The 127129-nt window shown below is 39.1% G+C and overlaps 2 protein-coding genes across 8 annotated transcripts; one reads left to right on the top strand and one right to left on the bottom strand.

Moving 5' to 3' along the window:
- The first annotated feature begins 27680 nt into the window (after positions 1–27680).
- STX18 (syntaxin 18) lies at positions 27681–86648 on the top strand. Of its 5 annotated transcripts, none has more exons than XM_030948208.1 (12): positions 27982–28051; positions 61465–61532; positions 67319–67461; positions 70971–71086; positions 72243–72320; positions 72424–72490; positions 75840–75955; positions 80351–80439; positions 83564–83622; positions 84373–84442; positions 85023–85103; positions 86336–86648. In XM_030948208.1, exons 3-12 carry the CDS (start codon positions 67424–67426, stop codon positions 86429–86431), a joined length of 810 nt encoding a protein of 269 aa, XP_030804068.1. In that variant the 5' UTR covers positions 27982–28051; positions 61465–61532; positions 67319–67423; the 3' UTR covers positions 86432–86648. The 5 variants fall into 5 exon arrangements, with proteins under 5 accessions (XP_030804067.1, XP_030804068.1, XP_030804070.1 ...); XM_030948210.1 differs by lacking the exon at positions 27982–28051 and adding an exon at positions 35816–36063; XM_030948209.1 differs by lacking the exon at positions 27982–28051 and adding an exon at positions 59320–59417.
- Positions 86649–87265: 617 nt separating this feature from the next.
- Positions 87266–109843, bottom strand: NSG1 (neuronal vesicle trafficking associated 1). 3 transcript variants are annotated; one of them, XM_030948213.1, is made up of 5 exons: positions 109631–109841; positions 109112–109266; positions 105332–105448; positions 94686–94796; positions 87266–89424 (listed from the first exon to the last, which is right to left on the bottom strand). In XM_030948213.1, the coding sequence occupies exons 2-5, from the start codon at positions 109238–109240 to the stop codon at positions 89224–89226; spliced, it is 558 nt and encodes a 185-aa protein (XP_030804073.1). In that variant the 5' UTR covers positions 109241–109266; positions 109631–109841; the 3' UTR covers positions 87266–89223. The 3 variants fall into 3 exon arrangements, with proteins under 3 accessions (XP_030804073.1, XP_030804074.1, XP_030804072.1); XM_030948212.1 differs by having other exon boundaries at positions 87270–89424; positions 109112–109263; XM_030948214.1 differs by lacking the exon at positions 94686–94796 and having other exon boundaries at positions 109112–109263; positions 109631–109843.
- Positions 109844–127129: the final 17286 nt, after the last annotated feature.

A 127129-nucleotide genomic window follows, 5' to 3' on the forward strand; every position in this document is an offset into this window, starting at 1 on the left:
TTTGAGGCAGGACTGTGGGGTTTATCCAAACTTCACAGAACTCTTCCCACAGTGGAGTCTCACTCCATGACTAAGGCACCACTTGATTTTGTTAGTAGCAGCCATACTTTAAAGGCTTAACTGAATTTCAGCTGTACCTAAAAGCACATAATTGTCAATAAACCAGCTCTTATTTTTATTGGAATTGTTTAAATTTAGGGCCTTTTTCAGTAATTTAGTCTTCTTTGTAATTAGCAATAGTGAGAAACATATGGTTACTCTTTTTGATCTGAGCAACTAACCATATTTTGAGATCTCATAGGTTAGTCCCAGGGGATTGAGAAATTGATGGGGTAAATATTCTTTGATGTTTATTTTTCTTTATTTCTGAAAAGGTTTATTTCTCATAAATAAATTACATTTTTTCTTGAAAATATCAGGATTTAAGCTGCTAGAAATAATGCATCTCCAAGTCAGTACGCAAGCAATAATACACTCTGTAGACTTTTCGTAAGGCATACATGAGCATTAATTCTTTTTATGTCTTCAGTTACTACTGAGCTTTGCTTCACTTCTTAATTTGAAGTCTCTTCTACATGCACATATTTCTATGCATGTTCCAAGCTAAGCAAAACTGCTTCACTATTTTTATTTGGATTTCTGTTTTGAATCTGGAAATTCCTGCTGGCCTACATGGAGGGCTTGAATAACCTCTTACAAATATTATAAATATTTGTTTGCAAGTTCATCTCTAGGAAAATAATGCATCAATTACACTGAGGTTTCTTTCAATAATTACATGCAGATGCTTTTATGATGGATTTTGCTTCATGGTCTGTAAAATCCCAACATATAATAAAACTCAGTTTGTATTTTGGCTTTGTAAATATCTGGAAAAACTGTTTCACTCAAAAACATAAAGGATTTTTCACAGATGACTGGAAATGCAACATTTACGTTAAGACATTGAGCTATCTTCATTTTAAAGCTGAAAGAGAAATATTTTTTATGTAGTAAGAGAAGCAAAAGTAGTAGAATTCTTTTGCTAGCACTCACTGAGCTCCATTTCAGAACCTGTCAGAAACTCAGCCAGAACTTTTGTATGTAGCTTTAGGCTTTGCTATTTGTGTGCATTTGGAAGACTCACTTGGCTACATGGTTATGTCATGTGATTTTGTGGTGTTGTGAATAAAAGGCACATCACAGAATTTATTATAAACTGTAAATAATTAGTACAGCCCTTGCCAAATCATGTGTAAGAGCTCTGTTAGTTTCACTCACACATCCCATAATAGTATTTTGCTGTCACTTTTTATAAGCACATTTTAACTAAAAGCTATCTTGTAAAGTCTAATATATTGTGATATGTTAAAGAATGCATAATGTATTTCTGTCAGGGAGAATCCTTTTCAATTGCCTTAGTTATCTCCTTTGTACTTTCAATTCTAAATTTATTTGTATAATCTTCTGTACATACCCTGTATGCAATTACTGTCTTCCAGTAGCTGTGGGGTAAAAAAGCTAATTTGGGATTTGTATCAATACTTTGTGTAATTTCCTTGGATCTTAGTTCATGTTGAGACACCCTTTGCTCCATTAGTAATCCTACTGTAGCATTGTAATTTTGGCTTTTTTATTCATCTATAGGTTTTACACCTCTGCTAGCTCTGACAAATAAGGGTCAGTTCTACCAATGCTGAGCTCCACTGGGTACAGAAACACACCAGTGTGTGTTAGGAACATATGAATTTGCCTTCACAGACCCAACAGACAGGAGTGTGGCCTGCCCTGCTTCAGGGATGGGCTCCTCCAAGCCTGCTCTAGTCAGAGATGGTTTGTGTCCGTGCTATGTGGTGTCTCAGCAGTCACAAGAGAGTTTTGGGAGCAGGGCTCCCTAATGCAGTGGCATGGCTGCCACTGGATTGTGCCCACCAAGCTCATGGCAGCTTATCTAGGGAGAATGACAGTTAACATTTTGTGGTTTATATTCTGTGTTCTTCACCTGGCAGTGTTCAGATCGCTGGGGCATTGTCTTCATTCAGCCTTACACAGGGGCAAATACTGAAAGTTGAGTGACACCTGCTACAACTCTATATATGCATCCTCAAATGATATGTGCAAACTTCTGCAGGCCCATGAAAAAAGTTCTTTTTCAGCCCTATTTATAGTATAACAAAGTAGTTGTTATAAACTGTAACCTTTCAACACTGATCTTGATGAGTATGCAACAAAAAGATAAGGGTTTTGAGAAAAGCAATTGCAATGGTCTAACTATAATAATACCTAGTACTGTCCTTTTCATCAACTGATCTCAGAGCACTTTAGAAAGGAGATCAGTGTCATTATCCCCATTTTACTCACTGGCTTCATTTTCTTACAGTGCATTGTCCTGATTTGCAAAATGTATACAAAACTCTTTATATCCATCTTTCAGATCCATGTGAAGTGGGAGTTATACTCACTCTGGCATGAGAGGGTGCTTTTTGCCTTTCACATCCTCCAACCCCTACGCACACAGACCCTTCTATTTTTTCCTGACTGAGTGGTTTTGCAGAGCAGAGATCAAAAGGAAATTTATCAGTATCTGTCTCCCTTCAGACCATTGAAGCCAGACTTCTGACAACGATGTAGCAGCCTTAAAGCTGAAAGAAGCATCAAGAACAGGGAAAGAAAAGAAAGAAAAAGTCCCATGGCTACACTGTCATTGTCAGATTATGGAGGAGGAAATTGCAGTGTGAGAGCACCACAGATGCTTTGAACGTAGGGAGGCAGGGGATGGGGGACTGGCCTCCCATCATTGTTGGTTTGTCCAACCCAAAAAACTCCAGACCCCCCAGTCCCCAAAGACTCCTGAGCTCTGAAGTTGAAACAGCATCCTTGTGCATTATACAGTTGTGGTTAAAGGTGATCTAAACTGCTTCAAACACATAAAATTCATTAGAAAGTACCCAGTGTGATATTTAAACATCGTCCTTCCTTCATCTAGCTCCTAAAACTGGGGCAATAGGATTCAGAATTTCCTTTGCTAGAAAAACTCTTGTGTATAAATGCTGAAGCCTGGAAGAAAAACTTACTAGCCTGAACTTCTCAAGACTCCAAGGGGTTCAGGGTTGGGATTGTCTGAAGCTCCTTGCCTAAACACTTGGCCAAGACTGCTGATGTGATATTAGACAGCATAGACTGTTCAGCTAAACAAGAGGAAAAGGCAGTGGCTCCTTTTATGTCAGATGTGCTCAGAACCTCTTTAACAGTATCCTCTATCCACTGTATTCCAAGTGACTTCACTGAAGCACTGGGGAGTGTTCTGCTTCTGCATAGCTTGAAATAATCATGTTAGTTATGTGATTCACTGATGAAAGAGGAGCAGATAAATCCCTGAGCTCTGAACTTGGATAGCAGAAAGAAATGATGGATGAACCTTCTGCATTGGCAATTCAATTGGGTTCAGATAATGAATCAAATGTTTAGCTGCTTACCCAGACCGTATCCCCCCAAAACTCTCCAAACAGTTCTCTCTGACACTGGGATTTCATCCAGCTCCCTTTGAAATCAATTAGCAGACTCTCATGACTTCAGCTGGGAGGCCATCAGGCCCTGGGGCTCAAACAGGTTTGCTCTCGCGTGACTTACAGATTGTTTGGCATTGTGGCTGAGATGGGGACAAGGTTGACAGAACACTAGTCAAAAGACAAATCTCCAGTCAGGGAGAAATGGGACAAGTGAAAATTCAAAGGACTTTAAAAATCCTCTAAGAAAACCTCTGGTGGCAAACCATTATCATGTATTTACTTTCTTTAGAAAATAGTTGATTCAGTTTGGCTTTGTGGAAAAAGAAAACCAAAACCAACACCAGACATTCTTATTTGGACTATTCTGGTTCACTCACATCAGTAAAATGCATTACATTTTATTGTCAATAGATAATTATTTGGAACCTGATGACTGAGAGATGCATTTTAGTAATGAGTAGGACCTGAAAGAACCTTTTCAAAAATATTCAGAATTACATTTGAATTAAATAACAGGAGCATATCTAGCAAATTCTCCACTCATGGTCAGGCAAGAGTTTAGATGTTCCATATGGCAACTTGCACCAAACAAAGGGAACTTGGCCAAAGAGGTAAATTAATTGGGACACATTGTCTCAAAGTTTTGCACAGTGTCATTACTACCCAGAGACGCTCAACAGGATGTGGTTGCATTTCATCTTCTTGGCATTTCAAAAATGTGTCTGAGCCTGCATTGTTGAACCCTTTTCAAATTTAAGAGCTGTCAGTCCCAATACTTCTGTGTGACAGTGTAAATAAGAGAAGGATAAATGTTTATAAGGAGGTTGTCAACACAGTATTCATGTATTTACAGGGGAAAAAATCTATACATTACTAGGCACTAGCAACAGAATTGTTTTTTCAGGAAATAACACTGGGGTTTAATTTTTTTTTCTAAAGAAGATGTAAAACCTTTCTAATTGAAATATAAAAAACCTTAAATCAACCATTTTCTCATTAAAAAATACCAGACTGATCAAAAAAAGTCACTTTCTGATAAGAAGAAACTTTGTGGTAAGAAAATGAGCCAGTTCTATTAATAAATCCTTGTATCCTCATAACTATTTGACACATATTTCTAGACTCCATGGTTTTCCTTCCAAATTAACCTTCTTAATTTGGAGGGGAGAACACAGATGTGTTTTGTCTCTGTGCAGCAGTTTTGTCACAGTTGCAGATCCTTTTTATCAATCTCTTTGTCTGTATACACCCAAAAAAGGAGTCTGAAAGGCCTCAAAGAATTAAAGTTCCAGGTGTCAGTGTGCTGGTACCATTTTAGGCCCCCTCTGTGAGAGCACTGAGCCCACAGGAGCAGCTGTAGGGACAACCTTCTACCCAGCGTGGCCATGCACACCAACATGGAAAGACTCTAGTGTAAAAGATTCTAATATAAAAAGGCTACATAGAGCTGAGACAAAACAGACCATACACACCCTAAAGTGCAGATTTGTGACCCTAGTCTGCTGCCTGAGAATTGTTTCATGAGCTTCTGTAGGGTGACTGTGGTCTGTGAAGATTTTGAGGAAGCTACAATTTAGTGTATGCCTGTACAAGGAGCCCAAATGCCAGAACTGAGACCAAAATGTTTTTTAATCCAATTTTCTTCTTATTATCTTCCACTTGAGTTAAAGGAAAATGGAAAACAGAGACATCCATGTTACTTTTTTTAATAGCTGTTTTCTGGCTGGTTCATGGTCTGGTTCTCAGGAACTCACAGAGGGTTAGCTGGGCTCACAGCGCTCAAAGAGAATGTTCAAATGCAAAACATTTCCCTTCATAATGAGCAGAGGTCATGGCAATATTTCCATTCCTACTGTCTTTCAAAAATCAACTTCATGAAATGTAATTTGAGGCCTCAAAATGCTTGATATAGTCCTGAGAGTGGTAAAAAATAATCTGAAAAAAATCCTGTTTTGCCTACTAGCTACTATTTCTGAAAGTTATCCAATATTTTTAATTTCCATTCAGTTGTGGATAATGTGAAAGCTCTCTTCTTGAGGAAAAAGGCAGACCTTATACTGGTTCTGATAAGCTGGCTTCACTGCAAGTGATGTAGGAAAAAAAATAAATCAGGACTTGAAGTATATTTCTGTCTTCTCTGAAAGTAATTTAATACTGGTCTTATCAGTAGCAGGTTACCTCTCATGTCTGGATCTGTTACTTGTGGTACAATGTACACAGTGCTGTAGAAGACAAAGCATGCCTGATGTGTACCATCAAAACCACAGGAATGTCATAAGACTTCTTCTCTAGTCTACCTCTGTCTGAAGGAATTGGCCATGAATCCCAGTGCCCTGAGTCTGCTCATCCAAACATGGGCACTGCGAGGTGCAGGCCGGCAGATTCTGCATCACACTGGGGTCCAAAGGCTGTTCCAGAAACATCTCCCAAAGGTGGGCACAAAGATTAAATGGTTTCTTCAGGGATCTAAACAGTGGGAACCTGAGGAAAAGGAATTCTAATTCACAGGAAAGACTAAGAGAGTTGTTTGCACTGTCAGTAACATAACAACACAAGGCAAAGATGATAGTCTGTTTAGAACAGTTTATTATGAATGTCCAGATTCTACAAAAATCACTAAAAAATTCTTCATTCTCTTGTGGTGTTTGTCACAACATAATGAAAGTCTCTCTAAAACTGTTTTGGGCAACAGGTGCTTGTAGAAAACCCTCTTGTGTTGTGGGTAAACTCACAACAGAATGTGTTCTTCCACTGAAAGTATTGGAAAAAGTAACTTCAGATATACATCATCCTAGAGGATATCAGGTTATCTGGGAAGACTGTGTTGACATTGTAGTTTCAAACCTGATGTCACCAATTCTCAGAAACATGTCCTGTTTTTTGTCTAATATTTGTATATGAACAAATGACAGTGCAATTTTGCTGATGGAGGATAACTTCTGAACTTCTCACACGTGTATTTCAGAAGAAATTCAATGTAGCATAGAAACTCTGTTCTTTAGAGCAATTAATTAATTTTTTATAGAAAATGTTGTTTTACAAGACAGTGACTGCAACCACTGGGACATTTCTTTGTCCTGAATGTCTCAAGTGATATAATTCCTAATAGTCAGGTCAAATCACACATTTGTAAGTTTAACTGCTCCCTGAAAATGCATCCATGACTGAACAGCAAGTAAATTGAAAACTGGAAAAGCAAAACTGGATAGAAGAATGGTAAAATTATGTATAAGACCCTTTTATGTACTGTCTTTAGCAGGCCACATGCTGAAGTCCTGACTCAATCCTTACTATCCTAGCTAAGCAAAAATGTCATTCAAGTCAAAAAGTTATAATTAAATTATTAACTGACAAAGGAGGTAGATTTGGGGATGGAGGGAATAAATAGTAAGATTGATATTTTCACTATTGCATGTATTAGAACTGCCACATTTTTAAGGACATGACAAAGCAGACCAAATTTTTGAAAACTGGAATCCACACAGGAAATCGTCTTTTCTCAGTTGGAAAAATTCCTTTTTTTTTCTTATTGTCTCCAGAACTCTCTTCTCCTTTCTTCTTTGGCATTCTTTGCTTAATACTATATTCATCATGATTGTGGTGCATTTGAAGAAAGAGTATGTGTTGATAAACCTCCTCATTCATTACAGACCCAAAATACAATTACAGCAATTACATATAATAGTGGCAATATATTTTTTAAAAGCCTTGCTGAGACAGCTTTGAGACAATAATGAACACCCATTATTTAAACCACTTGTGTCTGAGATTAGCTCTTTTGCCTTACTTATTTCCTAGAAACGTTATGGAAAGTATTTAAAACAGAATAGCACAGAGTTGTCATTAAAGTTTTGTGGTAAAACATGCAAAAAGAATACCTAAAAACAGAGATGACAGTCACTGACTGCGTTGCTCTAATTTCTTAACAACTTATTCTCATATGCAGAATTGAGGCTCTTAGGAAGTGTTTTAGGAAGACATGAATTCTTACTGTGCCAAAATAAGTGCCTGATCTTCAAGAATTCAGCACCACTTAACAGAAAATCCCTCCCCATAAGCTCTGCTCTGGGATCTTCTGTGTGCCAAGAACATTTGAAATGTAAGTGACATTCCTTCTAGGTGGGTGCTGAGTTGATCTGAAATGCCAGTTCGCTGATATTCCAGTGATGAGCTCTAGGAAAATGAAAAAGTTACAAACGTCTGTTTCCTGTGGTTTAGACTACAGCATACTTTCAGGAAAAAATCCTGGTGTTTATCTCCTAAAAACACATTTAACTCTTACTTGAGTTAAAGAACTGTCTGCTGACTCCTTACTAATGTCCATCAATCAAATATGTTTTCATCTTCCTTTATGTCAATTGATGGACATTTTATCAGATTTTTCTGCAGAGAGGGAGCACACAATCAGCATAGAGCCCCAGTCACTGCATTTCTGTGGTTCCATATTACCTGACTCACTATATTTTTAGTGATCATCACCTCATACTTTTAGAAATTTTATAATTAGCACTTTGCAATCCCTGGAGAAGTCTGGAAAACTTGGATGATACCAAGCTATCACAATCTGACAAAGTTTGCATATCCTTTACCCTGCCCAACCCAGTGTCATGGCAGAAGGCATGTGGTCTAGGTATGTATTGATTAGTGTATTGATTAGTGTATTGATTTGTGTATTGATTTATGTACAGTTATAATGACTGCAGCATATGCTGATGGGGAGGTTTTTTTCCATAAATAGGGAATTTTACTCCATAAGTGGCACTCAGGTAGAATTAGCAACTTTCTGTCTCACCCATTCTTTACCTGTAATCAGCAGATAATAAACTGCATCTTTCTTCCCCTTTCATTACATTTTTTCTTTTAAACCCCATTCTAAGTTATTTAACTTTTGCATTGCGCTGGAAGCTTTGCAGTATTAAGTTTTCCAGGTCATTTCAGAAGACAGATAACAAAATGTTAGCACTACTTACCGTTATAACTACACCCCTTATGAGACACAGCTCCTAAAGTATGGTAGGGGAAGCTTTCAGAGGAAGAGCAGGTAAAGCAAGATAAAAGAACACAGTTGACCAGTAATGTTTAAATCACAAAATTTTATTCATGAAAAATACATTAACAAGTAACAGGTGATTTATATTCCCATGTAATTCAAATGCATTTGCACATGATGAGGAGGGCATTGGAGATCAGGTGGGGATCAGTAAGTGTCTTGCAAGATTAGACTCATGTGATGTTTTCCTTAGAATTACTTTTTTACTCACCACTAATCACAGCTACTGCCTTTTCTTTCCTAGTCACTTTATTTGTTTCAAGGGGACTGATAAGGCCCTTAAGGCAGTCCCATAATGATACTAATTAATTAATAATTGGTAGCAATTTGGGTGTGTTGAAGAGCTGACCTCAGATAATTCATGCATTGTGACATGATGTACTTGACAGTGCCAGCAGCAGAAACAGCAGGAGTGCCATCCTCCAGCTGCCAGAACTAATTATAAGCAGTTTGTCTTTTCCCTTAATGGCAGATTCTGTTTGTTTCACAACAGCCAATTTAAAAGTCACTTTTAATATCATCATCAACTAAAGAATACCTGGAAAAAATGTGTTGACTTTTGACCGAGAAATTGCAGAATAGGCTGGATTTCCATGGTCACTTTTGCTAATTCAAACACTGAACAGAAGCTAAAAAGCAGATGGAAAGTTTCTCACAGGAAAACATAAAAACTGCTCTTGCTTTTGCATAGTTGATGTGGTGCTGATGAGTTAATACAGCAACTTAAACATGAAGTCCCCTCCTGAAGCTCTTATATTATGTGATCCAGCTTATGACAAAGAACCATAGGCTACATTTTCCATGAAAACTAATTCTGTGTAAGTCTCAGCAGGGATAAGGTGCTGAGAAAGTCATGTAGTCTTATAGATCTATCCCAGTGTCAGTTGAAGGTAATTCACTGTTATGAATTCTCATCCTTCCTATTACTTTGTAGGCTCACACCATTAAAATCCTGTCTTAAAATTTCATCCTTCTTCTATAGTAAGGTGAAAAGGTTAATTCCCAAGGGACTAATCCTGTGAGGTGCTGGGATCCATCAGCTCCCACTGACTTCAAAGCTAAATATTTGCTTCACATGAAAGCCTCTTTAATTCCCCATTACTGTAAGGTATACTTGTATACAACAGTGGGAGCAGCTGTCATTATAAATCAGACAGTTTATCAGGGGAGCTATTCTCCAGGGCAGAGCAGATTCTAACACACCACGACATACTTTATTTGTTAGCCTTAGTTCCACAGGAATTTTATTCAGGCAGACACCTCAAGGCATGAATCTTTTCAAAGTGTTTAGGCAGGAAGCGAGATTCAAATTAGATACACTTACGATGCAAATGCATTATTATTTAGCTCAAAACGACTGAGGCTGGGGGTTGTAAATCCTGCCATAAAGAGATCTTTCAATTACCTTCTGTTCAGTGAATCAGAGAAGAGGAACCCTTTCCCTGGCTTTTTCATGCAGAACAAATTTGACTCCCAAACAAATATCAATCACCATAATACTCTATATTTTAGCCTCTATAGAGACCTAACTCCTAGCCGGTTTATATGGGGTTTTCTTTTAAGATGGTATCAAACCAAAACCTTGTATCTTTAATGTGACTGAATCTGAATCCAGTCTTTAATGTCTCCTCCCTTTGTAAGCTCAGCAAAATTCCAGAGGATGTCTGAAACCTGGAGCCAGATCTAGATCTGATTTAGGAATTTTTTCTTTCCTTTGGAGTTTCATTTCTTCCTCAGCTCATCCCTGTTCTTTGTTCCAAAATTCCAAACTATAGATAAGATGTATTACTGCTTGCCCTGTAATATTTCCACAGCATGACTTTTTCTGATGGCTCAGATTTCCCTTTACCTCCTCCTTGATGTTCAACTTTTCTAAGGTTCAGCTGATTCTCCTTCTCTTTCTTTCCTGTCCCCATCTTTTAAACCTGCCTGTTTAAAACATGGCTGATGTAGTCTTTACCTTACATGGAATCCATTTGTTAGATTCTCTCATTCCACTGCACCACATTCACACTTATTCCCCTCAGAACGCCTTAAACTTTTCCTTTTCTTGCCTCTCTGTTTTTGTGTTATATTGATCAATCACACCCTTCTGTTCCCCAGCAGCCAAATTTCACCTTTCCAGCCTTGAGTTTTGTGGCACAAAACATTGGGAAAGTTTTACTTTTGCTTCTGCTTTGATCTTCTGAGGAGGCAAAAGAGCAGACAAGCACAACAGCACTTTTCATAGATCTTTAAATACCGTGTGAACACCTGTGTCCACAGACAGTGCCTTGGCTGGAGCTGTTTGTCTGCAGACAGCATAAGGCTTCAATCAGTATAGTTCTAGGCATGTGTATCCTCTCTTCAGATTGTAGGTAAATTTAGCTTTCTCATTGCACAGTGATAATTGCAGAAGTGGTGGTTTAAAGCTTCTGTATGACACAAACTAAAGGAAAGAAACAATTCCTCAGACACAAAAAGCTGTCCCAATAAAACTTTACAAAAAGCCTATTTCTCTGCAGGCTCAAGTTTGAAGTTGCTCGTATTTTTTAAAAAAATCCTTAGATCCATATTTAAATAACATTTGAGGACATATTTATAACAAAACATATATTCTAGCAACATTTTTTTGCAAATATATATTGTATATGTATTGTATATATACACTGTATTGTATTGCAAGAACAACATTCAAATTGATCTTCTTAGCAAAACCTGCTAGTGCAGCTCATATTCATCAAACGAAAAATTTGTTTCTTTCATCAAGTTAAATGTTTGGTTGTATTCTAACTGTATATATGTATTGTCTCCCAGAATTAATGAATAATTATAGATTTCAATGTATTTTAAATGAGACCATGCTTTCCCAAAGAGAGACTGTATGACTGCCGTGCTTGTGAAAAGTGCCAAACAAATATCTGCAGAGCCTGCAGTTTCCTGTGGGTTTCATCTAGAGACTATTACTTGACATGACAATTGCAGAAGGTGCAGGTCCTGTGCTTAGGGCACAGAGGCTGTGTCAGGAGGTCAGGGCTCCATTCCCCACCCTGCAGGACCTGCTGCTTCACCTCAGGCCACTCACCTGAGCTCTTTGGAACTCACTTTGCCCATCGTGAGGGGAGCTTAATCTTTCCTGCCTATTCCACAGGGCAGTTGTGAAGCTTATTTTGCTAATGTTCATGAAGTGCTTTGAAATATTTGACTCAAAAGCAAAGCTTTTTTCCTATGGTGTTGTTTTTTTCCACACAATTGCTACTACATTTATAGTCATGGTACCAGCTCTCCAACACCACTAATAAAACTGAGTCCCAATGAGAGGAGTGGTTTCTATACTGTAACAGTTTGGGGTTTTTTTTCTTTCTGTTTCCTCCTGTCCTGTCAGTTTAGGTGATCATTTAGGGGGGCAGGTGTTGTTCCTTTCCCTTTTCTTTTTCCAGACTAAGGCCACAAAGACTCAAAAGCAAAAAATAAACCTTTCTCTAAACCAAAAGAGAAAAAAAACTTTGGACTGTGTACATTTCCAATTATTTTTAAATTAGCCTTCATGAGCACATATAGCAAGTAAGTGCAAGCACAGTGCCACAGCTTCAAAGATAATATCACTGCTTCTTGAGTTTATGCAGGCCTGCTTAGGTCTTTATCTGTGATCCCACTATCTAAACAAAAGCTTAACTTTCTTTTTCTGTCCTTATCTTGTTCGTCAGCTGATTGTTTGCTAAGTATCTCAGTGAACAAGACCCAAATGAAAATGACTGTTGGTGTATAATTTGTTTGGATCAGATTAAATTGGAAAGAAGGTAAAAGTGAGAGAGAAAGTAGAACGCACTTACAAATCAGTAGTGAAGGTCAAAATAAATTGCCAAACATCGTGCTTGCAGCTTTTTCTTCCTCTTGTCGGACTTTTTTGTGCACTTTGTGGAAAACGGTAGCTATAACGGCATGTCCAAAGGAAATCCTTAGATTATGTGAATTTGAAATGTCTCGGTATTGTAATAAGAAAATATCTTGTGAAGAATAAAATAATCTAACACAATTAAAGCTAACATAGTCGGTTCCTTTGTCACACTGTTGCCTGCTGACAATTCTTCTGCCTCCTATTACTTTCTGTTATACTCTGCATTTCTCAGATTATTAATTTTAATTGCTGTGTCAGTGCAAGTCTTTCAAATTGATCCTAAATTTCTTGCAATAAGACTCAGAAACTTGACTGGGATGTGATTTGGAAGTAAGACACTAACCACGTTAAAGTTCTCTGGATTTGTTCTATTTTTGTATTGCAATAAAAACTATTTGTGAGAGTTCAACTGTTTTTTCAGAAGGAGCACTCTTACGACTTCATTTCAAGTAGATAAGATAATCACAGGATGCCTGGGGAATTAAAATCCTTGCAAGACATCATGACTTGCCAAAGGCACAGCAGGCCAACAACATCAGGGCCAGGATTCCAGAGATCTGTCTGTGCTTCAGCAGAATCTGCAAGCTGCTATAAATGCATCTTTCCACTTCTCACTCCCTCCTCAGCTCCTCTTTACTTCACTCTCTCATAAAAAAAAATGCTGTGGGGAAAACGCAGTTATCTAGTTATTGCCCCTTCATCATCCTGCAAGCTAGATAATTTTGTAGTGGCACCCTTCTTCCATTCCCTGTGGCCTATTTCTTAATTATTACAGACTTGCTGATTTAAAACCAAAATCCAAGCCACACCACCCCTATGTAACCTTGCACTCTTGTGTAACATCTTTCAATGGTACATTTTTTAAAATGTATGATTTTTTTTCCTGGATTTGGACACTTTCAGTTTCCAGATGTTGATTCTTGTTAAGTATTTGTCTTAGAGATTAAAATATCTCAACTAAATTGACGACTTTGAATGGTATTAAGCTTCTTTCAGATAAATTAAATAATTAGGATTTTTTGTCATTCACACATCTTTATAGCTGTTTTGTATAGCTGGCTACCTTGCCAGTATTCTCCTTTGGCAAAACGAGCATCCAAACTTAGTACAATATTCTCTTTCTGCAGTAGTTTCAGAAAGACCATGTACAGTTGCAATATTTTGCTCGTGTTTGCCTAGTCCTCTGCTGACATATCTAGAGATTTTCCAGCCATACCATATTCAGCTCATTATTTACCATGATGACAATAAGTAGATAACCTGTACATGCCTCTGTCCGCACAGATTTCCTTGTCTCCCACTGCCACAAGTTACAGACACTGCTTGAAGATTTGACCACCCCACTTAGCTGAATCCTCCACCAAGTTACCTTCCCTCCCATGCCTAACCTCCCAGCTCCCTATGTCCTAATCCTTTCCTTGCCTGGCCCTTCCCTGAACCCCACAAACTCCACAGATCATTTTTCTTCCCTGTTGTGAGCATGTCCAACAAGATGTGATCGGTGCTATCTGTTGGGAAATCATTTACACCAGAGACAGCCCAAATGAGAAACCCTGGCTATCATTGCTGTGTGTCCCCAAAGCCTTACTCTGTAGAAAAGAAAGGTCAATAGGAAGTTAACAGAAGAGAAGAGGAAAGAAAAACATGTAGCAGTGATCTTTCAACAAACTACTTCATCTTCATTTATATGCTTTATATGCATATACCTTTTAAAATATGCAGGAATGTCATGTTTCCTTTTTTTGCTCATCTCATGGAGACATTCTCAGGTTTATTTAGTCTGACATATACTTTGTGGTTCTCAGTTGACAAAAAACCATAAAGCATTACTTATGCATTGACAATTTATACAATATTAAAACAGAAGTCCCCATACTTGCAGGGTGATGAAATCACAAGTAATATTAAACAGCCTTCAGTCCAAAAATTGCCACCCTAAAGACTGAAAGGATCTACTATGACATTTCCAACACCCTGATTGTCTCTTTAGGACTTCAATACCTACCACAGAGCTGTTTCAGTAATTGAGCTCCCTCTTTGAGAACTTCAAGAGTCAGTGGCTCTGTCCTTAACACCTCCAGGAGGAAAATGACAGAGTATATCCTTTTCCAAAACAATATGGGTCAAACTCGAACATAAATTGGACATTTTCTTCCTTGTTTACTGTAATCCTCATGTAGAAGATTTCAAAATGATGCCAGAACACTGCATGGTGGGAGAGTGAATTCATGGAGAATAGTTTATTGTATTGCAGCAGAGGACCAGTGAGTGAGACCCTAGATTGCCTTGGTGGTAATCGACAGAAGGCTTGTTCTGACAGGTTTGTGCCTCTGTGTAAACAGGAATGTTTGTAACTGTGCTGGAAAAGTGAAGAGTTTGTTAGTGGGACAATATTACACATGAATGCCAGCCAGGGTGAATCAAGTTGTGCCAATGCAATTCTTCATGCAGCCCAGGCTCTGGTCCTTTTGTGCCAATCTGACTTTCCCAGCAGTGGTTTGTTAATCTGATTTATGTCCACAGCCCTGGCAGCACTGAGCCCAGCCCCAGCCCCAGCTCCAGCCCCAGCCTCAACTCAGCCCTAGCCCCAGCTCCAGCCCCAGCCCCAGCCCCAGCTCCATCCCCAGCTCCAGCCCCAGCTCCATCCCCAGCTCCATCCCCAGCTCCATCACCAGCCCAGCCCCATCCCCAGCCCCATCCCCAGCTCCAGCCCCAGCTCCAGCCCCAGCTCCATCCCCAGCTCCAGCCCCATCCCCAGCCCCATCCCCAGCTCCCCAGCCCCCACAGCCCCCCTCCCCAGCCACCCCCCACCCCATCCCCAGCTCCTCCCCAGCTCCAGCCCCATCCCCCAGCCCCCCACCATCCCCACTCCACCCCAGCCACCCCCCCCACCCCACCCCACTCCGCCCCAGCCCCCCAGCCCCCAGCTCCAGCCACCCCCCAATCCACCCCAGCTCCCCCAGCAGCCCCAGCCCCCCCAGCTCCACCCCAGCTCCGCCCCAGCCCGCAGCCCCAGCTCAGGCCCAGCTCCGCCCCAGCTCGCCCCTCCCCAGCTCAGCTCCCCCCACTCCAGCCCCAGCTCCATCCCCAGCTCCATCCCCAGCTCCTCCCCAGCTCCAGCCCCACCCCACCCCCCCCAGCCCAGCCCCAGCTCCAGCCCCCCCAGCCCCATCCCCAGCCAGCCCCAGCTCAGCCCCAGCTCCAACCCCAGCTCCAGCCCCACCCCAGCTCAGCTCCACCCCAGCTCAGCCCCAGCTCAGCCCCAGCTCCATCCCCAGCTCCATCCCCAGCTCCATCCCCAGCTCTAGCCCCAGCTCCATCCCCAGCTCCAGCCCCATCCCCAGCCCCATCCCCAGCTCCAGCCCCAGCTCCATCCCCAGCTCCAGCTCCATCCCCAGCCCCATCCCCAGCTCCATCCCCAGCTCCATCCCCAGCTCCAGCCCCATCCCCAGCTCCAGCCCCAGCTCCTTCCCCAGCTCAGCTCCATCCCCAGCTCCAGCCCCATCCCCAGCTCCAGCCCCAGCTCCTTCCCCAGCTCAGCTCCATCCCCAGCTTCAGCTCCAGCTCCATCCCCAGCCCCATCCCCAGCTCCAGCCACATCCCCAGCTCCAGCTCCACCTCCAGCCCCAGCCCCGAGCACTGGCCCCGGGAATCTGGAATCCAAAATGGCAAAGCTTCCTCTGACCCCTAAACCGATCATTATTCACTTGAAAGGCAGGCTTGCACAAACAAATATTTTGTGTAGCTGTTATGATTATTGTCAGTATCTGTCCCCATTGTTCGGGCGCAGGAATTCCTTTGGTCTCATAAATACTGAGCCCGGCCCTCCCCTCCCCCCTTTAACTGTCAGATAATTACACAGTTGGCTTTAGAGTTTAACTTGTCAAAGGAGTTTCATTACTTTGTTCCTTTTGGGCAGCTTCCACTATTGTGCTTTCTGAACACTAAACAGAACCTATATTAACTGTCAGTTAATTACACACCGTTTTTCTTCAGTATTTACCAGTCAAAGGGGCAGGTAGGCTGCAATCCTATCATCTCAATCACTGTCTCTGCTCACAAAAGAATCAATAAAGATGAGTCACTTAGTGTCACCCAGTGTCTGATACTCAAAGCCACCCATTCCTAATTGCCTTTAGAGATGGATGATAATACAAACTTTGAAGTGATAATCAGCCTAATGAGTGGCCTTGCTGAGAGGGTAGATCATGTGTCAGAACAGTTTGCAGATGCTTACAGGCAAACAAAGCCAGCTTTCCTTTTAGACCTGAGAGGACCATGGCGAGTCTGGTACCCAGAGCCCCGCACAATGGCAGAGACTGGAGCACAGCAGGACGCTGCAGCCTGCTGATCACAACTGACTCCATCCATCTTGCTCTTTGCCTTTAATCAGCGCAGTCAGAACAAGTCCGCCAGATCTCTGCGTGTTTATGCTGGATGTTTAGGCAATAACTGTGTAAAAGATAAATTCTCTGATTCTGAGTCATTGGATTTAAATAATAGCGATTGGACTTGATAGGTAATGGCCGGGGATCCCGGCTAAAACTACTGAGTAAATGTAATTAAATACAATCGAGTGCAGTCAGCCAGGCAGAGCCAGAGACCATAAAAGGCTCATTCAGACAGCAATGAAAACAAACAACGTCAGCAACAAAAACAAAACCAGTGTTTGGTTTGCTAATAAGAGCATGATCTGAGGCCTGATCTACAGCATTTTTTGCACCCAACAATTTGACCAAATCAATAATTTGTAAAAAGCCAGCAACAAACAAATAAACAAACAAAAAGACAAATTAAATTGCTATAATCCCTTAATCTGGACGCAGTTATGTTATCATAAAGACATTTTCTTTTAAAAATAGTTAAGCTGTCATAAATTCAGCCGAGTGTGAACAAATAGTCTATGACCATGTTTGTGCTAATATGACTGTCTCAATGTAAAAGGTTTGCGTTGATTTGACAAACCTTTAGGAATTTAGCTAAATTTTGACAAGACCTGACCAATGACATTGCTTCAAAATCAACTCACAAAGACTGGGAATCTGCAGGATTACACCAGTTTGGCTTCTAAGTATAAAGGAAATATATGTGAAAGCACATGTATGAATGGGTTAGCATGCTTAAGAATTTGGATGTAAAAATCTAAAATTCTTTTGTGGGCAAATCTGTACCTTTTGGGGAAAGGTGGTGAAAAAGCTGAACAAGTGGGTTCAGGATTTACACTGTTTTAATCAGAAGCTGTCAAGTTTTAATATTTTGTAGTCGACCATTTCACTTGTAAAACCTGTCATGCAAATAAGGAAGTAATGCAATAAAGCAAATGAGAAACATAAATTTTCATAAAAGTAAACCTACCCTTTGAAACTAGGAGCAAGATTATAGCTGCCATTTCAAGAACTATAGAATGAGGCATCTTTCAGATAAAACCAATCATATTTTCATTTTTTTTCTAGGTTTGTATCTGCCTGGCATCCTTTCTTCAAGTCAGTGAGAAAAGTACAATCTTTTGGATCTGAAAGAACAGAAAAAACAGTCTTTTTATTTTGTGTAATTTGTGCATGAATATAACACATGTGCCTGTGGAAAGGCTTTAGATTTTTCTGATCTGAAGTTTTGTTTTGAGACAGCATTCTCCAGTAAGCGATGGCTGGTGATACTTGTTGCACGCTGACATGAAAACCTATGTCTTCAAGCTCTCTGCTATGACTAATATCAGCAATTAGCCCAACCTAACACTATTTGAAACTGAATGCACCTGAAGAATTTAATTTCTTTTGCTAGAGAGTATGAGAAAGAAAACACTTCACGGAATTAGTAAGTGGGCTTTGAGGCATGTGTCCCTCAGCACTCACAAGTTGCCCGTGATCACACGGGTTATCCAAGGTTCCTGAATTCACAAAGCTGGAAACACACATGAGTGTCTGCCAGCGCCCTGCTCTCACTCCTGGGGCAGTCAGACAAACTCAGCTCTGCTCAGCTCCCTCAGTGGCAGCTGTGAATAACACAAGAGTTTTCCACGCATTGAAGCTGCGGGCTCGTTCCCCACAGCCCCTTCATCTCTGCTCACAAAGCACCCCAGAGAACCAGACTTCTCTAACTATGCTACATCAGAACTTTTGGGAAGCGGTTTTGAGCTGTGGAGGAACCTCATGTTCCTCCTTACCTGGTGAATCAGCTGGGAAAGACCACCCTGCCCACCCTTAAGTAATATCCTTCTCCAAGGAAAATTCTAATCCACAGTTATATTTCTCCTACAGGAAAGATTCCTTTTAAATTCTCTTAACTTACATATTTATAGTTCAATTCAAGTTAATTGTTAGATAATAAAGTTGCTAAACATGTTTTATAAAATCACTGTATAATTCCATAGGCACACCATATATGTAGGCATATATGTATATATAGGTACACCATATATGGTTTCATAGTAATTTAGTTCTACACAAATGCATTCACAAGCATGGAAGTCTAAAAATACCCTTTCCAGCGCAAAATATTGCCATCATTACATATCTTATCACTTGTAATCACATTCAAAATCTCCATTTGAGCTCTAAAGTGTGTTGGACTAAGGGAAAACTTACCTGTAGTCAGACCTACAGAACTGAAGCTGATAATTTGTGATTAGTTAATGGAAATGTGTTGACAAATAAATTACAGTTGCAAGTTTAAGCATGTATGTTGGAAGCAATTATGAATTGGAAAGCAAAGGAGACAATGAATTGAATAAATGGGTTTGGTGATGCATGATGGCTGATACCCACTCAATCTCGATTCAAAGTTTGGATTATAGGCAGAGATGTTGAAATTCACATGACATGATACACTGCAAGGTATATCTTTCTAAATATTCTTTTCTAACTTTTCTTAAAACTTTTCTAACTTTTAGAAGAGTTTCTAATTTTTTTAAACAAAACAAATGGGACTTTTAATGTATCTTTGAAATCCACTCATTTGATACTAACCTTAGAATATGAATTTAGTGTTCTTTTGTTATCTCATATTTGTATTATAGCACCACATAGTCATAAAGAAGAGGGTTTTGATGCTCAGCTCCATGCAGGTAACAACCAAATAATCCATGTCTGAAAGATTTCCCTAGAGATAAAGCCCTAAGAAAAATAATTGTAGTCAAGATTTTGAGAAATTTTGTGTGTGTGTGAGCTAATTTTGAGAACCATAAAGGTATCTGATTATCAGAGTATTTTTAACTTCACATGTTCTAAATGTGTTTTAAATAGAAACAAGGGCAGCCATGATCAGCAGTCATTGCACAGTATGGTTTCTCTCTCAGTTCCCATCACCCTTGCAAGGGGTCACTGCTGGAAAAGGGAATCCTAACCTCCCGGTCGCCTCTGCTTATGCGCCCTCGCTGCATTCAATATGCTGGCACCCGTGAGCAAGCCAATCCGATGGAAACATAAGCCTACAGGAGATGCAAGGCGATCCCCCTGGGTCTGGGCAGCCACACAAGCGGCAGCGAGAGAGCGCAGGGCACGGGCGGCCGGGGCCGGCTCTGTCAGCGCCCGCTCCACCCGGAGCCGGTGGAACCGCGTCCCGCGCCCCTGCTCCTCCCGCCCTGTCACCAAGCTGCTGGGGCTCTGCCAACGAGCAGCCAAAGAAATAGAAACAGCGCGATAAATAGTAATTTAATGAAATAGAGTGAGGGGAAATGTGAAAAAAAGAAAACACGTTCTTGCTTTAATCTTTTGATTTACATATTGGGATTTCCAGTGATTATGAATTTCAACTAGCATCTCCAAGGTCTTTTTCAAACAAGTAGCTCTAAGTGTTTCACAGATACTTACAAAATTCTATAAATCTTTCCATGAGGCAGCAAAACATACCAGGAGCCAGTCACCTGTTAGTGGAAGGCAAGTACATTTTGAGGAAAATGCAGCAAGGGTAGTAAAATCTAGCACCACTATAAATAATGGAAACCACAGGATGAAATGAAGGTAGTTAAACAGCTACTGGAGATGAAATTTAGCCAAGACCTGATGGTCTACAATCCTTTTCCCAGTCTCAATCCTGTTAAAAACAGCCATGAAACTGGTAATGACAAAAAGGAATGGCACACTTCCTTTGTCTCATCTGAGGTGTATCTCTGGAGTAAGAAGCTTGCTCTTAAAATGGTTTGCTTTGTATTTATTCCCTCTGAGCTAGTGTAAACTTTACCCATTATTTTAATTGGACCAGATTCTTAGTGTGTTACCGAATAAATTACCAAACCCACTTCCTACTTTTCTTGGAAATGTCTCCATACCCCATATTCATTCAGTTCAGCTCTTCCCTGAGCTGCAACTCTGTCCAAAGTTACAAACTAGTAGGGCAGGAAAGAACTGTAACTCTGGAACTCTGCAACACATTTTGAACATTTTTATTGAACTCATGCTGTATGGCAGTAGGATTTTGAGCAGATAAACTCTATAGCAAAAGTCACGCACAGAAAACCAAATGCGGCTTTTGCAAAGTATTTTCCTATTTTTTAAAAACCCCACTATATGATTGCTGTTATGCTAAAATGCAGCCTGATTCAGCACTGGGCTGTATTGCCTTCCCTCCCATTGACTTCAAAATGAATAAGCTCAGCCTGGGTATTTGAGAATTCATTGCTGTGAAGACATATTCTGGCAGGTCAACACAAGCATTATTCATAGGCCTCAATTCAGTCTGTCATCTGAAATGAAAGAGAGCCTTTCTTTAAAAAGCTAAAATCCATCTTTAATTTGTTATCCTAGTAACTGTATCAAAAACCGTTATAAAACAAATATTAAAAATGAGAACAAGCTGATGAGCAATTGAAACACAGGAAAATAGATCTGGAAGTGCTACAGAGCCACCAAAGCCTTGCTCCAGATATTTTAGACAACTAGTTTATATAACTTTTTTCATTAATATATCAAGATCTCTCTTAAAAACAGCTAGTTTTATTTCTTAATTTACTGCTATGGTAGAGTTATTTGTAGTTCTTACAGTTTGAGTTACAGATTCGTAGATTATATGCCAGAGTGGACCACTGTGATCATCAAATTTGACCTCCATAATTTGCAAGATTGCCCTGAATTCATTTAGGAAGCTAGTGATTTTGTAACCAGGAGTCTATTAGGGAAAGGGCATAAGAGCCATGGTATCAGTGTTGACTGATGGGATTAATCAGCTCATGTTAACACACTGATTATCATATAGTAAAGGGAAATGTTTCAAAAGAATACTCCAGTCTGAAACATAAAGCAAAATCATTTGGACTTCCAGAGAGGTCATGGTTGAAATATCACAAAACTCTCTTTACTCAAAGCAGATGTTTATTAAGATTAATTTAGTGTGAAAAATGAACCAGAATGCATATAAAAGACAATGCCTCCTCAATTATGTAATAGGACACCTCCTCATTATATTGTGTTCACTGAAGATGATGGTATTTTCCTAGGGGATGTATAACTACAATCTGCCAAAGTCCCCCTCCCTCATTTTAGATTAAATATCAGACTGCAAAGCATGAAGCCAAGTGAACAGAAACAAGAGAACTCAAATAAACATAATTTAAGTGAAAAAGAAAAGGCCTCCTAAGCATGTTTTCTGAGTAAATGTGTTCAAAATAGAAAGTTACAATGATGCCAGGATACAAATAAAGAGAAAAATCACCAGAATTTAATATAAGCAAAAATGCCTCTTTCCTACATTTGTACATGTATTGAAATGAAATGCAATCTGTAAGTGTAAATATTGACTGAACTTTTCACAGAACTGAAACAACTTCTCTTTCTTGCCACCTTTTCTCTTTTTCTTTCCTGTCTCTTTCTGTGAGCTCCCTCCAGTGTTCTCAAGGAAGTATTGAATCATTTCATTTTGGTATATTACATTTTTATCACAGGAATCATCATGATAAGAAAGATTATATTACTTTAATCTCCGAGAATGCCCAGTCTGGGCTAAAGTTCTGATCTAAGCCTGGTTGTGAAAACAAGCACTGGAAGAATAAGATGCCTCGCACCCACCACAGATATCCCTTAGAATGAATGGCACATGTACCAAAAGGGCTGCTGGCTGTAGAAGTGACTAGAGAATGAGCTGAGACTGTGTACCAACTCTGAGATTGTTTAGAGTTAAGGAATATAAATTATTTCCTTATTTTCCTCTAGGGACTAACAAAAAAGATTTCTCCTCTAAACAGCAGGTTCATCAGCTGGAAAAGACAAAACGACCAGGAAAACCAGGTCACTGACTCAGTCATCAACATGAAAAGACCTTGTCAGGTAAGGTACATTCCATATTGCAATAATAATGCCTTTGTATAAATCTAAGCTGAAAAGGGATATGATTACACTTTGGCAGAAGCCGGCCAGGGCACTGAATCCAGTATGCTGTGGACATGCCAGTCTGCTTGGAGCCAGCTCAGGATCTCTATACAGAGCTGTTATGCAGGCTACAAACCTGCCAAAAGTGCTCTAACACCTATTTACATCTAGCTCAACTCCTGCTTCTACCAAGATAAACAGAGTCAAACACTTATTTTCTATGCCTCTTCCAGTGGCTTTGTGGAGTTACTAAACAAATGAGAATAAAATTACTCTGTAAGGCTACTCTGCCTGGTTTATTTCTGCTGGTTTGTGTTTTAGTGTTTGTTCACGGACAGAATAAACCAGTCTGAGCTGGGGCTCTTGCAGAGCCTTCCTGCACTTTCTCCCACAAGATATTTGTTCCCATCCCTTCCCTTGTACTCACAGCAGTGCTTTGGGCAACTGAGCCATGAAAAGGGTCAGGGAGCTTAGTTGTAACAAAACCAGGGAAATATCTGGAGAACACACAGAAGCTTGAAGTTATAAGTAACAGAACTAAAGATAACTTAATTTTGAGTACTGCAATGTCAATTAATTTGGTGCCTTTACTGGTGTAAAGTGGTGCTGCCTTTAGCTACTGTAAAGGAGACAGTGACAAGCCACTCTCCTGCTAATCTACATGATATCCAGCAGATAGTGAGCCATTGCCTAACCTCAGAAATGTCCAAATGGAGCTATGGAATTACTCCAGCCCTTTGTGGGTTTGGCAAAGACCTTGTAGGATTTCTAGTGACATATGCTGGGCCTGACACAAATCCCAGCAATGGAAATTTCTTTGATTTGGCTTATTGTTATTTCTGACCCTGTAAATGTGGGAAGCACTCAGGCATTAAGACATTGTTTCCCTGACATATCTTTTGGTCATTGCTGTTTACATCAATTGAAACAGAATTAAAATTCCAATTTGATTTTTCCTCTTTCAAAGCACATAAAAAAACATCAATTCAATGCCCATCCAACCATCATGTTGGATGGTTTGTTATATACACAGCAGGATTTGAATTTCTTATGAGAAAATTGAAAAAAAAAAGGTCCAGATCTCAAAACATCCTTTCCCCTTTCATTGTCTGTAAATAACTTCAGAGAAGCTCTTTCCATTTTCTCCCCTCTTCGCCTTTACAATAATTCTTTAAATAGGTTCTTTCTACATTTTAATTTTTTTTGCATTTTTGTTTTACCCATCCTTTTGTACAGGCCACCCTATCATCACTTTTGCATGTTGTTAACAGGGAATCAATGGAAGATCACTCTCCTGCCAGTTGAACTGGTTTCTAGCATTCAATATTTGTGGCCACAGACAACACAAGTTGCAGTTAATATCCATTCTTTCCACAAAACTTTGTTTCAATTAAGTGACCATATTTTCCTTGTACAGGTTGTAGTGTCTTCCAGCCCCACTTTTAAACACTGAAGAAGATTTCTCTGCACATCCACAAAGTTGCATTTACTTTGAGCATAAGCCAGTAAGTATGCACACTACTGGCTTAAAAGTTCAAACTGTCATCAAATGGAGTTTCTCCCTTTCTGATTTGTCTTGGTTACAAATGTGCACTGTGAGCAAATTGCCTTCCTCTTGATATTCTCTTCAGTTTGCAACACTGCCATCACATAAAGAAAGTTACTGGGTTTATGCCAAAAAAAAAATGGACCACAGGTAGTTTACTATTGCCTGTGCCAAATTAGGACCTTTGTAACATTGGGAGGAAGTTCAAGAGCTTTTTCCCTTTTGTTTGTCTTTTACACCAAAGGAAATTACAATTTGAGAAGTTACCTGTCTCTGAGACAACCCCATCAGCCCCGCTTTAATGGGCACGTTGATAATCACAGGGAAACATGAACTCTTTTTCACTGGCAGATTTTCCTAGGACTGCCTATTAAGCAGGCAGGTACACCAAGACCTGATGATCAGTTTGCTGTCCTCACACTGAATACAAAACTGTTGCAGTTTGCAATGTCCTAATTTCTTTTCTTCCAGACATGCTCCTGCTGGGGCACAACAGAGTGCACAGTGCATGTGGTCGCACCAACTTACTTGCATTGCTCCAGGTGGGACTGTAGTGCTTTGTGAGTGTTTCTGGGATTTTACTCCAACCTTAAAATCTTAAATTTCAAGGTGAGTGTTTTTAGCAATTACAGGAAGCTCCAGCATGTATTATTGAAACATATCTGCTCCAAAGTAAGCTCTAAGCTTTTAAAAGAAGGTGGCTGTGGAAGTGCAAATGGCTAGTGAGGAGATGCAGTTACTGTATACAGGAAGCTCAGATCAAGTTCAAATGAAAGCTCTGGGCACCAGTTCTTAGCAACTGATTTTAAAGCAGTTGTAATCTCCAAAGCTATCTATCTCTACAGCAAAGGCCCTGGGTATTATATACCTAATGAGTTAGACCATTTGAGCAACCTTCTTTCACATTAAAAAGGCACTTTAAGTTTTTCTTTTGCCAGATTAACTGTTCAGTCTATTTCTGGCAGATGAGATCAGCTATATGGAATTTTAATACTCTGTTTCTTCTAAAATGTGTCTGTGTTTATTTCCTTGAGCTGGAATGGAAGTTTTAAGACTGTTGAGGTTCAAAATTGGTTGTGTAATATTACTATTACTGTTTTGGGGTGTTTTTCAGTAACTACTGGTCACATGCATAAAGCACAAATAAATAAGTAAAATAGAAATGAAGACATGATCTTGTTCCCAAAGAATTTCCAGCTAAGGTCCTGATCTAGTAAAAGAGTTATGTGTGTGCCTTGTGAGGTTCCACTGACCTCAGTGGGAGTATTCAAAGTAGTTTAATATGTGTATAAACCTTTGCAAAATTAGGAGGTAAAATATAGTATGTCTGTTAAAATTTACTCTGCTTTAATGAACTGTAGATTCCTTTTTTTTTTTTTGGTCAAAATATCTATAAAGGATTCCAGCTATTTTAAAGAATCTAAATCTCATTAGAAAATAATTAAACTATTACTTGACACAGACACCAACGCATTGTTTTTTTCTAAAAGCAGGAAGGGAAGGTGAAGTTCAAAATTTCAAAATAGCTTTCATATTTCTACAGTTTAAATGTAATAAAAACAGCACTCTAATAGAAAAACTCTGCAGATTCTTATCCAATGGCCACTTCAGTGAGAATACCTTAAGGGAGTGCAAATCTTTGCTTCATTAAATATTGGAACAAACCATACAGTTGAATATACAGGTTAATGCTACCACCTACACTTTCAGCAGCATACTACCATGGGCCAAGATGTGTCCTTCTTGTTTCTACTGACAAAAACTGACCTGTGCAAGTGCCTGATAAAGAATGTGTACGTGGAATGAGTTGTTAATTATTATAAGGATGGCAGAACTACACACATGAAAATTACCTTAACAGGTAGCATTCATGAACATGTCAGAAGTGTCTTCAAGAAGTTTAGGACTGAGGATGTCAGCATGATCAAGTCATTCCTGAAAGTTTATTAAATGTGACTGCTCAGGTTTTGCTAATGCAAGATTGGGAACATACCTGAAAGGATCTCATTTACTATGTATGTGTTTCACATAGCTTTATTAAACATGTCCTTTGCTGAAGTATCATTATACTGAATTTCTTAATCTTGAAAGAGAAAGCATTTGGCTCAGGGTTCAATCAAGTACTGCTGGCATTCCTGGAATGACAACTTTAATCTCCTTCATTGTCCACTTATTTAATGCCTTAAATATATTCTCGTTGTAAATCCAGCACCGAGGACAGAGACTTAAACCAGTCTTTAATTAGAAATATGTATCCATACCACAATAAAAACACAATTTAAAATAGAACAATAATAACGAAGTACGAATGAATGCTAATTACAATATGACTGTGAGGGAACCACTAATATGCAGCTAAGGCTGAATTGATGGGAACTAAACTGAAAGCAGAGTAGTAATCAACATGAGAAGAAAGCCTGATACCCCAGAGTAGATGGGAAAAATAGTTCTGGTTGATTAAGTTTCAGTCTGCTGGGGTGAGGTAGGATTTTGAAATTGTGTTCTTTGGAGACTGTGTCAGGGAATAAATGTGCTTCTGGTCAGTGAAAGGACAGTTAAAAGCTACATGGTGTCTGCTGGATCCCGGAGCATTGGGTGGCACATATGTATGCATAAGCACATTTATATAAACACCACCACTACTTATTTGGTCAAAACCTTTCCCCATGGTACCACGTAATCTCACATAGCTAGGCCACTGTACAGAACACTGTGTTGTAACAAAGTTATAGCATCCATAACAAAGGTTATTTCACAAAGTTTATTCTGAAATCGGGTTACAAACATTGTGATACACCTTGCAGGTACTGATGTGACACTGTCCCAGTGCACGATGGCAGCAGACTGGGGGATCTGGGAAGTCAGCTTTCTCTTCTGCAGAGGAAACCATCGCTGCACCCTCCAGGTGTAACAAGGCTGCTCTGCCTGCACAGGGATATGTGGTCATGGGGCATACATGGAATCACAGAAACACAGAATATTCTGTGTTGGAAGGGACCGAGAAGGATCATCGGGTCCAACTCCCGGTCCCACACGGGGCACCCCAAGAGTCACACCGTGTGCCCAGACTCTTCCTGATCTCTGTCAGGCTGTGGCTGTTTCCCTGGGGAGCCTGTGCCGGCATCCATCTCTGGGAGAAGAACATTTTGTAACACCTCACCTAAACCTCCCCGACACAACCTCAGGCCATTGCCTCGGGTCCTGTCCCTGTCACCACTGAGATCAGTGTCTGATCACACCGATGGCATTGCCTAGGGGAGCCTCACAGCAGCGCCTACCCCAGATCGCAGTGCAGATCTCGTTAATATGCATTAATCAGCTCTAATTAACCTGCCTTGCACCAGCACTGCTTGGCTAAACTTGGCAGGGCGCCCTAGAGGGGGGTCGTTACACCGTACACGTTCTCTTTTCCGTACAGCGCTGGTTACACGTGCAGGCTGTGCTGGGACACGGCTCCGTTCCCTCCCGTCCCGCACAGGGCATTCTTATCCCGGGCGGCCCCGGGATATCTCCGGGCGCTGCCGGAGCCGCTCCCGCGCCGCCGCGGCCTCCCCGCCCCTCAGCCGGAACGCGCCGCGCGGGGCCGCGTTGCGCGGGGAAGGGCGCGCGGCGGCACCGGCGGCCGCCATGGCGGTGGACATCACCCTGCTCTTCAAGGCCAGCGTGAAGACCGTGAAGACCCGCAACAAGGCGCTGGGGGTGGCGGCGGCGGGGGACAGCGCCAGGGACGAGCTGCTCAAGCGGGGCACCGCCCGCTCCAAAAGCGACTTCACCGGCAGGGCGCGGGAGGTGGTGAGTGCGGCCCCGGGGGGAGGGCGAGGGGCGGCAGCGGCTCCTCCCGGGCGGGCAGCACGGCCCTCACCGCCGCCTCAGAGCGTCCAGCGCTCTCCGGGGAGAGCGAGCGGGCCCCGGAGTCGCCCGCAAAGAGCCGCGGGGCGGCACTTTCCCACACGGGTGTGGGCTGGGAGCGCGGCGTGAGAGCCGGGGCCCGGCGCGGCCGGGGCCGGCTCCGAGCCCGCCTGTCGCCCGCGTTCCCCGCGGCGCGGCCCTTCCCGGGGGCTCCTGCCGGGGCTGCGGCTGTGTCCATGCGGATCCGCCGCCCCTCCGGCCCGTGCCTGCGGGCTGAGCACGGCCGATTCCTCCTGCCGGCTGCCACGTAACAGAGCTGCCATAGTACGTACACGCGTTCGTCCGCGTCTGCAGCGCTGCTCCCTTTACTGCCTTTGGCGTGCTGGCTTCCGCTGTCAGTGTGGCAGCCCTAGGGAGATTACATGTACAAAGGTCATCGGAAAATTTTAAGACTTGCAAAGACAAACACTGAAAAGTTCAGGAGTAAAAGAAGTGAAAGATGATCGGCATTAACAGCAGTTCTCAGTCCATAGTCGTTCTGTAAAAACAATTTTGTTGCATATTGTTTTCCTCCATTCTGAGTCAAAGGCAGGGTTTGAATAACATGTCTTTGATAAAGCACTGGACTGCATGTTGAAAAACTAAGGAACTCTGAGGAGACAGACTTACAGAACGGATTTGCAAGTTTGGGACTAAATGAGAAATGCACAAGTGGTTTATGGTAGCAGAGGAAGCACAAGGAAATATGAGGTTTTTAGGTTCCATTCTAGACACTCTTATAGCCACAGATTTGTTTGTTCCCTCTGAACAAGTCTTTTGCCCCATTGCCACTAGTATTATCTCTGTCTGCATTTTGGTTCCTCCTGCTCCGTTTCTGTGTTTGTATTTCAGAGTATTTACAGTCTCAGACTAGGTTCATGCCAACCTCTTCCTCCCCCCCCTCGTCTTTGCTCCCCCTTACCTTCCTGCTACCAGGGCTTCTTTGCCTATTCCCAGGTTTGGTTTTGTTTTCTAAAGTTCTGTACATCCTCAAGCCTACCCTCACCTCCATCTTCTTGCCCTGCTGTGGTCCTGTGCAGTGATAGCATGCATGCTATAGCTGTGGCCTTTTTTTTCTGCCCTGGTTCTTTGGCCTACCCCTGTTCACAACTGCTGTTTCCTGATGATCCCAGTTTTTTTCTCTGAACTCCTCACCCTTTCTGAGTTTCCTCAGTGCACTGTCCGGACAACAGAAAAAAGGACAAGGGCATGGAGAAGAATGTCTTGTTTAATTTGTGAGAGCATCAGGTGAAGTAAACAGCTAGTGCCAAGGGGGATGAGCTGAACTGTCTGAGGGGGACAATGGTTTTAATTAATAGTACTTATATAAAGTATGACTTTGGAGAAGAAGCAAAAGCTGCAGTGTGAACACGTGGTGCCTGTTGACAGCTGGTCAGTGAGAAGGAGCAAGGTGGGCTGGCCTTGCTCTCTAACCCAGTTCCTTTGTGACAGTGAGCCAACAGCTCACCAGACCACAGAACATCATTTCAATGTGTGAATAAAACAATGAAACTGCAGCTAGAAGAATAAGATTTATAGTAAAATTAATTATTATTTTAGCTGTTTGTTTCAGCCAAATACAGTTCAGTTTGATCATGTATGTGCCAAACTCTCTAATAGTAAAGACCCTGAATAAGCTACACTTAGTCACCACTATCTTTATGCCTTACTTGGTTGCAGAATAGAATATTTCAGTTAGAAAGGACCTACAGCCAGCATCTACTCCAACTGCCTGACCCCTTCAGGGTTGAGCAAAAATTAAACAAGTTATTAAGGGAATTGGCCAAATGCCCCTTGAACACTGACAGGCTTGGGGCACCAACCACCTCCTTGGGAAGCCTCTTCTGATGTTTAACCACCTGCTCATTATAAAATGCTTCCTGATATCCAGTCTAAACCCCTCCTGGCACAGCTTTGAACCATTCCCAGTCATCCTGACTCTGGATACCAGTGGGAAAAGATTGGCACTTCCTTCTTCATGTCCTCTCCTCAGGAAAATGTAGAGCAATGAGGTTGCCCCTCAGCCTCCTTTTCTCCAAACTAGAGAAGCCCGAAGTCCTTAGTGCAAGTTCTCCATCTGACATGCAAATGTGAAAGTAGTGAAATAGTAGAGTCTACAGAGAGAACTACTCCTGTCAACATTCTATTCTGTGTGGGTTTGCATAGCATTTGCAGGTAGAGCTGTGCTGATGCTGCTTGTGCTCCAAGCTCCAGGAGGAGCAGCCGGTTGCTCACAGCTGCAGCACAGCTGGAGTGTGGCACTGGGCAGGCATTCAGTTGTAGGATCAGAGATCTCTCTAGCCCAATGCGCAGAGGTTTTGTATCACATAATTAAGGTGTTTGAGCACTTTGCTAAACTTTATTGAGTGATATAAATATCATACACTGAATGTTCTCTTTCTCCTTTCTGCCCCTGAAGGACTGTGACTTTTGCTGTAGGATCCAAGGGCTGTGGAAACTTCTTTGGGTTTTGACTTCGTTGTATACAGTCTCTAAGTGATATTTAAGAGGGAAGATTGAAGGTGCTTAGTGTTTGGAGGAAAAGCTGTAACAAATTGTAAGCAGTAATCCTGCAATATTGTAACCAGTAATCCTACACAGGTTCTGTATGTATGGTAAAGGTTCATTACACCTGGGAGATAAAGTTATAAATTCTTATTTTACATTCTCAAACTTGACATGATTTTTTTAGGTGGATTGAAGGAGACACAGAGAATGTAGAATATAAGAGTTTTGACTTGAATCAATATTGTGTAGGGAAGCTGGTTTAGAGATGTGTGCTCTTGGAGTTTTGTGTTACTCACAAGAAAGTATTTCAGCATTCTGTATTAATTTGTATTTTTTTGAAGCTGGCTATTTTATGCTGAGGTATACTGTGTTGCTGCAGTCTCTGGAGAGCTGATGAAGGTTTTTGTATTTGAGACTAAGTTCTTAACACAAGGATGTTACAAGCTCGTCTATAACCATGGTAAAGTTAGTTGCAGGGACTGATGTTGTTGGTGATGTTATTTAACTCTGATCAAATTGTTCCATTCATATAAATCAAAGATGAATGTTATGGCTCTGAGCTGTTGAAAGGATTTTCTTTGCCCTGGCATTGACCCATCACTGTTTATTTGGTTTGGGTTTTTTCTGGTCTGTCAGCTGCCATTGTACAACCAATGGGCTGTCTGATATGTAATGTGACTTATGATTTTTTATGGTGAAAATTTTTGACACCTCTCAATCTCTTCACCATCTGCCTAATGTCTAGGACCGAGTAAGAAATTATTGTTAAGGGTCAACAGGATCCTGTAGCTACAGGAAAGCTACAGCTCCAGTGACAGACTTTCCATTACTTGCAATTTATAGAAGACTTAGAATTCATTATATGTATGTTAGTGCTTTTTAGTGAATGGAAACAAAACATTTTCTTTCTCTTAGACTTTATGGTGACATAGCTGTTTAAAATGCAGTATCCAGGGTTACTAAAGTTTGCATTTCTTCATACTTTTATATAGGCTTATGTAGTTGTAGCAGTTTGATCCTGACCAGTTGCCAGGTACCCCCCAAAGCTGCTCTATCACTGCCCTCCTCATCTGGGCAGGAGAGAGGAAATGGAATGAAAGGCTCATGGGTTGAGGTAAGGACAGGGAGTGATCTCTGAGCAATTGGGTCATGGGCAAGACCAACTTGAGTTGGGGAAAATGAGTTTAATTTATTACTAGTCAAATCAGAGGAGGATAATAAGAAATAAACCAAAATCTTAATAACATTTTTCCCCCACTCCTCCCAACTTCCCAGGCTGAGCTTCACTTCCAGTTCTCTACTTCCTTCCCACCAGTGGCACAGGGGGACAGGGAGTGGAGGCTGAGGTCAGTTCCTCACACATTGTCTCTGCTGCTCCTTCCTGTGCAAAGGAGGACTGCTCATGCTGTTCCCCTGACCCAGAGGAAGGTCTCTTCCACAGGAGACAGTCCTTTTTGAACTGCTCCAGTATGGATCCCCCCTGGGGTCCTGCCAGCAAAACTGCTCCAGTGTGGACTCCTCTCTCCACAGGTCCTGCCAGGAGGCTGTGCAAGCTTCCCATGGGGTCACAGCTGCCTGTGGGCATCCACCTGCTCCACCATGGAGTCTCCATGGGCTGCAGGGACACAGCTGCCTTTGCCATGGTTTGCACCAGGGGCTGCAGGGGAACCTCTGCTCTGTCACCTGAAGCACCTCTTGCTCCTCCTTGTGCACTGGCCTTGGTCTCTGCAGGGCTGTTCCTCTCACATGTTCTCGTTCCTCTCTCCTGCTGCGGTTGCTGCTGTGCAGTAGCACTTTTTCACCCCTTTCTTAACTCTCTTCTCCCAGAGGCACAGCCACTGTTGCTGCTGGGCTCATCCTTGCCCAGTGGCATGTCTGTCCTGGAGCCAGCTGGCATTGCCTTTACTGGACGTGGGGGAAGATTCTGGCAGCTTGTCACAGAAAGCACCCCTGTAGCCCTCCACTACCAAAACCTTGCCACACAAATCCAATACATTTGTTCCTTGATGTGGTGTCAGGTTTGGGATTAAACTAAATGATTGAAGAATTTTAAAGATTCAAGCAGAAACATTTTAGTAAAAAAAAATGGGCTTGCAGTCAGTGTTCAGTGATGAACATAAGCAGTTCAAAGCCCTAGTTTATGTGACACTGGTTCACAGCTTTACAATGCCTTCAGTCTGTTGTTTTGGATGTTTTAAAAGATTGTCAGTTTTGCAAAGTATTTCTCATTTGAGCTGCTGTTTTAGAACAGTATTAGGAAATGTGACTCCTAAAGGCCTTCCCTTTTACTTTTTTATGGCGCATGAAAGCAACTGGGAATACCATCTGTCAAATATACTTCTTAGATATTTGAAAATAGAGAAGGAACAAGAACTTTTTATGATTGCTGACTGTTCAATTTGTGTTGGAGAAATGGAATCAAGGTTGATACAGCCGATAAACAGAAATAAATATAAATGAAAGATCAAGCAGCATTTCATGGTGGATTTAATTGCAGTCTTGAATAAAATCTGTTTTGCCTTGGGAAATCATCTTATTTAAGGTTTTGTGAAAAGCTAAAAACCGAAGAGTTGGAACACGAATTATTCACAAACAATATCAGGCATAGCTGAATAAATATCCTTGAGAATGGAAAATTTGAAAGGTTAAATGCTTCTAAATCTATAAGTGCAAAATTTCAGAATGGTCAAATATCCATGTTTGAAGCTGTTGAACACATAAGGATGCCAGATTCATGAGGCTTCAACATCTGTTATTCATATAAGTTTGGTGTATGGATTCTGTAGGATGATTAACTGATTCTTCAAAAAAAGAATGGTACAATAGGCCAATACTCACAGAAAAATTATGTTCAGCTGCTCTGTACAAATGTGTAATGAGGAGGAAAAATCCTCACATAAAACTTGTCTCCAAAACTAGTTCTTGTGAAAGCCAGAACAAATGACATTGAATATAAATTTTAAGCAAACCTTTTAATTACAAGACCCTGACTTCTGTAGTACATTGCTTTGGCTACACATAGGGCAGTGGTGACTTTATAATTTTATTTTATTTTTTAATTTTATATGTAAAGCAGCTATTCATGTGTACCTGTGAAAGTCCAACTTATTTCATGGTTTGGAGTGCAACCTATGGGATAATTTAAAATAGCAGTGCTATTAGAAGAGATGGAGAGCTGGTTTTTTGTCCTTGCTGCCAGATTTGAGATATTCCTGCTCATCTTTGTACAGACTGGTATTTAAAGCATTCCCCTAGGACAGAAAAAGGTAGGAGTGTTTGTATATGAAGTTACAGTTTATTCATTGCCACTGTCACTGCATTAAATAAAGCCTAAAAAAGGCAAGGGGAATGGCCAAACCAGGAGCTGGTCCCCCAAACTGACTATAGAGGACCACCTTGAATAGCATGATGTCATTGCTGACATAGGACTACTAAAAGGGAGTGTTTTTAAACATATATACTTTCTGATCCCTTTCAGAGTGTTCAGGATTGTTTGAAGAAGTACCAAGAATAAAATTGAGCCACTGAAATGGTGTAATGTACACAATGCTAGTAGGGAAAGACAAAACACTCACTGGAAAATTTCTAGGTGTTTACAAATAGAAAATTTGAAAAATATTAGTAGATCAAGTCTAGAGATCTAGATTTCAGAGGATTCCTTGTGCTTAATGCAATTCTAATATGATAAGGAAAAAGTTGATTTTCAGACTGGGAGGTCCACAGGCTTTTCCACTGCCTACTGGTTTCAGATAGATCATAACTTCAGTGAGTGGCAGGTACCAATGTACTGATGCTGGGAGTAACACCATCCCTGTTCTAAAAGTGAAAGATATAGAAAAATAAACATGCCAAATATTAAATGTTTTATTGGCATATACTGTAATTATTATGATGCTAGTTCTGAGTCAAGTTCAGGTTGGTGACTCCAGAACGAGTCAGGTTATGTATGAGCTTTTCAAAAGACTGGGAAATATCCAAAATAATGAAATAGTCACTTTGCTGTATTAACTTTTATGAGATGGGACATGTATTCTCCAGGCCTAAAACAGAACTGAAAGGGACTTAATCCTTAAAACTTCCATATCCAAGAGTGAATTTAACATTGTGGGCTAACACAGGCAGAGCACCAAAGACTGCATGGTCATGTAGTGATCTGCTTCTGTTGTAATTGGATAGCTGATACGTACCAGTGCTATGAGGGAAATGGCCAAAAATGGCTAAAGTTGTGTGCTTTAATGGTTTTGGTTTTATACTCCAACTAAAAAATTATAACCTGATTTAATAAGGCTGTTTAATAAGATTTTTTTAACTCTGCTGATTGCATAAGAATAACTCCTATGAGAGAATATTTGAATGCAGGGGAAATATATACTGTTTGTGGTGTAGCCAAATTAGAGTCTTTATTAGAAATGAATGACTGTGCCAGATTTTGGACAGTGAGTGATTTCAGTTCACTTGACTTTTAATGAGAGATAAGTTCTATTAAATTGGGCCCATTGCTGAGGTCATTAGGATTAATTCCTTCTTCTCTCATGAACAGCTAATGAACAGTTGCTCTTTCCCCCAAAGTTCAACGATGATGTTGCATTTGTACTTATTTACATGCACATGGGTTTCCCTCCCCCATGTTGTAGGCAGAAAGTATAATTTGAAATTGTACTTTTTCAAATAGGGAGTTACAGCATACTGCTGCCTAATATCTCAGATTTATCTCTTCCCCTGTGCAAATTACAGTTAATGTTAGTTTTTTATTATGAGCATTTATTGGTTTTACTTCTCATTTCCTTCATCCTTGTTAGAAAAGTTTAGTCTGAGAGATGGAAGGGAAAGAAGGTAATTTTAATTAGTAGATGAGAAACATATAAAAAGCTGGTTAAGGAAATAGCAAAATAAAGATTGGGAAAAAAAAAAACAAACTGGGAGAAGAATGAAATGCTGACCTTGTTCAGTACATTAGGACTAAATGCCAAATCACTAATGGTCCCCATGTGATGCTTCTGGTTTTAGCAAAAGTCGCTTCAAAAACAGTGAGGAGGGTATTGGCTGGCCTTGGGGAAAAGTTATGAACTCCTGCATTTTGGGAAATGTCTGTGCAAATGTCTGTCATTGTTTCCTCCTGCTTTGTTTGTTTGTTTTAAAGTACATTCTCAACTCCATGGGAATTATTTTTTGAATTTAACAGAACAGCAGGATTGAAAGTTGGCTCAGGAAACAACTTTCCTTAGTTGCCTGTCAATTTTGTTTTGACTAGCTGGACCTCATGTGGTGCTGAGGAGTCCAAAAGTATCTAACACTGCAGTTCCCATTTTGAGGATGTTGTCTTCGTCCTCACCTCACCTCCTTCCAGGCTGGTTGTGGGAGGTTCTTTCCTGGCTTCGAGTTGGAGGGGTTGTTGTATCCTGCAGTTGGTAACTATGAACTCTTTCCTGATTGTGGTGTTCTGTTAAGCTGACACCTTTTGCAAGTTCTTGCTTTTTCATCCTCCCACAAATAAGGATAACATTTGTGGAAGTGCAAGAAAGCTGAGGTTTATCATGGGTAGCCTCCTTCTTTTCTTAAACATAATTTACATTAGCATAACCTCTGCAGGAGAAAGGTGGGCTAGGGGCAAGGTGTTGGGCCTTGAGGTGTTGAAAAGCTGGAGAGATACAGTGGAAAAGAGAGACAACAGAAAGTGTGCAGGCATAGCTGGAAGAAAATGCAATGATTGAGGTTGTAGAAGATACAGTCTAATACTAGAGGTGGAAATATGAGGAAAAAAAAGAATGAATATCAGGAAATTCTATGGGGTTGTGATATAGTTTATCTAAATAGGGAAGAGAGGAAGGGAAGAAGGGAGAAAAAAGCTGGAACTTAATATTTTCAGGTTACTGAATTTAACTGATGCATTTATACTTTTTGCTGTTTCGCTGAGTTCTTTATCAAAGATTTTGGAGCAAGAACAGCTTATTATTTTGAGTACTTTGATGCACTGCCATTGCTACAAGCCTTGGGCTCTGTATTTATGTATGTTGAAATATAATCTCTTGTTTGGGACAGAAATGAACATAAAAATAAGCAAATACAAAAGACTATCGGTGTGATGTGTTAAGTGATGCCACTGTGGGATTTATTTTTCCAGCTATTAATACTGAGGCCAAAATAAAGCTAATTTCCCTGAAAGTTGGTAACTTTAAGGTGTCTGATTATTCTCCTCCTCTTCTTTTTTGAAAGTAGTTTGGTGGATAGCAGCCTAGAGGAGGTCTTAGCTGTGACACTTCCAGCACCCTGCAGTTCTTCCTGTGCATGCTGCATCCTGCTTCTTCACTTAGGTAGAGATGATGTTCTTGGACACAGAAAAGTAACTATCTTCTGCTAAATCGAGTCTGGGCTAAGGAGTTTTCTCCTCTGTAACAATTATCAAACAGAATTTCTGAGTCGTCACATATGTTAATTGGTTTAAACTCTGAAGTGTATTGAAATATTAATAAAATGGGGAGATATTTTTATTTAGGATGCAAATTATGCTTCACAAAAAAAGTTTAATTTCAGCGAACAGCTATTTCAAAACATAAGGGTATTTGAACTTCTCACAAAAATTGGTTACACATCATTGCTTTCAGTGAGTAGTACTCACACTTGTGTTTTTGCTAATTGAGACTCATTTTGGTCATCAAGTTTAGTTATTGCTGTAATGCTGAGCTGATAGCTTGTGATTTTTTGGTAATGAGTCTATTAAGTTTTTGTGTGTTTCACCGTAGATAAAAGGATACAATTTTTCAGTGAAAGGTTATGTAATTATATGCCCTGTCTTTGAAACTTCAGTCCATTGTACTTGAAAATATTTTTCAGACTGGCAAATATTAAAACCTGGCATGATAGCTTCAGCAGTGAGAGCAATTAAGGGGTGAAAATTGGAGGTATGAATAATTTCCAGTAATTCGAGGAAAATGATCTTTAGTGTTAGAAATATTACACTGTGGTATAATTACACAGAATGTTAAATGATGGATACTTTTTTGAAAATGCAAGTTTCCCGGCTTCAGGGTGGTTTGTCAAAACTTTCTGTCTGGCAAAAAATTACATTTTATAGTGATCAGGTGTTTGTTGTCCCTTTTTACCCTCTCATTCTGACTCTGCCTTCTCTTTTGATGGAGGTTGGTGAGACCTCTAGAAAAGTGCACGTGCTGCATCGACTCAAATTTGCATCTATTCCATTTCTGCAGGTATTGTCCAGCATTTGAAAAACAAACAAAACAAAAACCAGATACAATTAAATGTAATCCAACTTTCTTTCACTCTTTGATTTTCCACTATTAATGGATTGCTTGTCATTTCACACTGGATTTTTTTTGGTGGACTTTTAAGCAGTTTTGAATATGGAGGCAATCTCACCAGTTCTAAATTGAATATTTCATTTCTGTATAGAAATTTCTGTAGATGCAACTGCCTGGTGTTTTCTACCTCTCCAATTTTTCAGCTGTGTAGGAAGACTGAAGTGGGTTTCAACTGAATGTTGGTAGAGGTTCTGTGGGGATATCCATAAGCTCTCAAATGTTTTGTTGGTTAATGGTGGAAAATAAGAGAAGGGGTCTTGGTTTTACTCCTAAATTTATTCGACCTTCAATATGAAGTATTATTCTAAAATTCTAACTAGAATAACTATAATTTTAATAAGGTCATTCCATAAATTTTTTTTATTTTTCTTATGGTAAAAAAAGACTAGCGCCTCCAGTGTTTAATCAAGGTGAAAGTAAAATATCACTATATTTAGAAGACCAGAAATAATCTTGCTGCACAACTTGTGGGGATTCCTGGAATAAAATACACACCTGAGGCATGTCAGGTAGAAGAGGAGGTGTGAAGGGAGCCTCAGGTTGTATGGGAGCCCCCCATGAGTGCCCTTGGGGCTCCTCCCTGGCTCCGTGGCAGCAGAATGCCTGTGAGTGCCAGAGTCACCAGCCTCCAGAAAAGGAGAGAGTTAATTAAAAGGGTAGGAAAGCAGGAGTTTGTCAGCTATGGGTTGAAACCAAGGTGTTTGGTGTTTTGGTGAGGAAAACAGACTCCTGAGTTCTGAGTTACAAAAGTCTTGTGTCATCTGCTGGTTTTCAGACTGATGCGTAAAATCTGGATGTAATTGCATGATGGAATTTTTTTCTTGACTATTTTCAGATGATTTGGATGTTTTAAAAAACAAATTTGAATTCCCAGGATTTCTGAGATTTCTCTCTCTTAAAAATTTCTAGCCTTCCTTTGAGAGTTTTTGGGTGAGCTAGTGGTCTCACTTTTCCCCCAGCTCCAATTTAACAAGTTTTGTTTCCTGCTTTTACTCTAGTTCTTTCCTGGAAAAGAAGGAAAACATTGTCTGAGCTATAGAAGAACATTCTGCCCTTAGGACACTGTGTGTGTAACATACAGCATGTTATACATGGTATCTGCCTTTTTTATGACTTGTTCTCTTATATTAAAATAAACACTGATAGCAAGCAGGCGTGAAAGGCAAACATGTAGTGGTGATGAAAACCATTTAATGATTAGTAGAGAAACATATTTATTGGAAATAAAAACCATGTCTAATGGTGACTTCTTGAAACACTACCATGTTGTGGTATTTGCAGTGCTGTATGTCCTGTACAGTAGATATTGTTTAAAATTGCTTGGGAACTGGAGCTTGCAATAGTGAGCTTGGAATGTCCTGCAGATAATTAAGTTGTGGTCAGGCCTTACAAAAATAAAAAGTTCTCGAACTATGATTTTATAAACATGTTACAATAACATTTCTTTATATTTAACAGTTTCTTATAGAAAGCTGATACTCTCACAAGGCATTGACTAAAGGTAAAACATCAAGAAAGAAAAAATATTAAATTAAAACTTCGCTTAAGATGTTGACAGTTGGCTTGTAATATTAAACAGATGTGTGTGTTCTTGGGATACTCTTCTTTCAGAACCTTGTTGCATACTAGTTTTCAAGCGACAGCTACAAATTTTTGATTAATTCAAAATTCTTCTTTCTTCAGTTGTCTTTGTTATATGTTATTTTCTTTGGGTGTATTCAGCTGGACAGTGTGATGCCAGCTGCAGTTTCTGCTGTGATATTTAAGGGAAAGTGTTCCTTCGTGTAGGCTTAAATTGAGGCATTCCTCATTCAACTATATAGAAAAATTATTACATATATGCAAATGTACATGTATGAAATACATCTGTGTATTTCTTGGGCATGATATTACCTTTGCAAGTGTAAGGGTGGCGTTTATTGGTTCTGGTTGTGGCTGTGGTAGGGCATAATTTGGCGGTTTTGGCTCTAGTAAATATTGCACATAGAAGCTAATACCAAAATAATGGAACTTTTCATAAGATGTAAGTTTAATGAAATATAGAGGGAATGGTCACTTAAAGGGAAAGTGTATAGCGCTATTAAAATGGCAAAATGTTGTGTCCGGTTCTGATGTCAACCTTTTTCAGAAGTGTGGTAGTGCTGGGATGTTGCTTTGTTGGGTTTTGACGTTTTCTTTTAACAGAAAGAGACACAAGAATGATTTAAAGTCTGAAAAATCTACATTGTTGTGAGAAATCCTTTAACCTTATTTTGTTACGACGCGTGATCACGAGTAAAAAAAACGGATTTCTTCATGGATCCTCTGAGCAGCAAAATAAGATAACAGTGCTGTAAATAGGATGCATTATTTGAGATATGATTCAGCTGATCCTTGATTTGGTAAATTCTGCATCACTTGAAATCTCTTAAGTGCATGTATTTCAAAATACAGATGGTAGTCAACAATGCAGCAGTTAATGCACAGAGATGGCTCTGGAATTCCTTGTGGGACACTGCTTCATACCAAAGCAAGGAATTGGATACTGGTTTTCCAGATCCCAGACTACTACTCCTGTGATTCTGATCCATCTGACTTTGGACTGTGCAAATGTATGAATGTTCTCTCTTCATTTTTAATAATAAATGAACTTATGGGAAACAAATCATGCTGGAGTATTTCTGAAGTAAAATAGCTATATTTGACTTCACAGGATGCTTAATCTACCACACAAGTTTGTTGCTTACTGTGAAGTAAGCAACCACTTTTTAATGTGGTGTTTTTTGGTTTTTTTTTTAATTGTCAGGTTTCTTTTCCACAGATTTCAGGGGATGAGTGATGTACAAAGATGGTTACTTTATTAATTAATTAATTAATTAATGTATTTATTTATATATCTATAGGACTGAAGGAATCAGTGTGAGGTGATTGTTGATTAGATAGTGCCACATCGCAGTAGTTTGCATATTGACTCCATTTAGTATATCTGAATAGGATATCTTTTTTTTTTTTTAAAGACTGTGTAAAGACACAGTGATACGACATATTATGTGAATGAGATTGGCTTGTAAGAGTACACTTTATTTTTCTTGATGATGTTGCTTTCAGTTCCCAGAATTTTTTAGCTCATTCTGGAATCTGTTTTAAGTATAGATGGGAAATACTTATGAGAGCTCAGATACAGTTTCTTATGGGTTTTAATATGATGTAAAGGACTGTACAGCAAATACTACAGATAGTGAAAATGTGAAGGAAAAGAAAAAGGAAAAAATATCAAAGAGCTAATTAGTTGGTCTAAAATGTGACCTGGTGTAACTTCTTATATTCTCTTTATGTTCTGACATGTTGCAGCATACAGAATGTGTGGTGCTGTGGCATGGCCTTTTCGCTTACTTGACCATTTCTTCATGATTTATTGTCTAAAAAATTACAGTAGTTTCAGGAATTGTATGTGGATTCCCACAATACATTTGAAATACTTACAGTTTTATTTTTTAGGGAAATGAGGCATGTGTATTTTTTGAAGGAAACTTTTTGCTGCTTACAAGGAAGGAGAAGAAGCCTTTGCTATATAGCTCTTGAGACTTACCTGGATTATGCACCTCATGCAAATTCTGTATATGAGTATTATTTCAGTTTTAAAGAAATACATTCAAAACATCCATTAGAGATGTAAGGGGAAGAAGATAATACAAATATTAATGGATTTTACCTTTTGAGTAAAATTGCATGCTCATTTCAAAGACCACTTTTATTTGCTTAAAACATGGTTGCTACTGATGCTCTTACATTTAAAAAAGCTACCACTGCAGAAACCCACAGTCTGTTTGCAGGCATTTTATGGATTGAAGTGTTTTGAACAAACTGATTTGTATCAATCAGTTCTTAAAATGCAGCAGAACAAGTTTCTTTTTTCGGTGAGACTTGTAAGTTGTGGTGGGAATTCTGTGCAGCCTGATGATGATGGACAGGATCTTCTGTCTGAGCAGGCATACAAATAATTCAGTTATTAGAATGTGCCTTTCTGCTGGGGCTTTGTGGTGGTTGGGTCTGCCTTCAGGTTTTGTCCCTCTTGTGGATGACTTTGAAATAATAGCAATAAAATATTAGTCATGGAAATTACATGAGATAACATGTTTTTTCATTAGCCCACTCAGAGACAAAGGATATTATATTAACATAGCTCCAATTATCCTTATTGCTGGTGCTTGAATACCAAGGCTCTGCAGAAGAGCTCTATAGATGTATGCCTAGATATAGATCCTACAAAGATAACTTGTTTGACTGAGGCTGTTGTCAGTGAGATATTGTTGTTTTAAACACAGATATATATTTTAATGAAAAAATATTTTCTTATTGGAATTTTATAAGGAAGAGGATTGTTGTAATACAAAGAAACTGAAACTCTTGAATAGTAAGTTGTTTGGAATTAAGTTTCCTACCTCTTTTAAGACTGTGAACTGATTATGTTGCCTTCTGATTGCATGGTGTGTTTTCTGCTTTAAATTGCTATTACAGTAGCTTTGAGAGTCCCTAACTGAGAGCAGAGCTAGATTCCCTTTGCAGAGCGTTTGAACTGCTAACTGAGCAAGACATTGAATGATGCAAGATGGAATCCTGGTTGTACTGAAACAGACTGCAGAGTTATGGTTGATTTAATTGAAGAAAATACTGTGCAAAAAATTCTTAGCTGAGTGAAAAGTTTAATGCTTGCTCATTGTTTGTTTCACATTTTATCTTGACTAAGAATGAGGATGAAGGCTCAAATAAGAGATTGTGGAAAAAGAAGCCTTCTCAAGTGTTTTTATGGATTTTTTTTTATTCAGACATGTTTTCTTTTTTTTTTTTTTTTTTTTTTGCAAGAAATGAACTGATTTAGTTGAGACTATTCAAATATTGTTCACTTGAGTCCTAAGAGAGCATTCCCCAAATGGGAAGGCATTATGAGTAAGGACATTTCTAATTTGTGTCACTTATTTGTATTACCAAAGATATGCTGTATCCTAAATCAAAATAATTCTGAAAATATTTATTCATAAGAGTTGTTGGGTAAAACTAGCAATTTTCTGAAAAAATGTAGTTTTGAAACTCTCTCTGAGTTGTAGCAATTAACCTACATGCACATTTATAATTCTAAAAAATGGACAGCATATTACATTCAAAGACTGGATCTGATAGACTCAAATTGCTTAAAACATCAGTTATTGAAGATGTCCCCCTGGGACTTTGAGAAACTATTTAACAGATGAAAGTACATTTTGAAAAGTCTGACCTTACAGGCAATCATAAAATGAATCAAAACAGTTCTTTCCTCCCCTGAAATGTACAGAGCCCATCTGTATCTAATCCAGTAATTATAGACTGAGTTCAATTACCTTTTCAAACTTGGAGCAGACTGGAGACTAGGCAGTGAACAAACATATAGGGTTTTGTCTAGACCTCAATTGACCACAGTCTAAAACTTGAATTTATATCTAATTTTATTTTTAGTGTAGCTTGATAGTTTTTAAAGGATTTATTTTGCTACCTAGTTGCTAGATCATGAAGGTTTTTATTGTTGACTTAGTGTTTATGGTGACATTTTTTGTTCCAGTGAAGTTTATAAAACGGCACCAAGTCCTAAAAGTTTACTGTATAAATAATTTTGAATTTTTAAAAAGTGGATTTAACAGCTCTTTTGAGTCTTTAATATTGCCACAATCAAATTATGAAATAATCTGAACAAAAATTATGTTATTTAATGTCTGTACTCATATCCATATATTTAATATTCAGGTTGAAACACCCACCTTTGATGTCTTTGGCTCTTTTAGAAATATGGACCCCGGCTGCAATATTACCAGTAGTTGACACAGATTAGAAACATAAAAATAAAATAATAAATTTTCAACTATTTTTTAAAATTTATTTCAGTTAAAGCAGGTAAACTATCCGTTCAGCCACAGGCAGCGTTAGAGAATACATACACAGCTACAAGTTGTAGCAGTTAGTGTAAGTTATCACTTTGACTACCAAGTTGAAGCCTAGGCATCTTTTGATATTATCCCACAAGCAGAACAAACCACATAATATATAATATAATATAAATCTTGATGAGAGGAATCTCGTGCTGCATTCACTGTCTGACATAATGTTTCCAACATGGTGTTACTCCACATAGAGCAGCTCTGAGCAGCCTTCTCTTGGCAGGCATTCTTCACAACAAAGCTGCGTAGTTCACAGAACCCAGTGCAGTGCGCAGGACTGGGGCTGTTACAGGAACATTTCTGATCTCTTGGGTAGCAGTGAAGGAGCAATGGTTAAGGACAGAATAAATGCTTTATTTTTAACTTTTAGTTGTGCAGTGTGCTTTTGACAGAATGGTGTTTCTTGGCAAGTGAAGCCTATGATAATTAGTGCATTTAGTTTAACTTACTTATTCTTAATAATAATCAATATTTGTAGCAGTTGCTGTAATTAGTTCCGAATGTGGCTCATGGTGACTTCCAAGTCAACACGTATTTGATGAATAAGGCACACTGTTCCAGTAAGTAGTAAATTTGACATGACAAGCTGGAGTCTTTTGATGTTTAATTGGCTTTCCTTGTAACACTTGAGGAAAAAAATGATCTAATGAATGTTGCATTGACCATAAAGCTGAAGCCCAAGAGATTGCATGGAATGTATTTTGTCTCCATATTTTGTAAGCATGGGAAAAGCTTTCTAATATTTCTGTTTTGGCATGGTTTTTTGGGTGGGAGGTGTTTGGTTGGTTTGGTTTTTTAGTGTATAGTAGTTTTCTGGATGAATTATACTGTTATGAAGAGGTAATATGGAAATGTATAAAATTATATTATTAATCATATTCTTAAAGCAAAATTTGTAGTAGTATATTATCAGGAAGTGTAGTAGTATATAACATCAGTCTGGTTTGTTGTTTTGGTTTTTTTCCCCTCTCAAAAAGGATGGACTGTCATGCACTCAGAAGTCAGGAAATCCAATTTAAAATTGCAGTTCTTCCTCAAAATCCTATTTACAAAAGCATTGGGAAGTTCTTTATTTCTCTCTGCTTTAACTCCACATCAGGAGCCAAGAAGACCTTTCAGCTGTTGCTAATAGCAAATGTTGTCATCCGTTTCACAATCATACTTATATTAGTAGATTTATCATAGAAGATATGACCATAATCTGCTTCCAGTAAGTCCCCTGGCACTCTCTTTTCTTCCTCCTTACCGTTATGACCATAAGAAATAAAATTCACCTAGAAATTCTATTTAAGTTTATGCTGCCATAGAACATACCACCAGCCTGCAATGCAAAGTAGGGATGGTTGATGTAAGTTTCTCAGTTTTTAATAATTCCATGTTACAGCTTCATAGGAAAAATCTGCTATGACCAGGATGCTATAGCCTGTAGCCTGCAGGTTACTTGAAATGAGAAGTCTAGATTTAGCACTGTGTTTATCTGGATAATTTTAATTCTAGGGGATAGTGACACTACTGACCCCAAATTCTAAGGCTATTAACAGTAACTTAAGAATTATGCTGGCTGCAATAGACAGAATTTGTGTTACAGGAAAAAAGACTATTTCATAGTCTCAAGATATTTCATGACCACATCAAGTGTTTTTCCCAAGTAATGGTTGGTTGGTTCAGTTGGATCTCTTTGCTCATTAGAAAAAGGACTTTGTTTTGTGACTGTTGCAAGAGGGTACTGTTGATTTTCAGTTGCATTCTGAAGACTGCCTGATAGATTTTCTGCTGTGTGCATTGCATACGTTATACTTGTAGTGTAAGATTAAAACAGTATTAAAAAATTGTGGTTTTAGTTTAATGGAAAGAGAAATTTGAAAAGTGAAAGCACTTGTCCTTTGTGCTTCAGTGGCTATTTGTGTGTTGGCTGTTTTCAAGCCGGATCACTCGAGTCAGCTCCTGAAATTGTACAGGAGCCTCGGAGCAGGCGCCCCAAACCCGCAGAGAGCACGCATCTCTTAGCTGCCTCTGTTCAAGGAAATGCATTGAATTTGCCTTGTGAGATCATTTTTAAATCCAAAGAGAATATTAACTTTATTGTAATCCCTGGTATTAACTTTGGAAAAAAATTGAGGTTCTTCAGGAGTCACCCTATTTTCTCCTGTTACACTTATTTAAAAGAAGTAACTTTCTTTTGTCTCCATTTGTTCCTTCCAACTCTTTTGGTTTTGATGTATGCTTTTCTTTCTGGTTCTGCGTATTGTATTTTGTTAGGTTTCTGTTGAAATCTCTCACAATTTTAGTGTCATTGATTTCTTATTGTTGGTATTCTTAATTTGCAGTCCATTTTATTCCTTTGTTACTATATTTATTTTCTGATTTTTGGCTGATTTTCTATACTTTACAGAATAGTAGATGCTTGTTTATTTAAGTGGTAAGAAACTGTTAACTACAAGAAGGATAATTTGGTTGCCCACAAATATCTAGTCAGTTGTTTCACTTTCTGCAGTAAAAGGGAGTCTTTTTACTCTTCTAGCTATCTGATTTATTGTATAAGACAAAGGAATTCAAAGTGCCTTCCATGTGAAGCTTAATCTTTATAAGTAATTTTTTCTTTGTCTTTTTTTTCCTGTCTTGTCCAGCAGTCGCTTTTTGGACTTCTTCCTTTCCTTGACTCCATTTGTGTCATTAATATTAATAATGGCTACTAACAAAGCAATAAAAAGTTGCTTGTAGTCATTAAAGTTATGCTTTTAAAAAACTTTCTAAAGTGGAAAGTCCTCAAATCATTTTGAATAAAAGAAAAATTATGTTGTGTTACTTAAGCTACGTAAGAAGTCACAGTACAGCTAATTTGATACAGTGCAATGAGATACAGCTAAACAAAGTTATGTGAGTAAAACTTTCTACTTCAACATGGGTTTATTTTCCTTCCCTTTATTTTTCTATCCTTACTCATTTTTGTCTCTTCCATGCTTATTGATGCTGTAGTCAGACAGACACTTGAGTTGCTTATGCAGGAACCACATTTGAATTGCTCTGTAGGGGACTGAAGAACATTCAGGACAAAAAAGATGAAGTATCTTCAAACTAGTTTAGATATCCTGACTTTAAGTATACACTGCTGCTACACACTGTGTTCAACACTATGCTTTTCCATTGGTATGACATTAGAGCTACAGGCATTTGAGATTGTTTTGTGTTTCTGTGGGGAAAATTGTAGTTTTGGAATGCTCTGGTTCTAAAGCTGATGTGCCAAGGAGTAGAACATGGTATTAAAACATGAGGTCAGGTTAACTGTCTCCTTGCTAGCACATATGTAGCATAAAGTGTTTTATTTAGGCTATTTTGAACACTTTCAAGAACAATATTTTATATCGTAGGAGATTTAATAATTGATTTGGGAGTTTGTTTCTTTCCCCTTTAAGTGTGGAGTTCGGGTTTTTTTGCTTTTGTTTTGATTTATTATCCTAAATAAAGGTCCTGATCTTCTAATACATGCTAGGCTCTTGTGCTCTGATATCCGTCTCTCATTTGTACTGTAATTATATTTTCTGCTTTAGCATGGGTGTACCTTACTTCTCATGTTTTTTCACTCTTTACTTCAAACCATACCCTTCTGCTTCTGTTTCTATTCCCCCTTTCATCTGCAATTCTTCCCTTCCTTTACTTCTCAGTGTTTCTCTTATTTTTCCACACTTGTGCCACAACGAGCTTTACCAGCTCCTGTTGCATTTATTCATACAGTCAGATACCTGCTTGACATTTACTGCTTACTCTTGACCAATCTCTGTATGATAAATTCTCTTTCTAGTATTAAGTTCTCCTGTTCTAATTGTGATTCATAGCCATAACGTTTTCATCTTAAAGTTGCTAGTGAGGTGGATCCTCAGCAGGGAGGCACTTCATGTTTACCTTTCTCTCTTCCTAAGATCATGCCAGTGCATGAGCAGACTACTGAAATACTGATGAAATGTATTTCAGTAATACTGACTCATCTGTAATGCAGAGCAGAGCTGTGGAGCGGTGGCGTGACATTTGTTAAATCAGGTGTTCGTAACCCAAATAGAAATGAAAATGTAGTGTCATTTCTGTCCTTGGCATGAGAGACTGTTCACTAATTCATGTAAGAGCTGTGAAACATTGTGGCAAATTGCAGTAGCGTTTTAGCCTAACCTTGAGTGAAAACTGTACACAAACCAGTATCCATCTTACGAGAGATACTCCAATTTCTCCCTATGCTTGTCTGCTGAAATACAATTATTTCTCATCCAGTTGTTCTGTTATTTGCCCACACAATGCATTTAGCTACTGCAACCCAACCTGGAAAATCTGTTTATTATGGCAAAAGACAGGTAACACTGGTTTTTTCACTGTGTATGGGTTGGTGAGATATAGTGAAACTGTTTGATAGACACTGAGCATCTTAGAAAACACAAAGCATCTTAGAAAGTTTTAAGGCTAGGTCTGTGAGCTTATGGACTGTTTGTGTGTGTTTACTTCTTGACATGGTGGTGGTTTTAGTTACTCGATGGTTCCTTCTTGCTCTACATGCTACAGCAATGTCCTTATGGACATCAGCAGAAGGTTGTGAAAGGAAGGTCTTTATGAAAATGGTGTCATCTCTGAAATGCGTGTGCCCCAAACTGTTGAAAAACCATGATGTTGCCTATGAAACAAAAAGTCAGACAAGGGAAAGTAGTCCCTGTTTTATTCTCTCTAACAAGAGTGTTTCAAGTAAAATAAGAACTCAAATTCATTTTGCAGAGTAAATATTTTAATAGATTTTTCTCTTCTGAAGCTCTTCTGATTCATCAGAGTTTACAGAGTAAGCATGATCTTTTTATTGCGCTGGTGGTTTCTGTGATCTTATATCAGTGTACTTTGGTGCTAGATAACCAATGCAGCTCTCACTGCAAAGTCCTTGTGAACAGGAATCTTGTCAATAAATACATGTCAGTGTCTCTGCCACCATCTTGTTTCCTGAGATTGTCTCACAGCTGGCTGGGCACTTAGGAATTTCAGAACGGAGACCGTGTTCCTTTCCTGAGCAGCCTTGGGGATAATGCTGTAGTTTACAGCCCTCTCTTCTTGGAGACCCTTTGGAGTTGACTTCTGGTTGGAACCTCAGACTTAATGCAGCAGTACACAGTGGTGGTATGTCTCAGTAGAGAGGCTATCTCACTTTATTTCAGCCAGCCCTTTTGTTTCCTTTTCTTGTGTGTCTTGGTTTTGCATTAGTTTTTTTTCTGTTTCTCTCCCTATTTATGCACCCTGTGTTTTCTTTTCTGTGGATGTGTACTATCAAAAGCCACCTATTCTATGAAGTTATGGGTTCCTATGAATTTGAGACTTTCTAGACATAGATAAAACACTTTCAGAAATCAGTAAAATGTTGCAGGGAATGGTAGCAAATTACAGGATACAGGTCACTTAACTCAGAGATGGGAACAGATTGTTGTATTTTGAGGTGTCTTGCATGATCTTGCAAAGCTCACTTCAGTGAGTCTCTTTTGGCATTTATATTACAAGCCAAGCTTTTTTATGCCCACATGAGCCTTGGTTTGGCTGAGTCTCCTAAAGCAGTCTCTCCTACAGAGAGTTACGAGAAGGAGACCAGAAGCTCATATCTCTTGAGGTTTTCAGAGCTTGTCCTCTGGCTTATGAACAGTTACTAGAAACTTTAAGCAGCTTAGTTTTCTTTCTCTTGTTTGGTAAAGTGTTTGTCATTGTATAACAGATAGAATAATTGAGTTCACAGTTTAGTTGTAAATAAGGCTGAACTTTATTAGTTTTTTCATTACTTTCCTGATATGATTTGATTATTTCCTATTAATATAGTCAAGGAAGGCTTACGTGGTGACTTACATACAGGTTATATAACCACCACAAGTGCCATAGAGTAGTATACTGTAAAACATACAGGAATTAGAGAAATTACCTGTTAAACTGTATTTTTTTTATAAAGTTTCCTTCTACTTTTACTTCAGTATTTTTCACAACTTTACATGGCTATGACAGATGTTCCCACAGGAAACTATTTCAGTCTATTGTGATGTGAAATTTTTTCTAGATTTTGGGCTATGTTTTTTGTTTTGATTTTACGTTGTAAAGTACATCAGTGTTTCCTCCTGTGAACTTCAAGTTCTTTTCCTTGCTTTTTGAAAATACAAAACATCCTGTTGCTCTTTTAACTCTTACTTAACTGGCCTATAAATCCTGAATTAGTTTAACCTTGAATTTCTTTATGTAGCACAATTGTTGTTGAGGGTCAGCGTGCTGGAAGGTTTCAGGCAAACTTGTAAATACCTAGTCTATAGGAACCACTATTATGAACATTTTTTTAGCTATGCTGATATATGAAAAGCTTTCCAGTTTATGCATTTTTATTCTTCCCTGCTACTCCCGAACTTTTATGTGAGAAAATCATAAAAATTTTTGTGCTGTGTTCCTGTTGACCTTGCAATGTCAAAGCAGTTTCTCATGATTGCTCTCATCATTAAAGATGTTTAATATATTTATTTTAGCTTTTTAAATCTGAGAATGCTTAGCTTCTTTTTTTTTAGTGATTGGCATTTATATCAAGTGAAATTAAAACTCAGATATCTGAATGCTTTGTTCAAATTGGTTAAATGAGTATGATTAAGTTGTAAGAAGTAGGCCATCAAGTAAAATCTTACAATTGCATACAAAGCTGTCTGTTGAATTAAAAAAACAGAAACCCAACTTTCATTTGCAATAGCACTGTTCTGATTTTCATTAAATAAATTATGTTTTACTCTATTTTGTTTAAACTCTAGATTAATTTCTATGGTTACAGCGGATATAAATCTCTAGATTGCCTTTAAAAGGGATTGTTTATTCAAAACAGGACTGACAGTCTCTCCTCAAGAGAAGCTATTACTTAATTTTATTTTTCTAAGTTTAAATGCTTAAAAAATATTTGTAATGATACCCCAAAGGCATCATAAAAATGTAAAAATAATTATACTCTAAAATTACCAAAATTACAGGAAGTGGACATTTAAAAAATCTTACTGAGATTCATGGCTGAGAGAAAGTGACGCAGGAAAAGTGCCTTATTTCACAACTTGAAATCTTGTCAGAGATTTTACTTTAGGTGATTAAAAATAAATGTTTGAATTGTCAGTATTACTCAGATGTGAGAGAATAGCATTGATTTCCCTTTTAATTACAGCTCAAACTTTCTCCTCACAAATTCTGCAAGCACTTTCTAGAGAGAAATTTTTATGTGACTATTTTTTTCAGGTAGAAATTATTTTCCCCATGGTGGGGGCATCTTTTTTATAGGCAAAACAGCTGGCAAATACCCATAGTCAGATGAAAACCAGCATAAAAAGCATTTTGTAATGAGCAAATCCAGGGGTTCAGAGTTCTTTTGGACTCTTCATATGTCATCTTGGAAGTGTAATGGTCATTTGGTAGTTAATGTAAATATGGAAGGGGAACATGCTCTAAACAAACAAGTTCTTCTCTTGGACTTTGGTCATGTCAGAAGATTCTCGAGTGGGAGCAAGATAAGGTGTCTTTCTTCTGTGATGCTTTTATTCCCACTTGATCTCTGATAAACTTCTAGCCTTTGCTGTAGAGTTGAGAACCTGCCATGGTTTGCCTTGATAATAATTTATAAGACACTCAGAAAGGGACAGGATGAAGGGAATTGGATAATACTTGGATTTCAGGTTGACTGTTAGTATTCCTCTCTGGTTCAAGGATGATCCCTTTTTTTTTTTAAGGCTATATTTTTACTCACCTCGGTTTGCTATTATAAGGACTAGTGGAGAAGAGTTGTTTTCCCCAGGGATGGAGGAGGGGGTTTTTTGTATGGTTCTATTTCCTAGGTGCTGTAACAAAGGAGTAGTGGCTTGCTCAGAAAAGGCAGTGAAGCAGAGCATTTGAAGTAGGGCAGAAGAGGAGATGTGTGTGCCTGATGCAGCAGCTCTGTCTGGGTTTCCTGAGGATGTGAATGCCTCTTTCAGTGTATCACTCACTCTGCATCAACAATGGAAGGACTTACGGCTACCAGGACAGAGGATCCAGCTCTTGGGGTTTCCTGTTGCACGAGAAAAGGGGGCAGAAAGGGACCTTTGCATTAATTTTTATGCTGATACCATAAAGCTCTTGGATTAAAATCTTAATGTGCACTGAATTGGCTTATTTCCAGTATATTTATTTATTGCTTTTGTGCTTGATTTATATATGGTCTTTACATAAGGATTCATAAACATCTAATTTCTGACTGGGTATTTTTCTTGGTGTTTTAGTGGAGGAGAAACTTATTCAGTACAAATGCTAGAGCAACCACTGAAGTAATGTTCAGTCTGTATAATACAAATTAAGGTGTTGAAACATAGAAGTATTTTTGCACTAAGAATATTATTGTACAAATAATGAAAATCCAGGAAAATACTTGCCCTTCTGAATGTTACTTGACAAGAGTTGTAGGATATTGAGACAGAATAGGTGTTGTGTCTGTTCGTGCTCTATATCACTGTGGGTTTATGAGCGTAAGTACACCGAAAATGCAGAGCTCTGAGTGGGAAGGGCCTGGCACAGGGGCCGCGAAGCCTGAGCAAGGCTCGGCTCTGGCCGCGGCTTCAGGGAGCGCGGCCGCCGCGGCGGCTCGGCCCCGGCCCCTGTCTCGGGCTCGGCCCCGGGTTCGGCACCAGCCCTGGGCTCGGCCCCTGTCCTGGACTGAGCCCTGGCCCCTGTCCTGAGCTCAGCCCCAGCTTCTGTTCCAGCCTCGGCCCCTGTCCCGGGCTCAGCCCCTGTCCCGGGCTCAGCCCCTGTCCCGGGCTCAGCCCCTGTCCCGGGCTCAGCCCCTGTCCCGGGCTCAGCTCCTGTCCCGGGCTCAGCTCCTGTCCCGAGCTCGGCCTCGGCCCCGGCCCCTGTCCCGGGCTCACCCCCTGCCCCGGGTTCAGCTCCTGCTGTGCCCTGCAGTGGCTTACGGTGAAGCAGATTTCAGTCCAAAAGTGAAGCACATGCTAATGGAACTCTCTGAATTGCGCTGCAAAAACCTTTCAGAAAATCGAAAGATTTCATAATAAAGGTCGGAAAGAGTAACCATTTATTACTGAGTAGCTGTTAAATCAGACTGGACTTCTCTCTTTATATCGTAGAACATCTTTCAGTCAAGAGAATGTAGTACTAAAATGAGCTGAGACTGAGAACGAGAGACAAGGAAAATACCTCTTACAGAAAGACTCAAGCAACGCTGAATGCAGTTACTGAAAGGTTGTAAATGGAGCATTTTCAACAGCAGTGGTAAAGGCCAATTATTGCAAATACGTATTTTGACCAATTTCCTTGTATCTCTCAACCAAAACATTCCCCACAATTGTTGTGGGATATGTATTTTAGTCAATGAGGTTTTGGATGATTGTGTAAAAATACAAGTTAAAGTTAAGATTAGAGTTTGACAATAAACAAGAAAAAGGGAAATAGTAAGTTTTATTAAAATCAGATGTTTTGCTCTTTCTTTTTTTGTTGCTGCTGATAATAAATGAAAACTAGTTACGAAAACCATTTAGCATGATGATACACTGTAGGAAGCCTACTGTTAATTTTTTTCAGGTCATTTCATGTTCCTGTTAACTGTCTACAGACCATTTTCAGAATATCTAGATGTGTTCTATATGTGATGGTGTCAAACCAGTGTGCTCCACAAGCGCTAAGGAGACAGTGGCAAAATTAACACAGACCTCTATCTCAAAGTCTGTGTGTGTTGCATTTCTCTGGTTTAGAGTTGAAATTCAGTATTTGTAAGTAATGACCCTAAAAAATAGGACTTCCTTTCTGTTTACAAGTGTCTAAAGTAACAAGCATTAAAACCAGTTTTAAGTATATACAATATATTCATGGATAATTTCCTTAAAAACAAAAATTTAAAATAAAAATCAGTGACTTCAAAGTAATTTTTCTATACAGCTGGAGTTTGCTGTCAATACCATACACATTTTTAAAATACTTACAGCCTTATCCCCAAATAGCACTCCAGTGAAACCTTCATTCAGTGATAATACCGGGTATTGTGGGCAGGGGGAACTGGAGTTTTTGAGCTCTTGGATCTTAATTTTGTTTGACTCTTATTAGAAGAGTCTTGAACAACAGAAGTTAGCAGTTGTGTCACAAAATTGCAAGAATAATTTTTTCTTGATATATTTGACTGAATCTTACATAACACTGGATTATTTTTATGGAAGGCATAGTAAGATGAAATGTGAGACTTTTAGCCTGATAGTGAGTTATTGACTACCAAATTTGCCATTGCAGATAATTAACAACAAATAAAAAATAAAAATAATGAAATGCAGATCTAAAGTGCAATTTAGAGGCAAAGTATTTAAATGTAAACTGACAGTAGTATAAGTCAATGAGACAATTTTTGAACCACAGACAGTATATATAAAAATATGTTAAGCAAGAACTAAAAAAAACCCCAAGATTTGTTTAGATCCAACTGGGTTTTGTTTGTTTTAATGTACAAGACAGCGCTTTTTTACTTTTTCCTTTTTGAGGGTTTGATATTAAGCAAATTAAAGTGTTTTCTACTCCAGGCCAGGTGTCAGGAAATTGGCTTTGCTTCTTACTGCAGTTTAAAAATTTCTTAATCGCTTTGTTAGTGTCCATCAAATACTGCCTGTGGTATTCTGCAGACAGGTTTTAACTTCCAATATTCCACAATGACTCATGAAATCTCCTGCAATGATTCCTTACAATTTTGCTTTCATTTTATATTTAAAAATGTGTTGTTTTAAATTAGAAAAATACTAATAATATTAAACATTTTAAAAAATATTTCTTAAATTTTATTCCATCTTTACCTTGAAGTTTCAAGTAGCCTCACTCTTCCTCTTCATGGCTTTTAATTCAATTAATTCAATTTTGAATGTTCTTATCATATACTACACATTTTGTTAACAAGACCCCTGCCCATTCTTGGTTAATTCCTTTGCTTCAAATGCAAGACTGCTAATAAAATGCAATAAGAAATGTTTCTGTGCCCGTTGCTGTTGCTGTAACATGTATGCTGATGTAAAGCAGAGACTGAACAAAGTCACGATTTTCCTGAGATTAGAGGTAGCCAGGCTGGCTGTCTCCCTGCTTCCAGCTCCGGGCCACCCCCTTGCCGCAGTTTAGATATTATTTGCTCTTTTGGGTCTCAGATTACGAGAGCAATTGATCTGCGTGACCTATTTTAGAAACTTTCACGTTTGCTGGGCAAACCTAAACCAAATGTATCCCCTCAAGAGACAAATCAGCTGCGCAGCGGCCGCGCTGACGCGTGGAGGCAGCCAGCGAGTCCCGGCGTCAATCCTGGGGGCACAGCTCCATCTCATGGCGCACTGCGAACTCGCACCAAGTCCCTTAAAGAACAATCTTCACACGAGTAAGTCTAATTTCATTGGTTTTATCTCTGTTACAGTTATTTCACTGTACCAGCGAATGATTTCATTTCCTCTTTTGAAGGTTCCAGTTTTGAAATGTAAAATCCAAGTTACAGTACTTGAAAAGCAAAAATCTTGTCAGTTCTTAGCAACATCCAGCACAAGTCTGTGTTGATTCAATGGGCTGACAGTGCTTAAAATATAACTTAGGTAAAATATAACCAGTGTGGAATCTAGCCCATCCTGTGTTGGGTTTTAAAAAATTCATCTATCCAGCCAAAGGTAGTTTGTACTGAAAAAGTTCTCTGTAGGAGTAATTTCTGCATCAAAACATTTCTAACTAGTTTTCAACTGTAATAGTTTAGGTAAGAGCTGAAGCTCTTATTTTAAAAATTATTTAATATAAATTTTGCTTCCATTTATAGTACGTATTCTGTTTGGGTTTTCACTCCAGGCTTCTGAAAACACTTACCTTCATTACATGCACTAACCATGGAAAATTTCCTTTCTCTCTCTCTTTTTTTTTTTTTTTTGGTATGACTTAGACATTGGAAAAACAAGTTTATGTTCTTACACTAATTACTGTATCTCCTCCTAGTACTGAAACTGTACTTCTTTTGGTCAGAAACATGCAGTTCCTATTCCTAAGCTGGTGCTTTACTGAAATCTATATGTTTGGAATTGAAAACAGGATAGGAGCCTAGATACTAATATTATACCAATCTTAAATTTTACACTTCTTGCCAAGGGGCTTGTAGAATATAGTCACCTTTTTATGAATGTGTAAATGGAATCTATTTAGGTAAGACATTGGAGATAATGTTTTTCAAACATATTGGAAAATTAAAATTTTCTTCAGAGTTTTTCTCCCCCCTGTTTTAAGGGATAGTATGGCAGTATAGTCAGCAGTCCTTGGTAGTGCTGCTGAATCAACAGTAAATACCACTCTCACAACTTCTGCAAAAGCCTTTCTATTATATTTTGGTTTTAAGTAATTTTTAAAGTTTCTTTTAACAAAGTACATCTTTTAAAAAATTCAGAGTGGCAATACAGCGTGAAGTGTAACAGTTAATTTTATATGGTAGGAAATAGTTGGGCATTGTTCTGATGGAAGAGTAAATTTGATAAAACGCTATATTTGTTCAATGAAAATGACCATTCAGCATGCTTGAATTCTCTCTACAATATGTCACGGGAACCTACTCCAATCATTTTAATCGTAAACAATGCTGCTGCTTCTTGCAGTGGGTTAAACGCATGCAAATTGGACCCTACTGTTTCATGAGTGATCAATTCTTTGTTGGAGTGGAAAGCAATGCTGTATGTATTGCTAAGAGACTGAAGGAAGCAAAGTCAGCGTCTTGTTCTAAAGCCTCTGCCTCTCATCAAGATTGCTTTGGAGTCAATGCTTGCCTGTTTCTTATCTTTTTAAATAACTTAGCCTGCTCTGAAATCATTACAAAAATCTCTAAACAGAGGAACATCTACCATTTCTAGTGCAGGCCCCAAGTATAAATAGAGCTATGCATGCCACCTGTGGTAGCAGATGGCAGCCATTCACAGCTTCCTTTTGTGTCAGACCTGCATTCGATGCAATAATTGCTTTTATGCTTTATTAAGTGTTGTTAAAAAAAATCTGTATTGGCAACAAAACACAGATATATATGTTAAAGAGATAGTTTACTGTGGGGATCAAGTCCAAACTGGAACCTAAAGTAACTTTTAAAAAGTTATGTTACAGGCTTTAATGTGAATTTATAGTGTTTTTCACTTGCGTGATGTTGATGCTTTTGTTTGCCACATAGTGGCAAACTGCTGCTGCTTCACTGTAGAGAATCAATTGGGTATGATTAGAACTACAGTTTGGAGTTTTTAAGTAACATCTGGAGTCTCCAGATTCAGTAATTGAGTTTAGGAGGTTATCATGTTGATTTTTTTAGGTTTTAATTAAATATACCTGATCCATTCATGGCAGATGCATCTTGTAGGAAGTTCCCTACTGGTATTATTCAGCACCTCCCTTGTGCTGGTGCAGGTATTTGTGGAGCTGAAATGAAAGAAACCAGTTCTTTCCAGAAGAGTAATTAAAAAAAAAAAAGTAAGTTCAGTGGTTTGGGGTGTGATATTGACCCTCAAGGGAGGGTCAGTGGGAATGGGAAGAGAAGAGGGAGAGCCTGGAGTTTCCTAAGTAGTCTTCATTGTTAGAAGGAACATAACCCACTGTGTTCTGGTAGTGCACAGAAGCTCAAGAAGATGCTGTTGCTGTAATGATATAACTGGTGCTCACAATATTGTGAGGAAAGGTATTTTATTCCCCAATTCCCCTAGAAATGTCAGTTATCAGGAAATTCAGCAGTGTTCCTCCCTGTAAGATAAGTTGTTATGTAGTGCAAGAGTGCTGCAACTATGAGGGGCTTTTCTCTAAGCCCTTCTGTCTCTGTTGGGGTGGGGGGGAAGGAAGGAAATAATTTCTTTATTTTAGGGCTGAAGGAAAGGCTTATTTCTTTGCTCCAGACTTTGGGAGAAAAAGGAAGTAAATTTCCAGATGCAAAAAGTGAGAATCATGACGAGAGGCCAATACTCAGATGTGTTTGTGCTTCTTCAAATTGCTCTCATCTATCCTTTTGACACCTGTGTCAAGTGGTGGTAAAAATGTTTTGAAAACAGGCATGTAGAGCAAATTGGAAGTTGCAGTTATGATGGATGGGTAAATGGAGTGGAAAAATGAGTGTGCTGAAATGCAAGTGGGATTTAAAATTCTACTAGATCTACTTGAAAGATTAATTAAGAGAAGATACAAAAATTCATCCCAGAGGCAGTGGACAGCAGGGTGAGAATGGCCAGAAAACTGTTGCAAGAAGGGAAGACTTTCTTTACAGAGATAAAGTTAGGTTTGGCCAAGTTCACAATGAGTTGCTACTGGTATTAAAACCTTCCTAAAGTTAAAATATTCTTCAGCTGTTTTAATAAAAAGAAAATTAGCAAAAAGTGTGGATTTGTCATGCAATTGGAGTATAAATGAGGAATGGTTTAGTCATGGACTCTAGGCTAAATTAATAAGGAAAATAGACCATTGGAGTAAAAGCAAGATACATATGGGATGTAGAAAAATTAGTAGAAAAAAAAGGTGTTTCCAGCAGAAATGGTTACAAAGTAACCAACACCAGTGAATTCCCTTCTAGTCATTTGCATTGGAAATGGATGGATACTGACTGGAACAAATGCAGAGGGAAGCTGTGAGTTCTGCAACTTCAGAACTGTTTTGTGAGAAGGAAATAAAAGCTTGGGGTTGTTTTTCTGGGCTAGAGATAGATAGATAGATAGATAGATAGATAGATAGATAGATAGATAGATAGATAGATAGATAGATAGATAGATAGATAGATTTGATTGATTTTGATTCTATCTTTTGATTTGATTGATTCTATCTTTAGATTTGATTGATTTTGATTCTATCTATCTACCTATCTATCTATCTATCTATCTATCTATCTATCTATCTATCTATCTATCTATCTATCTATCACACATGCAGGGAAACAGAACTTTTAAGGGGAAGGACCATTCTGAAGCAAGAAGAGATGTATAGAAGTTGGTAATCAATAAAGCTGGGAATTAGACAATAATTTGACAGTAATAAGAGCAATAGGATTCTAATAAAGCCACTCAGTTGTAATAGGGAGAAGCTTTATTCCCTTTAGGCTGAAGCTTGCTAACTTTGTAAAGAGTATATGGTTGGCCTTTGATAACACCAGAATAATTGCAAGTTGATGACCCTGGAGGTATCTTCAGGATTTCTCTTTGTATAATGTGAGATATTTTGTATCTACAAAAATTCGAGCATCATACAGAAAACCAATCAGTTTTGTAAAATAAAATTAGCATTCCCTCCCCTTAATACTAGCGAGACCTTGTTTTAATAAAAAAAGTTAATTTTTTTCATATGGTTATGACAAATTGAATTCAAAGCTATGCCAGTAGTACATGGTAACAAAAGGAGAAAGAAATATCTGCAGTGCAGGATTGCAGAAGATGCTGTTAGAATTTGAGGGAAACGAAAACAAGAAGTCTCACTTCTGATGCAAATCTTGGGAACTAAGAGCTTGATGTGAGTATGGGCATAATGGTGTCATTCTAAATTCATGAAAATAGCTTTACAAATGAAGGAGAGGCAAAGTGGGGTCAGTGCAATTCAAACACATGATGACAATTTTAGCCTAAATAGAATGCTCTTTGTGACTAGATGAATTAATTACTGTAAGACAGTGCTCTTGCTTGTCATTCTGATTCTTTCTGCTTGTTAATCACTCCTAAATTGTAACTATTGCAGTAATATGAAGATTTATTGCTTACAAAATTTTGCTTATCTGTATTCTAGTTTAGTGGTTTCTCGTGCGTTAATGTAAATGTTTTGGAGCGTTTCTTATTTTACATTTGTGTTGTCCTCTGTAGTACTTTCTTTCTGCCTATTAAGGATGATTGTTCCACTGGAACACTGTATAACTGTTTTAGATGTTTTGCTTTCATAGTCAAGCTTGATTTATCCATTCAGCAAATTTGATCACATACCAAGTCTGAGCTGAGAAAGAGATGACTGTACAAATAATAAGTTCAAGTGGTGATGAGAAGGAATATCTGTAGAATGGTTTCTTTTACTCTTTGTGCCTCATTGGTCTTGTAGCAATTGCGGTATTTCCTTCTTGCTGTGTATAATAGTGCTAACACACTTTGGGAAACTCCTGAAGGTACTGACAGAACTCAGTTTGCTATGAATGGGATGAAATTTCCTGTGATAATCACACAAAAAACTTGAGACATGAAAACTAGGAAAATCCTTTTCCAATATGATGAATTATAGTAAAACTGAAACAGAGCAAATAATAATAATAGGGAAATGGAGGCTTATTTATTTGCACAAGGAAACACTTACCTTGAGTTGTACAGATTACTGTGGTCTTACTAAGTATATTTTTTCCTTGCACTTTTTTTCAAAGAGCTGCTTTTGAAAAAAAAAATAATTGGGGAAATTAATCTTCTATTTATCAAACTATTCTGTGTTCTTTCTCTGTGGTTTTTCTGTTTGTTTAATTGCAAAGATCATTTGCATGAAAATGGGATTTTAAGACTAGAACAGTTTCTGATACTTTTTCCCAGATACATGGAGTAAACTGTATTTATTGTAAACGAAAAAAACGTTTGTTTTGCAAAATGCATTGCATGCTTTGTTTACACTGAGTTATTAATTAATATTTGAGAATATAGTTTTGGAAGTTGCCTCAGAAAATATATACTGCTAATGTGTAGAATTCCCTTTTCCCACTCTCCATCATGTCTTCTCAGTTCCCTGATGAATTAAGCTACACTTCTGTAGTTCCTCCATTCTCTAAAATAAGCAGCATCTTATGCTACACCAAATTTTTAAAATTAGACTGAAGTTTTCAAAAGTTGTTTCAGATGTTTTTTTTGGCTTTCCAAGAGATCTTTGTAAAGATTTCTGAAAAAAGAAAATAAAGTGATTTATAGTAAAAGTTATCCAGAGTGAAGTGGAAATTCAGAAATGGAAATTAGATTGGGATGTATGATCTGGCAAAGCTTACTAATGATTTTCAGATAGTAGAGAAACCACTTTAGTTTGGGCACAAACTGGTCACTGTGTTAGGGCAAAAGTAGAAGGGGAGGGGTCAGTACCTTGCCGTACAAGATTTGATAGCCGGACTTGAATGTGTTTATCTGATCAGTAAAGAGTTGCAAAATTTTTTGTGTGGTCTTCCAAAATGAATTTATTTCCAAAGTGTACATTAAATTCTGGAATAATTAAATTCTGGATTGAAAATTTAGATAATGTTTTGTGTTACCATGTTTAATATTTTAAATGTTTAATATTGTAGTTATATTTATTGTTTAGTTTATTTTCTTTGGGAAGAAGAAATGTATTTTTCCTGCTGTTCTCCAAGCTAGACCTTTGTACAACAGATTTTTTTAGATTATTTTTATGTATTTACTGCTTGGAAAATGTGAAAATTCTAGTATAAAAGAGTAAATGTTATTATTCTATTTAGTTGTAGAATAAGAAATTTATGAATTCATGTTTGAAGTGTGGAATACTGAACTTCAAATATAAAATAATCTGAAATTTACGATTTCTGTTCATTTAGATTTCTCATATTGGAAAGCTGAAAGATTTTCTTCTACAACACAGAAAAGATTACATTAATGCTTACAGGTAAGTTTGCACTGTGTTTAAATGGGTTTATCTAATATTTATTTATCTTAATGCTTATAAAGTGAACAGATTTAAAACCTATAGGCATAATGAGTAAAACCAAACCAGAGATTGTTTTTAATTGGTTTACTGTAAACCACTATAAGATGGAAGAATAGTGCTGTCACAAGAAAACAGGGCACCTGAATAAAATGAGGCTCAGAATTTGAAGAGGATTCAAAACTGCTGTATCTGTTTACTTGTTGGTAACTTTAGTAGTAGGATTTTTAGAAGATTAAAATACAAATTTACAAGTTTGTAAGAAAAACATAGTATCTTCTGGTCTGCAGATACTAAGTCAAGTTATCATAAGATTTAAATATTAGTGCAGCCTGTATTTTGGTTAACTGAGTACAAATCATTGTAGCATTTGAGAAATGTAAAATTTGCTTTGTAGCAATACTTTGATACATACAAACTGGGTGGATCAGCCCTGTCTGCATTCCAGTTCTGACACAGCTCTGACTAAAGCTGAGCTGTTGCTTCAATCAAGGTAGATAAAATGCAGCCTGAAATCAGTTTGGATTAAAAGCTTCCTAGATACCAAATGGAAGTGCTATCCAGATATGTATCCTTTCCTAGGAAAAGACAATAAGAATAGATGAGCCACCTGCTGTTCCTTAGGCTCAGTCCATATAGGAGAAACAGTTTTTGTGAGAAACAACTCTAGTCTTGAAGTGGTCTGTCACAGTGACAGCCATACTACCTCATCAGTGGAGTCAAAGTGTGTTCTGAGCAAGTTATCAGAAGACTTCTGACACACTTTTTTGTCTCCACAAGAATTTAAAAGGTGTACTTTGTTATTTTAAGAACAAAACAAAAAAGGAAGATGGCCTCTTTTATAAGTGAGAGGCTGTGGGAGCTGTTCAGTCAGTGCTGGTGAAAATGCTGCTCAGGGTGTGCACAGTTCTGTGTGTGAGGTGGGTCAGGGATGCCGTTTCCAAGGAGCAAGCAGAAGTAGTGCTCAGCTCCATGTTACAACTGGCTCTCTGCTTTTCAGTGCCTGCAGGAATAGGGCATGAGCAACACTAGGTGGAGCCAGCAATTTAATACTGACAAAACTGCGTGTACTGTGTGAAAACTTCATGTGCATGCAGTGGTTGAGAAACTGCAAATTCCAGCAGGAGCAGTCAGTAGTGGTTAAATTTTGGATAGTGTTTGTATTTTATTAACAATAGTGTGCATAAAATGGAAGTGGTTAAAGTAAAAATGTGTCCAGGTTATTTTGATTTCCAGAAGTTTTTAATGCTCTCTTTGTAAACAAGTTACAACAAGTTATCATGGTAATTCTCAGTGCTTTCCACCTTCCTCTCCCCCCACCCAGGTCTTCCTTTAAGGAGAGGAGAGAATTGTCATTTACTTTATTAAACCATAAAATAATCCTGCAGATCTCATCTGTGATTGCATTGATTCTGTTCCTAGTGGTCAAACTTAAATTGCTTATGTTTAATTTGACATAAAGATGTCAAATTCCACACTAGAATACTTGTGCTGTTCTACTTCATGGATACAAAGAGCATCATAGTATCCGTGCTGTCAGTCTTGCAGTCTTAGCAAATGCCTCACTCACAGCAGTTTTAACAACTCTTCAATACTCAAGTAATGAGGACAGTTTTTGAACAATTTAATACTGAAAGGCTGTGCTGAAATTTATGTAGGAGATGTCAAAATTCATTAAGAAAATTATTACTCTGTAATTTGTCAGTCCTGCTGTTTGTTTTCCCAACTATAGCACAATGTGTTGGTGAAATTGAGCTTTTGAGTTACCAAGTTGTATTATTGTGTGCCTTTTAAAACTTCATTATGTGTTACAATCAGATTTTTGATTGCTTCTTTGACCTTACTTTTGAAGACTATGAATTTTTTAATAATGGAGTTTTTATTTTTGGCATACATGAAATATCCTGCTACAGAGGGTATGTCTTTAATTCATTTTAGAGGAAAATTTTTAGCAATGAGAAAGTCAGTTGAAAGAGTGGTTATTTGAAACCAAGGCCCTGGCCTATTATATCAGGCTTTAACTACTTAACAGAAATACCTAAAGTGACTTAGTAATTACTTTTTCATTTTCTTTCTTCTTGATTTGGCTATTACCTACAAAATAGCTAAGTGGCAAAACACAAGAAATTCTTGATGTAGTGATCTAAGCTTGCTGGCTTACAGGCAACTGCACCTTCATCCTCTCCTGTTTATTAGGATTTATTTCCTTTCTCTTACATGTAGGGTTTTTGACCTCTGTGATAAGGAATTTTTTGTCACTTTATACCCCTAGCTGGCAGTTCAGCCCTGCAGAGCCACTCGCTCAGTTCCACCATAGTGGGACTGGGGAGAGAATCAGAAGAGTAAAAGTGAGAAAATTCATGAGTTGAGATAAAGGCAGTTTTATAGTGAAAGAAAAGCCACATACCCAAGCAAAGCAAGGAATTTATTCACCATGGGTAGGCAGGTGTTGAGCCATCCCCAGGAGAGCAGGGCTCCATCACAGTGACTTGGGAAGACAAATGCCATCACTCCCAATGTCCCCCCACCCTTCCTCTTTTCTTTCCCCAGCTGTATGTGCTGAGCATGAAGCCATAGGATCTGGAATACCATATGATCTGGAATATTCCTGTGGTCAGTTGAGGTCATCTGCCCTGGCTGTGTCCCCTCTCAGTTCCTTGTGCACCCACACCCTCCTCACTGGTGGGGTGGGATGCAGAGCAGGAAAGGCCTTGGCTCTGTGTAAGCACTGCCCAGCAATAACAAAAACATCCCTGAGTTATCAGCACTGTTTCCATCAGAAATCCAAAACACAGACCCTGTACTTGCTGCTGGGAAGAAAATTAATTCTATCCTAAGCAAAACCAGTACACACAAGTTGATCACTCTTCCTGGAAAGGAGAAGACAGGGACTCTTGAGTCCTGAAGTTGTTAATAAGATATGGGCACTTTTTCATTTTTTCTTGTTAAGCAATAACTCCTTTCAGATGAGGTCCCATTTTTAGTATATTGACTGCTGTACATTCTGCATTGTTCCTCTCAGTCCATTTGCTGTAATGCTTTCCTACACTGCTTTTTACACTGTGCTAGGAGAGATCCCATCTTCAGTCTTTGGTACTTGTTTGATGTCTCATCTGTGAACAACTTAACTTGTGCCTTTGCTTTTCATCACAAGCTTCTTCATGTTTTTGATCACTGAACCACCAAGACAATTCATATGTTTGTGTTAAATATATTTCAAGGAGAACTAGCTGTAGTGCCCTAAAACCTGGAAATTTGAAATATTCCTCTTGGGATTCCTTCACAGCCTTCAGTTTCTCTGAAGGAGCTTTCAGGGTTTAGGCAGTTTCAAGGACCAGTCATTATTCCTAGTGTTTTAATGAGACACTGGAAAAGAATTGAGAGAATTCTAGATTTTTTTTTCACAGAACACCTCATACTTAAAAGAAAAATACTTGACAGAAGAGCTTTCTGTCTGGGATTATTAGACATCTAATTAATTGTGTTTTGCAACTGCAAAGATACTTATGTAGTTGATCAGTGTAGTGTAGATGACTTCTGAATAGAAATGTCACTTTTTCCACCAGAAAGGCTGCATGGGTGGCTTTTGGTGTATCTTCATTACATGCTTCTGTAGTCCTTCTGTGCAGTTAAGTGTTTGAACATTTGTTAATTGCAGATAATACACCTGGAAAAATTATTAACAAATTATCTTTCTGTCTTAAAAAATACTGTTAGTGCCCAGTAATTATGCCTCCTGCTCTAGCATTTATCTGTCTTAAGGATTTCTCTGTCTCAAGGCAATAAATCAGTTACATCATTTGCCACTTAATAGAAAATCATTGAATGCTTACACAGTGTTTTGTGGAGAGTGTTTCCTTGTATTTGACAATAAAAGAAGTAGCCATTAAAGGACTCTAAAAATAGTGTTTTACTGACTCCTGTACAATGCCAGGCTGCATTCTTTTCTTGACTTAGTCCCATTTTTACAAGAAGTAAGGCTTGTTTTGTTGTATTGAAGTAGTAATATCATGTAGATGATCTGTAAATACTTTCTTCCTGGAGTAGTATATTTTTCTGTTCTCTGGGGTATTATTTTCAAATTATTTATCTTTTTTTTTAATTACACTAAATTCATATATCACATTTCAGAAATAATAATTTTTCATAGTAGGACTCTGGAATATCCCAGCAATATTTTACAAAACTGAAGGTGCTAATTCAGGTATGCCTGTGTTGCCTATTCTGGTAGCTGGGGCTTCCACACAGAATTAGAAAACTTAGGTAAAAATGTTGTGGAATGTTTTGTCCTTTGAATCATAGACCTTTAGCTTGGATTTATGTCAAACAGCATTTGGATGGAAAAAGGCAGTAAATGAAAATGCATAAAACTTAATTAAGTAAGAAATCAAAGAATTTAAAATATACTAGATGCCCAAAGGGAAGAATATGACTGCTGCATTTGCAGCTAAGCTTATCCATACTCGTATGGGCACTTAGCACATGGCTAGCATTTCTGTATGGATTTGCTGGCCAATATCTGCAGGTGGTAAGTTGGGCAAATCTCTACTATTTTACAACTGATTTGTTTCTGCTTATTGCTTCTCTCTCTTTTGTCATACACTGTTGGAGAAAAATCAAATTTTTCTTCTTGATTTGTTACCTTTTTTGGATTAGTAAGCAGAAGATATTTTATGTAGCAGCAGAATTACTAATTCCAAAAGCTGATGTAACATCAGCTTTGCTTCCTTGTGATTTGCCACCAAAATAGAATCACAGAAATGTTAGGCTGGAAGTACTATAGCCGAAACTTCCAAAAAGAGAATGACTAGTGTTTTGCTTGCTTTAAAATATTTATTTCAGTGAAGATTTCATATTCTCATTCTGCTTTTTCCTGTTTCCATATCTATGTTACTAGAATAACGTGTCCCATTGTAATGATGACTTTTTATGCAACAGTATGTTGTTGTTGTTGTGTTTGGTTTATGATCCAGCATGATCCCAGATGACTTTCTGAAGAACTGTTCCCTAATCAGTTGTTCCCCATTCTCTGTGGGTTCAGATAATTGTTCTTGCTGCAGCAAAGAGCTTCTGACCATTCCTTATTCAAATTCTTCGTGTCGTTTCTTCAGGCAATATTGTTTTGAATTGAAGTCTTGTCCTCTTGATACAGTTTTAATTTGCTTAACTTTATGCCTCTCAAAGTTTAGTAAGTATATATTCCATTCTGCTGAGTTATTAATGAAAGTATTAAATAGCATCAGATTCAGGACAAAATCCTGTAAAACAGAACTCAGTGTTTCCTTCTGTTTTGGTATATATCTACCCCCACATTCAACTTTGCAGTTTCACATTCATATGGTGCTTATTTCTTCTAACTCATTTATTCACTGGTGAGAATGTTATGTGAGATGATAACAAGAGCCACACCAAAATATAGCAGTGATTGCTTTTCATCCAACCATAAGACCTGTTACTGCATCCCAGCAGTAAATGACACTGACTATGATGTACTACCGATACATCTTGGGTACTGGTAATCTTTTTGTTCTTTCCTAAGTGCCTAAATATTATTTATTTATTCCTGTACTTTTCTATACTGAGTGGTCTACAAGTGTTCTGCACTTCTTTTTTGTCCCTTTAACGCTATTTTCAAAGATAGTTGCTGACCTTTGTCTTTTTATCAATGTGTCATTTGCTCATTCTCTCCTAGTTCTTGGCAGTGAGGAGCCGTCTTGTCATTTGATGCATTTCCCGTTTTGTTCCAGGGCTGGCTCTCCTGTCTCTGCACACTGTATGAATGTGCACACACCCTGGGCTTGTTTGGAAGTTGGTTAGTTCGTTCCAGAGCACAGCTTTGTCACACAGATAGGATGGATATGCACTTCACCAGGAGCCACTGCACCGTCAGGTACACTTGTGCTATGACCTGGTTCATGTAGCTCTCTCTCTCACACAGTTCACTCAGCAGCCTATTCCCTAATGCATTATCTGATACTTGCTATTGCTGATGATAATATCAGCAAAGCATTAGGATCTTTTTAAAATGACAGAGGTATTAAATTTGGTCCAGATGCAGTAAGCTAAAAGGAGGAGTAAGTACAGCTTTCAAGTGACATTCTTGATGAAAGTTAGTGCCAAAAACCCCAACCAAAACAAAGCAGTAAACATCTAGAATTAATCTGTACTCTGAATATAATTTTATTTCTCACTTGAGTAACAAGCCAAGACCACATTCTTAAGTGTTTCTTATGGTAATGTTTGCAGAGCAATCTCTTGTTATCACTGGCATCCCTTCCCACTTGTGTCTCATCCTGCACTTGATCCCTTTCTGAGTGTGTCCCTGCATGCTGTGTTCCCTTAGAATTGTCAATAGAAATCAGAACTAATTTGCACTTCGTATTCTGATCTTTCTGTTTGAGCTCAACAAAACTCAGTAGATCTCTCACTGAATTGTCTACTCCTCCTTTTAATCAAGGGCAGAATTGCAAATTATAATATAATTTCTGTATGAAAACTACTAGTTCATCTGAATTATTTTCTTTGCCTTTTTAAGTTTGCATTTTCTCTGAAATTTGACCTACTCATTTTTCTAGACTGATGAAATCTGCCTACTTGATGGTCACTGTCTTCATTGTACTCTTCACCTACTGTTAAAAATCACAAATAAACCGGGTTGCCTTCTAGCCCAAGTTTCTTACGAATTTTTCTCATATTGGCAAGGATGAAAATCCAGAGGAACTTCTTTTCTTCCTTTCGCCATTCATTTTCTGTGTATATCTTGCTAATTATTCTGATTGCCTCTAAAAAACCTGATTTGCTTGGCCCTTCTTGATCTAGTGATGGAGCAGTCCACTGCTGTGATACTGCCAGTGCACTTCTGAGCATCCATTTGTATCTCTGACCTACAAGGCACAGCTGGGGGTTTTTTTTCTGTTCTGTTGGTTTTTGTTTTGTGGGTTTGGTTTTCTTTGACCTATTTTATTTTAATGACTGGTTCCTCTTCCAGTAGAGGATGGTAATTAAATGGATTTTCAGTATAATCTGTGTGCAGATTTACTGGGGAATGCAGTGGGGACTTCAGTACCCTGTTAGCAGTAGTGGATGCCATATGTGTTCTGACATAATGGGCTGTGATTGTATGACTCCATTCTTGCCTTCCCAAGGAGGTTGTGTTTCAGGTATCCTTCTCTCTGAGTGCCTTGACCAGCTCATGTTCAAAAGCACTGGTACCAGACACTATGTAAGCTGTAAGCAGTTATAAAAGGAAAAGTATTCTGTTTCTTGTTTACTGGATTAAGCTGCATTTTACTAGCTTTGAAGCTGTGAAACTACTATTTAAGAATTTAATCTGCCCTGTTTTTCTATCAGCAACTAAGAAAAGTAACTTAACAACTTCCCAAAGTTAAAAAGCTGTTGCAATTATCCTCAGTGTATCACTACACTACCATTAGTTAAACTGTTCGTTAAAAATTAAGTGTGCCTGAGGCAAGTTTTTTCTTATTTATTTCTAAGTCTGATTTAAAATAAAATTCTGGTTTGCATTTTTTAATCTTTATTTTACCCTCTTATGTTAAAAAGTGCATGGAAAGTGTAGAGCTCTGCAAACACTACAAGGCTGGGAGGGGTACAAGAAGCCAGACATATAAACACAGGAACTTTATATCCTGTTCAACAGCAGACCAGCCAGAATTTATTATTGTAATCTGAAATAGAAGAGTGGCATTTTTTTGTCAAGAAGCTGTCATACAGCTGTTACTCCATCCTTATTTCCCACCTAAGTCTGTGTGCCCTAAAATGCTCAAGTAACTTTCTGGGCTGAGCTCACTGAATGATATTATGAATTATGCCATACCAGATGGGCTTAATGGTCCCCTTCTATCTTGGCCTTTGTGGAAATGGATGTAGGAATGGATTTCCTGTCTTTACACATGCTTAGAATTACAAACGGAAACACTACTAAGGAATAAAGAATAATTTTATGATATAGAATAGTTTTAAACAGGGGGAGGGAAAAAAAGCCCTGATATTTAGATGTCAAATACCTGGCAGTTTCGGAAACAAACATATAAAATATAGAATATTACTTCTAATTAGTTTGTCTTACTGTTTGCTTGCTAATCTGTCCTTGTGTACTAGCTGACCAATAAGCAGATACTAATTTTTGAGATTAACAATATGCTGATTTTTCATGGAAAACCAGCAGTGTGGGATGGGAATGAGGAGATTGTGATATAATACTCAAAGAGTATTATAGAGTATTATTATTTAGAGTATACTTAAAGCTTTGTGGAGGGGATCTGGACCCGTGCTTGCAGTACATTGATTTTGCAGGGGGGAGCTGCTGGCTTTGTGTGGGATGAGCTGATGGAACAGGGTTGTGTGAACTGGTTGTGGGCTTCCCTGTGCCTGGAATTGCAGCAGACACAGGGGAGCTTTGCCATTATTGCAGTGAAGTGTGTAAGAGATCTCTTAGAATATCAGGTTAAATATTGAAGATCTTCTCTTTTTACTTGTGTTACTGCAGCAATGTAGTTGCATTACACATGAGGAAGTTTTCACATATTAAAAAAATAATTTGAAATGCAAACATGAGTTAAGATTGTCTTTCCTTTTTTAAAGAGCAGATATAATAGGCTGTGATCACTACATCACCAGGAAACACAAGATGAACTTTTTTTTGCTGTAGCAGAGTTTTATCCTGTCACCTATGGCTGTGGAAACACTGTTAAATACCTTCATACAGTATGCTTTTCTGCTGGTCACCTGCAGTGAGTCAATATTTTAAGGACGGGTCTCCATTTTTATTTATTTAGCAACAAAAAGATGTATTAATAGCATTAGAAAATACTAAATGCGTAATGTATAATCTAAAATTGATATAAACAATGAGAACAGGTTTTAATAAATACTGCAGTCAATATGGTATTATAATTGTGCATTATTTTCCAGTATTCCTCCTCTAGATTGAATTCACAATTTCATAGTACAGCTTCTTTAAAAATGAAGCACTGTATTTAGGATAATTTTTTTTCGTACTTCTTTCAGTATTTGAGCTATCCCTTTATCTGAATTGGTTTTGTGTTTTTACGACACTTTATTGGAATAAGTACCAAGGGCAATGATATATTTTCTAGCTGTATTTTTTCCTTATCTGCTCTATGTTTGGTTATGTACAAGATGATAGGAGATTCTCTTTTTTCTACATACTTTACTAGTAAAAGTGTTCTTAAAAAAAGCCTCCCAACTTTATAGGAGTGGCATTTTTATCATTGGTAGTTACTGTACTTCTTATTATTTCTTCTGTGAAAATCAGTGTTGCAGAAAAGTTCTCACAAAGATGGTGGGTTGCAAGAAGGTGTAAGGTGTGTGCTTGTGGATTTTATGTGTTTTAAGTGACAAGTTTGTCTTGTTTCTCAGCCATATTATGTCTGAGTATGTGAGGATGACGGATACAGAGCGTGACCAGATAGATCAAGATGCCCAGGTGTTTATGAGAACGTGTGCTGATGCCATTCATCAGCTCAGAACAGAAGGTAAACTAAGCAGTTCTTACATGGTTTTTTTTAGCTCTTGATAAAGGCTAAGGTAATGCTGAATATTGGTGCATAATGGTGAATCTTAAATGCTTTAGGAGAAAGATGGGGGAAGTCTCATTGACTTCTTATTTAAATTGGTGTAATCCCATTAGCTGATTAGTACTGTAATTCCATTTTCTTTAATGATGGTGGAAAAAGAAGCCACAGCATAGATTTTTGTTTATGTGTTCAAATACACCAGTATTTGAACTTCAAACTTTGAGTAATAGCACAGAAACACTCAAGGTTAAAAAGTATAAAAAAGAGTATTAAATATTTGCTACTTGGGTAGTAATTCAGCGCTGTAGCACAGAGGCCTAAACCAAAGCTCTCTAGATTTGATGGTTGTCTTTTACTAGCTTGTCTACCTGTAAGGTATAGTACTTCCAAGTTAGAGATAATTAAATAACTTTAACAGAGTCCTGCTAAATTAAAAGTGTTTTTGACAACTTGAATATGGGGTCATACCTTTACTACACTATCTTGGGAGAGTCATAGACAGAGAATTTCTGTGTTACCATTTTCAAGTTGACTTGCTGTATCTCTGTATTTTGTTGATACACCAAATATTTTCATCAGCTTTAAAATGCCATCTAAATATAGTTGTAGCATTATTCAGAACCACTGAATGTCAGTCATGCATGGCAACTGCATAGTATAAAACTGAAAAATATCCATATACGTGAATTAAAAGGATTTTTGGGACAATAAATCCCCAAAATTTCCGCATAGTCTATATACCAGAAAATTTGAGCAAGTTCAAAATTTAAGCAAGTTAAATCTCTAGAGTTATTCTGCTGTTCTTAGCTAGATGTCACTTATTCCTGTTTAGAGTTTATTTGACATAATAGAACTCTATGGCATATATAAAAATACTATAGGACTATAACTATTAGTTATTTTCACTTTTTGGTTTGTTGTAATGACTTGCTGTTTTAGAGAATCCATATTTAAATATAGCTATGTTTAAAAGAAATATTAATATATAACATATATAAAATGTGACTAGGCTTTTGAATATAACTTGAATATCAACTGAAAGTGCAAACTGTTGTGGAATTAAAAAAAAATAAAAAAGTTAAAACATTGTTTTATATTTTCTTTTGTATTTCAGCACACAAGGGTGTCCAGTCTGCTCAGGTGAAGGAACACAGAACAGCTGTCTTGGATTTCATTGAAGATTACTTAAAAAGTACTTAGTATTTACTGAATAGTTACAAATGGATGATTGCATTTTCCAAGAATGGAATCTTGCTCTTTTAACCTGAAATTTTGTTTACTGCTGTCTTGAACAGGGGTGTGCAAGCTGTATTCTGAGCAAAGAGCCATCCGAGTTAAGCGAGTGATAGATAAGAAGAGACTGTGAGTAGTGTCAAAAAATTGTTTAACTGTGCCTTTCACTTGTAGGACATTCAGCAAAACCATTGTTCATGTTTAGATGCTAAGGAGGTTGTTTTAATGGAAGTTTGTGGTTGGGAGCAACTTCTGCAGTAAACAGGTGCATTCCAGGGCTCTGTACACTTCAGGCATGTGAAGTCAAGTCTGAGAGTGGCAGAGTACCATTATAGTTCTTGTAGTCTTGTAGTTCTCATTTAGGTAAAGGATAAAAACACCAAATCAGTAAAATGTGAGTTAATAAATCTATTTGACTTCTACAAATTCACCAAGTTTTTTTTTGCTTTTTTTTAAAGGTCCTATCTTTCTGCTAGACAAGTGACTCTGTTGTCAATAATTACTACTTGAGATGGCAGGTGTTCATGGCAAGCAGAAACATGATGAAAATAAAAAACTAGAATGTAGCTTCTGAACTGAAACAAGAGCTTCCACTGCTTATAGTGGCACTTGTTAAGGCTGCTCATGTAGAGCTGAACATGTCTAGGAGACATTAAAGGTGATTGCTTGCTGCCTTTTTGGTTTGGTGGGATTTTTTTTCAGTCAAGTTTCAAATCCCATACTTCTTCACTTTCTTTTTCTGCATACTCCCAATTGTGAGAATGATAGGGAACGTGAGGAGGTTTGCAATTTATTCAATACCTGAGAGGCTTTCCACGTCTTCTCACTCTGCATTATTTGGATAATAACCTTAAAGTCCATTATCTATATTTTAATTTAAAAAATATAGTTCTAGAATGTGCACATAAATAAATTCTTGAGTGTTTTTCCAAGACTTGATGCTGATTTATCAGTTTGGTGTTTGGGTTGATCAGCTATAGTTACATTGAACCAGAGAGGTGTTTTCAAAAGTTCATAAGTGTATTTTATTCAGAATGATTCAGCCTGATTAGGCACAATTAGATTGACTCAAATGTATCCTTATGAGACATAAATGGTAGTACATGTGGAGGATCAGACCAAAACCAAGAAAACAAAGTATCGCAAACCACTTTTGAAATTTGGTAAGAAGTAATGAGAGAAAAGTAAAGCATTGGTGTTTTTGTAGCTCTCATAACTTTTCAGAAAAAAAGCTATACAGAAACACACTGTGTGATATTTTTAATGTGTAAAAATACAGAATCTTATCAGTATTCTTCATGTGAAAGAGCTTCGAAGAAAGAGAGCATTGTTCCTGCAGTCGAAGCAGTAGCTAATGAATATCAGCTCTTCTGTTAGTTAATACTCTTACATTACCCTTCCCATGTGAAATCCCAGGTTCAGCATTTCTCAGATGAATAAACAGAGAAAAAACCTCAATTTGATGCATTATTTCAGAAGTTAGAGTACCACTTAACTAAAGAGCAATAAGGCATTAAGAATTAACCCAAAAGATACATTCTTATTATTGGAGGGTCCCTCTATGTCTCTCTTTGTGGATGTAAGAACTAGAAAACAGGTGTTGACCAAGTGGAGTCTGTATGCATTGCAGATGTGATGTAATGGCTAAATTGTCATTTAAATTAAAATTCAATTCAAATAAATCACAGGGCATAACCCAATCTTTATTATGACTTAAAGTAAAATACTGTAATTGATTTGTAACTTCCCTGAGGATTTCAGCAGGTGCTTTATGTGATAAGAACATGTATCTTAAAAGAGCCAGGCATCTTTTAAACAGTGCATCCCAGACACTTTGTTCATTTTAAATTGAAAGTTTTCTGTATTCCTTTACTGTGCACAATAAGGACAACAAACAATAAAGGAATATGTTTCTTTAGAAATAAATTAATCCTAGTGTAGCTCTTCTTTCCTGCAATTTAGTCAATTTAAAATATGTTCATATCAGACAATACTGAAAAGTTTGCCATAGAACTATATTTCATCATGTTTCCTTCTATAGCTATAAGTATCCTAAGCTCTTCCAAAAATTGCCTGAGCGTTATAATTTTCTTACAGAGGTTGCCTGTATGTATTCACTCACATATTTTGATTTAGAAGTTCTGCTGGTTAGGACTAGTTTCACAGAAATTAAAAATGAGAAATAGAAACACAAGCATTTCTTTCTGTGAAGGTACTTGGTTGTGATTTTCAATTTTAATGTTTATTAGTATTCAAGATTATATTTAATTTCAATTTTAAACTTCTTTTTCCATTACAAGATTTTGTGAATTATGTATGGAGTTATTCAAATCAAGCTGATATTTTTGTTGCCTGGGGAATTGGGGTTTTAGTAGTATTAAAACTATTATTTGAACTGCACAGATATGTAGATAAGTATTTTCTTTATTATTATTAGGCAAATTTGAGAGGGAGGAGATGAGAGAAGAATTCTTCTTTGTAAAATTGCCCAATACTTGCAGAGGTTTTATCACTAAAAAAGGTTCCCTGCTACTGTTAAATAGCAATCACTCAGTTATGACAATTGCATTATATTCTGGTTTTCACTGAATTTTCTAATTATGGGTTAGAATTTAGGCACAATGCAAAGAAGGAGCACAAAAAGCAGCACCTTCTGTTAGGCACAGGGGAGAATTGCAAATCATAATGAGATTAACTGCTGATTATATTGGAGAGGGTAGGAAGTGATAAAGGGTAGGATGGAATCACCTGGCACAGCAGGTGATTCCACCCATTGGGTTTTAGTTCTTTACCTTGTCCAACAGCATTACTGACATTTAACTGCTTGCTATTTAGCAGTTACAGAATTCATTGTAGATAACAATAAACCACAGAAATTTACTGGAAAAAATACCACTAATTTCAACATTTTTTGATGCCACACTCAAACATACTTGACAAGTACTTAATATATAATCACTGAATAAGTTTCTCATGTTTTGCATTGCCTTTGTATTAAAATTACCTAATAGGGATTAAGAAGTAGTATAAAAAGCTAATTCTATTGTGTTTCCTTTATGACAATTGAAAATATAATGTAAAATTGTCATTATTATTTGAAAAAAATGAAGAAGTTGTGCTTGGCCATTGCTATTAAAAATTTTTCATATGACCTAAATGTTGGCTTAAAAAAAAATTAATACACTGGATGTTTGAAAGGAAATTTAATAAAGTGTCAGTATTTTTATGCTGTAGCCTTCAATATTCTCAACTCTGAGCATGTGGTGCATTTTTTCCAGGAATAATATTCACACTTTCTTTGCCTTTGTAGCAATATTTCAGTGACAGTTGCTAAGTACATTTTGTATCTCGACTGGAAAATCTTTAATGTGAAGTTCACAAGAGTTAAAGTATTGAATTTAGTAATCTGTGGTTTTTCTCATTTTAGAGAAATACATCTGTGTAGTATTAGTTAAATCATTGGCTCTTGTACTTCTAGGTCCAAACTTGAACCTGAGCAGAGCAATGTGTCCAAATCAGCGCTTTCCGCTGAAAAATCTTCACAGAGTCCTTTAGAGGATTCTGAAGAAAAACTTTCTGCTGAGGAAAGCAAAGGTAGGAATAAAGTGTAGTTACATTTTACCTTTTGTGGCAAGACCTGTCTGGTTGATAGTACTTCCTTCACTTTAGAAGGGCCAGTTGCTATGACTGGCAGGTTTTCCATTTCCATCTTGCTTGAGATGATCAGGCTTCTGTGAAGCATACTGTGAGACTGAGGAAGCAAAATCTTAAACTTTTTGACATACCAGCTAAAGAAATCATATGCTTTGCTGAATTTTTCATCCTCTTAATAACCTCTTTATGCACTCTTTCCTTTTCATTTATTTTTATCAATATCTTCTGAAATTTTTCTGATTTTTCCATATTCCTTTCACTGAATGCAAGGAATTAGCAAGTAGGTCAATGACTCCCTCAGAACATTCTGTAGTTTTTAAGCACCAAGACCTTGAGTTGGAGACTCCTACAGTAGGAACTCCAAGGTGGAACATGCTCACACAGAGGAGGTTATTGGCTGGTCAGATCCAGTAGTTTTGGGGCTTTCTTCTTGACAGCATTGAGTTGCCCTGCTGGGAGAATTTCATCTCATCTTTCAGGGGGCAGGAGATAGGCAGAAGTCCAAAGCAGTATCTCTGACCTTGGGGTCATTTGAGATGGTGCAGATCTTGATGGGGTTTGTGAGCATTGATTCTCATTCCTGGTTGCCTGCTTGTCAGGCTGAGGGATAAAAGCCATTTCAATTCTCTTAGCCATTTCAGCCTGTCCTGGGATGTGGATGCTGGCAGAGCTTTGGAGCTAAATGCCTTTTGGAGTACTACCACTATGCAGATAATTTTAGATTTCATGCCTAAATAGAAATCTTGTTTCTGTGATTCTGAAATTGCTTTCCCTGGCTTGAGGTCTCCCACTCTTTGTCTAAAGCAGACCAAGGTACCCTGTGATTTACAGCAGGATTTTTTTTTCCTTCTAATTACATTCCATTGTGATAATACATTGTCAGGATAGAATAAATGCAGTGGTTGGCCATATTATTCTGAGAAATAGTTGTTGTTTCTTTAGTGATTTTATTAAAAGTAAAATTCCTCTGTTAGGTGATTCCAGGGCCATACAGAGCGTGGATTCATGTGAAGTGGGTGCTCCACTTCTGGATGTAGTCTCTAACATTGAATTACCTCACAATGTCTGAACAACTTCATTTTCTGATAATGGCTTTGCTTATCTTCCTAACCAGTTTGTACTTCTGCAGCCCTATCAGTGTGCCTTTTTTTCCCCTCTGACACTGAATTTATTGTGAGAAGTACAGGTTTTGATTATGTGCCATTTCTAGTGCTTACCTTTTTATAGTGTGTCATAAGTGATGCAGCACACAGGCACACAGATGAGTTTCACCTTAACCTGTTATCAGTGTTTTGCAGCTGTGAGCTGGTGCCACTGGAGAAGCAGCAGCACAGTAGCATCTTCATTGCCCTGTGCTCTTTCCTTGTTACCAAATGTCCCTGCATTCTCCCACCACATAGTGTCATTACATTTTTAGCTCCAAAAATCTGTGCCACACCATGGAAAATACTGTTCCTTGGTTGCCTTGGACACAGCAAGCCACTGCAGTAAATAGAAATGCAGCTATTTTATTGCACATTAATTTTGATTACTCCAGTTCTCACTTTCATGAGTTTTTGCTTTAATTTTTATGAGAAAGTAGGGGTCCTGCCACACAGGTGGTGCTGCTGCAGTACTTATGAGGGGTTGCTGACTAGACTTTGAGAAAACTATGGGACTTGTATATCAAAATAAATCTGTCTGGAACAGTATGCCAATGCACACAGCCTGTGATTCCTCACATAAGGGTAAGTGCTGGTTGCTGCTGCTTATAGGAATCAGCCTTGTGACTTTGCTGGTAGGTGGCTGTCAAAGTGTGAAAATAACATGAACAAGATGACTAGGAAACAAGAAGCTCAGTTTAGATTTTACAGCCTTTGATTTATACTTTTTTTTTCAAGTAACTTTTCAAACTTTTAGGAAGCCAGAGAAATGCTTGCATTTTGAAATCAGCTCTTTCATCTTCAGGATGTTGGTGGTTTAGAGAATGGTGATCATTTATTTTTATGAATTAGCCATCAGCACCATGCCTGGGTCCCTTGGGCTAAATCTCCTCTGTAAAGATACTTTTGAGAGCAGCTTGTGGTTCTGTCCTTAATTTGAACACTGTGATGAACAGCTGAATGTGCTACTTAATGTGCTGAAGCACAACTTGGGTTCTGTCTGGCTTTTTGGCAGAAACCAAAGCAAAATGTGATTACCTTTGTTTTGTGCCAAAGCACCTGTTTACATTAGAATTATAGTGGACATGCCTCATGGTAGGAAAATAGTCTCTCTGGAGAGCTTCTGTATACTGGCAGTATTTATTTGCATATTACAAATTTGACATTTAATTCATGGAAATAAATGTAAATAATGAGTAGCTTTTGAACTGGTCCACAAGCTTAGCAGCTGTCTCCTTTCAGCATGGAAAAAGGTTCAAAGGATTTGATCATTATTTTATATCTCTGTCACAAGTTAACTACTTCTCTTTCTGAAATAAAAATGTAGTTTAGCTTTTGCTGGCTGAATTGCAGAAAAGCATTAATGTCAGCTCCATGAAAGCTGCAGAAAGCCCAAAACATCCCACAGTGACAGGAGGAACCCTGGGGAGATACATGTGTCTTGCTTACCTCTTACCATAAGTATATTTGCTTATTAGCCATCACATTGGATACAGGTGCTGTTTTTTAACAGTGATGGCAGGGCCTGAAACTAATTGGTTCCTCTGGGTCTTCTCTTTTTTTTTTTCTCCATAAACTAATTATCTTTTTTTGTTTGAATACGGTAAATAATTTATTGTAATTTTGATATAATGTAAATACATTGATTACCTAAACAAGTAAGTTTTGTGATTCTCTGAAATAGATTTGAAATACTGATAATACCCCGTGGAAAAAATACTTGGATGCTTTCTAAACAATCTTTAAAGAGATTCTTGGGTTTATGCTTTATTAGTATAAGAAAGAGCTGATCTATTTTTTGGTTTGGGGTTGTTTTTAAAATAAATTTATTATATTCCTTATCTGCATCCCCCATTTGTAACATTGTCATTGTTTATGCATCCTGGTTAGGTTGTTGGGAGGCCAAAAAAAGTTTATAAAGGACACATACACAATACTCTTTTACAATATTGATGTTTTCAAGAGTTGCATAAATACTATCATGGAGAATACAAAGGGAAAACTTCTCCTTGTATCTCTTTTCATGTATGTGTTTATAAATAAGACTGCTCCTTTCAGAGGCTTCCCAAGACAAGTCAGCCTCTGAATGATGATGCATTAGTGCTGCTTAAGCAATTAAAAAAAATTATATCTAGGAAGTTAAAACAAATTGAAATACACATAAATGCTTAAAAGATTGACTGGAATAAATAGGGAGCCTGAAATGTATGAAAAACTAAAACCTAAATCTTTCTGTGTTTTAATTTGCAATCAAAGGAGGTTGAGGGTTGATCCATTGTGGAGTGGTACAGTTCTCTCTTGGGTTTTTAAGATTGTTACAGCCAGTGGGGAGAAGAGAGGCTTTCTCAAGGCTGCAGTCTTAAAAGGTTTTTAAACATTGATGCTAGAACAGCTTCAGAAACAGTAGATTCCTGTAGCACAGTTTCTTTTCTAACTTCTTCCTCTATAACCAGAAGTATATAATTAAGCCTAAAATTAAATCTTCCAGAAGGGAATATCCCAGAAATAGCCCTTCAAGATCTTTTATGCCAGACTTACACAACGATTTATGCAGATGAATAGCTTTAATCAAAGGGAAAATACTACTGGAATGAATGAAGCAGCTTTGATGTGTTATGGTTAATTTGTGGGGTTGGAGCTGATTCCTGTTATATGCTGGAAGACCCCTTGCACAGTGTGGTGTGGGATTTGCACTGGAATAGGAAGTTTAAAGAGCATGACAAAATCGAGTTCATCGGTGAGCTTTGCTCAAAACATCTTTGAGATTCTGTCTTTAGTTTCTGAAAGGAGGAGCTGCTGGTTCTGTCAAGTTCTTACTGGAAGATAATACTTTGCATATAGGCTGTCATTTTGAAAATTGTGTGGTTTTATCTGTTAAAAGACAACTGTACAGTATTTTGTGCCCTAAAAGCTCTTTTAGTGCATTATGTGTTGCTTTACATCCCTCTCAGTCAGTATGTTAATGGAGCTTTAGTTTACAAAATTAAACCTATATGAAGACCTTTGGCCCTGTTCAGAAATTAAAGGTTATTGATGTAATTTTGTGCTGTAAATACAGGGTGAATCTCAGTAACTGACAAAGGAGATACAACAATTTCATGATCAGTCTAACATGGATGAAAAATTATTTTTACTTTACCATTCGGTGCCCTGTGCTATTCAGTGTCTCAAGTGTTTGGTGGTTCTTTTACAGAGAGGAATCTGCCTGATGCCCAAAGTAACCTTGGATTATGGGGGGATGGCAGAGGTGAAGATGAGCTGTCACCTGAAGAAATACAAATGGTATGTTTGTCCTGTCTAGTTCTCCATTTTATTGTATTTTCTGTTGTATTCATGTGTGATAAAAAAAAGAAGTCCAGATTCACCTAAATTAACTTTTAACATTTTATGCAGAATAATGCTGTAAAAAGATACATTTTTTGCTTGTGACTTCCTGTTTCTTCTGGTAGCAGCTAGTATTTAAAAATGCTACAAAATATTTACATGGAGACATGAAATTAATAAAAGCTATCTTTCAACAATCAAAATTAAAATTGTTTTCTACCATTACAATCATAAATTGCTTTGTTTAGTCAGTAAACAATAGAAGTCAAGGCAACATCAGAAGAATCCTTATGAAACTTCTGAAAGAATAAATTTTTGCCCTTTGTTCTTGGGCAGTTTCTAGAACATAAATGTAGTTGTACTATTTAACTATTACTGTGAAGTTATTCTTCATTTTATTTATTTTTATTTTTTATTATCAAAATCAGAAATAGCTACAAGATGTCTGTCACAACAGAATGTCATTAATTTTAACACTTTTGCATTTCTCTGCTATTGGGATGTTTATAGATTGATCCAATTCTGCTTACATTTGAATAAGAAATTTCTGACATAGGTATGATTGCTGACAGACTCTCAGATTTTTTGATACTCCTAAAATTTATCATTTTGAGCATAGTTCAGATTTCTTAGAAAACCTCTCTACATTAACACACACTGCCTTGGGTTTATATAAAGAAAGAAAAACTGATTAAATCAGTAGTTGTGCAGCTATCAGAAGAGTGAGTTTTATAGGGCAAAGGGCTGCAGCAGTATGACTTTGTGAAGCTTCCTTGGCAGTGATTCGAGGTGTTCCCAGACACAGTACACATCATTCTTCCAGTCAGAGATGACTGAGTTGCACACAATTATGGTATGGCTTGTTAAAGAGAAAATGTTCTTCAAAGGCTGCTCTGTATGCTCTCATGTTGTTCTTGAGTGCCAGTCTAAAATCTAGAGGCTTACTCCTGCTTTGTGTTTTCTTTTAAAAGATAATTCTGCACATATTTTCATTCTCCCTTCTTTAGGCACAATGCCATTAGGCCCCTTGCTGTCAGCTTCCAGTGAAACAGGGAAATGAGAGTTGGGATGATGGCTCTGACAGGGCCTTCTGACTGAAAATTAATGCAGGTTGTGTTTTGTAGGCCTGGGATCATAGGAAAAGTCTCCTCTCTGAAAGGGTTTTTGAGCTTTGGAACACACTGCCCAGGGAAGTGGTGGAGTCACCATCCCTGGTGGTGTTTAAAAGACATGTAGACGTGGCACTTAGGGACATGGTGTAGTGGTGGCCTTGGGTTGTTATCTTGATCTGTAGATCTTTTCTATCCTAAACAATTCTATGAAAAGGATACCTTGCAATCTGTAAACTGCTGTGTTGGCTTTAAATTGGGATGGTTTGTGTCATATCATACTTAGCAAATCCTCAGTCATGGTTCCATGATCCTTCATGTAGATAAAATAATGAATTAAAGCCCTATCATTGCTAAAACACCAATTCCTATCACTAGTTTACCTTCGGGAGAGAGCTTGATGTTGTTCAAAATATTTGCAGGCCTACTGCATGATTTACACAATAAATTTCAGTCTATAACTCTGAATACAGGTACATTCATGTTTTTTTACAGTTATTGTGAACAGATGTCTTGTGATTGCATTGAGTGGGAAAAATCTCTCTGCTGTTTGGAGTCGTGAAAATACCTACTTTTCTCACTTTATCTTTTTTTTGGTTGGTTGGTTTTGTCTTAAATTCAGGGACAGCACATCTAATGACTTCTCTTGTGGAATAACTAAAAGGAGTGGTGATTATTTCTTTTATGCCTTGGATTTTTTAGCCATATATTAAGCAGTTTGTCACTTTATGCCATACTTTGGGGTAACAGAATATTTCACTGTCATAAAAGAGGCTCCTTCAATAAGCCATAAATCACTGAGCTATACTGATTGCTAGAGCTTGGTTTTATGTTCCCATCATGTAAATCCCTTTGTGACGCACTGGTATATGATGTGTTCAGAGCTCAAACCCTTTGTTCAATTGTCTGTTTTAGCATATCTTAACAGCTGTCTGTGCAAGTGCTCCATCAGCCATGATTTCAAGTTGCAAAGATCATTTAGCAGTTTAAAAGGCAATCTGTGCCAGTGGAAGGTTTTAAATATCAGAGACTTTTTAAAGAATACTTTCTCAAGTGGATTTGTGCTATTTGTAAAGGATTAAAGTCATTCACTGTTTCTTTACTGAAAATTTGTCTTCTCAATTAGTTACCATCTGTTTTTAGGCAGTAAAATAGGGGATTTCTAATGTTGAATATTTGTACAGATATCCTTAGAGAAGCCAAAAAAACCAATTGCAGCATGGTGGCCCCACTTAGTCACTCAAGAACCAACTGGCAACCACAGCACTAAATCTTGTGGCTCTATTTCATTGCTCTGTGCCTTGGCTTTGCTGTGAGGTGGCTCCACCAGAACCAGACATACAGTAGTTATGAATGTAAAGCAGTGCAGTGATGAAGCACAGCATCTGCTGCTGTGAAGTAAATATAAAATAAATATATTTTAGGTGATCATATTTTCAAAAATGCTCTTCTCTGTAGGTGGTGTCACTACATACAGCAGTGACAATGACATTTGAATGTGTTGCAACACTGGTATTATTTCATTTGACAACACCATTGGATCCTTAGAGTGGAAATCAATGGAACTGTACAGCAACATACTGCAACAGTATGTTACTCTCTGTTCCCCTTCAATTTATGGAGCTGGGCACCTTCCCTGAGACTTCTACCCCACAGTGAAGGTGGCAGTGCCCAGTAACCTTCCTCTTAGACTCTGTGGAATCCTTTGACCCAGGAGAGAAGGCTGTTCTACCAATGAGGTAGGCAGTGAGCCTCTAGTACAAAAAGAGATCCGGATGTTTAAAGAAATCTGGATGTTCAAAGAAATAAATTTTTTTCTTCATTCTTTTGATAGAAATTGCCCATGTCAGAAGACTAAACCTTTCTCTGTGAGGATACACTGTTACCCTTCTTCAAACACATACCTGTCATTTCAGACTCACTTCTGGGAAGTTAAACCTATAAAGTTCATGTGTCATTTCCCCTTTTTCCAGTTTGAACAGGAGAACCAGAGACTTGTTGGTGAAATGAACAATCTCTTCGATGAAGTCAGGTACAGTTTTCTGTCACTTGACAGACAGTGGCCCGTGCTGGTCCCATGCCCCAGTCAGCCCCCATGTGCAGGGCATTGGCTGCAGGACACCTGCCTGCTCCTGGGACAAATCACCAATGCCCAGGAAAGGAACCATGTGCTGTCCCACAGCGTAAAGAATGGTAGCACTGGTTACATTTGGAAGGCATTCTTACATTCTCCCTTATCCACGTTTTAAGGTACTACATTTTCCATTTCTGTCCTGTTGTCTGCTGGATATCCAGATGGCAGCAGGGGAGGTGCTGCTGCTGACCCCATGCAGAGAGAGGCAGTGGTGCCATCACTCTCCCCAGCTGTGCAGAACACCCAAACAGCTGCCTGAGCTACAAATTGACTTCTGGGTATCAGTCCTAGGCCAGGTGAACTGCACACACCAGAGTAGCATATGAAAAGGGTGTGTCAAAGTCAACTGCTTAAAGCCCAGCATGGATGGTATTACATGAAATGAAAGAAGGGAGACAGGTGAAATACCTGGCAGTGAAAGCTGCTCACTGAGCATTTCTGGGGTGCCTTTCCCAGGGCTTCACTGGGGGCTGGTTGTCTTCCAAGCAGGCACTGTCCAAGCCCTAGTCCCTGTTATTGCTGCCTCACAGACAACTCACAGAACAGTGGCCTCCTGAGCAGCCACTTACTGGGCTGGAGGGTCTGAATCTGCAGCAGCAAGACATGTTTGCACTAGTTTCTAATGGAGTGTTTCTGTTCTTTGCCAAGACAAATTGAAGGAAAAGTGGTGGAAATCTCCAGATTACAAGAGATATTCACTGAGAAAGTCTTGCAGCAGGTTAGTATAATTTAATACTACAGCAGCAAATACAACCTGAAGATTTTCTTGGGGGCATTTTGGTCTTGATTGCCAACTTGTGAATATAAAATTAATGAATCTTTAATACAAATGTAAAGGAAAATATACGTTTTTCAAATTCAAAATCAAGATATTTACTGTTGTTACTTACTAAAACAAACCAGGAATGGAAATTGAGAGACGTGTTAGAAGGATCCCTCTGCCTCAGAACTGGTGTTCTGTTAAATGTGTTATGTAACATCATCCTTTCTGGAAATGTTGTCACCTTTTCCAAAAGAGCTGGAAAAATCAGACAGGTTAGATTTGACTCTAGATAAATGGGAGACTTCCTACTGGTCTTGGTGGTTTCCATTCAGGTTCGTAAAATCATCGAAAAAGAAATTACAACTGTAATGTAATACTCTCTGCCTTTACATCAATGAAACAAAGATGTTAGTAATACCAGATTTTATTTTACTTTTGAGTTCTGTTTGTTCCCCAAGTCCTTGGAAGTGTTGTTTTTTTTTTTTTTTTTGTAACATTCGTTACTGTTTCTCAATTTTATTTATTTTTTAAACAGGAGACTGATATTGACAATATCCATCAATTAGTTGTGGGTGCAACAGAGAATATAAAAGAAGGCAATGAAGACATAAGAGAGGTAATATCTTGAAGTTGTGTTTTAGACTAATTTCTCTTAACTTTCAGTTTTTTCCAGGGACTGGTGCAGTGGGTGTGGAGTGTCAGGACAGGGGTTTGGGAAAACTGTTCAAGGTAGCTGAGCTTCTCAATAGTTCACACTTGCTAAGCATGATCTGAATAGCTACACAGGACTGCAGAAATCTACTTGGCCTCAGCAGTTTTTAAACATGAAGGGCACCTGGCTTGCATTTAAGCACCTGTGAAGTTTTTTTAAAACAAAGAAGTGGGGGCAGAAATTGCAGACTACCACTATAAGACAGTGTTGAAATGGTTGAAACAGAATGCTGTGTGTTAACAGAAGAGCCTCTGAACACCTCTTGCATGCTCCTAGTAAACAAACCTCTTCCACCTTTACTAAATAGAAGGAAAGGATGGTTTTTTTTGGGAACTGAGATTTCAATAAAAATGGAGTTCCTAAATTAGGCTACTGAGTAAATGGCTCACTTCTTTCTCCCTCCTGAGAGCACACAGAAAAGGTATCTCAAGGCTGAGTTGTCCACTGCTCTGCTCTTCTGAAAAGTGCACCAAACATGGCAAGAACTGAAGCTATATTTTATTTCACTTTTCACATTTTTAGGTAGAACTATGTTTCCTAAAACATCCTGAGAAACAGTTGTGAAAGGTGGTAAAATAAACTTTGTTACTCACATTAGTGTTTGTATCATATAAAAAAAATTCCTTATGTAAATCTAAAAAACGAGAGCAAAAAACAAGTCCCCTGCTGATCTCAGTTTTGGAAAGGAGTAGCCAAGAAAAATACTGGCTCTGAGACTGAAATAAGTGACTAAGTTACCTCCAGAGGTGTCAGGGATTTTGTTTTTGTTTGCCTGTTGTTTGGTTTTGTTGTTTTTTCATTTGTTTCAAGTCAGATCTTTATTAGAAACATGAAGGCCTGATTCCTTTTAATCAAGGAATTTCACTTCTGAAACTTAGAACTAACTTTGAAGCATGTACTTTGCAATATAGCTCCTGGAGTTTGATTTGTGCAATTTTAAGATTTTGAGTGTGACTTCAGTGTGATAAATCTAAAGAGGTACCAGCCAACCTGACTTGTATTCACCTGAAATTAACGTCAGATTTTGTTGTTTCTCTTGTGGGAGGGAAGGGTGATGCCACCAACAGGCATTCTGAGTTGCCACTGTTGAAATGGTATTTACTGGTAATGGTAACAGGGATAACTTTCTCTCACAGGCCATCAAAAACAATGCTGGATTTAGAGTATGGATCCTCTTCTTCCTTGTGATGTGTTCATTCTCCTTGCTTTTCCTGGACTGGTATGATAATTAATTAAACATATATTGGCTCCATGCTCTGTTTCTAAATCTTCTGACATTTTTTTTAGTGGAGCAGGGTATAACAGCATACCTAGGTATTTTATGCATTTTCTCATACCTCTATGATGAAAATGTTTTCCAGTAAATAAATTGTGCACATATCCATTAGTACATTCATTTTAAATCCCTGTATCAAACAAAACCACACTTATCCTCTGGAGAACACAAAAATCTTTGAAAGAGCTGTGAAGAAAGCTGCAAGCTGGAGCAGACCTAACAGAAGAAGGCAACAATACTGGTTTTGTCACAGCCACCCACCTGTGCTGTGGGAAGTCCAGCTCCCATCCCAGAGCAAGAGAAAACTGTTACTGTGCAGAAGCATCTACGCTGTCTCAGGCGTTTATTTCATCACACCACTTCAGTACACAGTGATCACTTTGCACATAAATGACCTTCACTTCTAATCCTTTGAAACTACTTGTCTCAGAAATCAGTTTGATCTAATGGTACTAATAATGATAAGGAGTCAAGGAAAGAGCTTTACTTGTAAGTGAAAAGAGAGAATACAACACAAACAGATTGTGCAGTGAAACAGATGTTCTGGGATGCTGGAATAAAGCCAAAGGCTAGACAATTAAACTCCTCAAAACCTGGGAGCAATTTGTTAACTAAAAAAGTCTTAAAACCAAGTGTAGATAAGACTCAATAAACTCCCTCCTGATTAATCAGATGGAAAACTGTTTTGACTTCAAGAAGCATAAACAATCTGTTTCTCCTAGATTGTAAGGCTTACTGATTTTTATTGTCTATTGTTATGAGGAGAAAAAGAAGTTGTTTCTCATCAGTATTTCCTTTTGCATTAAAGTTTTTATTGTCCTAAATTTAAGGGGAGGAGATGAATCGTGAATCACTTCTATTTAGAACAGTCTTGGGAAACAGACCTTTCCATCCTGTAAAATCTGAATGTCCTCTATAAGTATGCTGATGTGAAATGTGTGTGTTTTCCTATCTCTCTTCTGAAATGTATATGTCTATACGTTTTATGCAACAGGTAGCATCATTCTTATTCTTTACTATGCACAGAGTGAAAATGTCAAAAGTTACATGTGAATCAATTATATTCAATAAAGCAGATACCTGTTAGAAAATGCAAATATGGTATGTTTTAAAGATCTTCACATAAGCTTGATATTTTTAATTCCAAAGAAAAATATGGCACATAGTTTATTGCTTCTTAGGCATTCCACATACCATGATGACTTAATAAAAAGCCTTTCACAGCTGCACTGCGTAATGCACATTTCCTATCAAATTTAGAGCACTGAGTCATAATAGTTATTTTTACTGTATTGGGATGACAGGCTTCTGCTGGAAAAACAGAAGTAGATCTGACCACATTTGTTCTACTACAAATCTTGAGAAACAGCTTTTACTGATGTTTTCCCCTTAAAAAAAAGGAACTTTTGACATGTCCACTCTCCCTTGTCCCATTCAAGTTACATGAATAAAAAGGCAACTTGCTTGCCCAGATGCTTCACACACTTTTGTATGTTAAATTAATAAGATGTCTTTTTATAATGTATATTTAAGATTTATAATAAAAATGAAAACATGATTTCACACAAAGAATAGGTAAGTTTGTAATTACAATGGAACTTTAACGTGCATCCACAATACTATGTTCTTCTACATCTTTTCTCCTCCCAAGCCATACACAAACAGTTCTTCTACTCTTCACTCTCTTTCACATGGAGCTTTAACAGCCAGTTGTGGTATCTAACACACTACTGTTTCACTTGTGATGCTCCATGTTTTAAAAAGTATCAAACTGCAAACCATACATAAACAGAAAGCTCTAACTAATAAAAAGGGAAAATGTGATGTAATACAGGAGAAAATTTAGACATATTACTCCTTCAGTTGTATCCAACAAATGACATAGTGGACTACATGTACTGTGAATAGACTTTCTGCCTCTTTAGTATGATCAAAAGATGTTATTTCTCATTAGAACATCCTGAACTGTATATTTTTTACACTATCCTCAACACCCACCACTAAAACTGCCTGTGTTTTTCCATAAGTCTATCTAGTTTGTGTTTCAGTGCACATCCTTACCAAGATGCTAAAGCCACAGTGGAAATGCAGTTAAATCCTGCTGACAGCAATAAGAAAACATTGAGCATGCCTTGTTGCAGAGAACTTCATTATCACTTACAAAAACAGGAAAGGAAATGTAAGGAAAAATGCGACCTGACAGTTTCTTTCTCCATACAAGTCATTACATTATGCCCCGATGTCAGTGCTGACTATCATTCTTGCTTGAGCCCAAACTAAACATTACTTACAGCTTTCAGCTAGACAAGAGATCACTCTAGTTATGGCTGGGGTGTTTCAGTTTGCAAAATGACAAAGAATTCAAAAACTTAATAAATTAAGTATCTGTTCAGACAACAGAACACGTGATTTATCTAAGGTCCAAGCCCTGAAGATCCAGTGACAAAATCTATCAGTATCCAATAAACTGCAAGAACATATCTAACATTTTTTTTTAACATTGAAAATGGTGTCAAAGCTCTACAGCAATGCTGATATGCACCTGGGGTTATGCCCATGAATGTTCTGCAGCAAGTTTTTGTTTTCACTTTTTTTTTTTTTTTTTGCAAAGCAGTATCAGCAAACAGAAGCAGTTACACCATAAACATGAGTAACCTCTAAATTATCCATAATTATATTTAATGAAAAGTTCCTTGAAGTCCCTTAGTTACCTTCAAATGACATAGTTTTAATAATTAGCTTATCATACTAAGCTGATTTCTCAGCAGCTTCAGTCTCCTGTTCAGACAGTTTCTCTTCTGACAGTACTGTCATCCACGGGGACACGGAGCGCGTGATGGTTTGTTTGGCCAGGTTGTAGTGGTTTATGACCGTGTAAAATTTCCCTCGAGCGCTGGAGTCTTGTTCAGAGTAGTAGTTTTCCAACCCAGCTGGAATGCACTGATTATTCTGAAAAGAAAATCCATTGCTTAGGTTTCAGATACAGTCTCCCCCACACACATGAAGTAGATGAGGGTTTTTTTCTCCTTTTCCTTTTAGTCTAAGCCAAGAGTCACTCTCTGTGAGTCAAGATGCAATATACATCAATTAACTACAGTATTGTCCTACTGTGTTCAAAATGTTCTTCCCTGCAATCCTTAAATTACTCATGCATTTGCCAGGAAGACCAGTCTGGGTTTATATGCCAGAATAATTAACATACAAGAAATATACCTGCCTAAAATCATTTTGAAAAAGTATTCAGTCTCCAGTCCCAGCCACATTTTGCTGTTTATTCCTGCCCACCAAATTCCAACTGTTTGGTTTACAATTGCAGCTGTCTGTATCGTACTGTTAGATTAACTTCAGGCAATTTGGCCTGGTGTTTGCAGTCTGAGGGACAGAAATTAATACAGATATATTGGTGCCAATGTATGAACAGTTTTACAGCCCAGTAGCTCACACATTATAGGGAAAACTCTGTGGGTGGCCAAGCATATGTAGAAGTGTGTACACACATACAAAATACTTCACTCCTCATTGTCAGAAAGATGTAGTCAACAGCAGGCTTTTAAAAAGCTCTCTGGAGCTGTGAGACTACATTATTTCATTTCCCAGGACTGTAGGAGCACTAAATAGAACCTGCTAGATGCTCAGAGCTTTGGAAAGTGAAATAGATAATTTAGAGAGTAAAATAAAAGTCAAATCCACTTTGCTGTCATCTTAAAAGCCAAAGTGAATGTGCCTGTGCAGTGCGTTTGTCGCAGGGATCATCCAGGAACTCTTCCAGTCACGGTGCAGGAAGAGCTTGCAGAGCAGCTCCTTGCCCCAAAGAAAAAAGTTATTTAGGCATATACTGGGACCCCCAGGTTCTGCCCCAGAAGGTCTTGGGGTCTCTCTGCAGGTCCTCTTGCCACACTGGCCAGTCCAGGCGGTCTTTAGTAAAGTGCCTGACACTTTACTATGTTAGGGCAGTCACCTGAGCAATTGAGTTGACTCTTGTAAGCTAGAAGTAGCTGCAGCTTGAGGAAAAATTCATTTAATCATTTCTACTCTGGCTGTTTTGAAGGAAATGGGGTATTCAGTCCTCTTGCTTCTAGCACCAGAGGACTAAAATTTATAATGCTACAGCACAGCAGCTTTGAACTGCTACTGTTCTCCTACTCAGCAAACAAAACTTTATATTGGGAATTTCTCAGCAGAAAAACACATACAAAAATTCCATGGGTTTCAGGACCAGATTCTACCTTAAAAGTGTCCACATTTACTTCTGAGTTGACTTTTGTCCATGTCCAAAAAAAAAAAAAAGGCATAAATAAGCACAAGTAACAACTCTTTCAAATGGTTTTAAATCATAAAGCAAAAGATGGGTGAAGACCCAGCAGACAGTATTGGCTTAATATAAATTTTGCCTCCTAAAAAGCAAAAAAAAATCATCAAAAGGTATGAAAGAAGAAAGGAATACTTGTCAAAACAAGAGGCCCACAGGTAGTCTTAGAACCTGTCTGCCCCTGACAAATTCCATCTCGTGGCACGTGTGATGGCTCAGAGATGCTTGGCTGTCACAGGACTGGCAGGCCCCCACAGGCAGCACCTCACTGGCTCAAACAGAAGCCTCAGAGCCTGTCAGACTCACAGGAGTGCCCAGAGTTTCCACAGCCACCCTGGTTCCCTCTATCTGTAACTTTCTGTCAAGGCAGCAGCTGGGACAAGTCTCCCTCCCAGTTTTGTTGAAGTAGCACCACAAAGCAGATGGGATTTAACCCTAGCTAAACAGCACCTGTGGCAGCTCAGCACTGCAAGTCAAAGAGGCTTTCCTGTGCTCATAGTCAGTGTGTGTGCCAGCTGCAAGACTGGGACCTAGATTTATAAAAACATAATCCAGGAATACGGAATAGAGCTATTTGAGATGTATATTCATATACATCAACCATGTCATCTTCTGGAAGTATTATCCATGTTTTATCTGGGATAACTGACACTACTTCTGATGTGATAAAATGACTAAGAAGCACATAGACACAGACATATGTGTAGTGATTATTTCACTTAGTCATGGGATATAATCACAATTCTAAATATTTAAAGTGGGGAAAGGAACACAATCCATTGAACTAATGAAATCTGCCAAGGAAATTCAAGCAAATATAATTATTAGAGCTGAAGACAAGCCAAGATTAATGACAGTCTGAAAAAAAGCTACAGAATCCTCTGTTGATTTCAGAAGCAATTTGCTTTGTAGGAGGCAGAAATGACTCAGTGATGCTTTTTGGTTTCTTTTTTTGGGGGGGCAGGGGGGATTTGTAGTTACAAACATGCAAGACATCTGACAGAAGTGCCTTAAGAAACAGACATCAGTTTCCCTCTTGACTGCATTTTTGCTCCTGGGATTTCATGCTTCTAGAAGAGATGGGAAAACAACCTCTCCTTTCACTCATTGCCCCTTGTGTACTGCCTAAGGACAGCCCCTTGGATTACTTCCCAGTCAAACCAAGCCATGCAGCACTCAGTGACTGAGTGGTGGGAAGATGGGAACTGCTGCTGATTCTTACCCTGCCACTTTCAGCTATGTAGAACATTGATTTCCATCCTTTTTATTTGTTGCCATGGTTTCCAGGTGAGAGAGGAAGGAAGGCCATGAGGAGAAACTGGGATGCTCCAGAGTAACTTGCCAGTCTTTTCTTTTTTTTTCACAACCCTTCTATTTTGGACATTACTTACAGGTTATGGCCTTTGATGCCAGAGAAAACCCTGGTTGCCAGTATGTATCTGGCTGAATTAAGATGATTCTTTTTGTTCCTTTGACATGAAGACCCAGTGGAATTCACTTATAAATAGTATCTTCTATCGCATTAACTTTGCTGGGTCAATAATTCCCAGTCTAACAGATGATAGTGTGGTCCTCAATGCACTGAAGTGACTTTGTTGTACTGCCCACAAGTCTGTGAGAATGCAGGTGCTTTGGCAACAAAAGCTAAAGGGTAACAGACACGGTACAGAACATACTGAAACCCTGGGGAAATTCTTCAGGATGTTAGTGCACTCAGGTTTTTGTGGTGAGTCTCACCAGGAGGTTCTGGTGAGTGCTCCAGAGAAGCAATCTGCACAGCAGCAGTACTGAGGCTGTCTCAGAAAGCTTAAGCACAGAAATAAGACTGCTGTACAAAGGAAAATGAGCACCTTTTTAAGCACACCTTCATGCCCTGGAGGCATAGTACAGCAGAAAGCTTTGGAACTGCTCCATGTATGAGAGCATCAAAGCAGAGAAGAGAGGCTGACTCAGAGCTGTGGTTAGCTCAGCCTTTATGCAGAGATTCCTGCAGCACCAGGCTTCCTGAGGCAGGCACACCTTTGCCCTTAACCAGGGAATCACATCAACATCTAAAGCCTGGGAACATCCAGGCCAGGTAATGCTGTTGAGTCCACCTGAAACATGAAGCCAGTCCACAGAGACACTGGTCACAAGGTGACAGACCTCATGTGTCCTAGGACATCTGTGCCAAGCTGTGCCATCACATATCATGGACTCTCCCAAAAAAAGAAGACACAAATAAATACAAAGTCATCTTAAGAGTGGTAGTTTTCAGGCCTTGTGTCATTTGCCAACATCCTTATCCTGTAGAACTCTTTCTTAAAAGAGGCACATGACACAAAGATGCTCTGTCTCCTGGCATTATACCCTCAAACAGCTGGAAACAAAACACCAGCTCCAAGAAAATCACCATGAGAGTAACCATGATGCAGCTCTGTGCATGTGCTGCACCTTATGAACAGAGCATGAGCTGTGGGACATTCTGCCTAACTTCTGTCCCAAACACAGGACCCAAAAGAGGGAAACACAGCCAGACTCTGGTCACTGGGCAGCTGAAATATAACTCAGAAAGTGTTCTTTCCTTAAATATTTGTAACACTGGCAAGAAAAGCCACAAGAAGCCAGAAAGCTGCAACTCAAGGGAGAGGACAGCTTGGTGTGAAAGGAGGCAGAAGCAGGAGGCTGTTGCTAGACTCACACAGGAACATGTAACTGGCTGTTCCTGTCAAGTCAGGATGACATCAAGACAGGCTTGAAATGAACATAACAGTCCATATTCCAAACTGTTCAATGCCAAGAGAAAGCTTAGGGGGAAAAAAAGGCCTACTGTCCCCTGACATGAACACAGAGGGGTTTCAGTGCCTGTCTGAGGCAACACAAAAAGCCAAAGCAGAACCAAAAGCTGGATCTCCTGAGTTGCAGCCAAGTATTTTAACCACAGTATCTTCTGCCCTTGAACAAAGGGGAAGCAGTAACCAACTGAACGCTTGAACCTAAATTAATCCAGAAGGGTATCACTGATAATAATTTTGAACTAGATTCTTGCAAGATATTTATGTGCTTGAAGTGACAGATAAAATCCTGAACAGGATTGTTGAGGAGTGCTGAGGTAGCCATCTCTTCTTGAATCCTTTTGCAGTTCATACTGGGCACCCTTTTGATTTATTACATGACTAAACATTATTAAAAAAATTAAAGGGAATAATGCCATTATCACTGCCACTTTTCTTACCTAATTACAGCCAAGTTCAACTCTGCTAAATTTACAACTGGGAAGTCAATGTTACTTTCCTGACTTTCAGGCCAGGTCATAGCAAAGAAGCCAGCACCACCATCTCACACAAATAAAGTGAGCCCAGCCTCTTTTTGGTTAGAAACAGTATTTTTTACAATAAATGTGTTTTCCCTTTTTTGGCATCACTTTTGGCAGTAGGGCTCAGAGGTCACTGTTCTAGAACAAGAAGTTCTTAGTACAAAAATAATCCTGAAGTAACTCTACTACTCTTAATGAGAACATCATTCTACTTTTTCTTTGACACATATTCCAGATTTTTTTTCTCCACATTTTATCATTTTCTCATTTCCTAAGACACAGTAATTTGGAGGAACGTGCATCATTAAACCACATGACCCATAAATGAGGGCTTTGTCCAGACAACTGCAGTTTGAGAGACACCAGTGTTTAGACTTTTGCTATATTTTCAATGTTTAAAGTATTAGCAAAATAACATTACTAATATTGTGCAATAGTACAAATTCAATTATAAGTTACAAAGCAAAAGCATAGCAGGAAGCACACTAACCTATGTAAAGAAACACCAAATCTATCCAATACAGCATGCCTTAATCAAGGTTGTGCCTAAAACTACACAGAATATTACACACTCTACTGTTTTTTTAGAATGGGTATGCAATTTACCTTGAAAACAAATCCTTCTGGACAGGTATGATCATACTTGTAAACCTTGTAGACTACCAGAAATACAACACATGTTAAGAATGCAAGGGCAAAAAGGACCAGCACAGTTACCTGTAAAGAAAAATAAAACATGCTTATGTTAGTAATGCACTGCTTGTTCTATGGCTGCTGGTTACTGCAGGCAGCAGAAGTCAGCTGTGAATGCACTGTACAGTAAAATCAAGCAAAGGATAAAACCAGGTGCTTAATTATTGAGGGAGAACAGAGAAGCAGCACCCAAGTGCTTCCACCCTGCCCTTCTCAGAAGAAAGAGGATCAGCTGGGCAGTGGCCCATTGCCTGTGTACTGCAAGGCTTTTTTTTATTGCATTTCTGTTCAAGGCACATGAGGCCAGGATGCACCAAGGTAGCTTGTGTCTGCTGTTTTTTAAGTATGTAGATGATGTAAGTCTAAGTCTAGTTTATGTCAGCTGCTAAGCATGTTTGTTTTCTCTCTGCCTGTCCAGGAATGGAGTCAGGTGATAATAAGTTAGCACAGGTGTCATCCAAAGGTGACTTGCAGGGCACAGACAAAGTAATGTCAGCCCTTTCTTTTAAGGATTAGAGGTCATTGCACCTGCTCTGAACTTAGGGGTAGTTACACCAGTAGTCTGCATTCTTGGTTGCTCAATACTCCTTAATTTACAGGTTGAAACAGTACTCCTTCATCACAGAGCCTGTACAGGAGCAGTTGACTGCCAGATCCACGAGGAAATACCCCCTGCTGAACACTGGGCTGGCCTCCAGGAGTTGTGCTCCCAGAGAAGCCTCACACACAGCCTGCCATGGCTTTTCACCATGTCCTTCAGCACCTCTCTGCCCATGAGCTTGGGCTGCAGAGAATTCCAAGACACACCTTAAGACAAAGCTGAAATCAGTGTCAGGATCAAGCTAACCTTTCCCAGGGACAAACTGAGCAGCTGGAGACCAGCAGCCTTCTGGTATGTCACAAGACAGAATTACATCACCCACTGATGAGAGAAAGCACAAAATTTTGTCTAGCAGTTGCAGTACAAAGCTCTCTAAATCAGACCCATTTTTTTTGGAAGGTGTGAGTGAGCAAATAGCATTCTTTACCTGGAAAAGTATCCCAGATGTGTGTTTTTATTATTCTAAAATTTCTAATGATAGACAAATTAGTAGGTCATGGAGGCTACACAGTAAGAGTGATTGAGATTAATTTTCTTTTGGCAAGTTAGAAAGAAGCAGGCATGTGCTACAGCACAAGAAACAGTAATAAACAGAAACAAGATTAATTATTTTTTAAAACAAAGCATAATATGATCTAAATTTAAAGTAAGATGAGTAAACCAGCTATATACACCACCTGAAAAATGAATTTAGGCGTATCAGGGTCAATTAATTGAAACAAGAATAATCTGGTATTTGAAAAAGCCAAAACAACAAAAAATTGTAGCTTTGCCTCTTGGTAAAAACAACCACCATACACCCCCCTTTTGGTAAACTTCTGAACTAACAGAGTTTGCAACACTGTGTTAGGATATTTCAGGCAACAATAAACTTAAAGGACTTCTCATCCTGTGAAAGCAAATCTCATCATGGGCAGACAACAGCAAGTGCTATATTTCCTGGCTGATCAAGCTTGAGTACTGTGTGCTGCTGAAGCCAGAGATTTAATAAGGATTTTTGATAGAAAAAAAATTAGCAAAAAAAGGGAATGCTGGAGTAGAGGCAAGGAGAACTGCAGATCAAAAAGTAATTTAGAAGCAGAAATGTAGATATTAATGTAACAATTAAAATGAGACATGGAGCAACATGTTTAGTTTCTCAGCAGTCATTGGAGTACAAAAGAAAAAAAAATTCTTAATTAACCACTGAAAACATCACACTGACAACAATTTTCATATCTAATTAGCCTTTCTCCAAGTTTATTACTTGCTTGCATACACAAAAATTAACATGGATAGCTCACTCTGTCTTGTCAACATTGTATGTTCTCCTTACCTCTCCCATGCCTCCATTCCCTGCATGAATCCAAGAGACAAAGTACATTTTCACCTTTCTTTCTGGTCATGCTCTGTGGCCCAGTTTAATAACAACCAATGTAGCACTCCCCCACACCCCCATTCCTGGCCCAGCTGTGTCCTAGCTCAGCCCTTCCAGTAGGTTTTTTATCAGGGTTTTTTATCAGGCTCCTGGCTCCACAGAGCCTTCAGCAAAGGCTGCTCCCTTCAGGAACACAGGCCTGTGACATGGGACACGGGCATCAGGCACAACTGCTGTGGCTCAGATCAGCTCAGCTCGTATTTGTCTCCACCACAGACAGGAGCTAAGAGTTTTAAATGTTATGAAAAACATTCTTGAAAATTTGAAAATATATTTGAAAAATATTCTATAAAAGTATTTTAACCGTGTTTCCTGGCCCTTCTACTAGCAGCCAGTAGTAGAATTGTAATATTATTTCCACACTGTAACCATTCAGACATACAGATGAGGTCTCAGGAACATACTGAGGCAACATACTAACAAGCAGTTTTGTAATTGAGACTAAATGTTAAGATAGTTAAGAAAAAACTGTATTTCCACCGTTATTGCAGGATCACTCTTCAAGGCTTCAGAACTGCTCTGAGAAGTCACTGCTTTTTAAAAGAAGATAAAAGCCCAGTGTTGTGTTGATTGCTGGATCCTGGCAAGTTGCAGAGCCATGGCCTCGGGTGATTTGCTGAGACCCTCTTCAGTAGCAGTGTGAGGCTGTGAGCTCTCACTGCTTGTACAAATTCTTCCATTGCCACACAGTCAGCCATGGGAAGAGTTCTCAGGGGTCCTGCTTCAAAAATATCACAGAATTTTCTCTCTCACTTACTGTATTTCCTAATGTTACTAATTTTGGTATTAACATGTAAATTTTTACTCTCATTATCTCCAGTGATTTGCAATCACACTCCATTTGCAAATCCCTAATCAAGTAAGCTCTTGTCTCCTTCCTATTAGGAGAGAAGCTCCCTTCTCTTACCACCCTTCAGGATACGAGGAACTTCTATTTAAAGACAGTTGCAGATGAAAATGGCACAGATGGAATCCAGCAATGGATTTCTTTCCAAGGTGACTGCCATCACCTGTTGATCCAATCCACTTCTCCCTTTTAAATTGAAAATCCTTTTCTTTCTTCTAATAGCCATTTTCTTCATTCTCATAACCCACCCCAGTGGCCCACAGGGACCACTTCTGAACCTGAGGCAGTCAGCTTCTCTCCCTAACGCAGTGCAACCCTACCTCTGTGCCTCACCTTCTGAGCCTCTCTTCCCAGATGCTTTTCAGAGATAAAAGCATGAAAAAAGAGAAGGCAACAAGCAGCTCTTCAGACCACAAGCAACCCCAAAGCTGCCATGGTATTGCTTCTTTCCATAGCAACTTTGCACCCTCACTATAAACTAAAGTTATTTTCTTCTTCTTACCAACACACCACTCACAACTTGCCCTCCTCCTCAGCCAGGAGCAGCTGCCATGCATGCACAAGCATCACTTCCCTTATTCTGGAAGGAAATCTTGAATCTCCTTTTTTGTGGCAGCCAGCTGGCAATGCAGGACCCCACACAGTAAATTCACAAGCAGAACTCTTGTGAATTGCTGTGATCATTCACTGCCATGTACATCCTGCAGAACTCCAAGGTGACTGTCACACCTCAAGAGTGATGGGCTTTTAAAATACTTTTCTTGAAGTAACTATAAGATAGGACAAACAACCATTTCTTTTAACTAGGAATTCAAAGTGTGATTTTGCTTTCATCTTGAGTATGACATTTAAAGTTAGTTTTAAGGGGATCTGGCAGCAAAATGAAGCAAACAGAGAAGATGACAAGATATTATGTATGTGGCAGATTTTTGAATAGATTGTAAGTGAAGAGCAGAAGAAGGACAATGTCTAGCCAGAAGCCATTAGAGTAATCAAAATGAGAGATGACTAATGAATGAACTAAGCATACCCAGAGCAAAAAACCTGTCTTCAGACTCTGTAAGCAGTTAACTGAACAAATGAAACTCACCATATCTGACAACTACACTGTCATGTATCATGTAAACAGCTTGTGATAAGGCCTTTACCATAAGATCTAGCAGATCTTCCCCAGCAGTCCATGCTACTTTGCCTCAAGACTACAACACTATAGACTAAAGACTACAAACTATATTTTCTCTGCCTGGCTACTGCAGTCTCCTTCTTCCTCACTCCACTAATGTTTATTTGGACTCCCTTTTTAACCAAGCTGGAACACTACAGCAAAACTGTACCAACAATGCCAGCTTCTCTTCACACCCTTTCCTGGTTGTATTTCAAGTCATGCACAAGTCTTCCCATTTTGCTCCTCTCAGCTCCATCTTTTTGCTGTTTATTTTATCCCACTGTCCCATTAAAGCCTGGGTACAATTAATTTCTCCCCTGCCTTCACTTCTACTTATCTAATCCTTCCTCTTGCCTGAGATTCTTTCATTAAGCCACTCACACTCTGCTGTTCGGCACCACGCCTTCCTTCATGCTTTTTCTTCTGTCAGCACACAAAGCCATGTAGAAGCATTCCTCTTATTAGAAGAACTAACAAGATATGCAATGATTTGCACTGCTCAATCACTGGCTCTTGGTCACATCTCCTCTCTGCTCCACATCTATGCATTATCTATTTCAACTGCAGCCTCTTGGGAACACAACTTTCCTTTCTGATAGGTTTGTGAAGTGCGAGGCACAGACTTTCTGCCAGCCCTGAACAAGAACAGTGAAAACACTTACAGAGCACCTTTCATGGGAAATGATTTAGAGCCAATTAATGCTTTGCTCACCAGTAAAATGCAGAGACCTTTGGGGTAAAACACAGCAACTCTGTACAACTGCTTAGGACAGGAAATTAAGATTATTTCTATCCAATTTAAACTACAAGAGAATTTTAGGCAGACAGCCTGTAATTACAATAGATTGTGTCTGGCTACATCCCACAGACAAAAATTCGTAAAACATTGCATTGACTTTCTTGCTAATGGCCATGACCTCCATTTCACCTCTCTTCACTAAAATCCTGCATCTCCAGCTACACAATGCCCTCTACCAGCACATTAGAGAACACAAAAATCAGCTTTTCACTTATCACTGCTTCTGCAAAATTATGTCCTTGTTTGCTATTACCTCAGCCTGTCCCTTTTAACTGAAAAACATGTCTGAAACGACACACTCAAGGATTAAGAAATGTTAAGAAATGGGAAATGGCAATGTGAAAGAAAAAAGGAACATTTACATCTATACATGCAACATCTGACTCATATTCATTTACAGAGCAGTGCAAATTACACAGAACTCCCTGGTGCAGTGCCCTGTACTTGCTGTGGGAATATACAGGATGACCTGTGACTCCAAAAGACAACCAGGTGCCTTGTTTCAGAAGAGTATTTCTAACATTACATGTCATGTTTAGCTGTATGACTGGTGTCCATCCACTGAACTCAACTGCTTCACCACAACATTCCCATCAAAACTTTGTGCTCAAAGAGGATGATGGTTTAGGGGCAGATTGTACAGAAAAAGCAGTAGAAATCAAAACACTGTCCCTCTCAAACAGAAATGACAAAGAGGAGAGAACTGTCTTGGATGCTCACCTGGAGATGACTGGGAGTAGCAGCAAAAAATGCAAAAAAGGCAGGCAGATTCATGAGGACAGGAAGAGAAAAGTAGCTACAGAACCAGAGCTTATTAACAGCAACAATGCAAGACAACAGGACCAGCCTGCAAGGGAATTGATTAATCAAACCTGAGGGACACACTGTTACACAAAAACAGGTTAACAAGGCACTGGCCTTGAGATCCTAGAACTGCAGCTTAACTCAGCTGTTCATGGCAATGTTCCTGTCATCTTCTATCACACAGCACCATGTATTGTATTTCTTAACAGGGATCTGAGGAAGCAGTTCAAGAAACCCTGTGGCACCAAGATAAGAATCTTACTACCTTCTCATACAAACCCAGAAGATACTATTGAGGCCAGGAAAAAGGCTGCATAATGTTATTACAGAAGAGGAAAGGTTATTTAAGTGATGCATCTGCAGACATCCAAAACATCATCTGTGTCACCTGTGTGACTGGTTCTGTTCCAGTAAATCGATTTCTAATGGAGACAGTGGCACAGGACACCTGACTTATAGCAGGGGAGCTGTGTTAAGCATCCACTCTACTTAAATCTTCCAGCTCTGACTATAAAATTCCTTTCAACCAAAAATTTAGCAGGAGGATTGTCAATGTCATCAGAGAATATCAAACATTAAAAAAAGGAAAAGTGACAGTTGCCATGCAGTGCCTTTACTTGCATGAATTACTTAAAAATAATTGTTACACTGAAAGAACTACCTGCTTTATTTTTCTTATTTGAAGTAGTAATGAAAAAATGTAAAGCCTGCCAAACACTTATACTTGTGAGTAACTTTAATCCTGTGAGTAGTTCCACTGGAAAAAAAACTACTAATGACAGTAAGTACCTGTCACTCTTCCAGCGCTAAGTCACAGACACAGAATCTACCTAAGGAAGTACAGGATGCCTGATGCCTTCAGTTGACATCTCCTGCTCTTAAAAGACTTCTAAAGTGGAAGCAAAGAGCTACTCAACACACAAAGTAATCACACAGCAGCAAAGAGAGAACTGTTTTCCTTGCTTCTGATTCTTTTTGCAGCAATAATAATCACTGACATTACTAAGAAGAGGTAGAAAATTGTTGAGGCTGAAACAGGTTTGAAGGATGCCCCTTTCAAGATAGAAAAAAGCCCTGAACAGTTCAATATATGGTGCTTACATTTTTGCAGTCTTGAAGTGACCAGGTAAAACTGCAAGAACTGATCTTAAAGTTTCAATTCCTCTTCCATAACTTCATGCAGACATTTCATCAGCTGATTGCTACTTGACAGTACACAGCTTGCATGGTGTTAGCACAGAGATAAGCTTGAGGCTTTGGCTCTGCAGTTAGATGTATGTAGAGATGTCAAAGATAAAGTCAGAAGAACTGAACTGCCTTTGAACAGAAACCAAAGGCTGAAGGCATATCACAGCTTGGGTTGATTTAAGGGCTTGAAATTTATTATGAAAAATCAGTGTTTGTTCTCAAAATACCTCTAAATATTCTTTATTCATGTTTTCTCAAAGATAGAAAAAAAAAGTCATGCTTTGCTATGACAGATTTTTTTAATTGTTGTGTTTGTACACAACTGCCAGCTGTAGCCCAATCAGTCGGTGCCAGAGCAGACATCCCACTACAAAATCCAACTGGAGGTTGTTAAAATACTGCTCTGTCAGTGGGGGAGGCAAAGGTTTGGCCTTGGGTAGCTCAGACCATCAATTTTCTTCTGCCCTAACTTCCTCCTCTGTCCTGGTTCATAAGGATCCTCTGTTACTCTGTAGAGTGGACAATTTACAAGAGAGAAACATCTGCCTTGTTGGAAGTTGCTTTCCAGATGTTTTCCAGAACAAACTCCCTACATTAGCCTACACTGCTCAAAGAACAAAAGCAAGAAATCTGTTTCTCAATGGGAAATAATCTTAAGTGAAAAAAATCACATCGTCCTTGGTGTGGTTAGGGCCATAAAAATAAACTAAGACAACAGGGTTCTCAGAATCGGGAAATCTTCACATTCTTTTGAGAGATTCTCAATGGAATTCAGAATGTGACTTCATAAAGGAAAATTATACTTGCAGTTTTCTTTGAAAACATTCTCAGCTCTGTTATAACTGTGGTAATGTGAATTGAATGCAGAAAAATACATTTTATAATTGATTATTCACCAGGTGCTAAAACACCAAATTATCTACATGACATATGCACATGCTGGAGCGACTTCATTTGTTGTAATGTGTAACTTCTCAAGAAGAACAGCTTTAGATGATCTGCACTGCTGAATCCCAAAAATGCAATCTGCTTTGTCATTATTTAAGGAGTACATCCTAGAATACACATGTGAATTATTTGTAAATATGACTGACTCGCTTTATTTTTAGCACAACACTTGGGCTGTGTCTTGTGGCAAGCTTGTGCATTGGTGATGTACCATACTGAAGTCACTAAAATGGCATCTGAAAGTTTTTTCATGAACACAAGCCAAAGTCAATATCTCACCAGTTAAATAATGCATTTCATAATTACAACAAATATTTAATTTTCAAACAAATATCTTTTTGCTCTCTCAGAATCAACAGCAGAAGTTAACATGATGGTTCACAATTAAAAAGGACCCAGGAGAAAACCTCACACAATCAGTACTTTTCATCTACATATTTATGAAACGGTATCAACTATTCATGTAATATTTATTACTGGGAGTGGTGAATACAACAGTCATCCCCACTGGAGAGCTAGTCAGTTTTCTTTAAAATGTTGCAGCCAGCATAATTAAATTCTAAAATTGTTATATAGAGATTAAGGGACATTTTTAGGACCTGAATGTTCTGCATGAACATTGTTTTCAATTAACTGAACCAAAATTTTCCTAACTGATCAATCCCCATACTCTTCTCTGGAAACCTAGACTTACAGCCACAATGTGAATCACCCTGCAATTCCCAAGAGATAGCAAATCCTACAGAAACCTCTCTCTGATGCAGCAGTTACCTAGCAGCAAAACCTAGCAACCCTGTAGTATGAGATTAATCCCAGAGTGATCATCATAAAGTAATATCTAAAGGATATTTTATTTAAATGTGCCATCCAAAGGTATATAAAAATGCAATGCAAAAATCCTCAGGCTTTTAGCTGTTCAGCTACACAAATTAGAAAAGACTACCCAACAGCACAACAAGCTATTGATTTGTTTTCAGCAAGGTCTCATTTGCTCAGCTCTCCCAATAAAGACAGAGAAACCCTCCCAGTTTTACAAAAGGATGCACAAGCCTTTTAAATGTGACTAAGATATTCAAAACCTTTCCTTAGCTACAGTTTAATGTTCCAGCAATTAAATCCCTTAGGCCCTACTGCTAAACCGTAAGTGCAAAGTTCTTCAGGTATAGGCTCTGCTCAGCTGCTTGGAACCAAAGTCCTGTCAGGGCATTCAAACTAAAAACTGCCTCTCCTTTCTCTTCTACAACACAGTAAGCATTTCCCAGTCACCTCAGTGTGACCAGGGCACGCACAAAGACAGCCAGACATAAGCTCTCCTTGTTCTGAGCTGCCCATTTGCATTTACCCTGCCCTCCTCACCTGAGAGGAAGGGGATTGCTCTCAAGGACTGGTGCCATGGTGCCCGGAGGACAAAGAGAGAATGTGAGTCAGAATGTAGCTTTTTCCCTGAGAAATGGGATGTCCTTACCCCAAACCAAGGAAGAGGAAAAGCTGGAACTAGGATTCTTACCTCCTTGGTAAAACCCTACCACACCCCATAACATCTCTTCTTGGCTGTCTGGGGTGATTCCCCCCACAGTTTCACTGCATGGCTGGAGACCACAGGTGAATGGCACTTAAAACATTTGTCGCAGCAACACTCTGCAAAGTTTCTTTCCAAATATAGTCTAATCCCTCCTTGAGCCTTCACTTTGTTTGTTTAGCATGCTCTGATTCCACTGAGGGCTGCAGATACACTTCTGAAGGTCAGCTTGGGCCTGGGCAGCTTTTAGAGCACTGCTCAGGCACAACAGTACCAAAATCTCTGCATGTGCTCTAAAACTCCTGTCATGCAGACAGAGTTTAGAACTGCGCAGTAGAAAGGGAATCCACACCTTTACTGAAACTCTGTATTTTCCCCTCATACTGAATGTTAGGCTTTCCAAAGGTATTTGTACTTGTGCACTGCAGAGTGTGCATGCCTACTGCTTAAAAATGCTTTGGTATCCTTGGGTAAGATGCCAAATTAGAAGCACCAAAAACCTGCAGTCTTATTGTTAAAAGGACAGGGGAGCACGAGCTGAAGTGCCAACTTTCCTGCTTTGCTTTAATTACCCAGAGCAAGAAAAACCATCCTCTAGTGGGAAGGGGAAAAGGATATTCAAGCCTTGCATCAGTTAAGCCCTCAGGTTTCCTATGGGACCAGTGAAGGGAATAGTAAGGGTCTGGACACAATCTGAGTCAGAGTCTTTCTGAACTGCCATGTGACAGTAACAGGCACCACCAAACCATAAGATTAAACGGGACCAGGAAAACTGATAGGAAAGAGCTCTGATATATATCCCTGGGTTGCCAAGTCATATATTTAACTATAAAAAATACATAATGGACTATGACAGTGCTTTTAAGAGAATGGTTTGGCCACAGTGATAAATAAGAAGCCAAAAAGAAAAGAAATGTTCTGGTGGTTCTTGTCCTTCAACACAAACAGGAGCTTTATCCATGCCATGAGCACTCCCCTGTGCAGCCCACACACACCCTGGCAAGGCACATTCTGGAGCCCACACACTGACAGAAATGCCTTTGGAATTCATCTGCCAGTGAGGGATTACAACCAATAAAGCTGCAAGATTTGATTTTGTTTCTAATTGTTCAATATTGAACTATTATAACATTGAATTAATTTTTCTCATGTCCAGCTATATCCACAACAGGCACTCTGTTACAGCCAGTTCTGACTACAACCAGCAATTGATTTTAAGCACTTCTGCAAACACAACTGGGACATTAACATCTTCACATAGCACCGCTTACCTTAAATCTTTCTGAAACCCCTTCAGTGATGCTGATTGTGAATTCAGCTATTTTAGGAGTACGGAACTTTCCCTTCTTGCGGTCAGGCTCATACTCTGTTTTTGTTTTGACCACAACCTTTAAGAAAAAGAATCAATCACAAAACTGTCAACTAAAGCTGGCCAAAAAAACCCTTAATTATTCTTTAACTCTTCTTTTATCTGCTTACAAGCACATCTAGCACCATATCTTTCCCATCCCCATTTTGCCTAATTCTTCTTTGAAAGTGCTAAGTTATTAATTATTTATTCTAGTATATCAATCATCAACTAACTTACCTCTCAAAGTGGTTTTGATGGACCTACAGCAAGACTTATTATGCAACAGTTTGACAAAGGTTCCATTTTTTCATCTCTGGTGATACTGTGCTCTTATACTAGGCATAGATAGGTCAAATCCAAACCATGGACCTCCCCACTTTGTATAGTTTGGAAATAGCTACCTCTGTTTGCTTCAGGAAATTCCATTAATGGGATTTCAAACTGGACACCAACAGAAGATTATTGAAGAGTACCCATAAAAATCTTGCAGATGACGACGTCATGTTCTTTGATGGCAGGATTTTGAGTTTAAAAAAAAAGTGAAATAATCCATGTAGTCTAGTTGCTATTCACCATGTGATAGACTGGCCCTTGGCACTCTTATTTTTAACATCTAATTTCTGAATTATCAGCTGCAAGCAGCAAGATACACACGAACCGTTGTGTTAATGAGATTTCTTCAAACACCCAAGGCTCTTCAGTTTATTCCTTGCTATGAACTACTGCCCCAAGCTACACAATTTAGCACCTTACCCCTATTCCCAAAATACTCACTACGTCAGTCGTATCTCTAATGTTCTCCTAGGCATTCTAATCATGCAAAACTTTCACATACCTAACCTATTTGCCTCATTTTTGTCTTCTGCATTTTTCAAGAACTTTTTCCAAGTATTATTCTCAAGCTAGGGTACAGTTTATTGTAGTGATGGTGCTATTACAATTAGCTCAATTTCCTCTGTTTTTCCAAGGAATAAGTATCTACTCTTTTAGATTTCTGAAAATCAAATTCTATCTTTAGCACAGCCCACAGTATTAATAGCAAATGCATTAATCACAGAAAGGCCTGGGTTCGAAGGGATCTTGAAGATTATCTTGTTCCAACCCCATGCCCCAAGGTAGGGACCCCTTCCACTAGACCAGGCTGCTCAGAGCTCCATCCAACCTGGCCTTGAACACCTCCAGGGATGGGGCATCCTCAGCTTGTCTGGGCCCTGTGCCAGGGCCTCAGCACTCTCACACTAAACCTTCTCTCTGTTTAAAGCCATTCCCCCTGTCCTGCCACTACATCCCCTTGTAAACAGTCTCTCTCCATCTTTCTGAAATTAAGATGGTGACACTTCAGGCAGCCAGACACTGAAATGACAAGCCTTTGGCTCCCTTCTTCTCACTGCCCTGAGTGATACCTGGAATGTGTAACTGTACCTAGACACAGTACTAAAAGTTTATTAGACACTTTCACAGTATTACACATACTTGTTCAGGACATGGGTTTAAAACCTACTTACCTATTTTCAGCTATAATTAGTAAGATACTAGTTATTACCTATTTAACTTTATAGCTGCCCAACAGCATCATGGAAGTTAACCACCTGAGGATTTCTGGATTGCTTTTTAACATCTTAGTTCCCTTCCTCCCCCCTTTATGTTACATAATCTCAGGCAACTCAAATCACATTCAGCTGACACTGAATGTACAGTTCTAACTGCTTGGTTATGTAATGTCTTCTTTTGTTTAACATATCTAAATATGAATTTAAATCACTTCATCTCTTTAATTTAGAAACTGTCAAAATCATCAAATCCTTAGCACTGTAGTCTCTACTGTTCAAGAAGTTATGCTTCACTGCCATGCTGGAGCCTTGCAAGTGGATAATAACTATAGACATATGAAGAATGTACTTCTATTCGTTATACATGAGTGTCTGCATACTTTGATCTGTGTATCAATCTTTTCTTAATACAGTTTCTTTTTTTCATGTCAGTTGCTCTGCTCCTGCCTTTGAGTCTCTAACAACCAGTAAAGAGACACTGACATGACTAACCAGTTACAGAAGGACACCAGCAGGACCAATAAATTTAATTTTCCCCCTCTATGTTTTCCAAAGGAAAAGAAAGCTAATATACAATTGGACAGTGGCGAGTAGAAGAACCAATAAAATATTCCTTTATTTAAGTTTCTAGCTTAGCTGGACGTTTGCTTTCATTCAAGGCAAATGCCATCCAGGTGGGAGGAGTTCTGCCCGTTCTAGTAGGAGCAAACGGGATGGCACAGAGCCCCCTGGGCTCACAACAGAGGCTCTGCTCAGGTTAAAGCTATTACCATGCAGATCCCTCATTCAGACTTCTGCTTAGCAGTGCAGGAACAGAACAAATCCCTTTGGTCACTGGTCCCTGGTAATCAGTTCTATCCAGTCACCACTTGGCAGGTATATCAGACACAGTAAGACTTAGCTTGTTCTAAAGCCTTAGGGTGTGATTTTGTCCTCAGTTACAAGATTTACACCCATGTAACTCAGGGCATAAAATGGACCCTCAGGCTCCTGAACAGCTGTTATGGCTTATTGCATTTATGCCTGCCAACTGGTCACCACACACAACACAGAATGCTGTTGATAGCAATTAAAATGGAGGTCACACATTTATTTGTATTGCCTACAAGCAACACTCTACCGAGGAAAATTTTACAAGCTAAAACTCTTTACCCTAAGTTCAGATTATGTGAATTTTCTTGAGGTTTGAGGAATGTGTAGCTATCTAGAAGTAGAATTCAGCTTGTGGAAGACACAAGGTCAAAATTAAAACTGTATGAAGACCACAAAGCTTTTTATTAGCAGATGCATGTGGGAAATTACAAGTAAGAATCCCATTAATACAGGATACTGAAAACCCTAAAAAAATCCTACTCCTTTGTGCCTCATGTGTAGTAGTACTTACTGAATTGTGAGAACAATAAACATATTTACAGGCTATCACATCACCTTTCTAAATGTTTAAAATTAAATCCCTAATAATCAAGGCATTTAATGAGGAATGCAGGAAACGCATTTCCCTTCCAGCCTGGAAGCAGCTCACTGGACTGCCCCCTTCCAGCTACAGAGGATATCAGAATCACCTATTTGGAGGCTTCTGAACAAAATAAATTGCCAAGGAGAAAACTCAATGGCCTGTTCTCATCTCATTATTTCAGCTTGTCTGGGGTTAGCATTAGTTTCTTACTGAAGCACAGAAGGAAAATGGAAGTGCTCTCTGTTGCTAGTATGCCCAAGCCCATCTTACAGAGAATAAGGCAGGGCTCTATTCCCCCATCAGGGGGGCATTTTCTAGACAGAGAAAATTCATATTGTTCACAGAGAATACACAGGACCTTCCAGATGGAAGAAAGAAAGATACAGAATAGGAAGGGCTATCACAATACAGTATAGAGAAGCTTGCATTTGTATAGTATATGTTTCATTTAGCAGCACTAAAATCTCGACACGCTTACTGCTGACATTTCACACTGATTTTTAATGCAAATCATCATTAGTGAATTTTCATGAGCTTAGCTGTTGGGGTTTTTCCCTAGAGGTAACTAGCATGCCTTGAAACACCCCATATTTCTTGTCGTTCCTAAGCTGCTCTCTACCCATAACCTATTCTTTTGTCGTTTGCCAGAGATTTGGGTGTGATTCTCCAGGGTGGAAACTAAAGCCTACTGTACCTTATCAGGAGGTGGGAACTGGAGCTGATTGACATCCAGGGGTGTGATCAGGGGGATGGTGTCAAATCCATCCTCCAAAAGGGGCTGCTTTGTGCTCTTCTCGCTGAAATTATTCCCCAGTTTCACCATTCTTCCAGGATAGAGGGATTTTTCTGCTGGCACACACAGGCACACACGCAAAGAAATGCAAAATATCAGAAATCAGACCTTCTCCCAGCCCCTGGGGGACCCGAAATACCTTCTGGAAAAAAAATTGAAATAAATAAAAAAAACCCGTGTTGGCAGCTATGACTCGGTTAGCTACTGGCGTTCTGGGAAGCATGAACGACGACCAGAGCATCTACTATCAAAATTAATAAAACCCGAACACACCACGCACACAAAGCAGCACCCAAATCCCCGACGCGTCAGCCCGGCGCGGCACCGCCCGCAGCCCGCGGCGTGCGGAGGGCTCGGAGCCCCAACGCCATCCCCATCGCCATCCCCGGCGCTGCCCTCGCCCCCACCCCCGGCACTCACCGCCGGCTGCCGGCCCTGGCTCGGGGCGCAGCGATGGCGGAGAGGGGGGCGAGGCGCGGCTCTCGCTCCGCGGGTGGCTCGGGGCGGCCGCAGCGCCGGGGCCGTGACGCAGCCGCCGCCTGGCTGAGGCAGCTCCGGAGCAGCAGCAGCGGCAGCAGCAGCACAAAGGGGCCCGCGGGGACGAGCGGGAGGCGGCTCCCCCAGCCGGCGATGGCGCAGCGGCAGCAGGTGGAGGGGCGGTGCGTCCCGCCCGGCCCCCGGCCGCCCCTCGCCGGGCGGGGCCGCGCCGGGCCCTGCGCTAGCGGGGCTGGGAACCGGGAGCCACCGCCCTGCCCCGCTCGGTGCTGCTGGGGCCCGGCACGGAGAGCCCCGGCCGGGGCAGCGGCGGTGGTTTGGGCAGGGAAGCTGCGCTAAACGAGGCGGCGGCGGCGGCGAGGGGCTCTGGCCCCTGAGGGGGGCGATCGGCCCCGGCCCCTGAGGGGGAAGAGCTCCGCTCCGCCGGCTCCGCTCCCTCCGGCCCTTCCTGCGGGGAAGGGAAGGGAAGGGAAGGGAAGGGAAGGGAAGGGAAGGGAAGGGAAGGGAAGGGAAGGGAAGGGAAGGGAAGGGAAGGGAAGGGAAGGGAAGGGAAGGGAAGGGAAGGGAAGGGGAGGGGAGGGGGGGAGGGGGGGGGAGGGGAGGGCGTGCCGTAAGCACGGGGGGAGCCCGGCCCGTGTCCGCTCTGCCAAGCGCGGTATGCGAGCCCTGGGCCCGGCGCTCGCATCACTCCCCGGCAAAGGCGCTGCGGAGCCTTGCAGCCGGCAGAGAGAGGACATCTTACAGCTCGGCTGGCTCGGGGTGGAAAAAACCCACAGTGATTCACTGCGCTGTCTCCTATAACCCAAGGCAGCCAGCATGCTCCTCTTGTCGTCTTGCAGGTGTATTGCTGCCCAGCCGGCGCAGGGAAAGCGCTGTGGGCGATGCAACAAGTGCCTGGGATGGTAGGCAGGTGCTCAGCCTAGAGCCAGTTTCATGCTTCAAAGCCAACCAACCTCTTCTCGCAGATGCCAGCATGAGCAGCCTCTCTGCGTGGTTTGTTCCAGTTGCTCAATCCAGCACACATCCCGTTTTCCTGAGATCAATGGTCTGTAATGCTAAAGGCCCTTTCTGGCTGTGGCACAAAGTCATGTCTCCAGCTATGGATCATCCTGTCTATCTCATTTATTTCTCCCATGAGTGTTCTGTCCTGAGTAAATAAAGTGTAAAATAAGCTTGTCTTACCTGAGTAACGTTTCATAAATCATACTTGCGTGTGTTAAGTAGAAGAAAAGGAGTTTCATTTTATATAGAAAATTGCACCTGTGAGTGGAAATGAAGGGGTTTCTCAGAAAACAAGAAACACTTGAATTATTTAATTTTGTCAAAGCCCTCGTCTAACAAGTGTTCTTGAACAGGACAGATTAATAACCCACAGAAGGATGAGTGTAATCCATTCATTTGTGTGTGAAGCAAAGTCATTCAGAATCCAAATGACATCAAAAGTCCAAGTGATGATCAGAAGTGTATTTGACAGTATACTACAGGGAGCCCAAATAACACAGCAAATGGTTTAACAAATTGACTGACTAGGTTCTTTCATCTCCAGCTTTTGTGATTTTATATTTGAGCCCTATTGGCTGAAGATTGTCAAAAGCTTAGGGCGGTTGTGTATTAAGTGTGTGCCTGAGGAAGTATCAGTATTGGATTAAGATGAATGGATTTAAATTCCCCAGTTGGCTGGTGAGGTTTTTTTTTCGTTATGTGAGCATGTGCACAGGTTACTCTGTTTTAGTGTCTGTTGTAGAGAAAAGGAGAAATTTGGATGGCCTGTTTACAGAGGGAGTTATTCTCTTTGCCACTGTGCATTTCTTTAATGGTATCTGCTTTTGGTCTTAACCTGGTTTTCTAGTCTTTCAGAAAAAAATCTTTTTGTTAAGCAACTGAACACTACACTTGTTGTCACTCATGCTTACACTCAGTGGCTTACATAGTTTTCATTTTAAGTGCACATCACCCCATTACTGTGAGGTAAAAGAAGAAAAGCTCTGTGTTTTTTGTGCATGTGCTTGCACACAAAAAAAATCTGTGACTAATAACTGTCTTTATTTGCCAGCTGTGTAAGATGAGCCATTAAAAGGCTTTAATTTCTGATATCAAATAGCCAACTCTACCTTGTTACTGATGGTTTCAGAAGAAAAAATGAAGTAACTTAGTTATGAAAGCTTCCTAGTCAGAAGTTGCTGCCTTAACAAGGCAAAAAGGTGTATATTAGCATAGACATTATTTGACAATAAATTGATTTGTTGAAACTAGCACACTTCTTTTCTCCAGGGCTTCTGCTGTAGGTCATTTTGCTGTGGTTATTCAGGGGGTTTTAAATCTGGGGGAGAAAATGTCCTCGATCTTCTAAAAAGTAACTCAGGTTTCAGGTGCTTAACAAACAACCCACATCCTTGCTGAGCCACTGAAGTGTCATGGCCAGCAATCCTTATCTCCTGTTAGTTATCTCTGAGAAAACATTGCAGCTCCTTGTGGGTATGTGGACAACAGGAAAAGCAGCCCGCTCACAGAATTGATGATCTAGTGGCTACTCTCATTAGGTCAGATTGTACCCTGATTTACTTACTCTGAAACCTTAATGGTCTCAGTGAGGTTAGAATTCCCCCTGTGTGCCATCAGCCTCACTATGAAAGCAGAAAATTTGCACTTCACCGTCAAGCAGGTGTAGCACTTCCCAATGAAGTAACTACCAGAGGAAATAGAAAAAATGAAGTAATGTGGAGCTTGTGTTTGCTGGCATTGGTCTAGGAGAAGATACAGAAGTCTTTTTCAAATAAGAATAGGCCCATGTCTCACAAAAGCTGGAGAAAGAGCAATTGCATGGGACAGCCTACATTTTCACCACTTACCAAGCCCTCATTCTGAAGCACAAACATGAAGAATAAAGTCACACAGTCTCTACATATAGAAATCAAGGAAATGTTGTAAACTGCTTCATTCCATAGGGCTGGACTTCTGATTCATCACAGGCAAACCATCTAGAAATTACAGGATATTTTTCCCCTGCAGAATAGTTTTTCTAAAAATGAGGCTGAAATTGTGACAATTAATCTATTATTTGTGATTTGATGATGCTTTATTCGGGTTGGCCACATGTCTTTTTCTTTGTGGGTTGTAGTTTACTGATACAATCAATTGAAATGTCTCTTCTGGAGCCATCACAATTTGTTGTGTGAATGCAGCTGAAAACACTTCAGCATGCCATGTGTCACGCTTTGTCAAGCTAACAGTTGATGTTTCCAAATCAGGATTAGGAACAGTGCTGATGCAGTGAAATGCTGCAATTGCTTGTGCAACATAAGCATTCATGAAAGGGAACAAACTCTGCTGAAGGAGAGCAGCACTACCTGTTGCTGTTTGTCAGGTGTCCCAGCAATTTTTCCCCCTAAAGCATCCAGTCCCTTTGGTATCTGAGGCTACTTACAAATACTAAAGAAGAAGAGCATTCCCACCAATCTATTTTAGGAAGCTAATAAACTTCAGAAATTATATTGAACTCTTGGGCAGCGATAGGGAAACTTGGATGAAGTGATGTACCAAAGAAGGTGCAGGAAATGCAGCCAGGTAGAGGCAGCTGCACGGCTGCCAGCACATGATGCAGCCAGGAGTTCAGCTCAGCAGGCAGGGCTCAGGTTATACAGCCCCTCTAATCCCTCCCTCTGCCCAGAAAATCCACACTGGGGGAGCAGGGAACCTAAAACTTAACCTTTTTCTTTAGGATTTTATACTTGGATTTCTAGATGTGAGAGGCTTATTGTGAACAACTCTAGAATTGTGGCATTCGTACTGAAATGGGTAATGGATAAATGAATAGTGAACCTGTGCATGAACAGAAGTGATACCTTTGTGACAGAAAATAGTGGTATGAAAAATAGTGGTTTTCACTTACTGTCAGATTCATAGAACTGTCAAATGAAAATGAAAGTATTGTTACTGAAGAATGCACATCTGTTATTTCCAAAATTACTGGAAAGGATGGGTTTGAATTCTTCTTTGGGGAAAACTGAGAAATGGTCACTGGAAAGCTGTGAAATTCTTTAAAACACTGAATCATTTTCCAAGTCTGGCATCCTTAGGCTAATCATACTAAACCCATACATAGCTATCTAAATAGGATTTTTCAGAAAGAATGTAGTCCACACATTGGAATAATGCTGACACAGAACAAGTTCTAAGCACTCAGATTCTCAAGAGCAATATTTCTCAAATGGTGACAAAACCATCAGTGATACACCCACATGAAATACAGGGCAGTAAAAGGCAGAAGGATTGCTCTGAGAATCAGTGCTCTGAGCTGGCAGGTGCAGCAGAAGGGATAAATTGTGCTGCAAGGCAGATTATGTCCTGTGCCTCCTCACACCATCTGTAGGCCTGCAGGTTCATCTCCTGGTGAGGAGAAGTGCCAAAATACAGCAGGGAGATGACAGCTCTGGGTCTGGGGAGAGAGGCAGGGGAGAATCAGTACAGGGAGATGCTTTGTTCTCCAGGCCTCCTGATATTCCCAAATATCAGCCCTACCACTTGGCTAAGCTGGGGCACAGAAATGACAGTCCTGGGATGAGGAGGCAAAGCTCTGTCTGGCTCAAGGATCTGGGGAGACAGCAGTGATGGGATATACTTAAACACAAGGAAGCACAGCTTTAGGGGTAAAGTGAGGTTGATCTTTTACTGATCTCTTCCCAGGTTAATCCTGCTTATGATTTAAAGAGTCATTTAAATGGCTAAAGTTACCTGATTTAGAGAAGTAAAATAACGTTTTGGCTATTATACAAATGGATTTCAAACAGCATCTAAGTAACACAAGGTCATGTAGTTCAAAACAATCCTCTATTAATTTAGAGTATTATATGAATTTAAAGGATAAGATCAATTCCAACAGAAGCTGGACTTAACCACTAAACCATTTTTTTTTAAAGGTACATAAACAAATCTTTCACCAGGAATGCTAGAATGTGATCCTAAACTTCTCTTTGGCCTTGAACCACTTCAAATTAATTGGTTTGTAGCCAAAGGAGGTGCATAATATAACATCACAATTTATATTTAGGAAACCTCATTAGAAATGAAAAAGTTATGTAACTCCTCAGAGAAAGCAAAAGAAATATAGGACAAATTATACTCAAACACTGCAGTTAAATTATTTTAACAGCAGGGTAGCTTTTAAAAAAAAACCTGTTAGGACAAAATCCTACATAGCATGAGGAAAAAAGCTCTTATATCTTACTGTAATTAGAAACTCATCAGGTTAATGGGACAATTTTTCAAAAGCTGCCATTTAAGTTTTTGCACATGGCATTGATCTTGCTTCATTTCAGTTTGCAAATAGAACTTGGCCAGAGGGGGAAAAAAAAGCAATCAGACATTTTCTAATGTACATGTAAATTCAAAGCTCTGTATCTTTTGTGTCTGTACTCTTTCATTCAATTTGTACTTGTGATGGAGTTCTAGGATCTCACTTTCACTTCAATATTCACTGACTGAAATTGCTCAAAGCACCAAGGGATTTTGTGGTATCTCAGTCTTTAGCAGGGAATCTAACAGGCTTCAAGGGAAAAAAGTCAGCTCATCAAGATTCACGCTTTATTTGGGCACTTAAAAGCTGAGGCATAGGAAATTAAAGATCACTTTTGATAATTAAGGTCAGCATTTTAAAAAGACTTTTGATATTTAAAGATATGATAAGAAGAAATGCTGGAAAGAATGGAAAGGGGTGTAGGATTATGGAAAAAGTTGTCCAAAACAGGCAAATGACAGAGGAGCCTAAATCTGTTGGCAATTCTGTTACTGATTATGGCAGGTTTTGGGGATTCCTAGATATGCTTATTTACACAGATATCTAAATGTCAAAAGACAAAAGAGGGGGATGCACAAAACATCTGCTCACTCCAGATGACTAACAAGTGAAAAATAAGAGGGAGTCTGCAAAGCAACTCATGAATGAGCCAGCCACCTTTACTGAAAGGATGAATTATTCCTTTTATAAAGTAATGAATTATTATAATTAGGTGCCTAGAATGCAGCAGCTGTCCACTGATGTATATTTTTTTTTAAAGCTTTCAATATGGTACATTGAAAAATAAATCTGCAAACAGAGATGTTACTAAAAAATGAGGTACTGTGCTTACTATTCTATTCCTATTTTTCAGGGCAGGTGGAGCAAGGTAATTATGGGAATGGAATAATGATATAGGACAGTACAGAATAGAGTATTTCAGCTGGAATGGACCTAAACTTATCTTCCAGTTTAGCTGGCTGACCTGTTCAGAGCTGAGCAAAAATTAAAGCAAGTTATTAAGGGCACTGTCCAAATGCCTCTAAAACACTGAGTAGCTTGGGGCATCAACCATCTCCCTTCTGGTGCTTGACCACACTCTTGGCAGGGAAATGCCTCCTAATGTCCAGTTGGAACCTCTCCTGATGCACCTTTGAACAATTCCCATGTGAAATAAAGTAACTCAATGAATGAAGCAGAACTGTGTAGCTAATTAACTGATATCAGAAGGGTACTCTTGGATTCAAAATGTACTGCTATTTACATATAATATCCTTAGGTTTATATTCTAAATGGAAAGGGTTTTACACTTGCCTGTTATTAAGAACTGTAAAAGTGAAAAGCTGTGATGTGCAGTGCAGCTTATTTGCACTGCATATCACACTCATCTGTAAGATTAGAGCTTTAAAACAGCAGAGATTTTCCTATCCTGGTAACCCATTTTGCATTCCTTTAAACTGACAATCTATGCAACAGGAGATACTTTGAAAAACAACAACAAAAGGATGTAGCAAGCAATTTCAGTAGTAACTTCAAAGAAATTGTATTAGGCCTGCAGGATCTGGTTGCCACAGGAATAATTCTTTCCTTGCTGGCTGAAAAAAATTAAACCCAAGACCAACTACATCCAGACAGCACAGATGTTGACTACCACAGGATTACTGGTACTTCACAGCAAGAGATCTAAGAACTTAAACCCCCCTCTTTGTATTCTGTTAAATGCACAACATTGTCACCACTGTATTTGAATTACTTATGTTACTTTAGGAAACTGCAGCTTAGGGCATTAAACACTCTACATGCTAAGAAATCTAAATCCAGTACTTATGAATTTTAAATCAATCAAATCTCTAAACATGGTGCACATTTGAAAAATAATTCATTGAAATGAAAACACCATGCAAAATAGAAAATAAGAATGACAAATGGGGAATCATTCCAGAAAGAAGGGATTCCCACTAAACATTAAAGTACATCAGCTGAAGAAATCCACCAAACATTCCAGACTCCCCATAAATTGGGTTCTTGAATCAGTGACTTCCATCAGAATTGGCAGTAAAGACATCCAGTTGCCTTCTGTGGACACAAGGGAAGAGAAATCTCCTTGAATGCTCCCATAAGGGCTGTAGAGAGCAAATGTTGTTTTAGTTTCCCTGAGGAGAATATGGGCAATTGTACCAAGCAGTTTCCAAAAAATATTTTACATTTTCAAAGCACTGGACAAAGTTGAAATAACAATTCCCTGTTCCATTTCCCATTACAGACAAAGATGAATTCCAAAAGAAAAGCAAATCAGGCCTCAGGCTTGAGAGACAGAAAAGGAAAATTCTTCAAGAGTGTTAGGATGGCCAAGCTAGCTAATAGTAGTAGTTTAGTGAGAATCTCCAGGTCATAATTCCTACTGAAAAGTCCAAAGTGTTATATTAATACACTCCCAGCTGCCTAACTGCATTTTACTTGGCTGAACTCAAACCAACTGGCTCATGCCAGCAAAAGAATTTGCAGGTAGTCATAGGATCATAAAGCAACAGCTCAGTGAACATAGAGAGGAGCAGGTGGATATTTTTGTGGTTTCCCAGTAGTCTGTTCTTGTTTTCATCCATCTCCACTTATCATATGTAAATGTTGATTCCTAGAAAATCAAAAAGGAGTGTAAGGAAGTATTTGGCAGTGACAAGGAAGAATCTATCACTTCTCCTAAGGAGGGCATCAGTCATTCAAGAGCTATCCTGTCTGTTCTGCCAGTCTAGTCCTGCTGGGCAGCTCGGGATATTGGACAACATTCTAGAAGGAGCAGCAGCAAGGACTGGGTGCCTTCTTCTCACTGCAAGGGAAGAACTTTTAATCCATACAGACATTTTTTCTTAAACTAGATCACATTGAGCTTCAGTAAGTCTCAAGTCTCCAATATTTTCTTCTTGGAAAAACTTGTGATCTTAATCCATAGAGGTTTCTAATGACTTTCTTAAGACATTTTTCTGAAGGATCAGCATATTAACTCATGGAATTTCAGTGAAATTTAAGCCTGTTCAATACTTGATTTTTTGCTAAGGCTACAGCTATATGAGTTTGGGACATGCTTTAGTTGTTAAAAAAGTTTTAATTAAAAAAAAAGTTTTAATTTAAAAAAAAGAGTGTCATACCGAACACAACACGCAATGGCAGTTCCATTTCTGTAGAGGCAATCCACCCTCATCAAGCTTATTCTTCCTCTCTTTTGGGAAAAATTATATTTATGTATGTCAGGCATAAATAATGACTCTAAATAACAGTGACTACAAATAGACAACAAATATGGACCCTACATTCATTCATTAGTGTAACTCACCCAACATCCATTATATACACAAACTCTAAAGAAAACTAGTGACCAGCTCTGCTCCAAACTCAAAACCCGATTTTAGAGACATTTTTACATCTTTCCATGGTTACAGGTAGGTACAGAAGGGTGTATTTTTGAGACACCTCAGTGCTTTCCCAAGTCTAACAAAGAGCCTGAATATCTTTTACATCCAATGTACATAACTCATTTAGATTACTTAAAGAAAACCCAGTTAATTAGAAAAATACTATTACCAAAATATTTAAAATATTTGGAAAGTAATTGTTTTCTTGAAAATAATTGCTTCAAGTTGCTTTAGAAGGGTTTTATGGAACAGTATTTGAACAGCTATGTATTACAAAACTGCCAGCTAACAGAGCAATTGACAGTTCTGGTAGAGCTGGGTACTTACAATATGATAAACAAGCAGTGGTTATCATAGCTTGTGGTTATCAGCTGCTGTGCACTCTGAAAACTTTTGAAAATTGTTACTCTGTGAAAGAACAGTGCTTTCAAAGAGTAATAATGTGCAAATAAACACAGTGACATTTACTCAAGATTTCCTTGGAAAAATTCAACTGAGCAGAGCTGAAAATGTTACAGCAGTCAAATCCCTGTTGGAGCAGAGGGAGGGGCACATCCTGTATCACTTTTGGCAGTCTGCTGTGGCACAGGTACCAACAACAGGGCAGTTCCAGCTACAGCCAGCACCCACCACAAGGGCTACAGCAATGAAATGTAGCTGGGCTGTAAAGCTGTGGCATTGACAAAGTCATTCTGTTTGACTGACAACACCTAACAGATTCCTTTTTTGCTTCCAGATGTGTAAATAGATTTAAAACTAATAATAGTATTTGATCTGTACCTATTACCAAGCTGTACAGCCAAAATCACAAAGCCAAATATTGAAACTCCACATCAGGACATCCTTTGGAAATTACATGTAGGGAACAAGATCCCTACTTTTCACTTTACTATTAGAGTTTCATTTTTGTAAATTTTTAAAGAGAATTTCTGCTTACTCTTACAGGAAATACTTTCAGATTATTTATTATTATTATTATTATTATTATTATTATTATTATTATTAACCTATTCTTCTCTTGTTTTGGAGGAGACATTGCTGAACAGTTTCAGTTTTGCATTTCCCACTCATACTCTAATTATTCTGAACACAGACTTCTCACTGTTTTTGCTTTGTCTGGCTTCTGTGATTCCCACCCTTTCAGCCTGAACACATGCAGCAGTGCACTATTTTTATATCCTTGCCAGAAGTAGAAGCCAAAACACTTTTCTATAGGGGGATTTAGTGAGGAGTGACTTCCTAAGCTGGCAGGTGGGCATCCTACAGTTGAAGAATGGCAGAGGTGGCTACCAGTAAGACCAAAATAGAGCAGCGTTGTTGTGCTGAGCACTTTCACTTCATGTGAAGGAAATGGTTAAGGGTTTGTGTAAAGCAGAGTATCAGGAAATGTAAGAGGTCCAGAGAGCCCACAGAGCTCTGCCAGGGGGTCAGTGTTTCCCCAGGGACCTCTACAGGAATGCCAGGGAGCTGGCTCACCTTGTGTGGCAACCTGCAGCAAGAGAAACAGCTGGGAAGGGCTCAGGTGTAGGGCGGGAGCACACAAAGCACAGAGACAAACTCACCCCAGAACCAACAGCGTTTAAATAAAACCCACCCCAGAACCAACGGTGTTTAAATAAAACCCATCCTAGAACTAACAGTGTTTAAATAAAACCATCCCAGAACTAACGGTGTTTGTGTCACCCATCACAGAACTAACAGTGTTGAAGTGAAACCTATCACAGAACCGACGGTGTTTAAATAAAACCCATCCCAGAACGGACCGTGTTTGTGTCACACATCATAGAACTGACCGTGTTTGTGTCACACATCCCAGAACTGACCCTGTTTGTGTCACACGCCCCAGAACTGACCGTGTTTGTGTCACACATCATAGAACTGACCGTGTTTGTGCCACACAGCCCAGAACTGACCGTGTTTGTGTCACACATCATAGAACTGACCGTGTTTGTGTCACACATCACAAAACCCACGAGGCCAAGGCACAGCCATGCTCTGCTGTCGCCGGCAGTGCAATCTCCAGCTCTGCTTGGCAGGAACGCCCAAGGGCAAGAAATTATGTCCTCGGAGTTTATTAAAGATGCGGATAACAAAGCAGTTAACACATTATCGCTTTCTAACAAAGCGGAAGGACGTTTATCACTGCTGATAACGCCGCAGCCCGATTGCCGCGGATGCGCGGGAGGCTGCCGGGCGCGGCTGAGCGGAGCAGCTCAGCTCAGCTCCCCCCAGCCTAGCCTAGCCCAGCCCTGCTCACTCCAGCCTAGCCCAGCCTAGCTCAGCTCAGCCGAGCTCAGCTCAGCCGAGCCGAGCCGAGCCGAGCCGAGCCCAGCCGAGCCCAGCCCAGCCCGTTCATCTCTCGGGCTTTCAGTGCCCCCCGGCGGGCAGAGGCTCTGCAGCCGCCGGCCGGGGCGGTGCATCAGGTGCGCTGGATCCGAGGGTTCGCGGCATAGAATCAGCCCAGCAACACTCATGGAGATGTTTTGAAATGCTTTTTGTCTTCTGATTTCTAGGCACTTAAAGCGTGTTAGGCTTTTCTTGCAATGACAAGGGCTACCCACTTAGAGGTAGGTTTTATTTAACCGTCTTTTCGAAGTGAAGGGTTTTTGAGAACAGCAAGAACAAATCATATAATTAAGCTTCTGAATAGTGGTGATGTGAGTACTGGTGGCTGACAAAGCTTCCTTGTTTAAAACAAAGCTTTCCAGTGATAAAGCTTTGATGATTCCACTACAGCCAGGCTTGTCAGGAAGATGAAATGACATACCCAGGACAGGCAGAGTGCTCAGTGCTCATCCATATCACAGTCCACATATGACAGCACTCCTTATCAGAAGTACTTCAGATAGTTTCCAGACTTCAAGTATTATTTAGTGTTTTGTCACAGAAGGGTTCTTCTAAGCACTTAAAAATACAAATGGATGTGACATCAAAGCAGCAAGAAAGTTCCAGATGCAAACGTGAAGTATGTGGCTCATAGTTTGTACAACACTTTCATTAGGACTTCAGAGAAAAGCATCCTTTAGGGTTACTGCTTCTAGTCTTTGCAAAAGTAAACATAACTTGGTCCTGAGTATTTAAAAGCCACATTTTATTTGGAAAAATGAAGTTCTTTCCAGCTGGGCATAGTCAGGATTCCTGCCCATGTGCCAATGTAATAATTTGGATCTGGAGCTGGAGCTCAAAAACTTGTATTCCTGACAAATATTAAAGTTACCAGAAGAGTCACTTACTAGCCAGTGGCAGAGGGACAAGATATTTTTCCTCTTTGACTTATTACTGGGCAGTTCCAAAGGCCTTCCAGGCACTTAGCAAATATCCTTGGTGCCCTAAGGCCCCAGTGGGCATCCTTCTGCCAAAGAATAGATGAAAGAAACAGAGACACTTTTAAGATCAAAACCTTTTTAGTCAATGTAATTTTTCTGGTAGCTCTGAAACTCATGATTACAAGGAAAATAATTCATCAGCTCCATGATTATGTTCTCCATTTCTGGCTGTAAAGTAGCTGCTCTGAAGCAAACATGGCATAATCTAATCTACTTTACTGAAACAGCAGCTGAACTAAGCTTTGACAGTGATTTCCTTTTTGTCTGCTCAATTCCTAAACTCAAAGTGAAGTTTGAGCTTGAGAGGATGCAGAATACAATGGGTGAAACCAAAGGCAACATTTATATAAATCTTAATGAAGTTGAATTCTCAAGCTTCAGGCAACTTCAAGTCTTCTGCAAGTCAGACAATATCTGCAGTACATGAGAGCTTGATGCAACATTATGATACTCTCACAAGTACAAAAGGTTGTATTTTCCAGTACCTGATTACCCTGTGACCCAGCTTTTAAAGTCATGATTATGAGAGGTTTGGGCAAGGGAAGGAAGTGTATGGAAAAACAGTGCAAATTGTTTGTTTAACAGCATTTGCTTTTAGAGCACGTCCAGAAGTGTTAAAAATATGCTTCAGATGACGGGAGTGATTCATGACTAGACAGCTGCTGAGAGAGACATCACTGACAGGAGAGAGAGGGGGAGAGCATGTGAGAGAGAGGGAGAGAGATTTGACATGCAAATTACTTGGAGAAAAAGAAATTAAATACCATTTCTTCTGAAGTTCAGAAATTAGGAATTATTTTAATGACTTTTGAATTGAAGTTGCATCTCCTGGAGCTGTTGGAATTTTAGTGCCCCTCAGATCTGCCCCACAGGCCACAGTTGTTATCCAGCTGATGCCATGACTGTCTGGGTAGGAAAAGGTAATATCCTTTTGTCCATTTGGCATTTTGCAATATTAAGAGACTGACTGCTGCATTTCCTGGCAAGTCCTAACTTCATAAATAATGCAATTTGGACACTGGTATCCATCTTTAGTCAAAAATTGAACAGAATTGGCTGGAAGCAAGTCCCTGCTCAACAAGTAGAAGGGATACTTTCCACTATCTGCATCCACAGAACAAATCCAGAAAGTGATTGATTGAAATCCAAAAGCAATGACTAAATAATTTAACAATTGAGTTTGAACTTTGATATTCTAGTGATAGTCTTTGTGTATACTATAGTGATATACTTTGATATTCTAGTGATATACAGCATTCCCCATCTAAAAAATATCCTGGCAGAAGTTCCCACCTCTGGTCTGTACCTGCAGCCCCACTGCATTTCCCTATCCATTTAGCATGGATCTGGTAGCACAGCCCTCAGCCCTTGGCACAGGGCTTTACTGTGGCAGCAGACCAACAGAGCAATCTTCATAGATTTTCTGCTTTGATATTGCTAATTTCATAGATGTTTACAATTATATGATGTTCCCTGAAGACCCAAACTTAAATTTTGGGTATTTGTCAAAACTAGTCAGCCTTAATCTTGGCCTTTTCACAACTCCACATATGCATGCCTTCTGGATAATTTAATGTTTATGATTGTTCTGTTGGCTTTTTTTTCATGAAATACTATGTCTTACTTTTTGTATATGGGAATATGTGAATATGTGGAGGGCATTTATTCTGAAGTGGAAGTAAACCACAGTAAAATCAGCTAGAGCTCTCTGCACCTAAATTTTACAAATTTTCAATCACTTCTAAAATAAGCATGTTAAACATTCATATATTTGCATTGAAAAAGCTAAGCTGATTTTAGAAAACCAAAATGATTAAATCATAGGCAATTTGTGCTGACCACCTCCCTTTTAGAAAGGGCTTTTTTTCACGTTCTTTGTTTCACCAGAATACAGATTATCTATTTGAAATACATGAACTGAATGGACTTCCCATTGAGGTTAGTGTATTCTAGCATTGTAATAAAGGTTATGAAAAGATGTCCGAGCACCAGCTGGCCTTCCTTTGATCCTCTCCATTCTTGTGATGATACATTTTCACACTTAAGATGATTCCCTTCTACCTCAAAGGCTGAGAGCTGCTTTGGTCCTTACAAATATTAACTGCAATCACAATGACCTATCTTTCTGGTTCCAGTCATCTGTTTAATATAGAGTGGAAGGTCAGAACTACATTAAAAGGGTCTGAAAGGCTTTAGTTCAGCATACTGCCCCATGCAGAGCTTCACAAAAAGCTGGCAGACTTGTAGTTCATGCATGCACGCTCCTCAGCACTGCATTGTGTGCTGCTGTTAATGGGCTTTTGTAACCTTCCAGGAAAAATTCCCTCACCAAGTGAACAAAACTGTTGTCAGATCTGAACACACATGTGAATATCAACTACAAAAAAGAAGAAAAAATTATATTTAAACAGTAGGGGTACTGTCTTCAGAAAAAAAAAACATGTCTGAGTCACTAGCTTGTGTCTTCACTAGGCTGTGTTTTAAAGGTAGTTTTTATCTATTTTCTAGGATGGAGATTTAATAGCAGAGGTGGAAACTAACTGTTTAGAGAAGGCAATTTCAATAATAGATGTCAGTAAGGATTAATGAATAAGGCTATGGACCAGAAAACACAAGTCTGTGTGTACCAATACAAAGAAATCTATTTGCAGCACAGTGGAGCACAGGTCACTTTGAAGTCATTAGCATACTGAATTACCAAATAGCTGCATCTGAGGCACTTCAGTTGTCCTTAGAACACATTTCCCAAGCTATCACATTTTTCCCTTTCAATCTGTCTATAAAGCTCACGTTTATTTGCTTTCTATTAAGTCTTCTTCTCAAGCAGGACCATCTACTTATCTTGCCATGTTAATCTAACATACTACTTCTCAACCAAGCTCTTTAGCTAAAGGAAGCTAAATATCCAAAAATCCCAGCACCCACTCCAAAACATGGAGCCTGGAGAATTTATAAAGTTTTACAGCTCTGTTCACCTATATGCCTCAACACTTTTCCTTCCTGAGCTTGAATACGTTAACCTCTGGGCTGGATTATGAGGGGTGGGTAAGGGGCATGAAGTGAGCAGCAAGAATTGAATGCAGCTGTCCACGTATGAATGGAGCTACCCACAGTGGGGAGGACAATGCAAGGAAAGAAAAAAGTGGATTCCAGAAGCAAATGGCCTACGGGGCCAGTTCCACTTGCTTCACACTGATTTTGTCTTAAATTTGGCTTGCTCTTGTATATGCCACTTAGATGTTTTGGGAATACTTCATGTGTAGCAATTACTTCCCTGTAAAATTATCAACAGGAGTTTAAGTGTATTTGAATTTGCTGAAGAAGCCATGGAAACAAAGCACAAGTGCTCTGTTCTAAAGCCCAACCTCTGAATTTGAGAAACATCTAGTAGGCCAGGTTTAAAAAGAGTGTGAGAGAATGCAGATGAGGTGTTAGACCACAAAAACACTCTGTGCTCAATGGCAACAGGTAATAAACAAGCAGTAAGTCCTGCCTACTAAAGTTCTTCTTCCTTACACAACTTTTTTAGTTCTAACTAAACTAGAAAATAAATCTCAAGCACAGTATTTTTTTCGGAAGGCGAGTTATTTGAACTTAGATGTCATTATATGATGTCTCCTTTTCCTATGTACACACACTAACCATCCTCCTATAAAAATGGCAGGTTATGTTTTGTACAGATTTAATGCTCTTCAATCAAAATAAATAAAAAAGCCAAACAAAAGAAGTCAATAAAATAAATAAAAAGAACGACAGTAATGCCTTCCAAAGTCAAAACACTAATTTGATCTTTCTTAAATATTGTTGAGGAGTCAAATGACAGATATGTCTGGCCTGAACAAATCCAAACAAAGCCCTGAGTGGTCACCTGCACCTTCTGTAAAAAAAAGTGATTCAGGTTTGCAAGATGAAGAGCAGTTCTTAGCTGCAGGATAATTTTTTCAAGAAATAAGTTTTCCAATTTTACTAGGCCAGGTTGGTTAACATCCTCTTCCCCAAAAATATATATATATATATTTTTTTTTAATAGCATATAATTTACATCAACTATAATGGCACCACTGCACTGTCTGGCACTGGCCAAAGGAGCAGTGCTTACCCATCCCCTCAGCACCCTGGCTATGGTATTTGTGAGCAGTAGCTATGGATGGGTGTCTGCTGCTTGTAGAATATCCTTGGCTCAGCACTGGTGTCACAGTTTCCACATGCTCCTCAAAGCCACAGGGGCCCCTGCTCCTCTCCAGCTCTGCCAGGTTTATGGCAGCATTAGGACTGTCAAACCTTATTTGCTGTTCCCACTCAAACATCCTCTTCATTAGACACCTACAGGTTGGCACAGGTAATTATTAGGATTCAGCAAAGATCCTCTTTCAAGGTCATTTTCTGCTGATATCTCCCTGACAAAAGCTCAGGCAATACTAAATTGACATGACAGACTGTATTTTGTTTTGGAAACACAACAGCAAAATACATTTTTTTCCAGTCAGGCAGTGATATTCTCACTGCAGAGTGGCTGCAGGGATGGGGCTTCTTAATCTAAAATTTTTACTCCTTACATAGAAATTCATTCTCTTCCATCTCACTCCATCCACCTACTAATCTTTTGAATTTTCTCTCTTGCTCAGCTTTTCCTTCAAGCCAGCTAGAAACAACAGTTCTTAGTGCTCCTTCCCAGTGCTGTAACTCCTCCTTTTTTCTGGTTCCAGCTGCACAAACTCAGATGGAAGTTTCCTCCTACCAGTGTTTGCTCCACTTCCTTCTCAAAGATGCCACATTGCAAGGTGGTGTTTTAACAAAGCCTCCAAACTGCAGACAGCACTCCCAGTCTGGTGGCAGCTTTGAGACCTGTCATGTTTCTGGTGTGAAACAACTCTCACAGAAATGCTGCCAAGCAAGGGGAATAATCCTTAATGCAACAGAGCTGTCCTCATGGCACAAAGCACGTGGTACTAATCCATGATCCAATCTAATCTATGTGTTTAAAAGTATCTCAAGTTGCCACTTTCCCTTTATGACAGTCTTACACACTCCTCCAGACCTCCAACACAGTTAGAAGAGCACAAAGGTTGCAACGCAGTTTGATTTAAACTTATCCTATAGTGAGTCCTCAAAAATACAAGAGAAAGCAAAATCACTGTGGAATCAGAGACAATGAAAAGTTAGGAGGTTTAAATTGCAGATTTATCCCTTTCCAAGCAACAAAATCCCAGTGGGAACAGAGTCAAATTTCTATTTTCTCTTGGGATAAGTAAATTTAAAAATAGTTTCTGACAAGAGGAAACCTACAGAGCTAGTGACTGGCAGATACCCACATTCTGCCTCAGGCACCAGTGCAAGGAAAGCAGTGAGGGTGAGCACGAGCACACATGGTCAGGGACAGAATTGTAATACCTGGACTGTAGAATTCACATGGGCAATT

This window comes from Camarhynchus parvulus, chromosome 4 (assembly GCF_901933205.1).
Source record: "Camarhynchus parvulus chromosome 4, STF_HiC, whole genome shotgun sequence".
In the NCBI taxonomy this organism is placed as follows: domain Eukaryota; kingdom Metazoa; phylum Chordata; class Aves; order Passeriformes; family Thraupidae; genus Camarhynchus; species Camarhynchus parvulus.

What these genes read in the sequence shown, in the direction of transcription:
- STX18 (XM_030948207.1), top strand. Translation starts at nt 27,887, where the DNA reads ATGGCGGTGGACATCACCCTGCTCTTCAAGGCCAGCGTGAAGACCGTG. An exon ending in TCATCAGCTCAGAACAGAAG is followed by an intron (nt 71,087 to 72,242) that starts GTAAACTAAGCA and finishes TTTGTATTTCAG; the next exon opens with CACACAAGGGTGTCCAGTCT. An exon ending in CACCTGAAGAAATACAAATG is followed by an intron (nt 80,440 to 83,563) that starts GTATGTTTGTCC and finishes CCCTTTTTCCAG; the next exon opens with TTTGAACAGGAGAACCAGAG.
- NSG1 (XM_030948213.1), bottom strand. Translation starts at nt 109,240, where the DNA reads ATGGTGAAACTGGGGAATAATTTCAGCGAGAAGAGCACAAAGCAGCCC. An exon ending in GGGTTTCAGAAAGATTTAAG is followed by an intron (nt 94,797 to 105,331) that starts GTAAGCGGTGCT and finishes TTTTCTTTACAG; the next exon opens with GTAACTGTGCTGGTCCTTTT. An exon ending in CAGAAGGATTTGTTTTCAAG is followed by an intron (nt 89,425 to 94,685) that starts GTAAATTGCATA and finishes TTTTCTTTTCAG; the next exon opens with AATAATCAGTGCATTCCAGC.